The 144,179-nt window shown below is 37.7% G+C and overlaps 1 protein-coding gene across 1 annotated transcript; it reads left to right on the plus strand.

Annotated features, from left to right (window-relative positions):
• Nucleotides 1-1,412: 1,412 nt before the first annotated feature.
• On the plus strand, nucleotides 1,413-73,812 carry DTWD2 (DTW domain containing 2). Its single transcript, XM_030467791.1, has 6 exons — nucleotides 1,413-1,583; nucleotides 22,947-23,037; nucleotides 25,156-25,250; nucleotides 42,192-42,381; nucleotides 68,068-68,196; nucleotides 70,178-73,812. Exons 1-6 carry the CDS (start codon nucleotides 1,495-1,497, stop codon nucleotides 70,346-70,348), a joined length of 765 nt encoding a protein of 254 aa, XP_030323651.1. The 5' UTR covers nucleotides 1,413-1,494; the 3' UTR covers nucleotides 70,349-73,812.
• The last annotated feature ends 70,367 nt before the right edge of the window (nucleotides 73,813-144,179 follow it).

Genomic DNA, 144,179 nt, shown 5'->3' on the forward strand with positions numbered 1-144,179 from the left:
CCAGCAGTGTGCCCAGGTGGCCAAAAAGGCCAATGGCATCCTGGCCTGGATCAGGAACAGTGTGGCCAACAGGTCCAGGGAAGGGATTCTTCCTCTGTACTCAGCCCTGGGGAGGCCACAGCTTGAGTCCTGTGTCCAGTTCTGGGCCCCTCGGTTCAGGAAGGAGATTGAGGTGCTGGAGCAGGTCCAGAGAAGAGCAAGGAGCCTGTGAAGGGATCCAGCACAAGTCCTGTGAGGAAGGGCTGAGGGAGCTGGGGGTGTTGAGGCTGGAGAAGAGGAGGCTCAGGGGAGACCTCATCACTCTCTACAACTCCCTGAAAGGAGGTTGGAGCCAGAGGGTGGTTGGGCTCTTCTCCCAGGCAGCTGCCAATAAGACAAGAGGGCATGGACTTAAGCTCTGCCAGGGGAGGTTTAGGTTGGATATTAGGAAGAAGTTCTTTACAGATGATCATCAGGCATGGGAATGGGCTGCCCAGGGAGGTGGTGGATTCTCTGTCCCTGGAGAATCCTTTTTTAAAAAAACAAAACAAAACAAAAAATCCACCTTTATAAAGAGACCGATTGTGGCACTCAGTGCCAAGGTCTGGTAAACACAGTGCTAAATGGATTAAGGGTTGGATTTGATAATCTCAGAGGTCCTTTCCAGCCCGGATGATTCTGTGAGGTTGTTTTATTCAGCTGTGCACCCTGCTGCACAGGGCACAGCCAGCTCCCAGCCCTTGGCCGGGCTTTCTCTCTCACACTCCTCCTCTGGCCACGCAGACGGCAACCGCAGAGGCCCCGACCCAAGACAGGCCCGCCGTCCCACAGCCTTCCCGCCGCCGGTGCAGCTGGGACGGGAGGAGAGGTACGAGGTGTGCCGCAACCCGCGCCGTAGGAGGCAGCGCCTGTCGCCGGGCCTGTGCACCGCGGCATAAAGCCCCGAGGCCTGCGGGGAGGAGCTAGTCCGACTCCGCCGTTGTGACAGGCGGGCCGCTAGCGCCGCTCTCCGCCGCCCGCAGCGGTCGACATCCTATCGGGTACGGGCAGGGCGGGACCGCAACGCCCGGAGCCTGGAGCCTGCCCGGCACCGCCGCCTCAGTCCGCGACCGCCGGGGGAGCTGCGGCCCTCAGGAGCGACGCGCGCCAGTGGCGCCCCCTGCCGGCCATACGGCGCTGCTGCTTGGTGACCTGATTGGAGGAGCCCGCTTCCTGACCGCCGGCGTCCCCTGCCGGTGAGCAGGGGCTCCCGCCGCGCCGGCATGGAGCGGGGCAGCGCGGCGGCCGGGAGCGGGGTGGAACCGGCCCCAGCCCCGGCCCCGGGAGAGGAGGCCGACGGCTGCGCGGGCTTGTGGGAGCTGCCGGTGGAGCGCTGCGAGAGGCGGCCGGAGTGCGGACATTGCAGGTGACGCGCAGTGCCGAACCGTGGAAGAGCCGCGGGGCTGGAGGGCCCGTCCGGCCTTCGCCCCGCCCCGGCCTTCGGAAGGCTGCGCTGAGGCCCCGGGGCGGCGCGACATGGTGGTGGCGGAGGGTGACGCTGAGTGGCTGGAGCTGAAGCGAAATGTTGGCTGTCTGTGTGAGACCGGGTGCGTCTGTGTGGCAGTGTGCGTACATACATACATACGTACAGACGTACATATCTACATACACACACGGCTCATCGAGGGTGTGTCCGTAGGCGGGCAGTGCAGATGGCAGGAGGTTTCGGGCCACCCAGAGGTCTGTCCGCCTCTGGAAGCCGCTTCCCTGCTTGGGAGGACTTCGGGCTTCTCACAAGGACTGCCAGCGAGCTGCTACGAAGTTTGTTTTCTCTCTCTCCCTATATCTTTTCCCGTCTTTTCCTCTTTTCTTTCTCTTTCTCTGTCTTGCTCTCTCTCTCTCTTTTCTCGTTCCTGAGGAACTGCTCAATGAGTGTCTACCTGTTGTCCTTCCTCTTTTAAACCTCTTATTTAACCTCTTTTAAAACACCTACAGGGTACTGCTGCTTCTTGTTGTTTATTTTGTCAGTGTTTTTCATAACCTTCAATCTATTTCCTTCAATACTGGGCAGACTTTTGAATGAATAATCTACAAAAAATATTTCCAGGATAGGCAACTCATTGTTTTGTTTCAAGTAGAACTTGATAAAAGTATTTACTCAGCCTCTCATTACTGTGCAGTATTAAGCCGCCAGTGTCCTAAAGAGCTCTAATGGCCCATGCCAACCTAATGAAATTCAGCATGACCAAGTGAAAGGTCATGCACCTTGGTCAGCACAACCCCGGGCACAAATGCAGGCTTAGGGGGAATAGCCGCCCTAAGGAAAACGCCTTGGGGATAGTAGTAGATGGGAAGCTCAACTTGAGCTGCCAATGTGTGATTGCAGCCCAGAAAGCCAACTACATCCTAGTTGCATCACAAGAAGTATGGCCGGCAGGACAAGGGAGGGGATTCTGCTCCACTATTTCACTCTTGTGAAACTGCACCTGGAATACCACATACATCTTTGGAGACCTCAGGACAGGGAAAATTAAAACCTGTTGGACAGGCTCCAGAGAAGGGCCACAAAGATGAGCAAAGGTCTGGAGCACCCCTGCTTTGAAGACAGGCTTACAGGGTTGGGGCTATTCAGCCTGGAGAAGAGAAGGCTCTGGGGAGACCTAATAGTGGCCTTCTAGTATGTGAGGGGGGGCCTACAGGAAAACTGGGGGAGGGGTGCTTTTTACCCTAGAGGATATCAACAGGACAAGAGGTACTAAAACTGAACTATAAACTGAAAGAGGGTAGGTTTAATGTAGATATTAAGTAAAAATTTCTTCACTATGAGGGTAGTAAGACACTGCAATAGGTTACCTGGGGAAATTGTTGATGCCCTGTCCTGGGAGTGTTTAAGGCCAGGATGGATTAAGCCTTGTGCAACCTGATCTAGTAGGAGTTGCCCCTGCTCACACAGAGGGCTTGGATATTGATGATCCTTTCCAACCTTCACCATTCTATGATTCCATAATGAACTACACTTGCTGTGAAGAGCATGTACACAATGAGGAATGTTGGGTAGAGAAACCAAGGAGGGTAAGAACACAGGTGATTGCAATTTTTACAGAAGTAGCAATCTTTTAAAGCTACATCTTTTATGGAGATTGCAGCGCAAGACTGAATTGTGCTTTTAGTCTACTTTTGCAGTGTATACTGTCCATCTTCTTGCTGAAGAGTATAACTAATGCTTGAGGATGACAGTGTTCTGCAGCGTGACTTGGAGTAAATGAGTCAGTAACTTAGTGTACATTGTAGGAAGGAGTACTATGAAACTTGATTGTTACGAACATTATCATGATGGTGATGCTTAGGCATAGGTATCTTTCACTGAATCCCTCCATTCTGTAAACTATAGAGTAGATTTTTATTGAAAAGCATTGTAAAGGATGTGTTTTAAGAGTACTTTGAATCAATATTTAGAGTAGTGATGGTCAATACAAAAGCCCAAAAGAATGTGTTCTCTTTAGCATCATCTGGTGATCCCTCATGGGGACTGAATTAATGTTTTGGCTTATTTTTAATATGGCAAGATGGCTGATTGACAGCTGGTTTGGGCCAGGATAAAGGTGATTTAACACTGGCCCGGCAATTAAACCGAGTAACAACAGCTTTCTCACAAGTATTCAATCAGGCAAGTTGTGAAACAGAAATGTGGGAGTAAGTTAAGTTTTCATTTTGGATAATGTGAATGACTTGAGTCTCCTGCAGGAACATAATGTTTTTAAGTATTATGTGGTTGAGACTTCCTGTTGACTATGGTGATTGTGGAGAAAATGCTATCATTTGCATTAGCTTGTGGTGGAGAATTTGAATAATATAATGAATGTTTGCATTTTGAATTTTTTGTGTGTAAGTGTTAAAGATAGTGGAAGGTTATCTTTCTCATAGTTGATGTTTGAGATGGCAAACAACTGATGCAAATCAAGTATGTGCAGCTTATTTCATGCTCTTTTAATCTTTGAGGTTCCCATTTAATGTGTATTCTATTTGTCTGCCAAAACCAAAAGGTCAGTGGTGATAAACTTTGAATCACTGATGGTTATTTTATCACTTTGTAAGGCTTTCTCAGCTAACTTAAATGTTCAATTTGCTTTCAGAAGTTAAAATCCCACACTCAAACATTTAAATTGGAGAATAAGCTCCTTATAATTTCCAAGTTGCTGTTAGCATGAAAAACAAAATGAGCTGGCCTCACAGCTGAACCCATAAATACAACAATTTGATAATAGTGGTGTGGCACTCTGAGAGCAATATAACACTTTGTTATTATGTCCTTGTATGAGTCAGAGTTCACTCTTTCTAGAGACTTAATGTGCTCTTGGGTAAAAAGCCTTTTGTTAGCACAAAAGCAGTAAATCCCCAATGACTTGTTACCACAGATTTTGACTGTGCAAGTGCAGTTACTTATGGGGCTATCACAAATCCCCACTGGAAGGAGTCCTCTGGGTTTGCAGGAAAAATTTATATTGTAACACTGGTGTTTTCTCAGGTTTTGCTATGACATATACTGTTATATGGTGTTTGTAATTCATGACAGGAAGAAAAAAAGAAGGAATAACTTTAATCCTTTAATACAAATGCTTCCTTTGTATAAATTTTAAATGCTTCCCTATATAAATTATATCTAAATTATTACAAATACTATACTCAGGCTGGGTACTGTGTGTGAGTGCACTTGATAGTGTTGATAATAATATGTGATGGCTTAGTGTTGCTTCATATTTTGAGAAAAAAATATAATCTTAAATACTTAAGTTTATAATTTAAGTTTATATATTTTTACTTAAATAATATAAACTTATTAACAATCCTGTTAAATTATATGAAGGCTGAATATGTAGAAGCAATGTGGTCTCTCTTTAACACAGTAAATATATGCAGTTGCTTTATAGCACATTGGTACGCTATTTAAGTGTAAATGCAAATTTTAAAGTTTAATTAACTCTCAGAGAAAGTGAAACAATAATACATTAATTCTTCTAGCAATGTCTGTTGCAATAAATGGCACCTTTGATTTCTTTGGTGTTCTTAAAAATGAGTTTTAGGCATTTGTTTTCACTGCTTTAAGCTAATTGCAATTTTTCACTCCCAGGAATTATTGATTCCTTATTACTGCTTACCTGAACTTCTTATGTAACAGAAACTGTATCTTTTCCCATAGCTCATGACTTGTGAGTTACTGTTCTGTAGGATATTTTTGTAAAAGTATCATGCATTTCCGATATGTTTGTATTGAAAAAAGGAAAAAAAAATACAGATGGTTTTGTGGCAGGTGTGAGTGAAATTTATTATTCAATGTTCTTAATTAGCAAAGATGATTGAAAAAAAAACCACCAACAAAATGTTATTATCACTTCTGAAGACTCCTAAATCAAAGCTATATCTCTGCTGAATTTACTGATTTTCACTATGGTTAAATGCATAAAGTAATTTTACAAGTGTATCTGAGAATATATGTTGAAATTACATGCATAAATAAGGTGATTCTGCAGTTTAGGAGGAGCTGGATGTGTGCATCATCAGAAGACAGAAAGCAAAAGGCCAAGCATATAAAATGAAAATGAGGGCCACGTGTTAAATTTGTCAGCAACTAAAAGTCAGATTGTGCCAGTAATTATTTTCCAATAGGTTCACTGTTTGACTGGGAGGACTTTTGCAGGATTTCAGAAGGGAGTTGCTGAGTCTAGCAGAGTTAGGGTTCTAAGCTGCAGCTTTCGTATGATTGCTATTGTCATGTCACTTGCTTTTTTTCATTATTTTAATTTTTTATTTATTACTTTTAAAAAAATATGGTGCACTTACAATTCGGCTGTACCCTTAGGTTTGCCTAATAATGACATGTATAGGTTTTTCAAAGTGTTGTCCTAACCTGGCAACAGAATTCTCTGGAACTGATGAATTGATGCGGCTTTTGTATGCCAGCTTCAGCCCAGTTGAACTTGATAAAAGAGTTAAAGGCCTTGACACCTGCAAGTTGTATTTCATAAAAAAAAAATAGTAAAGTATTGGCAAAGATTTCTGATCCCCTTATGTGAATGTAAAATAAGTATTTATTCCTGACATTGTGTTTTCTAATATAAATAGTTTTAATTATGTACATAATTTAACAAAAAAGGTTAGAAAGGTAAATATACTTGAGTTTCCAAAAGCAGGTATATAGGTAGGTGAGAAGGCATGAGACTTTGATGTAAATCAGGTATATGATACTGCTTTGGGGACTTGTCAGCCCTGTACCAAACATGAGCTTTGGTACCATGACTGTGTTCTTTTTGGTACTTGATTTGTGTGTTCATAGCAAGCTTGGATGTCTGTGTATTCACACAGATAGCTCTGAAGTAGTGCCCGTAGAAAGCTAGAGGATGAGTTACATTCCTAAGCATGGGGTTGCTATTGGCCTTTCTGTTCCCAGACTTGGAGAAGTAGTGAGAGTACTTTACTGGCCAGCAGAGAGTCCATCTGCAGGACAACAGGACAAAGTTTTAAATTTATTCACATGTGCATCAAGGGGAGAACATTCCCTAGAGGTTTTACAGCCGAATGCAGGATTATTTAACAATATAAGTTTATTTTGCAGCTTCAAAAACTTACTTTACAGACTGTGAAGGTTTAATTCAGCATTAACTGGATTATGTAGATATTCCTGCCACTGAAGCATCAGATGTTTGTGCAGTAATATGTTAGCTTTTCTGAAGAGGCAAAGTGCATGGAAAGAAAGAGTGAACAAATAGAAAGTGTCTACCATGGAAGAATTACCTTGTATTTTGTAGCCATGTTCAACTTGTTCTTCATTTACTTGCAGTGGAAGATTCTCACAGAGTTTTAAAGAGTATTAGGAGAGATTCTTGAAATTATTAATTAAATATTAAAATATTAAAATAGATGTGGGATTTGTGAACTACAGATGAAACTGTAACTTGTTTGAAATTGATGAATTAAGATATGTGTAATCTATACCACATTTTAGGAGGAGAAGGTAGAAGTAAGTGGAAAGCTATTACCAAACATTAATTTTGAAGTTCAGTAACCCTTATAATTTTAACACACTGTTACTAATGTTGCTTTGAATGTTTACACACTAAATTCTCTGGCTTTGTTGATTAGAATTATAAATATCAAGCAAAAAATTGGTCAGTGCTTTTCAGCTTATTTTTATTCAGCATTTAGCAGTTACTGTATCCAGAATAGTTTCTCATGCTGTTGTTTTTTTTGGTCTGTAATAACAGTAATGAGTGGTGCCAAAACTGTTGATGAATTAAAAATTTTAGTGCCTTGAATGTTATTTCTTTCCGCTTGGCTAAATTTCACAGGCACTTATTTGTTTCCAGTTATACTGTGATCAGATTAATGAGTAGTGACCTTTTTAGGCCACTTTTTCTGTACTTGGCTGACTTGGTTAGCATCTATTTTGATCTAGTAGCGTTACAATTAAAAAAATAAAAGGATATGTCAGGCTGGTCACATTCTTTTGACTATGGACCACTATAGGCTAGTAGAAGTAGAGCCAGGCAAGAGCTGAAGCACAGAATAATCATTTTAATTAAAGTAACTCTGGTACCACTGATCTGCTTTGCTGTAATTTCACCAAGTGCAACTTTGCCTTGGGGACTGTAGTGGCTTATAAAAGAAGGCAGAGATTTTCAACATTCCCAATTAAATCATAAGGAATACTAAAAATATCGATAATTTCTTTGCAATAATTGCTACTGATTTTTATAAACAAAAAAACCTCCACAAAACCCCCCCAAAAATATACTTTTCATGCTGTAATAGTTGCTAAAGTGAGAACAGAGGACTGTGATCCATAAACCCAAATAAAGTTGCATTCGGTGCAGCTAATTCTGTGATTTTTCTTATAATTTCTGAGACCTACATCTGAGATTTTTCATTGGTGAATTTCATCTGTATTGTGGTGCTATGAAACAGAACAGTATTTCCCTTGGAGGAAAGCCAGCCGTGACAAATTTCCAGAGTGAAAAATGGTGTAAAGGTATTGGAGAGCTTGTCTGAACAACCTTTGGCTGCTGTTATCTTACTTCTCTCAGATTCTTCATCAGTTACTCTTTTTTTGTCTTTTGTTTTTCCCTCAGCCTGAGTTTCATTTTTACAAAGACAAGATTTTCTGTCTCTTCACATGGCACCACTCAGACCTGTGTTCTGGAATCTATATGCCCACATTTCTAGGTGGGTTTTTTTTTTTGTTTTTTGTGTTTTTCCTGACTTCCCCAAGGATGAATTGTCAGGGTTATCTGATTTCTTCTACCTCTAGTTTTTAGGCTGCCTTTCATTTATGACTTTTTTTTTTTGGTCTTCCATTTCGGTTGTGGAAGGTGGTTATTGCAGTTGTTTTTCATCCTTTAAAGACTGTACTTCATTTGATCATCTGATCTCCGATCTAGATTTATTCTTGCAAAGCACCTGTGTATCACTTTCTCATATTTTACATCAAATGCTGTCTTCTGAGCTCTGGATTCACTTTTCTCTTGGCTCTTTTATAGCTCTACCAGGACCACACTTTTGCTTCACAAGCTCTGCTGTTATGTTTTTTTGTCAAAGTCTGTAATGCTTTCTGCTTGGAACGAATAATCCAGCTTCTGAGACCCAGATATGTCAGCCTCGTAATTGGCTACATGGTTACTAGAAGCATAGCTCTACTTTGTCTTCAAAGAAAATTCTTCGTTGCTTTTTTCTCCATCACTCTAAATACCATTTCTGGGATACACCAATGATCCCTATAATTTCTTGTTTCTTTTTAAATTATTGTTCTCAGTTCCTAGAGCTATTAAACATCTGTGTTAACATTGGAGACCTGCAAGCTGCCATTTACAAGTGTTTTTTATTTAATATTAAGTTAGTCTTCTCAGAAATGTCCAGCTTTATCAGCTTAGTCATGTAAAGGAGAATGTGTCCTTGCTGTCCTTAATTTTTATCTTTCTGGGAACTGCATAAAATAAATAGACAAAATGAGTTCTGGGGCCTCATCCTATTGCTTTTCTGGAACAATAATACTGGAACAATAATAGTAGATAGTAGATCTGTGCTGTAAAGTTCACTGGAATTTTGCTTACCTAATGAATAATTGAATGGTTCCTGTGCCTGATCTTTTATTCTGTATTTTTTCTCAGTTGTTTCTTTATTAATACAATTGTATAGATTTTGTGTGTGTGTGTGTGTATTTGGGCTTTTTTGTTTTTTGATTGCGTGTTTCTTCTTTAAGAAGTCTCTCAACTGTTACGCAAAATCCTAGAGATTTTAAGTAAAATTGAGTGCACATGCTTCTTTGGTATTGGAAGGAGCACGTTAAAAGGCACACTTCTTGTATGAATTTGCAATATCTGCTTATACAACCTTAAAAGTTGTTGCAAAGTATTTTTTTATGATGTCATGGAATAGGCATTCTACTGTTCTTCTGTTTAGTACCAGCACTTCAACATTTGTGTTTATTTCAGAAGTCCAGTTTAATGAAATTGAAAATAGATGAATTGTGCACTAAAGAAAGAATAAATGGACCAAACTGAAATGAATGTGAAATTGTTCTTTACTTTAAATGAAGGACCTGAAGTTTGGGTTTATTAAGGCAGCCAAACAGTCTGGAGAAACCCACTGCCAGAAAAGTTAAGAGACAAGGTCAGACTACTGTTAAGGGGCAGGGACTAAACGTGTCTAGTTTCGTTAGCACTGGAATATATTCTTAACTGGTAGCAAAAGTAAATCAAGAGAGTGATACTTTACAAAGAATGTTCAAAAAGGGTGATTTGGGTGTTCTTATGAGTTGTTCCTTGTGTGGGTCAACACTAGCAGTCCACTTCAGCTTTATAGTGTATGGAGCTTGGTTTTCCTGATAGTTGTGGATTCAGTGTTACACTTGAGCATTTTTGGAATAATGCCTTTAATTGTTCCTCAGTGTCTATGAGGATTTGATTTAGAATCTTGATGATCCCTCTCTCCTTATTGTAGTTTTCATCAATAAAGTTTTTAGCATGTAAAATTAGGGTTTAAATGTGTTCTGCTATTTTTAACAGACAGGCTTGTAAATTACACCCTCTTATAGGGAATGTCTTAATTCAAATAGCAAACAGACGAGCAATTAAATCCATACGTGCCATTTCCCTTGGAGAACTACACCTAATTCTCCACAGACACTTAAATTATTTTAAAAACACTAATGTATGAAAAAGCAGGCAGCCAATGCAGTGTGTTAAGTTCATTTTAAGTCCGTTTTAAAATATATTCTCTCAAAGTTGATACAAAATAATCAAAAAAACCCATCAAGTACAACTAAACTTTCTTGTATACGTAGCCCCTTCATGCCTTACGAATCTGAAGCAGGTACCAATGGTTATGTATGAGTTTTAAACTCAAGTAGTTTCAAAGGACTCTAGACACCTAAATATGTCAGAGCTCTAGTCTCTAAAACTACTTTGGGAATGACTTTAACATTTGTAACGGTACAAGTGGTTATAATCTGACAACCCTATTAAGTTAGTTTTCCTGTAAAATGTTAAAATGTTATGACCCACTGCTTTGGTTTCATATTCTGTTAATGTTTACAAATATAGATTATGTTGCAGCTTAGGCAGGGGTTGGGAGGAATATTATGAGAGCACTGTCAGAGGACTAATGAAGTCATGTACCACAAAAACAAGTGAAGGTAGGAGACAAAAGGAAGAGCACTGGGCCCACTTTTTTTGCCGGGCTAGTAATGGATTTAATGGTATTTAACCATTTTGACAGGTTTTGAAATGGTCGTTGCATTTGTCTAAGTGGGTAAGAATATTAAGGAGGCATTTGACACTTTTCTGCGATACCCTGTTAGTGAACCTGAAAAGATACACCGTAGATGGGGCTACAAAATGAGCAAAGAGCTGGATAGGATGTTGAGTTCTAATGATCATCAATTCAAAGCCTGTGACATATAGATGCTTAGGAGAGGTTTCCATGGGAGTTGATGCAGTGTGCAATGCTGGTGAGCATGTTCCTAGTGACCAGGTTGGTGGGTTGGCAGGAATGCTTGCAGGTGGCACCAGTGTGGAGGGATCATTTGCTGTACTGCAGATAGAGCTGCTCTTCAGAGAGACATTGACAAATTGTCCTGTCATTGGTAACTTCACAGAATTTGTCAAGTTCAAAGCCTTGTTGCCCAGGGCTGAACAAGGCTTGGCACCACTGTAAGCCTGCAAAGAACCAGGGCACAGAGGTGGGCAGCAGGCTCAGCCCAGGCCAGCAGCATGCACACGTGGCAGAAGAGGCCCAGTGTATAGTGGCAGTTTCAACAACAGTGTAGCTGTGTTTCAACCTAAGAAAAAACAAATAGTAAGAGTGGTTAAATGCTAGAGCTGTTTGCCTGGTGAGAGTGTGGAGTCTGTCCTTGGAAGTACTCAGATCAGGTTGCTCAAGGCCTTTGAAATTTTTCCTGATCTGAGTGAGAAAATGGCCTAGACGACCTCTGGAAGTCTTTTCCAGCCTGAATTATTTTATGAGTTTGTTTATAGCTTTGTACACTTGTGATCTGCCTGAGTTAATACCAGTGGCCTCTTGGACCAGGCAATGCTAATTTTCTCAGACAAAAGTTGTACTGTTGTGGTCTGTCTCATTCCTGTCAGCTGGGTCATGAGCTACTCAGGTGCAGTCTAACCTTGTTTTTATAGACTTTTATAAGTGTGCTTGCCAGAACACATTACTTACCAAACTAGTGTTTCCAAGATACACAAGAGAGGATTATATGTGCAAGAGATGTCTTGTCTTATTCAAAATAAAGTAGTATTGTAAGATATCTCTCCTAAGAAACGCTGTCTGCAAAGCACCTTCAGTGATCACTAGATACAAATCAATATAGTTTCAGAGTTTGACATGATCATTGCTATATTCATCATTTAAAAGCATTTGTATTTAGTGGATTTTGTACTGTAAAAGCAGCACCATACAACATCTCCAAAAAGCTTTTGAATAACATAATGAATATTAAATAAAAAAAGTATTACGTGTTCAGTAAAAATCAGCAGATTTTAATGAAATGTAGCAACCGTTTGTTGTTTAGCAATGACACTAGTTTGAAATACGTTATTTCATTGCATTGTAACAGAAAACCAGTTCACTGCTTTATAATAAAATTGATTCTAGGTAAAAGCAGACTGTTCCACAGAAGTGCCTGCTATTCAGAAAAGGGACGCTAGAGTGTAGTGTAGCATTTATAGTACTCTTTCAGCTGAGAGGTATAAGAAAGTTTTCTGAACAGAACAATTTTTGCACACTAGCTTTTTTTTCAAATGATATAACATTCCATTTTACTGAAGTTCTCTGAATACGTAAACAGTTCCATTTCTCTACCATCTATGGCAGAAATGAGTAGTATGCTAGGATACTTTAATTGAAGACTATTTAATATTTAACTGTTTTCCTAACATTGGTAATACATCATATGAGGCTCTGTTAACTGTTTTTTGCTTATGTTCAGATGAAGACAAACTGCAGAGAATGGTAAATTTTTCTTAAAATGAGTTAAAATGAAATGCTTTAAAGAATTTTGTCTGATAGAAGGCATCCATTGTTATGTCAATGCTCAGTGTGGATTAGAATGGGTTTTCTATAGTGTGTACATCTGGGTTTTTTTTCATCAAAATGAAGAATAGCAATACCTTTTTTTTTCTGTGAAAGAAAGGTTAAATTCATAGCTCTAAGTGACAGCTGCATGGATTGAGAGGTACAAAAATGTAGTTCTTTTAACTTCTGAAATGTATGGGTACTGAGCCTGCTTTCATTAAAAATCAATGTCAGAATTCACTTCTGGCTTCATTTGCTGCATAACCGAGCTTTTAACTCATCTTTCTGTTTGCTTGTTTCAAACAAGGATGCAGACTTATTTTGCTATCATCAAGTAAAATATATGTGAGCCAGCAGGCTCTGTCCTTAGAGTTAGGTAAATAAGGTAAAGTTGCTTGGGCAGAACTGAATTTCAGATATTAAAAGACTATTGCTTGTGTGAAGACAGAAAAGTCAGTTTTGTAAGTATTTGTAATTTTGAAACAAGAGAAAGTTGTGGATGTAACTCTAACTTCAAATCGAAACTGAAAAAATTCTTAAACTGTGACATGGAAGTTTGTGTTAGAAGATTTTATTCTTACATAAATTCTTGTTATCCTGTATTAATGAAGATACCAACAATAAAAGAACAATGCGTTAAACTTTTGGGTAATTTAACTTGAGATATGTAGACTGCATCTGAACACCTTCAGTTGCTGTTTGAACCACGAAATGCACCTGGAATGTACTTTTACTAGCTCCAGCTAGTGGTGTTTTAATCCCTCAGCTTCTCAAGCTACCTTCCCCTTTATTCTCTGCAGTATTAAGAGCCTGTGTTCTCCCATACCAGTGTGCCAGACTGAGGAGGAGACAGGGAGAAGGGCTAGTTAGCCTTCATTTTTTATTTGTCTTGCAAATCTATATAAAAATGTAATAAAATGTGTGACTAATTGTGTACATATACAACTGAATCATAGTTATTTGCCACTTACCTAAGCAGAAGCTGAAATAATGCTAAAAACCCTAACTGCTGGTCAGTGTATTGATGTTTGCTAAAATTCCATCCCACAGTATTAAATAGAACTTAATACTGAATGGAATTTTTTATTTTGAAGCTTGCTGAAATTGGAGTGGCTGAGGAGCAGGTGCAGCATTGGGGGGGCTGTGGGCACAGCAGTGGTGGACAGCTGGGTGCTGCCTGGGGAGGGCACCCTCTGCACGGCAAGAGCATCCATGTTTCAGGATAGTGGTCCTTGCTGTGGAAACCACACAGTAATTAATTTCCATTTATGACCATTTCTGCTTCTCTCTTTTATAGCTTAATGCTCTGTGCCCTGTTCTTGTCCATGTCTTCAGTTTTCAGCTTTTCATTTTTAGTCAAAATATTTTGAGACAGATTACTACAGGCCTTCTTAATACACAATGTTGTTGCAGGTAAAAGGATAAAAGTCTAATTCTAGTCAAGTAACTGCTTACACCTTTTCTTCTTACTTATGTATAGCAAGAGTTTAGAAAGGGTAGTAAGTCAGATTGTATAAACTGGTTTATAAACTGCCTTCACCAAGTTCATATTTAGTGTCTCTTCTGTTAAAATAGATGGAGAAAAATAAATTAAGGAAGGGTTAGAAATGAAAACTTTAAGAGAGCCCCTTGGAATCTTTATAAGCATTTCATGTTCTTGTGTTGGAAATGCTTTGGTCCAACATTTTTAGCTGAAGACACGTCTGAACCATCTTTTAGACAAGCTACATATCAACATAAATAAACAGCAGTGAACTTTTTCACATAAAGCCAATGGCACAGTTTCTCTTTATTTATTATTTTGAAGGCTAAAATATTAAGCAGCACTTGTGGAGATGTAACTCTTCAGCTGAGGCAAACATTCAAATAAATTTATTTCTGTAGTTTGCAAAAAAAAAACCCAAAACAACATTCATCCCATGATATACAAAGAACTCATTTAACTTAAGAAACATTCATTTAGGTACTTCATATGCTCTTTAAAAATATACTTCTGGTTTTACTTTATGCTGTTACCTGGAGTGTTCTCTGCATATGTGCAGATGGATGGAAGAATCAAGATGCTAATTTTGTATTATTGAATTTTTTTTTCTTTATTGTTCCTCTTTCCCCAGGAAATAATGACATTTTTTGTTACAGATTTTTTTCTGATTGGTTTTTTCCTGTGACAGCCTCTAAAACTTGTAAAACTTGAGTTTAACTTCTTAATCTTAATGTCTCATGGGCTCATAATAAATGCTATTATCACTTCACCCTCTTCAACAAATTTAAAGCTCTGCTAACTGTCTGGCATCAAGCTTGTCAGAGTGCCAGCTATTTTGCCAGACTTTAGAGCCAAGATGCATGAAAATGTCAACAATCTCCGGCTCATTAGATTTTGGCTTTCCTGGCCTTTCTGTAATTACTGCAGTGCTGCATAAGCTAGATGCTTTTTTTTTTCCTTTTATTTACTCCTGCTAGTTATAGTCAAAATCACAGCCAACTTTAATGTAAACAGTTGAAATAGTTGACAAAGTATTATCCTATTGATTTGTTAATTTCACTTATTTGCAAGGAAAGCTGCCTGCCAAGGTCTGCTTCTATATAATAAGTTAGGAAAATACACAGGATGGATATTTTGTTCTTTTCTTCTTTGTATCATAGATTCATAGAATGATTTGAGTTGGTAGGAACCTTAAAGATCATCTAGTTCCAATCCCACTGCCACTAGGCTGGGTTGCTCAAAGACCCATCCAGCCTGGCCTTGAGCACTTCCAGGGAGGGGGCAGCCACAACCCTGAGCAATCTCTGGCAGTGCCTCACCACCCTAATGGTAAAGAATTTCTTCCTAATATTTAACCTAAATCCACGCTCTTCCAGCTTAATACCATTACTGCTTGTCCTGTCACTTTGTGCCCTAGCAAAAAGTCTCTCTGCAGCATCCCTGTAGGCCCCCTTCAGGTACTGGAAGGCTGCTAGAAGCATTCTCTTCTCCAGGCTGAACAACCCCAACTCTCTCAGCAGGTCTTCATAGGAGAGGTTGTCCAGCTCTCTGATCATCTTTGTATCCTTCCTCTGGACTTGCTTTGTCAGCTTCCTGTGCTTCTGATGTTGAAAGCCCCAGACCTGGACACAGTACTCCATGTATGGTCAGAAGAGTGGAGCGGAAGAATCACCTCCCTCAGCCTGCTGTCCAGGCTGCTTCTGATGCAGCCTGGGATGTGGTTGGCTTCAGATCTGCAAGTGCACATTGCTGATTAATGCTGAACTTGTTATCAACAAACATCCCCAACTCTTCTCCTCAGGGCTGCTCTCAATCCATTCTCTGCCCAGCCTGTATTTGTGCTTAGGATTGCCCCAATCCATGCGCATGACCTTGAGTTGGCCTTGTTGAACTTCTTGTGGTCTGCACTGGCACTCCTGTCAAGGTCCCACTGTGCAACCTCCCTTTCCACCAGTGTGTTGACCACACCACACAGTTTGGTGTTGCTGGTAAACATCCTGAGTGTGCACTTAGTCCCACTGTCCATGTTGTCAGTAGAGGTGTTAAAACAGCACTGGTCCCAGTCCTGACCCCTGAGGAATTCCACTCATTACTGGTCTCCACTTGGACATCAAAGCATTGAGCACAACTCTTTGAGTGTTACCTTCCATCCAGTTCCAACCCTGTAGTTCCCCAGGTCTTCCATGTTCCCTTTTTAAGCATGGGAGTCATGTTTCCTGTATTATAGTCTGTGGGAATTTTGTCCGACTGCCATGTGTTCTCAAGTATCATCAGTGGTGGCTTTGCAACTTCAGCTCTTTTCCCTCAGGACCTGCAGATGTATCTCATGAGGTTCCATGGACTTGTACACCTTCAGGTTTCTGAAATGGTCTTGAACCTGCTCTTTTCCTACTGTGAGTGGTTCTCCCCTCTCCCCATCCCTTCCTTTTCCATCTGTGACTTGTACGGTGTGGCTTGAGTACTTGCCAGTGAAGACTGAGGCAAAAAAGTCCTTGAGTACCTCAACTTTTTCCATATCTTGGATAAACAGCTCTCCTATTTGATTCCAGAGTGGGCCCACATTTTCCCTATCTATTCTGGTTTATAGCTTTAGAAGATATTTGTTGTTTTTTTAATGTTCAGATTAGCCTTGCAAAGCTGCCATGAACATTCCAGGCTAAAAAAATGCCCAGATTTAGTTGTTCAATCTTTATTTATGATGTAATGGTCAGGGAAAGGGGTTATTTGCCTTGGGAAATAATTGCATGAGAACAGCGCACAACTTAAACCCTTTAAAATAGGTGACATGGACCTTGTCCTCATTTCTGAAATATGTTGATATTTTTCTGTATACCTTCAGAAAACATGTAAAGACACTCCTTGAGGACAATTTGTAACTAACATTAATACATATAGATGTGTCAAAAAAAGCCCTACTAATTTTGTTTTGTAACATGTTCTCTTGTAATGTTAAGGTCTCAAGGAAATGCACAAATTGATTTAAAGTACTTCTAATGTAATTGCCCATCACTGTCATAAACTTCTCCATAAAAGCAGCTGCACCTGTAAATGGTTGTTCTCTAGTTAGAACTATCTCTTCAATAAATAGGAACAGCAACAAATCACCTGTTGTACTGTGTACTTAGTGTTCAAAAACACTGTGAAAAATATGATGATACAAAATAGAAAAGAAGTTTGGAATGATACATAAACTACCAAATACTTCACAAGGAAGGTTGTTTTCTTTACTAATTTTTGATCATTTTACAAATACACATTTTCGGGAAACAAATACGTATACATTTGCACACACATTTATTCATTTACTTACTTGCCTAAATTAGTCCTTAGTGAGAACCCTGAGTTCATTATGAAATAAATGTCTGCTTCTATCTACCTTGAGAGCTGCCTTTTTTTCCCCATTTTTAGTCTTAAATCTAGGACAACTGACATAATATTTGCAAGAGAAACTTTTCAAATGTTTTGCTGCAGTTCAAATCCAAACCAGTTGAGCTTTGAAAAGCATTATAAACTAATAGCTGTCTGGTGCTGAAAAAGAAATGAGTTGGTGTTGTAAATCCCATTTCCACTGTCTGGGTGTAAATGACAGAAAACTGTTAAGCTCAAAATTATCACTAACATAACAGCCTCTCTAAGGCTTGCACTGAGGATAGTTTTGATGATTTTGCTTTTTGAGATACATTTTGTCCAATTTTTTCCAGGAAGAGCTCAGGACATAGTTCCTTAAAAGTATTGTGTTGCTGTGAAAGTAAAAGTTAAAATGGGACCACATATAGGCTGTGCTCTTGTTATGAACAGTTATCTTGCTGAACTTTATTCTGTTGCATGTAGGAGCTGTTCCATTTTTTCACTACCCTTAAGGTAGAGAATTTTTTCCTAGCATCTGATGCAAATCTATTTTTCTCTAATATAAAACCATTACCCTGCATCCTATCACTACAACTGCTTGCCTACAGTCCATCTCCAATCTTCCTGTAGGCCCCCTACAGACACTGGAAAGTCACTTTTAGGTCTCCCTGAAGCCTTCTTTTCTCCAGGCTGAACAATCCCAGCTCCCTCAACCTGTCTTTGTAGGAGAGGTGTTCCAGCCCCTGATCAGTTTGGTGGCCCTCCTCTGGACCCATTCCATCAGGTCCATGTCCTTCCTCTGTTGAGGGCTCCAGATCTGGATGCAGTACTTCAGGTGAGGTCTTAGCAGAGCAAAGTGGCAGAATCTCTTTTAATCTGCCGACCACCTCAGAGGCAAGATACAAAAAGAGGTTCAGAAAGTAGGACAGGAAGACATATCCCTACCTTTCAACTATGCTGAGTTGGAAGGAATCCATCAGGATCATCAAGTCCAACTCCTGTCCCTGTGTAGGGCACACCCAGGATCACACCATGTGCCTGAGAGCATCATCCAAGCACTTCTTGAACTCAGGGGGACTTGGTGCTGTGACTATTGCGCTGTTCCACTGCTCAACTGCTCTCTAGGTGAAAAACTTTGAGAAATATTTACATGGTAAAGTTACACAGGCGTCTTATACTGCCTTAAATCACTTGGCCACGTTATCTACAGACCACTTGCTACTGAGAAAATAAGGGCAGCTCATAATAATTGGAGTGGTAGTAATGATTAAATTGGCTCATCTGTTCAATTTTAAAACAAAAGAAGAAGGAGAACTTCAGGTAGTTCCTTCATTTATTATCTCAGTATTTTAGTTCACAGTTTCCCTCTTAATCAGTAGTTTAAAAGTATCTGTGAGCCTCAGTTAACAAAGCAGATCAACAGAACTTGCATATTTGGAACATCAGCCATGAAGTGTCTAGTTTAAATCTGTTTCTCAACTATTAGGATGAGAGGATGGGCAAGTTTCCATAAATACCAAACCTTGGTTTTTTTTTCTGTGTGTTGGATTGGATTTGTTTCTTCTCAAATGCGTAATTTTATGTTTATCTGTGTTTAACTTAATCCACCAGTTCTTTTATGGTCATTCTATTGATGTAGTGTTGTCACTATTTAATGCTGGAATGGCAATTAACAGCTACTTGTGAGAGACTTAACTGAAAGTAAAATTAAAATTAAAAAAACTGAAAGTAAAATTAAAAGATAGAAAATTAGCTCTATCCTGGCCCAAAACAGGAAGTGTTTAAGGTGGAAGGTACAAAATTTAGTCTTTAAACTATGTTAAATTTTATATTTTTCCTCCAATACAAAGCTATCAAAAATTGCATTTCTTCTTAAATTTTATCAATATATAGGCTTATATATTTTACTTTACTTTTACTTTAAAATTACAACACACCTTTATAAAACACCTGCATGTTGTTTTAATATATGTTTGTAATGGGCTTGTGTTAATATACAGTATGTATTAAAACATTAGAATGAGGCAGACATAAGATAACTGTGCTTTTCTCCAGACTTCTGGGTTGTATTTTGACCTGGAAACCTGTGGTGCTTTGATCTAAACCACAGAGAAATCTAACTTACTTGAGTGAGCCGTTTCTGTTTGGGCAGGCATGTTTCTTTGAAAATACAGGGTCTGGAGCCTGACCTTGGCAATATATTTGGAACACTTGTTGCTACAAGTGGTAGTAGTTTAAAATCATCAGATTCCTCTTTGTTTTAATATTGCAAGCATTGTTTCAAGAACGTGTGGTTGCCACGTATAATATCTTTATAGCTTTCCCTAGAAATGTGCAAATGGTGAAAATAAAATTCTAACATTATTTGCTTACTCGGGGTTTGTTTAAATCCTTGAATTACCTAGCTTAATTTTCTGAATATGGCTGTGAAAGTACACTGATTTGCTATCCCAGAATGGTGCCTTTTTTTCAGAAGCTGTTTGGATGTGTAACAAGGTAGAACAGGAAGCAAATGGAGACCAAACAAGTCCCAAGTCAAGTGAGGACATCTGTGTTTGTAAGAAAATCGTACAGACACCTAGAAGGAGTTTTAGAATTAGCTTATGTTTTACAGGCTGCTGCATATTCACTTTTAGAATATCTTTGCCCAGAAACTAGTAATCACTAAACATGATACCAGAGTACAGCATAGTCCCCTCTCCCCTCCCAGCAGATTACGTTCTGCTGGCAAAAATAGGCTAAATTTTATTCTGAATCTGAATATCATTAATTTGGGTGTGAATAATGGAAGGAAAGCTATAAGAAATTTGTGTGTGTGCATGGCTGTCCTTTGGGTATGGAGTGCTTCTCTCATCAGTTTTTAATTTAGAAATGCTGTGTTGAAAAACAGGTAAAAACCCACTGGATATTTTTACGTTGTAGTGAAACTACATACAGGTGAATAATAATGTAAAAAATGCCCTCCTAATCTCCATCCACAAACCTTTTCCCAAATACTCTGAATACTATTGCTCTTGCCTGGAGTGGATTCATACTTTATTTCCAGAAATGAGAGAAAACTGCTTTGCATCATTAAATAAGTTCCCTGGTGTGGCCCCAACTCTTTTGTAACATTAGCTGTGTTTGTAGGGCAAGACTGAAGCAGAATCTTTAAGCAAAAGACAAGCAGCTTTTTCTGCAATTGGTGGCCTTTCGCAGAGCAAAGGAGTCTTTTGTGGTGGTGAAACAGAACTTCCCTTGTTCTACAGTGCTGCCTGTTTGACTGAAGCAAGCTGGTAATGTCAGTTTCATGTAAGAATAGCCTTTTTTTTTCTTTTCTTGGCACAGTGACTGTTAGGTACCAAAATGAAGGTACAGAAATAAGTCTCGTGCTCTCAGGATGGGGTTGTAAAAATACATATTCAACGTAATTCAGTACCTAATTGGGTGCTTAAGCTTAAGTATTGTATATACATATGTAAGTAATTAAATTATATTGAGAAGTGTTTTATTTGTCATGGTTTTTGCTCTGCTCCCCAGAAATCAAATTATAGTTAGATTTTATACTGTAACTATTTGAAATTCTTTCTTTCTGTTTTTTTTTGTTTGGGTTTTTTTTTTTTTTTTTTTGGTGAGGTTTAAAAAGCTTAAAAACCTGCCTTAAAAAATCCAAGCCAGTGTGAAAACCAAAAAAAAGCATATACAAAGGGAAGGCTTGCAAATATGTAAGCTGTATCTAACCAGCTAAACACCCTGAGGTCAGAAATCACTGGAAACTATTTCCGCCTGCTTATGAAAGGCAGTGAACAATGCAGCTCTTTGGACTGAAGTCACCAGCTGAATGTCTTGGAAAAGCTTTATGTAGCAGATTTTCATGCCTTAATTTCTTCTCAGAAGAAAATGCTATAATGGGAAGAAGTTTAGAAACTTCCCTTGTTAGTTCTCTTGTTAATCAGCATTTAATAATGGGGAGAAACTAAGGAATTGCACTTAGTATGAAATCGAGTTTCTACTAAATCTGATGATCAAAAAGAGGATTAACTTCTACTCGCAATTGTGGCACACAGAACAACCAACCTCTGGGGTATTTGCTGCTTCCAGGTTGTTAACAAAACTTTTCAGAAATTTCAGTTTAAATTGGTTACACATGAGAATATTTTGGAAAAAAGGCAGCAATACAGTGCTAGACAGCTTCTGAAATTAGACCCACCAGGCCTGGAGGCCAGGTTGGTTTCAGTTAACTGAATATTCAGTGCTAGAAATGCAAAGGAAATAGAAACAGCAGTCCACTGGAATTGTGTACCAGGTGAATACATGAGAATAGTTTCCATTTTGTGATTAGACTGGGTTCTTGGCTATGAGATCTATTGTTTTTGCCTCTTTATAATGCCACCATTTACCGCTCAGCACTAATGTTTCAGGAGGAAGCAGTTGTACTGTTGTGGATTACTGTAACATTATTTAGTATACTTGGCTGTGTTTCTGCCCTTGTGGACAAGCAAGTGCAGTGGCAATTGGGCTCATTGCAGATCTGACCTGGACCCAACTTCAGAATTGTCTTCTGTAAGTCTTGTCTATGGAAATGGCTACTGTCTTACTGTCTCTCAAATGTGATCAGCATGTAAAATTGTCAGTAAAGATTACAAGGAGGATACAGGTGAAGTTGTGCTCTGAGTCCTCAGCATTCTGCTGAAAATCCCAAGTTTATATTTTTTAAGCTTCAGAGAGCTTTGTTTGCAGAGATGGTATGATTTCAAGTGGTCAGTCCTGGTAATCTCTCACTGTTAAGGAAATCCTTTATTAATCTGAGTTTCTGCATAGTGAATGCAGGTAGCAATAGTGACTTCTGTGCATGTGAATGTGTGTTTTTGATGTAATAAATTCAGTTACTTTGTATGTAACTTCAAGCTTTGTTGTTCGCTTCTGTTTATTCCTGATCATTCAGTATTTTAGTTTCATGCCAAGCAATAATAGCTACATGCATTACACCAAAGGATTTAACATAGTTTAATTTTCTTTTTTCAGTCTTAGCTTAAAATTTCCTAATAAGGATTTTTTTGTTTTCATATTGTATGTTTACTACATATTTCAACACAGATAAAATTATAAAAAAAATAACCCAATCATAAATACAGACTATGTGGGTTCCTCTGTTTGTATACATGTAAAATTTCTATTGTAATAAATTGATTATAACTATTAAATCAGTTATAAAAATTATATATTCTAGTATAATATTTAATAAAATTGTTTAACCATACCCTTAACAAAAGCAGTAACAGCCTTCTCTGACTGATGTATGGATACTATTAAGTTATTCCTTCTGAAGTTGATGAAAGGGTTTTTGTAGTGCTCCAGTCGTAGCCAGACTACAGTAGGAGTATGAACATGGTTGTCAAAACTTTTATTTTAATGAAAGGGTTGCTTTAGTTTTAGGAACAGAAAAAGTTTCAAACAGAAAATTACATCAGGTTTAATACACTGTGTCATATGGGGAAGTTCTTTGTGCGCCTCTTGGGACATGGGATGTCTTTGTGCAACATATTTATGCCATCTTTCATAAACTTCTGATTATTTTTATTTTTCTCTCATTTCTGTCATGTAGCCGTCCTCAGAAAGTGTGTTTATGTCCATTCCTGCCAATACATCCACTACAGATCTCCACCTGCTTGTATATAATTCAGCATCCAGCAGAGGTGAGTAAAGCTGTAGTAATTGTTTTAGTTTGTCTATAATCTTAATTCAGAAAATGGTAGGCAAGAGGAAACAGCTATGCTGTTAACATCATATCATGTTTTTTCCTTTTAACTTGATATTTGAAACGCTGTTGATTGAAATAAAGTTGAGTTATTATATCTTTTATTCAGCTTTTCTGAATTATTGAGCAATGTTAGTAACACACCATTGTTTGGGCTGTTGCTCAGCAGTGCTGGCACACCATCAGGGCTGTCCCTCCAAAGGTCAGTAGCCTGGGGGTGTGCAAGAGATTCAGAGGGGGAGTAACCAGAGGGGGCTGATTGAAGCTGATACCATATGAACCAATAAAACCTGGGGATGGAGGAGTCAGCAGAGCATTTGTTCCTAAGTCAGTTGTCTTCTGGAGCAATTGCTATGTGTGCTCAAGTCCTGTTTCCCAGAAAGGGGCTGGACATTGCCTGCTGATGGGAAGTAGAGAGTAAAATATTTTTTATTTCCTTTGTTTTCACACATGACCTTTGCTTTTCTTCATTAATCTGCCTTTATATCGACTCATGAGTACATTTACATCTTATTTTCTCCTTCCTGCCCTGCTGAGGAAGGGTATAGAGCAGCTTGGTGGACACCTGGAGTCTAACCAAGGTCAAACCAGTAGATAAGTCCCCTTTCTCTATATATGGTCTAATGGTCAAATAATGAATGAGCAAGGAGTTGCAAATCAATGTTATAACACAGAGAAGAACAATGGAGACAGTAATTGCTCACTTTCAAACCAGTAAATGGAAAATAGCCAATATGATAACAATTTGTCTATAGCATAACTACAAAGGGTTTTTAATGAAGAAAAATGATAAACAAATGAAGCCTTTTTTAATGTTAATGTTTGACTTAGCTATTCTTAAGCTTCTGTTTCCAAACAAGTTACTTCGGCTTTGAATGTTATGTTTTATTTTTCTGTAAACATGGATTATTTTGATTGTATTTCTTTGATATAAAAGGTAATTTTGAAATAATGATGTGATACCAGAACAGTTGATTAACTTTCCTTTCACAGAACATTCTTTTGGTTTTGCTTATCAGAGACAAATAATTTATTTCCTTCCAGTTCCTTTATTGCCACTTCTTATATTTCTATGAAGAAGAGATCCTCTGACTACTGAATTGGAGTGATATTTAATTATGATGAAATAAAGACAAATAATACTGTACTGCCATTGATAACTTACTCAGTTTTGTTGAGATAGAAGAAATCAATGGTAGTTTGAAGGATATTTTCCCTTCTCCCTGCCAAGACTTCACTCCCCAGGTACTTTGATCTTCATCAGTCCCTAGGAGACATTGTTCTGCTGCTGCCATGCAAAGTGCTGGTGACTGCAGTAAGATAACTTATTCCTTCGATGCCATGTTTTATTTATAGAGAATCAGTAGATATGGATCAGAAAAAGCAAAAGTAATAAAGATTTTATTCAACAGTGATAAAAGTCTTCACAGAACTTATGTAACAGCAGTTTGGTATCAAGACAGTGAGAGCTGTAGGCAGCTGCACATTGATAGCTGCAGAAGGTAACAGCTGCCCAGAGAGAACTGAGAGACCTAATCAAGGCTTTATTTGTTCAAAATATTGAATTGTTGATATATAGCTCATAATTCAAAAGACAGACCAACCCCCCCTTTCCTGTATTTTCATTAATTATTCCTGTGATTTAGGGACTGATCTGTGGATATTTGTTGTCAGAATCATAGACATTCGGGGTGAGAATATTGTTAGAATTTATTTCTTATGGCTTTATGTTTTTTTAATCTTTCCCAGACCCCTAGTGTCCTACTAGATTCAGCTAATAAACTTCCCTTGTTCCTCTTGCAATAAATAAATAAACTGAAACTTTGATTTGTTTTTTTGTGTTGGCTTTCTATCTTCACTAAATGCAAACAAACCTGTGCTCTCCCTTCCTTGATAGGAAAACAGAGTTCTGCAACCTAAATATTCAAGCTCAATTTTTATAATGCTTCTTGACTACACAAAAAACTAGTGTGTTCCTAATGTTTTCTAATGGAAACATTAACAATTCATAGAAGTCTTCCTTGATTTTATTAAAAAATAACTTTTGTTTTTACAGGAAAGTCGAGTGTTAAGGACTGTACCTTTGCTAGCTGCTTGTCTCCCTCCAGACAAGTGCAAAATATTGATTGGTCGACGTTTTAGTGAAGACAGGTGAGCAGGATTGCCTGTGCATTTTCTGGTCCTGTAAATTATGGACATTTTGTTTTGGTTACTTCATTAATGGCCAGCATTGTTCTTAATCTTTATTTCAAGCATGCACATTCACTTTTGATACAAGCTTCTGACTTCCAACAAAGGTAAATTACATGTCTTCATCTAGGTTTTACCGTGTATTCTTGGAAAGTTCAGGTGTTTTTTCTGCAGTTCTTTGTTTTTTGCAGTCCTGTTCTTACCCGGTATTAGGTTTGTCTTGCTATTCTATTTTTGGATTTTCTTGTCTGAAAGCCATTTGGTATTACTGAAATATAAGTAATAGTTATTACTTGACTGTTGGAGATTGCACTTTATAAGGGAGTTCTGTGGTAAAAACTCATATATATACCCTTGGACTGAAAATATATGAAAATATACATAAAAACATATATTTTCAAACTTGCCCTTTCTCATAAAATTAATTATAGGAAATTAATTAATTAAAGAAAATCATTGAGGTTTGTTTTTTTTTTTTTAACTATTGTTCTGGAACATTAGACAATATTGTCCAAATCTCCCACTTAATGTTTTCATCAGGTTCAGCTAATTCTTTGAAACTAGTTATTGGAGTGATTACCGGTGAAATTTCACCACGTACATTTTTGATAAAAGCAAATAAAAATCAGAAATACTGATGAAGGAAATTAATTCTAAAACTAAGTTTAATTGTTGGAGAAATTTTTTATAGAGTTCAGTGAACAAAAGGTGATTCAGGATGGTGATCCCACACTTTTGTGCTAACTGAATAGTAGCTAGAGCACATAAAAAATGCATCTCTATAGAAATGCATCTCTATAGATTGCTGTAATGGTAACTATAATATTTATCTAAGTTGTACTGGGCTACAGGGAAATTGTATTGACTTCCCATTAAACCTGAAAATGAATCAGCTTTTCATATTGCTGTGCACAGGGTAGAACACTATCGATAGCCTGCTTCTAGTAGACTTCCTCAGAATTTTTTTTTTTGAGTGATGATTACAGTACTGAAGCTTCAATAAGTTTGAAGTCAGACATATTTCTCTAAGCTAAATAATCCTCTTTAGGTCAAAACAAATTATAGACCATCTCGGCTTCAAAATAGTTAAAATAGATCCATAATAACCTAGTTGCTATGAAGTTTTTTCCATTAAAAACACTGGACATGGTGAAAGAAATGAAAGGTTTTTTTAAGTTAACATGAACTTTGGTGACCCGACTTACCAGGATACAGTGCAAAAAGTATTTAGGTTGTACTCACTGCTCCGCTCTGAGAATCTGCAGTGTGCCTGCTTTGTATTGTGGATGTGAGTGAGAGTGCAGAAATTGAGAGTGCTCAGTCATGGAGTTCATTCGCACTTTCCTCAGGTGAGGAAGGATGAGAAGGGGGGAAAAGTTATTTTCCAGCATTGCAATGTGTTAGTTGCACATATTTTTTTTTTAAACTATGTATGAAGTCTGCCTGTGTTTTAATCCATATTCCTTATTTGCAACTAGGACAGAGTACTTGAATAGCTTTTTAGAGGATCATATCAGTATTATTTTGGTCTTCTATCATCCCTTCAGGCCATAAACTGTGTAGATGTATTCGGAGAGCTCACATTTATCACCTGGAATTGTTTTAGTTAACTCTCTCTTCTGATGTTCAAGGAACAGGCATTGCCAGTCAGAGGTAGAAACATGTCATGTGAATGAGCTGGGCTGTACTGATCCCTGTTTTCCTGTTAGAGTGAGAATCTCTGCTAATGGGTTATATAAAGCTTCATCAATTGCAGTGGTCAAGCTCATGTTCTATGGCATATTTAAAATGAAATAGTTAATGAGTTCCTTTTACTTTGTTCCTGCTTTAGATAGCTGGGAACATTTGCATAAGAATGTAGGTAGCATGAATTCATAATGTGAACAAAGACTCTACTAGGTGTAATGCTTACCATCTGGATATGAACAAGGTCTAATCAGATCTGTGGTTGCAACTCAAGAATTTTGTGCTACAGGTAAAAAAATTGCACAGAGAGGAAGACTACTTGCTTCATCCAAAGACCCCTGCTATGACCACCAGGGGCCAGTGTTCATACAGAGATGGGTGGAAACTTATACTGATGGCCTGTTCGAATAACCTTGCTTCTTGTAGGCATATGCATGATTCTGTAAGGCATATGTATAACTTTGTGTAATAAATAGCTGTCTGCATCAAGCTGCAATACACAAGATAGGAGCAGTGATACCCCTCGCGTCCAGCGCTGCAATAAAAGGCATACCTGCTTTATAACCTGTCGTGGGCTGTAAAGTTTGTTTCTGCACATCCTATTAAACTAAACAGGGCTTGGGTTTTTTCCTGGTTTTCTTAAAAGTCACGCTGTCTGCAAGCAATTTGGTAGCTGCTGTACAAGCAACCTAATCAACCCTGTGCCATGCTACAAGAAGATATGTCTTTCTTCAAAGAATTATTTTTAAAGTATCGTTGTGAAGCACAGTAAGAGCATACATTTGCTTTTTTTGAGGTGTCCTGCTTTGGGACAGGATAGAACTAATTTTCTGTCTTGTTGCTCTCATCTAAGTTTGTTCTAAGTAGCTGTACTTGCTGAAATTAACAGCAAATTTCTCAGTCAGTGTCTCTACTTCTAGGACTGGTAACGCTTGATGTTTGTAGTTGCAGCTCAAGAGTGGTGTGCAGAACCAAGGCCTCTGCTTAGTTCTGAGAAGCATCTTAAACTCTGGAAAGAGTAAGGGAGTAAAAGGGTCACACCTGCAACCCTCCTTTAGGAAGGAGTGAACAAGACAGGTGACCAAAAATTGACCAGAGTATTCCATCCTGTACATGTCATACTTGGTATAATCTTAGGGATCATGAGCGTCAAGCACCTTCCTTCCTTGTTTGGCATCCTGGGAGGATTCTGTCCATTTGTCTGCCTGTGGGAGAGGGATTAATAGAGAGCATCTGTTATTTGGTTAATTGCCTGCCCAACATTAAACTGTGACAGATTTATGGTGCCCAATGTGGGGCTTTAAGCGTATTATCTCTAGTGCAGGTTTAAATTTTGACTAATTTGCCTGAAAAGTTTGAATTCCAACTCCAGTGGGAGGACAACCAGATGGCTCCACTGAGCATAAATCAGACTTTTTCCTTTGAAAGTTTCACAGGGTTGGAAATCAATCAGATTGTGCTGTACCTGTGGTGTTTAGGCTATGCAGGATATTTGTGGCTAGGATTAGCGTTGATGTGTGGTGTATCTTTGGTAAGCCCTGCTTAAGAAACATAGTTTTGATATAGTCTTCAACACTGATACAGTGTGGTACATGGTGCAGTGGTATTTCATACAGAAATAGAAAACCTGTTGGTAATGACACTTTCGGTTTTAATTTAGGAAATTTTACCACTCTGTTTTATTTTGGGATGAGTCCACTGGATTGTGGTCAAAATAACATTTTGTTTCTGAATTTCCTTTAGGATAGTATTGGCGTTTCTCATTATTGGGGAGGAATAAGACAACTATTGAAATTCTGAGAGTTCCATCTGCTTGGAAATTGAAAGTTGCTGCTCAGAGTTTGAAAGGTGCCCCTTATGAAGGCAGCACCATTGCTTGTCCCCGCCACATGCAAGGCCATGACTGATAGAGCCAGCGAGCGTTGCCAAGCCAGCTGCTACAGCTGCAGCTGCTGCCTCCCCCAACAGATGCTGCCGCTGTTCCAGTTCAGAAGGGAAGCCCTGCTACTGCTGCAGCCTCTCCCCCTCAATCTACACCACTACTAGTTTGCTCTGTGACTAGGAGAAAAGCAGAGAAAAATAAATCAGATCTTAGCCATTGTACTCCCGGGTTTTTACATGATTATGGGATGGAGGATATAACCTCTCTTTTTCAAACAGCTAAAGCAGTGTTATCAGGGGAGGAGGACTCAGAATCGTAAGTATATGCTCAATCCTATTCTATAAGAGACTTGCGTACTCTGAGAAAGGACTTCAGTTGTCTTTCAGGTCAACAAACTTCTCATTTGGTTACTCTGATATTGGAATGGTGGGGCTGGTACCATGGCATTAGATGAGAGAGAAGCCATGGAGCTGGTATGCCTGGCCAAAGATGCAGGTGATTGGGAAAAAGACTGAAACTGTTAGCCAATGGAGGCAACTTTAGTCAACTGTAAAGGAAAGATATCTCTTTAGAGATGGAATAGACTGCCCACAGATCAGAGCAGCCATGCTGAACAAAGCTGTCAGTTATCTGAAAGAACTGACTGTACAAGATGTGCTTTATACTGATGATCACATTGTAGATCCATATCAAATACCATACCCTAAGGCTACACTGCGAAAGTTTGTGCATGCTGCACCACCACTGTTTACCCACACTGTCTGTAATGTTATGGGTTCCTGGAGACTTCAAACCAACTGTGAATGATGTGCTTATACAAGGATAGGAGTACACAGATGCTGTCACTGTTCCTCATCAGGTCTGGATCTCAGCCATAAATGAAGTAACTGAGGGACTGTGTAAACCCCACTTATCTCCAGCAGGGGTAGAGGGCGCTGCAGCCATTGAGAGGAACAGAATACACTTAGATGCATCCTATGGCCTCTCGTGCATGGATGAAAATGAAAAGAAACCTACTGCTCACCTACAGGCATGCGAATGTGAGCAGGTAGATAAAGCAAATGTAAGAAGAGGTCCTTCCAGGAGGATGGCTGCTCAGGTCTCCAGTGTGGGGTTACCCATTCCAAGTATGTGGGTGACTCAAGATCCCCGTACATCAGGTATTGAGTAATGAGGGTGCAGGCCTCAGTAATGTACTTGCTGACAGTGCTGCACTCAAGCTTAGAAGTGCCCTGCCTTCAGCCAGGAGGCAGACAGGGACAACTGAACATAATGGATTGTGTGGATTCAATGGCCTGGCACATTAGAACCACGGAAGTATAAAGCCTTGGTAGACACTGGTGCACAGTGCACCCTAATGACATTGAATCAAAAGGTACAGAATCTGTCACTATTTCTGGATTGATGGACTTCCCCCCATTTTTCTCTGAAGTGGCAAACAAGGATAATTTTCTCATCTGTTCTTCTAGCTTAAGTATTTAATCTAGTGACATGTTAACCACAAAATCTCTGATTTCTCTTGGCCTCATCTCATCTCCTCTATTACTCATCTTTCAAAACTTTTTTTTAATCTTGGGATATCATAAGTTTTGAGATTCTGTAGTTTAGTACTCTGTAATATTTGCTTCAGAGTGCTGTTCTCTGGTTCAGGTTTGTATATTGGTATCATGAAGGACAACTTCTTTTCTCTGTGTTTGATTTTACTAATTCTGTATGGACATGTGGCTGCCCAAATGCTGAAAACTTGCATATATATGCTCTTTTGAAATAAAAGGAGGGGTTTTATCTCTGATACGTTTGGTTGACAGTTACACTTCAGGTTACTAATTCTTGCCTTCTGTCTGTATCAGGTATTGTACCATACTTTTCTTTGGTCTTCATAAACAGAATGGTCTTTTCCTATGAAGGCTCATCCAACATGTGCTGAACAACTGTTTTCTCAGCTTATTGATCTGCTTTGTCCCGGTTATTTGACAAGTAAGGACACTATGTCTCTTCTTGTCTGACTGAAAATGAAAATAAGTATATGCTTTCCAGAGTTTTTATTTGCTTGCTGTCCCGTCATTTTATGGTGTCACTGTCAGTTTATGGAACTCAGTCTGGCTGGTAACTAGTTACAAGTGGTGTCCCCCAGGCTTCAGCACTGGGGCCTGTTTTCTTTAATATCTTCATTAATGATTTGGATGAGAGGATTGGGTATACCCTCAGTAAATTTGCAGATGACACACAGATGGCTGCATCTATCTGCTGGAGGGTAGGGAAGCCTTACAGTGGGACTTAGATAAGCTGGATCAATGGGCCAAGGTTAATTGTATGACATTTAACAAGGCCAAATGCCAGATCTTGCACCTGGGTCAAAAAACCCAGTAAGCTACAGACTTGAGGAAGTGTGGTTAGAAAACTTTAAGTTGGAAAGGGACCTGGGGTTATTGGTTGACAGTCAACTTAGTATGAGTCAGCAGTGCGTGCAGCATCAGTACAATCAAGGTGGCTTCCTCCACCCTGGCCAGGGTAATTGTGCCTGGAGGAACACCCCAGCATTGCAGGCTGGCCCTCAGAAAACAGGAGTTGTCTCCACCCAGTTAGTTCTTATCTCTTTTTGGGCATCACCCCCTGCTCTGTTCTGGCCAGGCCAGATGCATTAGCATCTTCCTCCACCCTAGGCTGGGCTATTCACTTTAAAAATGTCTTTTTGAGCCAAATTCCAGTCAGTGAGATTGGAGGACTCTCACACAAGTGAAATGTGTACTTATACCTTGTTACTCAAAGATGCCTGTTTCTTTTTCATGACAGGTTGAATTTATTTGTGTGTCTGCTTAATCGTGGTTGATTGTCCTGGAAATAACTGTCCCTGGGAATACTGGTCTCTGGTTTATCTGTCAAAAAAACCTGAATTTGCCAGAAATTTTAACAAGTGCATGCAGAATCATACACAACCCCTTTTGGCAGAGCATATTTCTTGTGTGTTATGTTAACATTGAGACTACTTCAGGAAAGAAATTTTTCTGGACTCCTAGTAGATTATGAATGTAGAAATTATTAAAGTGATAAAGGGGAACTAAGATACTGGCACAATTGAGAGGAAAATAAAATCCAGAAGTCTGCCCAGGTAAATATAATAAACTTTAAGTTTTCTTTACATTATCTAAATTACAAGCCCTTAAAGTAGAATGTTGTTGGTAGTATCCATGTCCAGCTGGATATGGTGTGCAGTATGGTTTTCTAAAATTGTCATTGCAGAAGCATTTCATTTTAAGGGTGTTTATTAAGATACTCTTTATAAAAAGATGATAGTTCAAAAATATGGAGTAGAGAGGGGAGAAGTGTGCTGCCTTTTCCTAGCATGATTTTTAGGACTGTACCTAAAAGTTACAGTACATTTTTTCATTACTTATATTCATTAATGAAATATACCCTACAGCTTTCATGTTCTTTTTAGGCTACTAATAAAATTTTGCAGGCAATTTTTTTCAAATAATAATATTGTTCTTGTTCTGCTCAGCAGGAACTTATGGCATATGTTGAACAAAGGTAGCCACTGTACCTAAAATCTAGCAGAGAAAATAATTTTATTTTTATATTACATAAACAGCCTTCTCACTATTGATTTTAAGTTTCATTTTGTACTTTGTAAAAATTTCAGAGGAGTATTTTGGCCTTTTTTTTTTTTTTTTTTTTCTTCACATTAAGGCCCCTCTTAGTAAATACTCATATTTCTGTATCTTACTAATTCTGTATGGTATAGGAAAATTATATACTCCAGTGAATGATCACTAACAGGAAAACAGATGCAAATATCTCTGCATCCACCGTCCTGCTATTTAGGACACTGAGGAAGCAATTACAGGTTTATTATCGTTGTTTTCTAAAATTGTGTTACACATATCTCCAAAACATTCCGGACAATGTAGCTGCCAGCTCTGCTACACTTCAGTAGTTTAGATCAGAAGTTAATTGGAGCACTTGGGAAAATTTGTAGCTTCAACCAGTTTTGAAGTAATTAAATGAAACTTATTCCTGTTAATTTTATAAAGCTGTTTGTGGTAATCACATAGTGTAGGTATGGCACTTTTCTAGTGCTTGTTCACAAACAAAAATATTCTTATTGTGTCAAATGTCAACTAGGCAAGCCTCACTACTTGCCAAATAATATAAAACTATTTACAAGATATGATTCTTTAGACATGTAACTTTCTCCTAGGTTTTTAAAATTTGCTTCATTGTCATTATATTTATTAAACTAAATTTGTGTCTTTTTGCTTATCTCAACCAACAATGAGTAGAGGTTGCCAGAGATAAGCCTGTCATGGGTTTTCACAGAATTACAGAATGTTAGGGGTTGACAGTGTTCCTCTCCTAGTTGGCTCCTCCACAATTGCATCAAGAAGTTATCATTGATGCACTGGAGGAACCTCCTGGTCTGTGAATGGCTGGCTGAGCAAATATCTGGGTAGTTAAAATCCCCCATGAGAATCAAGGCCAGCAATCGAGAGGCAGTTTTTCAGCTGCCTGTAGAAGGCGTCATCTACTTCCTTGCCTTGATCAAGTGGCCTGTAATAGTCACCCACAGCAGTATCACCCACACTAGCCTGCCTTTTAATTTGCAAATGCTCAACTCACTCCTCATCAATCCCTGGACAGAACTCAATACATTCTGGTTGCTCTCTCACATAAAGAGCAACTCCACCACCTCGTTTTGTTGGTTCTGTATATGAAAGTAGTAAATGCTAACAAAACGTGTGCTCATTTACATATGAAACTGTACCATGTGGTATTTTAGATTCCTCACTATAATTTTTTTCTCTAGCCATCTTTTCTTTGAATGTTGCAGCCTTCATCTTTGCAGTTATTCCATGGTAGCTCCTCTCTCCTTCTCCTTCATGCTCATACCTTTCCCCTGCTTTAGGAAGGATCCTCTTCACTTGCTGCATCTTCCTCCAGGGTAAATACACAGGGAACAAGCCTACAGCTCCCTCACTGCAAAAAAACTTGCCACAGGAACCTAACAGAGTATATTATCCTTCTGTTAATGTTTCTGTGATTAAAGATTATGCCTCATAGAGTAGAAGACAAAGATTTGATGTGGACCTTTTGTTTTCAAATGCAGGGAAAGGACTGTGCAAATGAATGTAGTGACCAGCAACTGCTGTTTACTAGCTGTGGAAGACTAAAGTGGTGGTCTGGAGTTGCCTTAGCAGGTTGATGCCCCTGGCCCTATCTAGTGCCAAAATTTGCACTGAATTTATCTTCACATCAAGTGAGAAGTAGACATTATCTGACATTAGTAATTCTTCCATTTGTTTCACGTGGAAATAATTTGTTGTGAATACTTTGTGTTAGTAGTGAAATCAGTTGCATTAGCACAGCTTACAAATGAGGAACAGGTGCAGTACTTTCTTGAAGGAAACCTTGCAGCTTTTTAGAAAAACAGTATAATTTTTTTTTTTTAATAAGATGTGGCATTTCCAGATATGCTAATTGCTGCTACCATTTCAAATATGTGCATTATTTCCTGACTTCAGTTTCTAATTTGCTTGGGACTTTTTAGCTGTATTTAGAATTTTTATCCTGAAGTCTTTTCTCTGCACAATTTTCTGCTTCGTTTTCTTGTTGAAGAGCTAGAATTAAGGTATGGTGTGACTTTTCACACTATTCTGGGACTGTAACTGTAGAAATTCCTTCCACTCTTCTCCTCCTGCTTGGGCTTGTGATAGGTTCGGGGAATTTTTTTCCTGCTAGAAGGAATGGAAGATTATTTCTCTCTCTGGTAGAGACACTTGGAGGATTCTTCCTCAGTTTTCTGGCTTCTATTTCAGTTTTGTCCCCCTTCTCCCCAAACCAAGCAATCTGAAGAAGGCTTTTAGAATGTATGTAGTAAACATTTTAAACTATAGCAATCAAGTTAATAAATAATGCAATAGAGATATTGCAGAATAAAAATGTTTGACTTAGCAGAGGGGAAGAAGTAAACTTGTTATTGAAATCAAGATTTTAAAATGTTCAGAGGTGTGGGTGGCCATCCTGTGTTGCATAAAAGCCATATGAAGAGTCAGTAAAAGATCTATAAAAGTCTGTTTCTGCATTTTCTCTGACTGCCTTTCTGTATGCTGCTTGAGAGAGTATTAGACTTCTTAATCTATATGTATTTGTTACTAATTTTTTTTGAAAGAAGAAGCCCTGTATATCAGTTTTACTTTTTTTTCCATGATGTTAGATAAGCCATAAATTTTTTTAGTAAGTTGTAAGTTGTGTGAGCATTAGGAGCAAGCCATTAATGAATACAGTGCCACAGAATACAGTGCCACATTCAGTAGAATGTGAAGACCTGTGTTTTAGTGCATAAGAATCTGTTGTTGTTGAGTTGGGTTTTTTTTGTTTTTAAAAATTTTTTTTTAGGCACAGAGGGAAGAGGTTTGAAATCAATTCTTCTAATGGACAAAATCTTTAAATAGTTTAGGGAACCAGTGCTGAAGTCTGCTAACAAAGCCAAAAATTGCCAAGATAATGGCTCTGCTTTTCATTTCTTGACATATCTGTATCTTTGGCTGCTGTTTCATACATTTACAAAATTTATCTTCCCATGTTACAAAATATGACTGTTGTCATGTTAGTTAGAAAAGTCAGGTTTTTAAATACTGAAAATGGTTGAAAACCCTTTTTATAGAAAAACCTATTGGTACTCTAGCAATACAGTCAGGAAGTAGTATTCTAGTAGTTCTTTCTAGCTTATATTTTCTTCTAGTTTTAATTTAAGCACAGTACATGAGAAATAAATACATTGAAATTGTAATAATAGAAGACGCAAAAAACCCCAATCCATTATTACCTGTTGTTCTTTTCTATTCTAGTTGATTAAATGTTGCAGCCCATCTCCACTATGACAACAGTAAGAAGCCTGGTAGGATATGCTAAGGTCCTGATACAGACAAACTCACCTGAGATTTATGTACACGTTTATGTTATAAAAACTAACATTCTTTGGAGGCATTGGTAATGATGGCTTTTCACTGGGAAACTTACCGGAGTTTTTGCTAATATATGTTATGTTATATGTATGTTTTCATAGATTAAAAAGGGTTGTTCATTAAGCTTTATTTTTGGCCTTTTTCTGTAGTAAATGGTAAAATTATAGGTTTCTAAACCTTAAAAATATCTGTCATTATTTGATCTTTCAACTGAAGATAAAATGTTTATTCTATTGATCTGGTTAAAAGCAAAGAAAAAAAATCCAAAATCCATATTGTATTAGAGACTAAATATCATACATCTACAAAAAACTTAAGTATCTACAATGAGCACATTTATTTTTCCCTGGCTGGTTGTCTCTTATGCTTCAATCTTGATCCCAAGGAACTATTTCTGAGTGTAGAGATGGTAGAGTTTCTTGCCTTTGTTTGTATGTTAAGGGAATTATGGGGATCAGAATTCCTACAATCTTCCAAGTATTGGAATAGTGAAACAGGCAATGTTTATAACAAAGGTGAAGTAGTAAAAACAATGAGAAAAAAATGAAAAGTACCCATTAATCTGATGTTTTTTTCACTATTAATAAATTAGCACCTGTTCTGCAATAGTAGGACAGTTTGCTACTAAATGGGAATGTTGGATTTTTGACATTTGAACACCAGCCTTGCACACTGGCAACGTTTTAAGAGATTTAAACGAATTTAACGAATTTAAAAGAATTAAAACTGCTTAGAAACTTTGAGACAAATTGAATATAGATGTGTAAGAAAAATGTTTATGATACAATAATTGGATTATAATGAGATAGCACAGTGTTTAAATTAGAATAAATAAATAATAATTCCATAAATAATGAATTGCTACTTGTCTAAAGTAGGATCATGAGAACATAAAAATCTGCTATGACAAAGTGGTTGGATACAGTTCAGGCATAAATGAAAGATTTGAATAATTCTGCTTATTGGAGACTGTTGTCAGACTAAATGAATTACATAGGCTGCATAGCAAAAGTAAGGCTATACAGTGCTTGTATGAGAAGCAGGTATTGCAGCTAGTTCTCTTACAGTGTTCTCTTACCTTAAAACAAATCAAATACCTCCATATTTTTCAGTTTTACATCAGCTCTTGGTCATGGAAAGATGGGCAACTTTTTATATTGATTTTATATTGATTTATAGATAGAAAGTGATTAACTTCATATTGTTATCCAGATTGAAGTGGAATACTGCATGTGTCAACAATATTAATAAACTTTTAGAGGGAACTCAAGCATTTTCTGAAGTTTATAAGCAGTAATAAAAAATTAAAGCTAGTAATAGGTACAAATGCATCAGGTACAGTGCCAGGAGTGAGTGTTCATAGGAAAACCATGCATTAATTACATGTGTGAGAACAATGCTTAAGGTTTCAGGCAACAGAAGAGAGAGAGATTGTTCCAAACTGTCTGAGGCATCACTACATTAACTCTTTCAGTCCCTCATACCCATCAAGATTAAATGTTTGGGGCAGTCACTTGTTATGTCTCACAATCAGTCATTACATTCTTGATGCTACATTAGCAGAGCACAAACTTCTGTCTGTGCAGTCGCTGTTGTCCCTGCCATGCCCCACTTATTTCCACTGTCGGCTGTCATTTGTAAACAGTTGGTTAGAAATATGCTTATTCATTACAAAAATTAGTTCCTTTCAACTTATTACTAATTTTCATCTGGATTGCAGACCACTGTCATGTTTCATGGTCTTTTTTCTTTTGTCTTTTTTTTTTTTATTTTATTTTAATTAATGTTCTTATTTTTTACTTAGATTTTGTAGTACTCAGACTTTTGCTATACTTGCTTATACTTTTATAACCATCCTTGGTATCTTAGTGAGTCCCTTGTATCTATGTTCATGTTTGCTTATACTACTTATACTTTATACAATTGGTGGAATCAGTGAAGTGTATCAGATTTGATAAAAGTTCTTGTTGCATTTAATTTTCATCTTTTGCATTTTGTCCCCTTAATTTAATGTACTTCTCTTTTCTGTGGAAATAGTAACTTTTTTCCTATCTTTTTATTCTTAGTATTGTCCACCAATTCTTTCGTCTTTGTTTAGAGTCTCTGGTAGGTTTTAGTAACCTAGAAATGGTTATAAAAGAAAATTCCAAGCCAGTTGATCCTTCATATGTCTCACCTTTACTCTTTTAACTTTTAGTTATTAGTTACCAATCCACAGAGAAATAATAGATCATACTCTGCCTTCAGGAGTTTCAGGAGAAGTCTGCCTTCGGGCAGAGAATGAAATGCCTCTTTTTACTTGAGTGTGTTTTTCAAACAAGCTCTTTTTCTATTATAATCCAACATATATTAATTCAGAACCTCGTTAGTTCCCACCAATTGTCACTTTTATGAGTTAAATTACATATTTATAATTATAAGGCTTATTACTCACTTCATGTTAATTCAGAAATTGTGCCTTACAGGTAACCAAGCCATGTTCAGGTTAAATCATGTTTCTAAACTGTGACAGTTCTGGTATTTCCAAAATGAAAAAAGTAAGCTGTATTCTCATCCCCTTCTCCACTGACAATTAAGAACTTAGTTTAACAATTGCCTTGGCTACAGTTGAATTTTAAAGAGCTGCACATCTTTTTTTCCTGTTAGGTAGGTATGAATAAATCGTGTATATTTGTAGCTTCATCAGAGTTTCATTGTAATACATTTCTTTGAGATTTTTATTTCAGGATTGAGATTCAATGCTTTGAAGTCCTGATCATAAAAAATACACAGGAAGCTTTTTGATAACTATTGTTAATAGTGCATGAATATGTGACACAAAATAAATGAAAGATTTGCTTAGTGGATTGTCTTCATGGCTATTAGCTTAACATAAAACAGTTTTGTATTTGCTAGGTCCATTTCTATAGTGAGAACGCTGTTACTCAGAAATGTATATCATTCTTTTCCTGAGTCTTTGAGAAAGACCAAGGATAAACAGATTATTGTGAGAGATTTTTTTCAATATGTTGCAACAGTTTCCTTCATTATTGCCCTAACTGACACATAGTTGTGAACTCTTCAAAAAAATCAGCCTCTGATCTCTAAGAAGAAAAGTACTTGTTTAAAGTGAGACTATGTTTAGAAATTCAGATTCTCAGCTTCCTCTCAAAATCCTCAGACATATTTTCAGCACATCTGTTCTAAAGTGGAAGGCAAAATTAGAGGACCTGTTAATTCTGTGAAGTTAGTCATGCTTCAAGCTACGAAGGGCTTATGCAGAAGTGCTAGGTAAAGATCTAGGGCTATGATATGGCATAGAAGTTACTTAGTTGGCAACACTGACCAGCAGCAACACTGCTCTTCATCCTTCCCTTCCCAGTTTAACCTCTTGAGCTTACTGCTTTACCATGCCCAACCTTGACATTGTCTTTGACATGTCTGCTGGTACTGGGCCACAGCCATTTTCTATTGTTTACAGATGATATTAATGTTTCAAACATGTCAGGAAATGCTGATGTTCTAAATGCTGCTGAGAAGATACATGATAAAAGAAGGAACTTTTTTCGTGGAATTGTTCCAAGTGGAACAATTGGAATCCAAGTTGTCATGAACTAGCAGGCAAAGTCATTTGTGGGGACATTCCATAAAGAAAGCTTTGTTGTGAGGCATGCGATCCAGCTATCTTGTCTACAGCAACTGCTGCCCTGAGCACAAGCATCCTCCTGCATTTTTCATCTCCATTGCCAAAACTACATCTTGATGACAGCCATGTTGTATTTCACCCTGTCAGAAGTCACAAATGCTGTGAAATTGTGCACTACTGTGTGTCAACAGATGACAAGAAAAGCAGTAAGGCCACCTTTTTAACTATAGGCAACAGCTGTATAAAAGTCTTCTGTCACCATAATCAGCTGTCTTTCATAGCTTGACCTAACTTACTCTGGTGAGACTGCATGTGCTTCTTCTGTCAGCTTGTCCTTGTGCTTATCCTAAGTTGGCTTTCTTCTCCTAACTTATGTCTGTGTTTCTGTTTGGTTTAATTTCCCCACTTATATGAGCCTAGCTGGGCTACAAAATTGTGTTCCTGAATTTAAATAAAAGAAGCTTGAACTTGAAACAAATACCACCCCAGAGCTTAATGAGCTTGCAGAAGAGTAGCTACAAACCTGGTGAGACATACCCAGTTCCTCTCAGCTTTTTGCAGTTTGGAGGACTTAGGATCAAAGATACGTCTTGATTATGAGTTACTTATCTGTTTCTCAATACAGTGATCTAGTGTGTATGGCCTGAAGGTCGGGTCTAGAGATTCTAAACAAGGCAGTCTGACCTGGTACTGAGTTCTTGATTCCACTCTTGTTTTGCAGGGGAAATATGGGAAGGAATAAAAAGCAAAAATACATTTTACTGCATATCACAGGAGTGAGCAAATATCTTCTGCTGTGATCTAAGGAGAGTTTCAGTTCAGTCTTTTAATATTTCATGAGTCATCATGAATACAAACATCAGCCTTAATGAAATTGTCTCATGTATTTTTAGTAAGCCATACCATATGTCTCAAATTACTCCTGTACTTAAGCAATGGAAGAATTATTGCTGAGAAAAACCAACTCCCCCAAACACTGTTTGTATGTTTTCAGAGTAGGATTATTTGTACTTAGATTTAAAAGTAAAGCTCTGTGAAATCTAATTACTAGTTCTTGTACTTACATGATGTAGTAAACCGAAGCATACAAATGCAGCTTCCATGGGAAAAAAAAAAAGGAGTAATGTAGGGGATCAGGTTTTCAAAAGAGCTCAGCATGTAAGAGCTGTATTTCATCTTGATAGTATAATGGCTTTTCTACAACTGTTTTCTACAAGGTTACCTTACATTTGAGTCTTGTAGAGAAAATCCTGCTCTGTAGCAGTATTTCAGAAGTAATTTGGGATTAAATAGAGTGTATTGCAGTGTTTACCTAAAGGAAGCATGTCAGAAGCATATTCTAAGTGTCTGTGAAATGTGATATTGTTGATAATGTACTTGCCTCCTGAATGCCATATCAGTTTGTTCAGTTAGCAGGTTAATTTTTATTTACCATGTAGAAATTCAGTCTTCTACTTTGCTTTTTCATTTATTTCACAGATCTGATTAAATGCAGCTGACGGTTGGACATAAAAACTAGTTTACAGGACAAATTGTTAATGGTGGTAGTATGAAAGTAGAAAGTCTAGTTGCACTATGCATCAGTAACAAACTAACTGGAAGAAAAGCCTGAAAACCCAGGAAACAACCTGCAGTGGAATTAGCAAGATGCATTTTTAGATAAATACATAGAAATTATTTTTTTTAACTTATTTTATATAAATGGTACCTGTTTGTAAGCAGATCATTAGATGTTTATTTTATTCCTCATGTGCTGTTGAAAGAATGAAGAACAAATGTATTTTATGAATGAAAGACACATTTTAATAAAGCTACTAATACGGACTATGACTGTATGAGCCGTAGCCTTGGTGTGGGTTGCACAACATGTATTTCTGAAAACTCTTTCCTACAAAAGGAAGGAGTGAGAAACAGCTCTCTGCATGTGATCAGTGTCACTCTAAGATCAAGTTTGTGGATAGGTACCCTTTGAAGGTAGCTCCTTCCTAGGTAACTCCTACTAGTTTTTATAATGTTATGAGTTCTTATGGCATTGTATGCATAATCAAACCCCAAATCCTCAGTTAAATCTGTGGATGCCTTTCACTGATTTTTATGTCTCTTTACAGTGGTGTCCTACAAAGATTTCAGGAATTTCTGTGTACACTAGGTGAACAATTAATAGACATTAGTTATTTCTCTGGAATTATTGCCAAATATAGAAACCAACAGAAAGGAAGAAGAGAATGTACGTGTTTAGGGGCTGTAACTGTCGAAGTATAGATGTAAAAAAATTTTAAAAAATGAAGATGATAAAATATTCAAAACTGCTCTGTAGATATTGCTGATGTTCTTCATACACAGAAGGTTCAAAACAGTGATTGTACTATTGTTGTGCCTAGTGTATGGACACATTGTGCTACAATATATGTTAAATTTCAGTAAGCAATTAAAAATATCTTTGGGTCACTTAGCCATTAGAAATTTAATGATCAAAGCATCAGAAAATATTCCTGGTATATGGCTTTATCAGGCTTTTGCTGTTTACTTTTGTGGGTGATTTTTTTCCTCCCCCCTTGGGAACTGAGGTAGAGCCAGCAGCTTGAGGTGTTGGAAAGTGGTAACTTGAGCAGGGGAGTTTTAAAAAAATTAATTAAAATTTGGAGAGGATGAATGGGAGTTCGTAACTTGAAATATCTGCAAGTATCTATTTTTTGTGAAGACTTTTAATAATTATTGTCAATTTATGTGTCTGTGCATTGAAGGTATCCCGAATTAGCAACTGTGTGCAGAAATCCAAATACTCTAATTTTGTATCCTGGGGCTGAAGCAACCAATTTGGAAGAAGTTGTTGTGGTGTCTTCTAATCCATCTGTTATGATCATCATTGATGGAACATGGAGTCAGGCTAAAGATATATTTTACAAAAATTCTCTCTTCCGGCTTCCCAAGCAGGTGAGTTATAATACATAAAAAAAATTTTAAGTGTGTTTAATAGAAGCTTGCTTTCTGACCAGCCAGAAGGGAGTGTTTTTGTGAGAAAAAAAATCATGGAAATCTTTTTTTCCTTCCCAATTGTAACCAGCTGACATGATAGGAGAGCTTGAACAGTTAAACAACCTATAAGGTTGTGAGAAAGTTGACTGTAAATATTGGGGGTTTTCACTTTGACACTTGAAGTTTGTTTTATTTGTTAATACATCTAATTTCATAGTGAGTCATTGTACAAAACTACTGGTTTGTGTAGAAAATTTTTGCCAGTTGCCCAAGATATTATAGCATACATAATGAAATATACATTTTGTCCCCTTGCAGTAGTATTTTTCATTGCACTAGCAGGAAAACTGAAAGTAGAATTTTGTAGCCTGTTACGAACGTACCACATTCTTTCCCGTGTATTTGGTCTGCAGCATGTTAAAAACTATCAGCAGCAAATAGTGCCCATATGATTTTATGGGGTTTTACTGGGTTTTTTTTTTGCTGTGTGGAATATCAACACCTATCCACTAGTACTGTTAATAAAACTTAATCTGTGGTTATACAATTATTACATCTGTTCCTGCCCTAGTGAAAATGCCCTAGATTGTACTTCAATAACATCAGTGGACAAAAATTTCTGTTGCTGCATTGTGGATAGAATGACACTACTTTTAAGGAAATTTTGGTGAATAATTGAGTGTGGCTTTGGCACAAAAGTGTTGAATGTAAGTTTTGAAGGTAAAACTTATCTCCTGTGACTCATTTGTTGTTACTAACTATTCCTTTGTTATTTGATTTTTATGTCATAGGAATACACCAGACATTGTTTCTTTATGTACTAAAATGTTAAGTGTGAGTTAAGTGATCAAAGTACAGATGTTCTATGAAAGGATTTAATTTCACATACTGCAGTTTTATGTCCGCATTGTGCCTTGTTCATAACCAACTTCTAAATACACAAATTGGAACTGATCAGATTCTCTATAAGTCTTGGAAAGGAAACATTTTTTGTTTGTTTGTTTTATAGTATGTCATATGCTTGTAAATGTAATATGTTAAGTTTGAATTTGTTTGGAATCAAATTGCTGCCTAAAGTTTAGTATTGCCAAACTTTGTCAGGCTCCCTCCCATGTTGGTTCTTACAACAAGGTTTGATTCTTGGTTTTGCTCCCAACAAGTTCACCTATGGTCGTACTGGTAGAGAGCTGAGACAGGGCAGAGCATGGAGATCATGGGGTGTTGAAGGGCCTCTTGCCCTTTTGAAAGAAAAGATGTGCACCTTCTTGAACTGTCAAATGCCATGAACACAAGCTCTTGTACGAGTAACTATTAACTCCAGTGTTTGATCTGTTTTATAACTACTATGCCGTTTATAATTTATTGTAGTTTTTGAAACTTCTGGGAACTTCAGACTTCTGGTATCAATTCACAAATATTTCAGAGTTATAAACTACTTGTTTCCATCAGCTAGCTTGACTTGGCTGTCTGAAAGCATGTATAAAAGCAGTTTTCCCCTGGATTAAAATGGGGAAGAACTTGTCCTGATCACTTGGATTCTTAAATGGCATGAGGCCTGTAAAATATTTCTACCCATATATTGTTGTAACAGTGAATCTTAGAGGCAAGTTTTTTGAGATGTATAAAGATACTGCCCATGGGGTGGTATAAACAAGGATTTTGTTTCTATTTCCAAAGTATTTCTATAAGACTAGGATAATTTGTCCAGGTGTAATTTGTTTACAAAGCTGCCATTTTCACTTGGGGACAGTATTGAAAGTATTTGTAGAAAAGTACTAACAGTTTTGCTAATGGACAAAATTCTCTTCATAGTTTGATCTCCTCTCCATCAGTGAAAAGATTACTACCCCTTCCGGGGGATATAGGAAGCAGCAGTTTTGCAAACATAAAAACCAAAGCCTCATGACTATGAATAATTTAAATGGACTACTCTTAGTCCACATGGTGCTAATTCAATCAAAAGACTTGCAGTAGACTGTAAGTCTTATGAGTAACTTTACGGGATGAAGTCTGTTTCATATCAAACCTGTGAGTTACTTTTAGGCTCTTAATATACTATAGCAATTGGGTTATATTGGTGTAAATTAATCAGAAGAGTAGATTCTAGGTTTTAGTTAAATTAATACAAGGTGTTGGCGAAAAATATGAAATCTGCATCTAGGAACTTTTGAGGGTTGATTCCAGTGTATTTCAGCTTTATTAATAGATCTTGTGGAATTTATTTCACTGCAATCCCCTTAAAATCCTACATAATATTTCTTATACACTGAGATGCTTGACCACAGATACATGACTTGCCCTAAAGTGAGAAAGTGTTTCCATTCCTAATATCTTTGTTTGGACCTTACCAGACTGTCCAGCAGTAGTCGTGCTCCTTAGTTGTGGTAGTTAGAAATCACAAATCTTTTGAACTGGCTGCTGTCAATTGCAGAGAAGTCTGCTGGGCTTGAATCACAGAATTAATGAATGTCTAAGGTTGGAAGGGTTCTTGAAAGGTCATCTGGTCCCTCTTTTGTAGGAAAGGAAGCCTGGATGAGGTTTTCTAGCACCTTGTCCCGTCACATCTTGAAAGCCTCTAATGATCAGTACTCCTCTGTTTCCTTGGAGGTCGTTCCAGTGATTGATTGTTCTTACTGTAAAAGATTCTCTTATATTGAGACGGAACCTGTCCTAAGTGCAACTTGTACCTGTTGCTTCTTTTCTGTTCCACATTGCTCCTTGTGAAGAGAGAGCCTATGTACTCTTTGTTGCTGCCTTTTAAATACTGGATTACTGTGATTAAGTCACCCCCGAGTCTTCTTATTTCCAGGGAGAAATGACAAGAAGCATTGCCATGTCAGATAGTAATAAAGATTATGCACCCTTCAAGTCTGAAGTTACTCCGATGTTTAATTCCATTTTCAAATGTTGGCAATTTGAATCTTAATTACGTTTGCATTACACTTGAGAGGGTTGTGTTCCTGATTGTATGTTTGTACTTGAGATAGTTTTGAAGCAATTGGTTTAAACGAGTCTGCCTTGAATGAGTCCCAGTAGCACCCTTACCACAGCAGTGTGTGGTCACAGCATGTGCTCTGTACGTGTGGTTATGATCCTGGTAGACAGTAGCTTAAGCCAATGCTGTTAAGTACTACTGAATTGAACCAAGCTATATAAATACATGATCTGAGCATTTGCTGAAAGTTAAAGGGGTGTGGACCCCTGTATTTTGGGGGTATTATATCTGTATTTTGGCATTTTACTTGCCTAAATTTTTTTATGTGTTGTAGTGAAGTGCAAAATGTAATTAGTATCCTCGAGCTATTAAAATTTTTGATTTATTAAAATAATAGTAAAAACATGAATTATTTAGCATACAAATGATTCTTCTAAAATTCTGAAATCCTACCACATGAAAAATTGTAAGAGAAAAAGACTTAGAAGTGGAAGGACAATTAAAATTCATATAATGAAACTAAGGTGTGATAAGATGCCAAGAAGCACTTGGAAAAGTGAGCAGTAGTATTGACTCTACTGCACAAGAAGTACTTCAGCTTTTGAGACAGAGACATGTGCTTCAGCATGCAAAACTGAATATTAAACATTTGCAGGGTATTCCTATTGTTCCTCTTGTGGCTTAATTATTGTATTTCTCTCTATACATCTGTCTGGAAATCTATTTTTTTCCAAAAGTGACAGAACATAATAGAAACAGTTCACTAAAGACAAAAATTGATGTTTAAGGCTGCAATGATATTAATGATAAAATGGTAGCAGAAGGAGACAGTGTTTTACATTTACATGCTTAGAAGTAATATTTTGAAAAAGTTTCATTAGAATTAAAATTCTTAATCTTTGCATCTTAATCTTTCTTCGGTTCTGTGAGTTTCAGTGAAATGTGCTTTTCCAAAACATTCATAATATCATAAGAACCATGATACTTACTAAGCACTTTAAAAATCCAGCTGAAAATAATATATTGCTTTACTTTAGATTTAGTTTAATATTGCTTTAGATTTCATGACAAGATTAAAATGTATTTTTGTACTACAGGAAATGAAAAAAAATCTGCTGTTTACAAACAAATGTGCTCTTACTGTAGGATGTTGTTTTATCAGAAAATGAGGTATAAATAACATCTACATGTGATTTTGTAGATACTACATATGCTCATAAAAGTTATTTTTGTACAAAATTTTATAAATGTAGGAGCAAAGGTAAGTGTGATGGTGTTAGTTTGAAGCTCTTTTTTTACATGACCATGGATAAAAACATACATCATAGCCCTGAAAGTTCAAAAATCAGTCTTCCAGATGCTAAATGTTAACAAGGTACTGTGTTCCTTCACTCCCTTGCAAAGTGCACAAGTATAGAATGTTTAAGACTACGCAAAAATGAACTGTCGGATGTGGTTTATCACTGGCGTGAGTCACAGACATTGTTTCTGAGAAAATTCACAGTTAAGAAGCAATGATGAAAATTAGCATACCCTAAGTTCTTGGGGAAAAATAAGAGCAGACAGCAGGAATAAAAAATGTTCCTAGCAGATGCTTCTTTGTATATACTTGAATTCTGCATTGCACTGCACTGCATGGATCACAGCTTTTAGCTGTTGCAGTTACATCCTGTCTGAATAAACACTGTACTTTTGTGTCCTCTTTTTAAATAGGAAAACAATAGTCTACTGCCCTTACCCTTCTTTTTATTGGAATTACATCTCAACTTTTGTTTTAAATGGTTTAAATTTTTTTTGAAAATGAAAGATACAGTGATTTTTTAAGTATTACACTAATAAGTGTATTAAAATATTTCTTGAAACTATGATGGATAGTTTGGTTTTTACTAAATATACCAGTGCTAAAATGAATATTTCCATTGATTTTTATTTTGTATGTCAGTTGATACTTGTTCATACTCAAATTAGAATCATAGGATGGTTTCAGTTGGAAGGGACCTTAAAGGTCATCTAGTTCCAACCACCCCTGCATGGGCAGTGACACCTCTCACTAGACCAGGTTGCTCAAAGCCTCATTCAACCTGGCCTGTAGTACTGTACAAGTTCTAAAATAGAACTTGTGCTGTAACTGCAAGTAGTCATCTTTGAGACTTTGTACAAAGGATGTGTTCAAGTGCTGTATATGCAACTGAGTATTAAACTAAATTTGGTCATTTTGTGATGAAATGAACTAGAAGTACTTGTTTAATCCACCATGGCTTCTAAGTAGTTAAAAAAAACAGACACAAGGTAAAAAATCATAATAAAACTGTCCATAGGCAAACACCAGAACTCTTATGGATTAAACTGTGTTCACTCTGTGACTATTCTCTTTCATCTTTCTCCTTGAGCTAGACATGATGGCTAACACTAAAGTTTTATGGGTTTTTCCTGTTTCTTCATTATTTCCTGTTTTCTTACATTACAATTCATGTTCTTAATCTGAATAAGGAGATTTTGTTTCATGTTTTGAAACTTTGGTTTGCTAAAGCAGTTTTGTGAGATTAGAATGAGTAGGATGTCATTGTATTTGCAATTTAAGAAGGCAGGGGGCTGCCCCAGAAAGAGAATGAGGTAGATGTGAGAATATCTAAAGAAAGGGGCTGCTAAAGGAAAAGAAAGGGTAATGTCTGCCTACTTTTTTATTACCTGTAATTGAAAAAGAAACTGTTATAACTAAAAATCTACAACAAATGGCCATTTCAGTATTTATCAATGTTCTGTAGGTACAGAGGAGCTATTTTAGTAGTGAAGAATTTAGCTGAGCTTAATTGCATGATAAACTACAAAGACAAAATTGAGGCATTAGAATGTGACGTTTAAGTGTGTTCTTTCATAGCTTCACTGGTTTTGGATAATAGAAGTTGCTTTATTGAGATGCATAGCTTAAGGTGACTTGTATAATTTTTGACATTATTATGTTGGTTATGTCTTACACTCCATGACCTGGCACCCTCTAGAGAAGCACATTATCCCAAGGTGTTTTGCATAGCCACAGCTGAGGAAGAGTCCAAAAGCATTATGAGTATGCACTGCAGGCTTTCTTGCAACATCTGTTGTGGTTTGCAGAGGTGATAAAGCAAAAGTAGTGGAGCAGTGGATGTAATTGATTCAGAGGGAAAACAAGCTGGTTTGTACTGCAGGCGTGCTTGGCACAATTAGGCTGGTGGTATATTGTATGAAGTAATCACAAAGCAGTGTGAGTGAAGCTGCTTCTATTTATGAGGACATAAGCACAGTGTAGTGGGAACAGATGGATTAAAAAAAGCATTTCACCTTCTACTCCTTCAGCACCAAAAAAAGGTTGAAAAAATTGCCCTAGTGAGAAGCAGACAAATAAAAATGTAAGCAAACTATCCCAAGCACTTACTGTCTTATCCAAAGTGGGAAATTTATGAATCAGTTTTGTTTGTGTATAAGTGTTTCTGGGCCAGTGTTGTAAATCCACGCATCTGCTATCCAAACCCTGAATGGATCAATTCTATCAGCTGATACCTTATTTTCCTTTTTAAACAGCCAGTTAAAATCTCCTTGGGATCACTATGGTAATTCCATATAGGTGTAAAAAAAAAAAAAAAAAGAGACATCCCTTAAAAATGTGCTGCACACTTGGTTTTGGGAAAAATAATTTAAATAAAATATACAATCATATCTGAAAACTGGGTGTTTTCCCTGTAATTTTAATATGACACCAGTCGAGCCAGCAGTTAAGGTAAATACAAGTTCAATTACTTGCAAAAGGGATGTAAAGCGTATTTAACTTTTACTTATTTTACTTTTTCTTCTTGATTTACTATGTAACATTTATACCTATACAAGCTGTAATTCCTGGATGTTCTGCACTCACAAAATACTTTTTAGGCATCTCAGAACAGGGTAGTATGTTTTCACAAAGTTAGAGTATTCCAGTTTTACTCTCAACCATTTTCACAGGTAGTTTAACTTTGCTTTTAGCTTAAATTGCTGAATGGTGTACCTGCTTGTGCATGAGTGGGCACATTTTAAGGCCAGAACAATTGTTGCATTAATTTTCACTCTATGGTTCTTCGTTGATGCACTCCTCTGCTACTTAATGGGCACAATATCAGCAGCATAATGCTAGCAAATCATCCTGTCTTTTTTTACATTCATCACAGCATTGCTGTGGTACAGATATTCAACATCTCAATTTCTTTTCCCATCACGCCTTCAGCATTTGTGACACATCTACTTTATTTTCCTAATACTTCTTTTGTTCTATGAAAATTGGTATAATCAGCTAAAATCTGTATTGTTACAGCAAATTTTCAACCCTTGAAGTTTACTCTTCAATTCAGCTTGCATTCCATGCTTAAATCTACTTGACTAGTCGAAGCACTAGTCCTCAACACAATTGGTTTTAATATCTGAGTTAAGATTATGCTTGTGATTCTCTCTCCCTTCTCACCCTTCCTTCCCTTTGATAGAATTTATTTCCCTAAGCAGCTTCCTCAGAACCTAGGATGTGACTTAACATATCTCCCTGCAGTCTTGCTTGAGCTTTTAAAAAATGAGATGTAGTTCTGAGATAAGGAAATGATTAGTTAATCTGACTTAATGTGACTAGTGTTTTAATACTATGAAATTGTTTCTGTATTTCTTCACCTGCAAGAGAAGTGAGAATACTAAAACCTAACTTAAGAATATAAGCAGAAGCAGCAAGGAATGACAAGACTGGATGTGTGCAGACTTTGTTGTTCAGAGGTTCTGACAAACACTGTCTACAGTAGTAATTTTAGTGAATATTTAGACTTCTTGGTGATTAGTTTTGAATCAAACTTTCAATCATTTATTTTCAGTGATGTTTGGAGAAGAACAACCTTTAATAGTCAGGTTGTTTCATCTGGTGTAAAACAGGCTTCCTATATGAGCATTTTTATCAAGGGCCATGTAATTTAAAATCATAATTAATTGTTGATCTATACACCTATTGATACTTGGCACACAGATAAAATATAAGGGTAAGTAAAGGTGCTAATCTCTTCTATATGTTTGACATCATGATGGGTATATAAAGACATGCAGCCCCCTTCCAAGGAGCTGTCATTCCTACCAATTCTTCAAACTTCCAGGACACTTCATGCAAGAGGAGTTCCCAAAGGAAGGTTAGAGTATTCCAAAATAATCTTTTGACCACAAAATTTAAATTCTAGAGTCATCAATTTTCCAAAGATTGTCATGCCTCATTTCCATCTCACCCAATATCCAGTGAAGACTTAGTGTGTCTAAGTCTGAACATCTCCATGGTCTAAGATTATTACAGTCCCTGATTGTTGCTCTCGTACTGCATGTTATTGGCTGTATTTCTGTCTGCTCTCCCACATATCCAGGGAAGCTGCAGTAATAACTGCCCCAAATAAATTATTGGACAAGATAAGAACAGTATTAGAAGATCCGTGGATAAATATGCAGTATTGGGCTAGCTCTATTGCAGATGTTGCAAATAGATGATGTCACTCAATAGTGTACAGGAGCTGTGTACCCACCTGCTTCATGGCTCTCCCAAAGCAAATTGAAGAAGAGCGCAGGGATTTAAGACAGCTCTCCAACATCAACTCTGCCCAATGTGCGTACACTACCAACTCCCTTCTGAGACAAGTGTGTGTGGATTGGCAGATTTTGCACAGTGCTGCACTGGTACTCCCTTCCACAGCCTGGTGCTGTGCCTCTCCTCCTTGACATCTGGTGAGGTACCACTGGTCCTCCCTGCAGCATGGCAGCTGCCTTCTCCCCAGCTTCCCAAGCAAAACCCTCCTGTACTTCTCCCCTTCTGCCTTCTGTCCTCCCAACACAAGGGCCATGCTTATACCAGCCAAAACTGTAATTTGTGGCAAAGCTTATATGACAAAAGGGCAGGTTCTCCCTCCCAGGTCAGGTGTCCAGCTTCTCCTCCACCCCTGCACTCACCTTCTCCTCCTTCCTCTATGGTGATGGTGACTGCAGGCAGGGAAGGAGCAAACATGCACATGGTCCCTGCTCCTCCTTCTGTCAGGGACTGCTCTCTGCAGGGTGCTCAGGGCTTCATCTGACACCACACAGAGCCCCTGCTAATGTTCCAGGCCTTTGCAGAGCTCTTGGCGCATGAGAGCTCTGTCACTCCTGTGAGAGGTGGGCACAGTGCTAAGTGCTGGGGAGGAGCCATGCAGCAGGGAGGACCAGCATGGAGCCACATCATGATGTGCACTGGTACACTGCTGGGCAGCAGGGAGGAGTGTTCCAATTGCCAGTTGCTGATCCAAGTCAAGTTTGCTGGTGTAGAAGCACCTAGAGAAGAGCTGGTTGTGGCATATAGTTGGCGATGAACAGTTGTCCCTTTCTGGGGTGCAGAGGTCACTTTTGACATGTGCCCTTACCAAATAACCTCAATGAGACTGTGCATTGTAAGAAGAGAAACTGCCTTATATTAATCAGGGTAGCAGTAGCTGGTCTGTTTTCATAGTTATTGTAATTTTATTTTATGTTTGTATGGATGTCATCAAGGGAGCCCACAGTGAATTCATGCTGTTCAGCATATTCTGAAGTAATATAAAGGAGGTTTTACTAGTTAAGTGATAAAATTGCCTCATGAGATTAAGTTAGTGTTATAATGAGAAGGGCCAGCTGTGAAAAGTCGTAGAAAGACTATGAAGCTCAGTAACTGGACACCAGTATAGCACAGGAAATTCACTGTTGTTAAACGGTAATGAAAGCATACTGCAAAAATTATCCCGATTTTACTTAAAAAAACCCAAAACACAAAACCCATTCTTAATTGTGCAGTTTACCAGTCAGCAATGAGATTACTATAACCAGGTCCATTACAACCTCAGTTCAGTGCCCAAGACCATTGAAAAAATAAGTGTAATGGTAAACACACATCTGCTTGCTTGCATACTGTCTCTTTCAGGCTCACAGCCCTCCTAGTGAAAAAAAAAGTTGTCAAAAATTGATGAACAACTAGAAGAGGTTCAAAGAAAGTCAGCAAATGACACAAGTATGAGGTAGGTTGCAAATAGAAACAGCAAAGACAACTGGAAAGACAGCTGGTCCAGTGTAATAAAAATTTATAAATGCATAGATGACACACAAAAGGTAAATATGGATCAGTTGTTTACTATCCTTGCCAATACATGAAACAAAAGGCATAAAAAGAAATAAGTAGTGAGAAATTCAGACAAAAAACATTAGTTCTTCATGCTTGTATTCAAGCAGTGTAGGTCTTTACAGCTGGAATGTTTTTGAAGTTCAGAAAGTAACTGACAAAATCACAGAAGAAGCATCCATCAGGGATTAAATTGTTATTAAATACTAAAGGGTCACTTCCAGCCTGTGAGATCACTACGTTGTTGGAGGCTAGAAAAACATTCAGTGGAAGTATTGCTGCGTGGACTTTATAATAGGCTTCTGCTATTTATGCTATTTTTTTCCCATTAGGGACAGATGTGAAACCATACTTGGCAAATTAAATACTCTGTTACCCTATCCCTTTCCTATAAGGAAGTGGAAAAAATAAATTGGATAGAAAGATGAAATAATGCAGAGGACAGTGAGCCAGGAGGAGGTTGGTATCAAGGACTTAAGAGGGGCCTTAATTGGGTGGCAGCAGCGTAAATAAGTAGCAACTGATTGTGAGAGAGAGATGGTAACTCATTTTTCCAAGTGCCTCAGATCACAGAATTTTGCAATGCTAATGCAACTACTGTTGTCTCCTTTGGTATTAAAGCTTGTTAAAATTGACTGTTGTCTTCCTTTATGTGTTCTTGAGATATTAGTGCACAGTAATGCTCACCTTTCTCTTGCAGATTCACTAATTCACTTGCAGATTCTGTCTTTTTTATTTTTATATGTATTTAATAAAATACAAATATGTATTTTTATATGTATTTTTATTTATTTTTATTTTATTTTATTTTTTTATATGTATTTGATAAAAACTACTTTTAGGAAGACAAAAGACAGCCAATATTTTACTCTTTTTTTGTTTTCTATCTGTTCAGCTACTTCTGACATCCCTTAATCAGACATTTCTTTTATTTGATCTTCTCAATCATCTTTTGTGTTATTTGACTTCCTTTTTTTTTTTTTTCTTTCTGGTTTTGAATACTGGACTGTTTGACTTTGAAAATATCACATCTGTGATATTCCCAAATTCTATACTTGATCACATGCCTCTTTTTATTTTAGATTTTCAGTCCAGTGCAAGTTGTGTTTCACTATCTCTCCCTGTACCTCTTTAATCTTAGAACAACTATTATTAAAGTAATTTATCTTCAGTTTATGAGAAAGCTGAAGCAAACTTTATTTGATCTCCCCACAAGAAAGTTCATAAGGACAAAATGCTTTATAGAAACTGCCTTTTTTTTGCAGATTTTTTTCATAAAAGTTTAAAAATTATTATTATTTTTAATTATGCCACCTAAATAAATGAGGAAATGCAATTAATTTGGATTTTCTTACAAAGCATGAAGAGGAATAAAATCCCTCATCTCAAGTTCTAATAACAAAGAGCTTCAGCTTTTGCAAAACTGCTGAACTGAGTGTTAAACAGGAGGGAGTGATTTTTACAAGTATCATGGGGAATGCTGTATAGCCCTAATTTCTAATGCAAGACTGGACTTCTTGTGCAGTGCTTGATGATCTACAGATGGCAAAACTGCTCTCATTCTTTTTGTGTGGTACTCTGTGGCTAAATTAAGGAGGGGAGACAAATTGCCTTTAAAACAGCCATTAAGAGTGAGCCAGAGCCACTCTGTTAACTCATGCCATTAACCAAGTTTTGAGAATAATGTAGCTGTAGGAAGCAGAACCCTGCTGCGTGGTTTTGTTACTAGTGGGAATATATGGATAATCTTACCTTACATGTACCATGATTTCATTAGTTTTTCAGGTTTAAGTTGTATCTGACTACACTCTTCCACAAGTCTGATTTCCCTCTTTTCTCTGTAGTCCCAGCATTTCAACTCATTTGTATTCATAGAGTCATAGAGTGGTTTGTGTTGGAAGGGCCCCTAAAGATCATCTGGTTCCAACCCCCTTGCATGGACAGGGACACCTCCTACTAGATCAGATTGCTCAAAGCTCCATCCAGCCTGACCTTGAACACCGCCAGGGGCAGGACATCCATGACTTCACAGGGCAACTTGTTCTAGTGTCTCACTAGCTTTACTGTTGAGAATTTGTTTCTGACAGCTGATCTATATCTACCCTCTTCCAGTGTAAAGCTATTACCTTTCCATTACCCTTACCCCCATCTAAAAAATCCCACTCTAGCTTTCATGTAGGCCCCATCAGGTACTGGAAGGCTGCTGTAAGGTCTCCCTGAAGCCTTCTCTAGGCTGAAAAAGTACAAATTTCTCAACCTGTAGGTTGAGGAGAGGTGCTCCAGCCCTCTAATCATCTTCATGGTCCTCCTTCAGACTCACTCCAACAGCTCCACGTGCTTCTAATGTTGGGGGGGCCAGAACTGGACAGAGTACTCCATGTGGGGTCTCACGAGTGGAGTACATGGGGACTGTCATGGTCCTCAACCTGTTGATCATGCTTCAGATCCTGCCCAGCATATGGTTGGCTTTCTGGGCTGCAAATGCACATTGCTGGCTCATGTTGAGCTTCTTATCACCACCCTCAAGTCCTCATCCTCAGGTCTGTTCTCAACTGACCATCCTGTATTTGTGCTTGAAACTGCCCTGACCCATGTGCAGAACCTTGTACTTGGCTGTGTTGAGCTTCATGAGGTTAACACTCTGAAGCCTGTCCTGTTACCTCTGGATGGTCTCCCCTCCCTCCAGTGTGTTGAGCACACCACACAGCTTGGTGATGTTAGCAAACTTGCTGAGGGGGCACTTGATCCAACTATCCATGTTGCCAGTAGAGGTGTTAAACAGCATTGGTCCCAGTGCTGACCCCTGAGAAATGCCAGCCATCACTTGGACATGGAACAACTGACCATAACTCTTTGACTGTGACCATCCACCCAGTTCCTTGTCTGCTGAGTGGTCTGTCTGTCAAGTCCATATCTCTCTTATTTAGAGACAAGGATATTGTGTAGGACAGTGTCAAATGCTTTGCACAAGCTCAGATAGATGACATCAGATTTGTCTTGGAGCTGGATGAAACTGGCCCTGTCCAACAGGGGCAACTCCTTCTTACAGCTTGCAGCCCTCCCATACCTTTAGTTCCCAAACCTTGCCATGTAAACCCTCTACAGTATTGCAGAGGCATCTCCCTGGTGGATTCCTGTCCCAGATGTTGGTGTGCCTACCTGGAGTAGTCAGTCCCCACTCTCTAGCAGCACCTCGCTCCCTCTGTAGCTAGAGCAGGAGATTCCCACATGGACACCTCAGCACTGCTGGCTGCTGGTTCCCTTTTCTGCTGACCACTCACTAGTGCCCTGCTACTTAAACAGAGGATGTTGGTTGGATTCACCATCTCTGCTTAGCAGTCCTGGGCTTCCTGTGGTGATGGTCCAGGCCTAAGTCCAACACAAGGACATGGGCTTGAAGCAGGACTTGTCCAGTAGGGATCTGTCTGGAATTGGCTGTGTCTGGCATAGAGCATCTTTCCCCACCAAAATCTGCCCTGCTGCCCCCTGCTTCCCGAACCCCAGCAGTTAATGGGCAGCACACAAGTTCCAGATCTTTATCTCTATGCTAGGACCTCACCTTGCAAGGATTCCTAGACAAACTCACAAAGGCTCAGGGAGCAGTGTGCCTTTGTCCTATGGGTGAAGTTGGAGGATGTCTTCTGGACTTCATCGGCCTGCTCTAGGCAGCCAGGGTGAGAACTACAAGAGGAGGCACATGTCATAGGTAGTAATCTGTGAGGCATAAGACTTTCTCTTTGAGATAGGTTTTTCTAATTGGCTGGTGATGAGTGCACAAAACAGTCAGCAGCTTGCTTTTAATACCAGGTTTTTAGTTTCATATACATATTCTCCCTTCTTTGCCAGGGAAGATGAGTTTAGGGGGTCTCTGTTGCTGGAAATACTGTTTTTGCTAAAGTGCTTTCAACTCATTTGAACAAAAGAACCAAAGAGAATGCTCACAGGTTTTTGTGATGTCTTACCATGACTGATGGGCTGTTAGCTCAGGCATCCTAGCCAAATTCTTCCCAGAGTAATTAAACATTCTCTTAAATTAAATTTCTCCATTTTTCTAATCAAATTAAGATATCTTTGTTACACAGCCTAGTTGGCTTGAAATAAGCTGTTAAATAGACTAGGAAAATTGTGACCTACTAGTATGTGAGGTAAATGTTACCATGCACTTTCTTTTTTAAAACTTTAAAAACATTTTTTTACAGCCAGTCACTCATATTTATGCACGATCTTAGGAATCTGGTGGTAAAATGCATTGTCATAAAGCTACTAAAATAGGTTGCACATTTGCCAGTAAACATAATGGTTTTGAGCCAAGAGCTTCTCAATGATTTGTTTATTAACTTGTTTGTGACAATAAGCTGCAAATTTTCAAGACGTCACACAAATATTCTTATTCAGCATTTATAAGAAGATCTTTCCTGATGAGTTTATTTACTCCCTTCTGTCTGACCTTCATGTAACATTCTCAGTCTATGCATAAGACAGGTACTATCTGCTAAATGTGCTTCGATTTGCGAACATTAAAATCATGTGGGTAAAATTAATAGGTAATTTAAAATACCATAGTTCTCAATAAAACCCCTGCAAAATATTTCATTGTCTTCAAAAGAAGGGAAAGTTTAACAGAATGTGTCACTGATAATGGGAAGCTATGATCTTTGTCCTCATAAACTGGGTCATTAAAAGTGTTACTAACAGTTCATAGTTGTCTTCTAAAAGGCACTTCTAGAAGTGTCAAGGTTTTATGCTATCTTGAACTTCAGTCAACAAATGAGAAATTTTGCAATGCATTGGGCAGAGGGAACTTTGTCTCATTTTTAGCATCTGAGAAAAATGGGACAAATCCATGTTATGATTTGAAAGACAGTGTGATTAAATATTTATGAAGTACAGGTGCATTTCTGTGTCTTTCTCATTGTTCACTGACCATTTTATAATATGCCTGGGCAGTTGTCAACAGAAGCTGCTGCCTGAGTTTCCAGAGTTTTGAGCTTTGACCAAGTCAGTCACATCACCATCAAGTCACTTCAAAACTTCATGCTGTGCAGTGTGTGGCACTTAATGGATGGACTTCATTCAGAGGTTTCTGTGCTGCCTCTGATGGGTGAGCATGGGTTTACAGATGCTTAGGGCAGCCTGGAAGTCTTAAAAAGCAACTAGCTTGAAATGCTCTCATCTTAGGGACTCTTCAGAAGAACATTTTCATCCCTCTTCTGTAGGATTCAGTGAAGGAATTGTAACACTATTGGCAGGACCTCACTGATCACTAAGAAATTGAGGCACTTCACTTGGATAATGGAAAACAAGGTAAGGCATACTTACTCAAACATGCTGGCTTAATATATTCTTACAACTCTTTCTGTTTAAAAGACCTAAACCCCAGAATTTTTAAAACCGTTCCTTTAGGGATCCACCTGCTGTTGTTCAATTCTGTTGTTCAACAGAACATTTCAATTCTGTTGTTGCTGCTGGATTTATTAGCCAGGAGAAGAAGCCCAAGGGGAAAAATGAGGCATTAAATGCTAGGCAGGAAATTATAAAACCTCTTTTGGTTTAAGGTGCAGGGTATGCCAGAGAAGATAGCATGCAGAAGTGCCAACAGGTCTAGGACATGGAATTATTGGCTGTATGGTGGTCTGCTTGTAGTTCAGTATGCAGCAGTGCTGGAATTGCCAGTACAAAATCAGTAGCATGAACACTTGAAATTAAATCTGTTATTTTTTCAGTAATGGTGGGTAATGAATAAATTAATAGATAAACTATAATGGTCAAAAGTGTGTGAATAGTTATATTGATGTGCTCTTTAGCAGAAAGTGGGTTTTGTGGTCTAGTGTTCTGATAGGTTTAGATAACAAAACTTTGGGGATTTGCCATTTTTAAGTGTAGAGGATTAAAGAATGAGTAGCAGTCTGCTTCTGAAAGTAGGTTCAAAAATCAGAATTTCTTTGCTAGGGCAGGAATCTATTCTAAAATGTAATCTGTCATTCAGATAAATTCCTTCCAGAGAAGGTTAAAAACTTTCTTCTACACAGATATGAGTGTAATAGAGTTTAAGAAGTATAGGCAGTTGTCTGAACGCCTTGAGAGAGGATTGTGTTTACCATAAAAATAGAAATATAAAAACATTAATTAGTCTGCATACAGAAAACAACCATAACAAAAGAGCAGTCAAGATAGCAAGAATCACTGGTGTCATCTGGCTGTATCTTGGCGTATCCTTTTCTGATGTTTGGTCTCTGAATTATTTTTATAAAATTTCCAGAGCTGTGGAGACTCAGAGAAAAATATGGTCCTACAGCTTCCGTCATTGTGGAAATTTGGCAAATGAATATAAGAAAACCAAGTAAAAATAGTGCCAAGCAATAAATACATTTTTGCACAGTCTAATTTTATCATACATTTTACTTTTCTGTTTTCTATCTCTGTTTTCATTTGTCATAATTTCCAGTCTGCATTAGAGACAGATATTAAACACGAATTTTTGCCATAGCACCAAAGTAAAAAGGAAAATGTCCAGTTTGATTCACCAAGGGAAGGAGGTATGGTGATGAATTAGTGATGCAAGTGGGCAGGAGGCAAATCAGAACCCAATGCAAAAAAGGGCAGCCAACAACACTTGCAGTGGGGAAAATTGTAGTAATATAGGTCCCAGGAACTGGCATGCATTCGACCATGCATCCTCACGCTAATGGAAGAAAAATGCTTTGTTTTGAGTGACTTGTTCTAGATCTGATTTTTTATCTATATGTCTGTTACAGCCATTGTTTTATTTGTAATTTTACTAATAGCTGTAGGATGTAGCAAGAACATTTTCATTAACTAAGGAGCTCATATCTTCTGCTGTATAATGATTTGAAATGTGAAGGTAATTGTTAAAATCTATTGTGTATTCTAAAGTGTTTGTTCAGGTTTTAGCTGCTGTCAAACTAAATTGAAACACTCAAGGAAATATTTTGGACCTTAAAGAACAAAGTGTTGTATAATAGGACTGGCAGAAATCGCTGTTTAAGAAGACTGGAATCAGAGAAAGTGAGCTAGAAGTTGCCTCGGATCACGAGTGTTATGGTCTGGAGTAACATGAAATTATTTTTTTTTCTTTTGATCCACGTGAACATCCATCACGGGTTGGATGCAAGCATAAATTTTATTTGGAAATCAGCACGAGCAAAATAACAGAACCCTGTGAAAGTATGGGGAATATGTTGCCAGGCAAAAGAAGAGAGAGAGAGAGAGAGAGAGGCAAGTTTTCTTCAAGATGGTGTTCTGACCCTGGACCAGGCTGATGAAGCTGGTGATGGGTCAGGAGGGCAACACCACAGCAACAGCATGGACAGCCATATATACCCCTGAGTTCCTTTGTTCCAAAGGAGAGCTGTAAGTCATCTGCCACAGAAGCCAGGGTCATTAGCATCAGCACAATCAAGGTGTTTTCCCCACCCTAGTCAGGGGACTTCCATCCTGCTCGGCCCAGCATTGCAGGCTGTCCCTCAGAAAAGGCGAGGAGTTTCCACACAGCCATTAGTTCTTATTTCTTTCCTGGTTCTTCCTTGGCCAGGCCAGGTACATTAACATAAGTGCAATTCTTCCTCCACTCTAGCCAGGGCTATTCACTAAAATTGTCTTTTGAGGCAAATTCCAACAGTGAAATCAGGAGCAAAGAGGAATCTCAAAACGATGGCATGCACAGCTGAGATATGATGCTGATCAATGAACCAGCATTTCTCTTTCTGACATTTAGGTTACTTTGAATGACATTGGTCCACTTTGACATTTTTCTGATCATACGTATGTATTTACTACCTCTCAATACAGTGACATTTTCTTTGTGGCTGAAAAGTCTTGGGTAATTTGCCAGATGTCACAAGAGTATGCTGTTTTCACTCTTGGGCACAGCTTTGCCTTTAATTTAATTCTTTGCCATTTCTTTCACAATTACTGTTTAACTCTTAGCTGAATATCTGAGTATCTGCTCAAACAATCCAGGAACAATTATGTTTTGTACCATTGCGCCTGTTCTGAAGTCCTCATGGCATGTTATACTTTCTAAAAAGGAAAGTAGAAATATTTTTCATTTTGACTGAGCTTGCTTTCAGAAAACTAGATTGATTGAAGGCTTTTCCTTTTATGAGTCTTTCTTTACATGTTCTGCCTTTATCAGTGTTCTTCTCAGGAGCTTTTTCTGCTTCCATTTCTTTTTCCAAGGAAGTGCATACTACTCTTCACATATAAAAGGGAAAAAAACAAACCGAAGAAGACATAAGTAATAAGTAGATTCCAATGCAATGTTATGGCATTGATGCTACTTTCTGACATTGTGTTATTTAATTTTCCTTTTCCATTTTATGATGTTTGTGGGTAATTAAAGTTAAATGGCTGTGACAACACGTGCAATTAAATTTTGTTCCATCATTTCATGACCCCATTCTCTAAATCTGTACGCTGCTCACTGACTGAATTTACTTGCAGCACTTTCCTGTTGCATTAATTATTAAAAGAATAGTGCTGCATAAAATATTGATCTGTTGCCTGACATTCATTTTTTAAAAGTAAGCAGAGGAAGAGAGATATTACAAGAAATAATTTCTAGATCTTTCTTTCTCTACATGCAAAAAATTGAAATGCATGGAAATTAATTAAAAATGTATAATAACTCTATGAAGTGCCAGAGATGTGCTTTTTGACTCACAATCAAAAGTCACTCTTTTTACATAATATTAATTGGCAGTATTATGTCATTCCTTAATGATAGGTCCTGCAGTTTCAGGACCTGAGGCCATAACCACATATTTCAATTATTTCTGTAAAATATATAGTCTATATATTAGTAGGTCAGTCTTATGTTTTGTCTTAGCTATTAGGACTTTCATTTCCTTATAATTTCACTGTTTGTTGGCTCTTAATTTTATGTAAATTATTTGGGTCATTGTTGGACTATCTTCTTTTGCAGGAATTTGAACAATTAATTTTAGATTAGAACTATAGTATGTCTGCTCTCAACTTTATTTCGGTTATCTGTATTAACTGTCAACCATACTATTTTACTTTCTTCAAGGATAGTAAGGCCTTTGGGGTTTCATTGTGGTTTGCTTTGTATTGCTTCTTGAGCTTGTAAATATTCATACAAGATATACAGGGGAATAGTGAAAGGAACCTTGAGTTTATTTTATCCATGTACATAAGAAAGATGTGTATAATTTTTTTTCTCCTTGCCGTTCCTCATTTTTTTTAGAAATATAGTGCACAAAAATCTTAGAAGGAAAATGCTCTTCTTCTTATCTCCAGCATCAGCACTTATTTTTCCTGATCTGTCTGCAGCTTCTCCATCAGCTATTCTCTCAGCCTTCAAAGTGTTTTACAGCACTGAGTAAATATCATCTTATAGACAGAGACCTGCTAGCTTAGAGAAGGAAGGTGGCTTGCCTAAAGTGGCTCTGTGATTTAGTGAGCTCAGGTTATTTCCTGACATCAAGTTCCATGTGCTGTCTCTCAGGGAAGCAGGATGCATACAAACTTCCTTCCATCAGCTTTCAGCACTAGAAGCTGATACTTATCTCCCACTGTCAGCAACCTGGTCTTGGAACCTCAGAAAGTGCCATTTTAGATAGCTTCTACTGATGATGACTTCCATTAATGTAAAAGTTCATGTTACTTATTGTATAAATCATAAAGTTCCTTTCTGCAGAGCAGCAATACTGAATAAATTAGCTATTTTTAAACTGAATACTTTCTGTTTACATTCTGTTTATTACATTTATGCCTGAATATCCTGTTTTGTTGTTTTGTTTTGGTTTTGGTTTGTTGTTTTTTTTTTCTATGAGAAACCAGTTCTCAGATAGGCATCGGTTTATTTTCCAAACTTCTTTTGGAGTGGACACTGACTTCGTACTGTACGTTTTCCATGCATGTTGGAACTGATGGCAAACATAATGGGAAATGGTTTGAAATAAGGTGATTCCTTAATTTAATGTTATCTAGGATGTGATTGTACCCTCAGGAAGTCCACGGATGACATGGAGCTGGGAGGGATGGCTGGCACCCCAGAAGGCTGTGCTACTGTCTGGTGTGATCTAGACAGGCTGGAAAGCTGGGCAAAGGTGAACCTCAGGGATGTCAATAAAGACAAGTGCACAGTGAAAGAGCTAATCTGAATTGCAACTTCAAATTGAGGTTCTTCTGTACAGGCTGAGAAGACCATAAATAGAACCCACACACAACCACTGTTCAGCAGAAGCTATTATGGTTCTGTTGCCAAAACAGAATATTACATATTTACCACAATTCCCATCACAGCACCTGTGAGATATCCTGAAGCTTTCTGAAGTGTTAAGATTCTGAAGTCGAACCTGATGCCATAAAATGCCTGAGAGGAAGAGGTTGTGGGATACCCAAAGAGAAATCTTTTGAGGTTCGATGAAAATTGACAATGTGCAAAATATCTTTAGAAGTTTCTAGAAATTGAATAAATTCCCTTAAGTACATTTCACAATATAATCTATGGCTTGTTTCATCATTTTACATGGAAGTTGCACAGGAATGTCATGTATATGCCTAAATGTTCAATCAAAAGGCATGCAAAGTGAGCAGAGGTTTTGTGACATCTATATACCCTTTCAGGCTATCCATTTGTGGCAGTTGCGTGGCACTTATTCCCTCCAGTATTTAGAAACAGAGTGCTCTTAAGATGTCACTTTAAATTAAATCCAAGATTTTGAACAAAATAACTTATTTATATTCCTGATTTAAATTTCAGCACCACACTGAGACTAAATCTACTCAGGGTGTTTTCTCTGTCACAAACGTAATTTTATTTAACTGCATGAAATTTCTATAAGATACAGAAAATTTTGGCTTACAGGTGAATGGTGCTTTTGCTAACTGGATACTGAGTGAAAGGTCTTTCCCATGCCTCACTTCTTTTTCTGTCTGAGGTTGTTTGCGCAGTAGCACACAGAGAATGCTCTTCCTCTTCAGTATCTTAAAAGCAGGGTTTCTTAAAATGTTGGGTGAGATGGCAGAAGGTCATGTTACTCCTTCTGGGGATTTTTTGTGCCTTTTGAGATCTTTTAAAAAAATAACTTCTGGTATTTTTTCAGGAAGAAATTTATTAAAGAAGTATGAACAATGCTGCCTATGTTAAGCAGTATGACTGATGGTACTTGCTTACCTCATGCTCTGAGAGCTGAACAAATTTATTGCCAACAGAAATTTTGATTTTATAAGGACACTATCAACATAAATAGAAGAAGAGAGGTTCTGAAAATACATGCTAGGTTTTTTGTAGAAGACATGAATGGTTATGCTGTTCCTCTGCTTGTTTTGAGGTGCCTGTATCCTAGCTGCAAGAAACAGGACAAAATTGATGAGTGTGCCTTGTGTGCCGTGTGTTCTTTGGGAATGTACTGTTTTCCAAATATAGTTTTGCATAATGCCAGGTTTTGTTTGAACAATAATTATGAAGTAAGATTAAGAGTAATCATGAAGACTTCAACACAGAAAATGTAAAAAGGACAGATTTGAAGGAGGGAACTGAAGATAACACTTAGAGTGTTCTCTAAGAGCTCTGGGCCTAATCTTTAAAATGAAATCAGAAATCAGTTGCCTGTCTTTACTGACCTAAATTTTTAAAATTTCAAACATCAAATGTTTGACCCCGTCAGGACACCACTTTTGCTTCCATCAGTTCTAACAGCTGAACAGGATCAGCTGGATTGTCACCTGGGACATCTCCCATGAGGGCCAAGAAAGAACTCAGGACAAGAAAGAACTCAGAAATACTGAAGTGTCACTATTTGTTCTGAGGTAGAAATCCAGTGTAAATGTTCAAAGGCTTTAACATTCACTCAGAGGATGATGTGTTGTTAGAGAAGCCAGTGTTTCCTAAGTTAATTCAACTGTTTGTGAGAATTGCTGACATTCACGCCTTTGGCTACATCTTGAGTTAAACATGGAAATGAAACTTTATTCAATGTGTTGTTTCATGTTTCCAATGACTTTGGAACTAAGCCCCCAGATTCCCTTGCACTTAAGAAGACAGCAGGTAACACTAATTTTTGTGTCTTGGCTAAGTTCCAGTGAGTGATTGCATTCAGTTTATCTAACTGAAATGAAACTTTTTTGAATTGGCTGCGATACTTTTTATCATCTATCTTATACTATTGTTTATTTTTTGTGAGTGTTTTTAAGTAGTCTGCTGTTTTTTCAACTTGACATTGCTGTATTTTGTCATTAGCTGAAATTCCGAAATGTGATTTGCAAATTACTTTAACAGCTAAAAAAAAAAAAGTAAATTGTTACATCATAGCTTTATCATTTGGTGGAGAAATGGTTATGAAATATCGTCTTTGTTGTTTTGAAATGCACTTAAGTAGGGTATTTCTGTATACTGATTCTGAGTTCTCCAAGTGTGATGTAAGGAGGTAAGGATCTGATTTTGTTTCCATTGACTGTGGAGGAACATTTCCATAACCTTGAATTCAACTTTTCAGCAGAATTTAAGATTTATATGTGAGAGTAAAAGACTTCATCTATATACGGAGGGCAGAAGCTTTGATGAGACTGTTGCAATATCTTACCTGAAACAATTCCACAAAAGGCAAGTTTTAGACCTGTGGCTGAAAATGAGAGAAATTGTCCTCCTACCTAGTCACATCTGAGTCACATTTCTTAAACCTAGGCAATTTTTTTTTCAGGAAGATATTCTTCCCATTCTTGCCATGTCTTAAATATGTATTAATTATATTAATTTGTTTGTGTTTCTGTATTGCTTTGACTTTGACTTACAATTCAATTTATGCTCTAAGTTGATATAGTTCCTCTTTTTGTGTTTTATCATTCAGTGAGTGTGCCTAGTTTCTAACAGACCATCAGTCATTCAATGAATCTGTCCTTTTTGAGGTAGAAAAAAGCTATCCTGACTGTATTTCAGGTGACTTAGGATCTCTTACTTAATGACTGTGTCTCTCTGTAGTAAAGAGTAGAGTAAAACATATTTGTTGAAGGAAGCTTAAGAGACAAAATGTTTCAGGGGGGTGTTGCGATCCAGTATTCTTCCTCTGATTTCTACCACTGTACTGTGTTTGTGGTATTTCCATCTCATCCCAGTGGATGTGTAATTTGTCAGAAAACTGGTTGGAGATCACTTGTTTCCATCTTCTCAAAGCCTTCCCAGAAAATAAGAAAATTGCTTGCTGATGTTGCTGTTAGAAATAGAAAATTGCCCTTTCATATGATGTTGGGTGTTCAAGGGATGCATTTACAGACTTTTTGGTAGCACAGTGTCAGGTGGAGTGCAGGCAGCTTTTCTTCCAGAGAAATTTTTTTGGCAATCATGAATAATTTTTCTTTTTCTGGAATGCGGATTATAAAATTCTCACCATGGTCCCCATTAAATGAAATACAGGAACATCAGACAGGAGTATTTCCAGCTCCTGCAAAAAAAAAAAGCCTTAAGGCACTGTTGTCTGTGTTGGAGGAGGAGGAAGCCAGTGTGTCTGCTGCTCCTCTATGAAGTTGTTTCTCTCAATGTCTGTAGAGACTTTATGTAGAATGTGGCTGTCAGCTACTGAGAAAAAGTGTGGATATGTTTCCACTCTTCTGCTCATACTGGAGAAAAGATGGACTGAATGTACCCTATTTTTTAGTTCCTATCCAAGCATGTCCAAGTAGAGACAAAAAGCTCCGTCAGGCATAGTTCTCTCTATAGTTGAAATAACTACCTTTCCTACTGTCTTGACAGAGATCCATACATGGTCCCAGTAATGGGAGCATAAAAAAAAGCAAGCCTTTAGGAACAACAAATGAAAATAGTAATTTCATTTTAATTTTCTTATGCATTGCATTACATACCCTGATGTCCAAATTCTGTGTTTTCTCCCATAAATCACTTTACTCTCTTTATGAGTTTTCAATACCAAATTCAAGAAGTAGTTGGTAAAGACTAGTATGAATCTGCTAGCTTCATTTTTTAATCTGCCTTGGATCTGTTCCTCAGGTGGCCTGATTTTGTTGACTGTCCAAGTAACTCTTCATATCTTTCATACAGTAAATAAAAATCCTGTAATATCACTATAAATTGAAGATTGTATGATACGGCTTCCAGCATAATGTAATGGAAAGCATCAACTGCTAATGAGGTGTTCAGTGTAAATTATTTTTTTTCAACAGTCAGATTACAGAGCTAGAGTCTGAAGACTCAGTCTGCAGACATGTAGACATCAACTACTTCAACTATTTTGTCTTTAAATATAAAATACCAGGTTAAACTTTATAGTAAGTAATAGGCGATCACTAAGTAATTTGTCATACATCATGCCAATTAATATGCAGATGTGTCTAAGTGTCTGCAGAAAATGAAATTAAGTTTTATGTTTGGGTGACCATTGCATTTCTTTACAATAACATTTTATCACCACCTGTTGTAACCATTACTTTCAAATATCTAAGAACAGTTTGAATGTTCAGGAAACATACATTTCTATGCTTTGAGCCCACCGGTGCATTTTCAGTTGAATCCACAGTTGTTAATTGTATAACCTCCTTAAACCTACAATGCATTGTTATGGACCTTCTTTCACAGAGATGTATTTTTTCTGTCATTTCCTCTATTTGAGTGTAATGAACCTTTATAGCTAACTTATTTGTCCTATCTAGTATGACTTTCCTCTTTTTTTGCCTTTTATATATTTATTAATTAATTTTTTTCCCATTACATTAGGATCAATTAAAGTATTGGAATTTTATCTTATTCATCCTTTATTCAAGTTGAAGTTTCCTTTTTGCAAATGACGTATCTCGAGCATTTAAGAATGTGTGCATGTAAAAGAGATCAAGAAAAATGAACTATTACAAATAGAAGCAAAAATGGGAAAAGTGAAGAGGGACAATACTAAATGAAGTGAGGAATGATGAAAAATCTCTGGCAAACAGAATTTAAGCAATATATTGTGGCCATGTGGAACAGGCATTGTTTTTTTTCAAGAAGAAGAGAAAACAGAAGACTGTTGCTGGGAAGACATTAAAAAAAAGAAAATGGACTGCCTCTTTTACAATGATTCCATAGGGTTTTTGTACTATACTACAATTAGAAAAGGAACTGATAGTATTTGTTTAAGAATAGTGAAGTGTTGTTAAAACATCAACTTCTTTGGCAAATTATATTTGAAACATACATAGAGATGAGAATGTTAGGAATAAAGGAGTAATGTCTGAATTTTCATACAAAGGCCAATAATGTAAATTGTATTATGTTTCAGCTGCTCTTTATTAACTCAGTAAAAGCTTTTGGAGCTGATAAAACAGGCAGTGTAATTGTTGATTTAAATGCCTCTTTCTTAAAGAACTTTAATTAGTGATTTAGATTGGTTGTCACTTGAGGCAGAAAGTCATTTTTAGGTAAACAAGTAGTTCTATCCTTAACAGTTGTGTAATGTCACTGGCTACTGGGAGACAAGATAGCAAAAAGGAAAGTAGGCAACTGACTGCAGAATGAAGAGCCTGTGTTTTACTTGGTATAAGGAAGGTGTATCTTGTTTACTATACTGATCTGCTTACTTTAATACTGCCTTCTATTTTTCAGGTGCAGTTAAAACCCAGCATTTCAAGTCAATATGTAATTCGAACACAGCCAACAAACACTTGTCTGTCTACACTTGAATGTGCAGCTGTTGCTCTTACTATCATGGAAAAAAATAAGAGTATACAAGAGGTACGGAATTTTAAGCAGCTGAGATTTTATTTTATGAATAGCAGAGAGACAGTGAAGGTACATACCTATTGATGTCACATTTGACAGTGAAAATTGAGGAACTGAGTATGTTACTCTATGAAAAGCAGTAAGTTGCCTTCTCCAAAAACTAGATGGCAGAGATGGTCTGAGTACCTGTCACAGTTAGTTCAAAGATAAAATGGTTTTCTAAGCCTGTCCCACTGACCTCCTGCACTCCTATAACCATGAAATGCAACTCACTGGGTTATGTCTTCCTACCAGCCAGTTCACAACTCTTACATGTCATTGGAGGAATTTGGGAATTAATAGTTCTTGAGTTTAAGTCTATTCCAGGTCAAAGAATACTAATTGGACATTAGCCTTTCCCTTACCAGTTGTGATCCCACTAGTCTGTAATGGAAGAGGTTATTAAGATAATGCTCTTAATCTTTTGTTGCTGACATTAGTAATATCAATTTAATAAGCCTTTTGAAAAGGACCTATGAGTAGTTTCTCAATTTAGTCCTGGGTCTGCAGTCTGATTGTGTGCTCAGAATGTAGTACAGAAGAGTCTGTGAAAGGGATTTAAAGCCAATTCACTCAGGGATGCTCATATCCCTCTCCATCAGACAAGGAATATTTTGGTAATTGACCTCCATCTAAGGTTCCCAGATTGAAAATTGCTTCTGTAACTATATAGTACAGAGTATGCCACACCTGTATCTTACCTCTATAACACTGAAAAGTTGCCTCAACATTAAATCAATTGATTGAATCAATTGCATTTAAAACCAGGCCAGGGTGAAGTGTGTGGACATAGAAGAAAATATGGCTCAGAAGTTGGAACTGTGCATTGATACACTTTTCTAGAAACCTCTTTATCTGTTATGACAGTGCAGCTATCAAGTTCTTTTATCTTAGAAGAGGGTAATTATCTACTGTAGAAGTTAAACCTATGAAGAAGTACTGCAATTAAAATGGGTTTTTCATATTACCTTTGGTGTGCTAGGACAATGTTGGCATATTTTTCCTTTAGGCCCACGGTGAATATTTTGTCAGTGTTGATTATTGCCAGTACTGTGTTATGGTTTTTTCCCTTCTGCTCAGAATTGGCCCAGCCCAATTTTCAGGTTCGGAAGTGTGCTTCTGTAAATCTTGCAATAGCCAAGAGTTTCGTAAATATGCTTGCACCTTTTAATACCCTCTGTGTGTGTGTGTTTAATATGATGAACTGAAGTCAAGAGCTGTGGAAGTTAAGAATGGGTGCTTGGTTCAATGTCCAGTAAAAGTAACTTGGTAGAAACTCAGCTCCTGCTGACTGCAGTTACATTTGTGATTGCTCTGCACCTGTACAAGGCTCTGCGATGCTAAGTCAGGCAACCAGAAAATTAAGAACCTTCAATTAGGAGCCACTTGAGATATATTTGGGTCTGTGTGGCTTCATCAGTCCTACATAATATTGCTGGGCAGAAGCAGGGATACAGTCCAGTCTCTAGGATAGCAGATGAGCAGCCTTGATCATGAGTCTTTCCTATCTTCCTAAGCCCCCCCCCCCCCCCAAAGTCTCTTCATGCAAGCACAAACAGCTCAGTTATTGTTACTTATTTATTACAGCTTACTGGCTGAACCAAAGTAATTAATTGTAGTCCATTGCTAAGGTCAAGTTAAAGCCATAACTTACAGTAACATAGCTGGGGATGAAGTCAGGATTGAGTGGGTCCAAGGAAAGGAGTAAGGGTTGACAGCAGGTAAACGTATGTGTGTCTTCTTTGTGGCTTCTTCTTAGTACATCTCTTACTCAATTGTGCCCTCTTTGTCTCCAAAGGTTATATTTTTATTAACGTCTATCATCCAAATTCTATTTTATCGGCATTTAAAGCTGGTCCTTAAATACCAAATCTGGAATGATTGATGTGTCTAAAATATGTTACTAAAATTCTGGGGGTTTTTGTCTCCCCCTCAACCCTTTGTCTTTCTGCAGATTATACTTCGTCCACTTCAGGCATTATGCTCTTTCCAGCTTCAGCATGGTGCCCAGATCCATCATAGCAAGGAGCATCTCCTCAAAAATGGGTTGTATGACAAGCCAATGCCAAAGAATAAGCGCAAACTCAGAAGAATGGAGCTTTTGGTGAATAATGTTAAAATTTAAGAAAACTGTACTGGCAGTACAGTAGGATTTATCTGCGGCTAGCAAATGAATATGAATCTGGATTTCATCCAAACATTTGACTGTACTGTAATGGAACAAATTTTAAGCCCTTCCTAGGCAAGAGTTTATCTACAGATATGACAAACAATATCGGACAAGCTTTTTCATTTTTTCAGTAAGCCATGTGCCTTTGTTCATATTACAGAAGATCATTCTCATTTCCTATAGAAAAGAAGATGACTTAGAGCATAATTTGGGCTTGTGTTATCTCTTAACAAGTATGATCCTCAGTATGAATGGATATATTTGCTTTGGAGAAGCCTTTATCAGTATGAAAAGACAAGGAATACGAATGTAATAGAATAGTAAGGCTTCAGCTTTTAGAAGTACATTGGATTTTTGCTGACCATTTTAACATGTAATTACAGTAGGCCTTCAAACTGTAATTCCTTGTATTACTTAGTTCAGATGAACATAAGGTATGCTATTTGTTTAGTCCTCTTTAACCTTGAGGTTCTTATTTCTTACATTAATAGAATTCCTTTTTTATGGGTTTATATACATTTTCAAATGCAGTCGAGTTTAATTTCTCTCCCAGATTTAATTTTTAAATTAAGGCTGGGTGGATTTTTACTGGAACCTGAACACTTCCAACGTTGTTTAAAAGAGTGAATGTTGGTAAATGCATTATTTTAGAATTTTAATTCAGGTGTTTCACTTTTACTTGAGTAAAGACTACTCTTCCACAGAAGGCAACACTTTATGGGTGTGGATACATCGTATCCTGACATCCAGACATTATGCTACTAAAGGAATTAAACAAGCTCATGTAAAGAGCCCTTTAAGAGTTATGATGCAATGACAATTTATTAGGTCAAGATACAACCAACTAATGACTGCAGGTCCATTAGATTTACATGTATTCTTTAACTAGTTCTTCTAACACTGATATAACTATACCTCTTTTTAATGGGAATTTCCAAAAGCAGAAGAACTGGGTATTTTTACTGACTTTGTAAAGTAGTGTTTTATGATCTGGAAGGAAAAAAAAACAAAGTAAATAAAGGTTTTGATGTTACTTTACATTAATGAATACCTCCTTCATGAAACAGATTAAAATGCTTAATGTTTGTCTTTACTATTCACTGTAGGTAACAACACAGAGCTAATTGGATACAAATTAAACTTAGAAAAAGGTACTTTGTCTTTAATTTATGAGCTGCGAGGCAAGAAACTACAGAAGGGTGTAAGCACAGCTCTACAATATATTAACTGAAAGCATTTCTGCAATTAACAGGAGAGGTCAAAATTAGGCCAGAGATTAGCTAAGAAGTTTTAGTTAACCCTGAGCTAATGGTGACCTTTTTTTGAGGCGTGGATTAACAATTTTATTTTTCTAGCTAGTTAGCAAAGTTTATGTAACCTTTTTCCATTTTTCTGGTCTAGATAAATCCTTTATCTTTTGCTAAATTCAGAAAACCTGAATTTGTTTTGACAAAGCTGAAGCAAAACAGTCTCATGTGATTAATGGTAGTGCAGATGCACTTTTGTTCACATTGGAACAGAGAAAGGGCATGTTTATTCCTGTAGCACAGCACAGCACAGTGGTCTCCAGGCTGGCTTGGAGTCTGAAGTTACAGTCTTGTGTCTCTTGTGTATGCAGCTTTGTGTGTCACTGCGTCTAGTTTTGGGGTTGGCATGGCTTGTGCTGGGCTGAGGATGTGTTTCCTCTGTGCTCTGGGACATGGTCCAAGCATTCCTTAAGGAAACAAGGGTATCAGTGAGGCTTTACTTCTAATTACATATTTACATATATGGATGATGTTCACAGTTAATGTTGTAAATGTTAATTTAGTTTATCTTATTTTAAATTCATCAAGAATACTCGGGTCTTTAAACATAGATTGTGAAAATTATTTTTCTATGCAGAAGACTAAATATGTCTTTTCATAAAATTTGAGTTTATATTGTGGAGAAGAGAAAGAAATTTGTATACAGCGCAGAAGTAACAGACATCTGCAAAATGCCTTAGAATTATAGGATCAGAGAAATAGTTGTCTTAATTGAGTTATAATCCTACATTAAATACTCTTGTGTGTGCAATCTGTCCAGAATTTTCATGTTTTTTTCAGCAAAGGACAAATTCCATACAGCTTACAATAAGCACTTTTTAGTTTAGCTGATTCCTCTTGTTCTAATTTTGCTCCTGTGGTTAACAGGATTTGTAGGATCTAATACTGGATGCATGGAAGCCTTTAATTGCTAATTTCATGTGTGGTAGAGTAGTAGATGAATCAATATGAAGCAGTTGCTGAAGATACAAAAAGTAGTTCATTGCAAAGCTTCAGGCATTTTACTTTTTGAGGTTTTTGTATGTCCCATCCCCCCATGTTTAGATGGAACGTGGAAGTCACATGAAGTTTGGTTCAAAGCTACTAAACACAAAATGTGATACTTTTTTTTCTCTTTCCTTTTTTTTTTTCTTTTTTTCTTTCCAGTTCCTTTTTTTCTGGTGGAACTTGAATGGGTTTAAGAAGTTTGTTTCCAGGTCTTTTGGATTCAGTTTGCCTCTAGATACATTACCTCAAAGAAATGGGTCCTTTTTAATCCAGCTCTTCTGATGAAACTCTACATAATGAAATAGCACTCTTAAAAAACAATTTCATTAGAATGAATTTCATTTGCAATTTTTTTTTTCTTCTGTAATGGTCAATCTGTTTGATTTTTCACTTACTGAAAGATTAATGAATCAAATCCACCAGTCTAACAACATATTGATTAAAGAGAAAGGAATGTTTTTGTTTCTGACTTTAGCTCCTTTGTCCTTGTCCACTGTGTACTCCCAAATATTGCTGCTGAAATGAAATCTGGCCTTGGTGTGCCACTATGGCATGTTTGAGGAACTGTCGGCATGAATATTAGGCTTTTTAACAACACATGAATACATGTAGGGTTTTTACAAGAGTGCAAGACAAAGCTAGAAGTTTTTCCAGATAAGAACACAACCTTCCACACACCCTTTCATTTATAAAACCTTCAAATTAAAAGTTACGAGGCACTCAGGACAAACAAATTATTGTTCTCAAGATTTTACTTTTGTTGTCTCCATTGGAATTCTACCTGGAAGATGTTGCCATACTATTGAAAAAATGTTCCTGTATTAGTTTTTCTTTAAATAAAAATAAAACCTTTCAACTGACTTCAAAAGGGACTAAAATTGTTTTAAGACCAAGTTTTTCTTCTAAACAGTTACATCAGGAAAAAAAAAAAGCAGCTTATCCTGCATTATTTCCTACAAGTTCACTACTTGTTTTGAAATTTAATAGAAAACTGAACTTTTTAAAAGGGACAGTAGTTCATGCTTTTCTCCTGAGGTTTGTGTTTCTTATGCCTACACACATGAATGCATATAAATTATATATTTGTTTCTGCTTCGAAGCAATAAAAGATCTAATTTACTGTGATCATGTGCCACTGCGTCTCCAGAGAACTGGATTTGTTTGTGTTTGCTGGTATCACAAAGAGGTAATCCTAGTCCTTTTTTATGCCTTTTTAACACCATTCAATCAGTTAATGGAAAGATGTGGCTTTTCCTATGCCATTTGAGGTTCCTTTGTTACCCATTGAAACATGCATTGAGACTGAATTGCTTTGGCAGTTTCTGAAGCATTTCTGTTTCAGAGCTCCCTTCGTGCTTTCTGAAGTAGTGGCTGACTCCTGTTTGCTGCCTCAAAAACATGCACATCTTCCCATACTGTAACATCCCAAGAACAGCATCTCCAGCCTGGGGGAACATCTTCTGAACATCCTCTATCTCATCCACGTTTTTTCCCTCCTTAAATTGTTGTACTCGGGTTTAAAAAAAACCCAAACGTGTTCCATCCTCATGGAGCCATTTCTCATTTCCCTGCTACAAGACCTGCCCTTTAGGGACGTCTATACACCCTTAGTTACCAGGCTTTTTCCTGTGCCCCTTGTCACAATCTCTTAAAAGCCCCAGAACTTCAAGCACTGTAAGCTGATTCTTTTTAGTGGGGCATAAATGAAATACAGAGGGGAGAAGGAGAGAACTCTTTTAAGAAACTGAGTGAGTGACTCCGAAGTTGCTTCTATTGGTAGAGTATGGCTACTATGCATAAGCTTGATGCTCATCACTATGGCTTGGTGTTAACTTAATACCAGGAGTGCCCTAACACTTTGACTTGTTTGTGGAGTATGTCCTAGAGCAGCTGCTTTATTTTACTGGTTAAGATCCACTGAATACTTCTGTATTTCCTAAGAAATGGTAAGTAGTTTTCTGTGTGAGAAGGTTCTATTATGTGTAATCAACAGAAGAATTGCTGTTACTTATATGGCAGCAATACTTGGAGCAAATTTATGGCTCAAGTTGATGTGTATACACCACTTGGTTGGACTACGCATACTGCACATCTTCTGTCATGGATGTAAAAGGCAGCAGATGCTCTGTTATAAGTACCTTAGTTCTCTCTGCCCATGCAAGTAATAATTAAAAACCTCAGTAGCTGTAACAGACCATATGCTATGCTGTGGCCCACTCCATCTGTAAGTAACTGTAACATATTTTAGTTTTTATAGCTGAACTGAAACCAGGATTCTATATGGCATATGAAAGATTCTTTTGGGCTAGAATACTGGGATTTACACTCACCAAAAAGGCTTATCAAAGAAGATACACAGATAATTTAAAGCATATGAGGACATATCTACTCTTCTATTTGCTAGTGAAACAGAGCAAATTAGAATTTTAGGCAAATTACTAATATATAACTATTTGCATATATACAAGTGTGTAAATATAGATGATGTGTTTAGAAAACACAGAAGTAGTTATAATTTATCACTGTACTTTAAATAGGCTCTAAAAACAGAATTTAAATTATTTGAAAAAATGAATTTAGTGAATTTAGTTCCCTCTTTTCCTTTTTCTGCCAGCAGGGTCAAATATATAGATGCAGAAGATCTGTAGATAAAATTAATAGTAAATCTCTAGTGGCTTTTTAAAACAAACTTCTTAAAATACAGTTTTAAATGGATGTGTTGAGAAATGGGTCATGTACTAGTTCTGATAAAGCATTTGCAGAATTGAGGTCATTTACATTACATTTGAGTGTTCTCTGTAATTACCAGCAGAAGCTAATGAGGAAAAATAGATAGTGTAGTATATTAATTTATGAATTTATGGTACTTTATTATACTTGAAGTAGTCCTCTAAGGGATTTTAACTTTACACGAAATGAACTTCCCTATTTTTTTCAGGGATTAGATAGAATATCTTGAATCAGGGCTAGATGTGCTGGTGTATGCCAAATGTGGAATCATTATTGATAGGAAAATCAAACTTAGATTAAAAGATTGATTGTATAATTTTCACTAGAAATGTTATGTGGGTTTTCTGTTTCACTGAGAATGCCTATGGAGTAGTGTCTGTATTTCATTTCCATTTGAGTGTTCTAAAATTGAGCAGAGATAGAAATCTCTTACTGGTTATTCTGTTTCATTCTGAATTCTGTCAATAATGGATTTGTTAATGGAAAGAAATAGTATACAAGTATTAGCAAAAAACACTTGAGCACTTACAGTTTGTGGCTCTTGCCTTATTCAGTAACATTTTCTTCCTCTTTTTTAGCAGGCATTTGTAATAGACAAAATATGTACTTCAGTTGATCCTGAAACAGTTGCAAGATTGGCAGCTTGGCTTTTTTTCTGTGCCTGCAGTTCTCTCTGGTTTTCATGCTGCTGGTCTCCCTGTGATCAACGAGTGCTGCAAGATTTTCACATTCCTTAAGCATTCAGGTCAAATTTACACCACTGCCTACAAAACTAAATCATCCTTCCCTCTCTTTTCAGGCAGCAGTCATGTTAACTTTTTGAACCCGCTGTCACTGTGGATTCACGGGTGATATTTTGGAGACCTCTTCTGGCACTGTTGGGGCATTATGTGCTTTTGATATAGGGAAGGAGAGCATGGTGTAAACCTAAATTTGTGTTGCAGTTACTATTCACCAGGAGTTTATTTGAAATGAAAAAAAAAAAAAAAGTCAATATTTGTCCAGTGACAAAGAAGCAAGTATGGAAGTGAACATTTAAGGACTGGATTTTACACCTTGCCTAGGAACAGGTAGCAAGGAGGTCCTCGCTTATGTACCCTTCACTAAATGCAAAGGAAATCACAGCCCTTCTGTTTAAAGGAATAGAACAGTTTCTTTTATCTCTAGAGGCATATATCACTTTAAAGATGGAGGGAAAGGGGCATGACTATTGCATAGCTCAAAACTGCTGCAACTGTACATTATCACAATAGTAATTTATAGTGGTGCCGTGGACACTGCTCTGTGGTCTGTGGATTGATGCAGCCTTTTCTTTAAACTGTGTCCTTTAAGGGTTTTACAGCAAGAAGAAGTTAAGTGTATTTTAAAATTAAACGAGAAGCATTCCCATACCTAGCAGCATTGTTTGACCTATACATAAACTGTTCTGAATAACTCTTATTTTCACAGTGCATATGTGCATGGTACCTACTTCAAAGTGATAACAAAATTTACAGACACAGAATTGGATATTTCTGGTTTTGTTTGAGATTTTTTAAGGCAGCACTAACATTCAGGAGCATGGGAGAAGTCACCACAGAATTGGACTGGGCATGGTGAGAGGTATGAGTTACAGATTCAGAGAGTTTAGACTCTGTAACTTGAATCTCTTCTGACTTCCTAGCACTTTCAAGTCAGAAAGATTGTAATGTGAATGCTATAACCTTTCAGAAAACTAACTTTATATTAGTTGAATGTCTAAAAAATATGTCTTGCTCTGGCCTTTGAAGAGGTATGAACTTTGTGAGTGACTCCTTCATGAAGCTTTGGATGAAATTTCGGTGATCTGTATTAAATTCACTGCAATTTTTGTAGTTTTGATGTCTTGCCTGTAAAATACTGAGTATATTCGGCCTCCAGAAAAACTATAGAAGATGGAAACACAGTTGTATTATAGCACTTTGTCTATCTCCAACTTTCATAATGATAGATCAGCCTCCTGAAATAATTGTATGAATTTTCTCTATTCAGTAGCAATAGCTGGTTCTCATCCCCTTTATAAGTTTATTTGAAGTTACGGTGATACTAGTTCCACTTTTTTTTGAGAAAATTGCTAGTTCCCAGAAACACATATTTGTCAGGTAGTTATTCATATCACATTGTATTTATATCAAAATATGAATATGTACCTGTTCATTTTAGTCACTGATTTTTAGTAGGTTTGTCATCTTCACAATAGATTTCCTCCATTTTAGTCCAAGTGGCTGTTTCTAATGTGTGGCATGTGATGGGTATTTCTGAGTAAATGCTTCATACACTATTTCTTTCTTTTTTAGAGAAAATGATGCGGTACTTTTGATTAATGTTGGACTTAATAAAGGGGAAAAAATAAAATATGACAGGAGTGTTCTGTTGAATGGTTCTTCCAGCTAAGTTGTTGATTTCTACAGGGGAAAGCCACATGAATAATTCAGATGAGACAGAAGTGAGTGCCTTGCTGGCCAGTAACTCAATGAAGAAATCATGTTGGAACCAAAGCAGCCTATGTAAAATGCATGATATTCTTAATGCCTATGTTTAAGTATTAATAAGTTTTGTCCTGTAGGATAGCCAAAGGTGCAGTAGGGTTGAGCCCTAAACAGTGTTTTTGTATATCACTTCTGATGCTGTCACAAATACTCTGTTTTAAAATGGAACCAAGGAGATTGTCACTGTTGCCTCAGATAGCACGAGCCTGCAGTTCTTAGGCAAGCTGAATTAGCTTTCAGAGCAGACTGTGATGACAAACATTACAGGTGGGTATGGAAAATCTATAGGGAAGAAGCAGGTACTCTGTCACTCTGCTTCCTGCAGAGTTGGAACTCCTCTGGGTAAGTAATCTAAACAGGAACAGAAGCAAGCTTTAATGCAGTATCTTTTAAAAAACAGTGGTGGTTAATGTAAGAAATGCATAGAAAGTACTAATTGTTGTATTTTAATTTCCATATTTATTAAACAAATAGGCTTGTGTTAATATGCCCCAATTGTGAATGCAGCTTGTAGAGGCTTGTTTTATACAGAGGTCAATGAATGCTATCTATGAATGTTTGAGGAGTTAAAAAAAGGTTGTTTAATTTCTGCATTTTCATTATGGTGTCAAACAAAGAAAAAATATATTAACTTGCTTACTTTATGCTTGGAATTAATTTTTTAAAAAGTGAATGGGTCCATTGTACAATTCCTGTTCATCTGTTTCATTACTGCTGTTTGGTGAGACTAGAAATCATCCTTTGCAGTGACTGTGGCTTTCTTAGGTGCTGCTGGAGGCTGCTCCTTTTGTCTTCCCCTTACTATCATCATGGTTTCATTTGTATACATAAGGATGTCACTGCATTATGTAGAATTTATTTCAACATCCCAGAGCTGAAAATGTGCTCTAATGTGCAGTGGCATTCAGAAGGTCAGTGCAATGCCTGGACAGCTACTGCAGCAGTTTTTATCTCTTCTTAAATACCCCAGAGTCACTACCAGTGTTACTGGCTGGCTCAGGTTTGGCCAGTGACAGGACCATCTTGGAGCCAGCTGGCATTGCTCTATAAGTCATAGGGGACTCTTCTAGCAGCTGGTCACAGAAGTCACATCGTCATCCCCCAGCCTCGCCAAACTTGCCATGGGAACCAAATGTAGTGCACATGTACAGCTGTGGGATAAGGCTGCTGGGCTGAGACCAGCACATATATAGATTCATAGAGTTGTTTTTGCTGGAAAAGAACCTTGAGATCATCAAGTCCAGCTATTAACCTAGCACTGCCAAGGATGCCACTAAATCATGTCCTTCAGCACCACATCTAAACATCTTCAGGGATGCTGACTTGACCACTGCCTTGGGCAGCATGCCCCAGTACCTGACAACCCTTTGAGTTATATCCCCTGGCATAACTTCTTCTATCACTTGTAACTTGGGAGAAGAGGCCAACATCCCCCTTTGCTACAACCTCCTGTTGGACAGCTGTTGAGAGGGATAACGTCTTGCCAGAGTGCAGATCAAAGAGGAAATTGGAGTTTTATTGAATGCAGGGATAGTTGCAAAGTGCAGCTCTGGGCAACCCAGGTCACCCATGGCATCTTTGTGCTTCAGAAACAGCAAGCAGACACTTAGCCTAAAGGGCACAGAGGAGCCCTGAGAAGAGGCTGTGCAGCTGAATAAAACAAAATCCTTCCAGGTTCGCTTTGGGACATTCTGGCCCCAAGGTAGTCCTTGTCCACAGGGTCTTGTGGCTATCCCTGTTCTTGATGACCATGATCTGGGAACAGCTGGGACAACCTGCTGATCTCCCTCTATGTGATGTGTGTGATGCTGTCCAGCAGGCTCCCGCTGTCACCACATCAGGGCCAAGAGTCAGGTAACAGCCTGGCCTTGGCCAGGGACTTCTGCTGCATGACAAGCAGATAGGTAGCTCATTAGCTGAGGACAACTCAGCTCTCAGCCTAGAGAAGTCCAGTGGAGAAGTCCAGCTTTCCCTGCCAGGACCTAAGGACACCTTCAGCACAGGGCTCAGGCACTCTGCAAGCCATGCTCCCTCTCCAGGGCTCAGGTCAGCAGAGAACCTACCCCAAGTCTTGCTGTCACATGAAGTTCTTGCAGTCATGTCCTTCTCTTCTCATTGCATTGAAAAGGTACAGTAGCCACACCAAGGAATGTGGGAAACACCCTGTCCTGCCTCACACCTCCACAGAGTCACCATCCCAAGCAATGATCATGGCTGCAGCTGTTGCAGTACAGGGCAGCTTGCTGCTCCAGCACATGGAGGGAAGCTACACTTCAGTGCAATGCTTCAAGCATCAGACCACAGGACCTGCTGCTGGATGGAAGCTTCATGCTGTGGACCCAACTGAGACCTTGGTCCTTGCAAAAAAGAATCTGTTCTACAAAGGGAGGCAAGCTGCTTGGCAACTATCACCTTGAAACAAGTGGCAAAGATAGGGTCAGACTCATTTTTGTTGGGGCTCCACCTTAACCCCATTGCAGAAACACCATCTTGAGTTCTTCAGGATGGAGGAGCCATGGGCGTGCTTCTTTCTTTCCCTCAACATCCCTGCAAGCTGCAAGTGGCATAGGAGGGCAGAGTGTCACAGGGCAGAACTGGGACTGTGGAGGAGAAAGGGTGGCGAGTACATGATGTGGAGCAGGGCTTTTCCGATCACCCCAGTGCACCGTGGGAGTGCCAAAGCAGACCTGGATGTGAAGAAATTCCAGGTATGTGAATAGAGTGCCAGATGCTGGAGGCAGCCCTTAGTACATCCCTGTCCCCAGAACCAGAGTGCTAGGGGCATCTTGCTGCTGTAAGAAATACAGGTAATAACTTGGAAAGGCCAGCCTAAGGAGGCCAGCCAGCCTCTGTACTGACTTCTGCCTTTCACTGGACTTCAAACAGTATGAAGCTAGAAAAACATGGCAGCAGCAGTTTTCTCCAAGTTTCTTGAGTTCATAGCTCTCCATCTCTGGGGTTCCCCTTTGGGAAGTCTGTTTGGAACTGGAGTATCTTTCCTATGCAGAAAGGCAGAGAGAGCTTGGAATGCTTCACCCAGAGGTGGAGGTTATTGCCCTACTTTACACTGCACTGGTGCAGCACAGCACTGAGTACTTCATGCAGTTTTGGGTCCTCAATATAAGAAGGACATGAAATGTTTATGTATAGAGGAGGGTGACCAACCTTTCTAGGAGTGTAAGGTGGCTGAGGTCACTTGGTTTGTCCAGCTTGGAGAAGATTGAGGCCAGATCTCATCACAGCCTAGAATTTCCTCACAGGGGACAGGAGAGAGGTGCTGATCTCTTTCTGGTGACCAGTGATAGGACATGAGTAAATGAAATGAAGCTGCATCAGGGTTCAAGTTCAACTCCCTGCTCCTCACAGGACTACCTAAAACTAAACCATATGACTAAGAGCATCATTCAGATGCTTCTTAAACTTTGACAAGCTTGGTGCTGTGACCACTTTCCTGGGGAGCTTGTTCCAGTGAACGACCATCAGTGAAGAACCTTTTCCTAATGTCCAATCTGAACGTTTCCTGGTTCATAAGGATGTATCTTAAACTAAAAATGCAACATACAATTATGTGCTGTATGACTCCTGATTTCTATAAGCTATTCTGCTTTAAATTTTATCTTCAGGAAGATCTCACTAATTTTCTCATTTGGGGCCTCTGACCTTCATGAATGTTAACTGACATTTTATCAGATTATAACTTTCTGTAGTGCACTTGCTGTGCTATAAAATATGAGAGTCAGTTCAAAATTTTTGAAATGTGTTATAGAAGATGTGTGTGTGTGAGCTTGTAAGGTCATGTTGGTGCTCTTTTTCTTCTCTCTCACACCCTGTCCCTCAGTCATCTGTGTATTAGTGCACATAAGCCCTTGGCTTTGATGTGTTTCCTTACCTTTGTGAGAAAGCTCTAGCCCTAGACCCAAGCTCTAGACAAACTGGACAAAAGCTTTCCATTTTCCAGTATGGACAAAACTGTTGTGCTCTACAGGGATCTAAGTTGACTGTTGTGGAAATTCATCTGGTATGCACAGTGCTCAGTGAATTTAAACAGGGGTGTAGATATTTAACAAAGTCTTTGTGAGGCAGCTTCTTTGTTCAGTGAGGTCAGTGAAAACCTTAGCCCTCCTGCTATGGCTCCTGGACTTTGCCATCTCCACTTGCACTGGGTACCCAGTAAGCTAAGAAACACTTGATCCTGCTCATAAACTGGCTGATCTAGCTACCTCCAGGCACAGGTGATGTTTAAGAACACTTGTTTCTCCTCTTCCTTTTCCCCCTGTGTATTTGTCATACCTCTTTGGACAATGAGGCAAGGACTCTGATTGCCAAAGATATGTTCAGACATTCTCTTCCATAAACACTTTTTGCACTGGGAATGAATGTAGTATCACAAAACCTTTAACCCATTTAAGCTCCTTGGGAGGATCTTAAACACAGCTAATGTATAATAATGAATGAAGCTCTATTTTTTTAACCTTTCTGAATTTTGTCTTAGTGCTCATTAACTTCCCATCTAGTACAGAAGTACCATCTTTCATTAAAAGGAAGCTTGGGGCTCCAGTTTCTCAAAGATCCCAAGAGAATTCTATACCTTTGAACACTAATCCTGCTTCAGCTCATTTATACTAGTAATTTGTCTTAATTTGTAGATGTACTTAATGGGTGCATGAACTTCTGATGTTTACTCCGGTTTTGTTGTTATCCTATAAGCAATTTCTCAGTGGAATAGAAATATTAATCTAAAAGTTGACTAGGCATGACAATTCTAGTGTTGTCAAACCAGTTGTGAATGCCCTTAAACTACATGGGAATTAGTTCAAGTGAATCTTTAAAGTTTTGTCAAAGATGAGTCAGTGGCATTGGCTGGAACTGACTGGATCTGTGCAGTGTACTAGATCTGATCAACAGGAGATCTAATTATTCTCTTTTTTTCTGTATCTGCTGCTGAAATGTTCCTCTCTCTTACAACTCTTGAATGTAACTGAATCATGTGGTGTCTAAAGAGATTCCGTTTTCCCTGCTCTTTTAATTATAGATTGAGATAACCTTATGTGTCAACATTAAGTATTGTTTTAACTCTTTCTGGAAACACTGAATACTCCTGAATGCATTTGAGCACTGAAGTTGTTCTTTAAAAAACTTGAGTTTCATGGTTTGCATTACAAATGTGCTGTTTTTAGTGATGTTGAAAACAAATTTTATTTTTTCAACAAAGTAGCCCCTTGGTAAAATAAGTGAGTAATAGTAAATAGATTGATTTGCCTCTTAGGGAATGATTCTTACATGGTAATAGAATACACTGTTTAGTTCAGAAATAGCAGTACCACACTGGGGAACATGGAAATGGCTGAAAAGCAATATCAGTTCAAGGGAAATGTATTGAGGCATTGCTAATTGTGTAGGTGGAAGAAAAGGAAAACAAATAGTAAATTTCCCAGCAGAAAGAGAGGGACCATTGAAAGATCTGGTTTGAGGTTTAGTGGAACAGGGGAACTATTAATGTAACAGTGGGAAACTGAATGGATTTGGAAGGTGAATTTCCAGGTCATATATTTTATATATATAAATATATAAATGTGTAAACATACATATAAAATATTTAAAATATTTAAAATTATACCTGTGATTACAGACAGAGAGAGTATGTATGCTTTGTCACCAAACTGTGCTTGAATGTAGGTTATAATTTTGCTTTGAGTTTTTGAGAATGTGCTTTTCAATGTTTTGTTTAACAATTTCTGATGTCAGAAGAATCCTTTGCAGGGCTGCGCTCTTTAGTGCACTGTTAGAAGCATTTTATTTTTTCTGGTGTATTTTCAAGCAGAATTAATCAGTGGTAAACCTAGACAATTGATTTGTCCAAGGCAAACTACATTATATTGTTGTGAATCCATGGGGAACTGTACACAATGTAAATTTTGGAATTAGTGTCAGTTTACATTATCTTTTATTTTAATTATTATTTTTTATGATCTCTGTATTCTCATATTGCAAATGTTGTTATAGTGGAATGTTAAAGCTACTTTACAACTTCTAATGGTGGTGAGCATAGTTGTAGGGGAAGAGGATTGTAGAATCTTGATTAAAAGTAAACTTAGCAGGCCTTCCATGTCCAATTACTTTTAACTCAGACATGGCCAAGAAAGAGTAAGGTATCTCCTGGTTTGGGCTGGGATTTTGTTGTCCCCAAGTCTTACAGTGACATTCCTGTGTTCTTGGATTCCTTTGAAAATCCAAGTACTTGAGACCAGCATCCAACTTTATTTCATTTAAATCTCAAGGACATGCACAAATATCTTGGCTAAAGGAGGAGCTGTGAACCAAAACAGCAATTGTGGCTACTTATCACTAGGGAGCAAGCTTTGACATATTTCTTCTGTACGACTTTTTAAGTTAAGCTCAATATATATAGAAAATGAGTGGAGGTAAAACAACAAAACCTACCCAGCCAACCAAACAAACAAAAAAATCCCAAAACCCAAAAAACCCCCACCAAACTTGAAAATCATGAAGCTTTATACAGCTTTTTAAAGATCTTGAGTAGTTAAGTAGATGACCCAGAGAGCTGAGGGGAAAAAACCAGATCTTTAAGGCTATCTAGGCATTTTAAGATTTTATTGTGGGGAATGAATCAGGAAGATCATTATACCTTGCTGTTTCAAGAAAACTGGCTTCATTACTTTCTCCATCTTTCTGCAAGAAAAAAACATATCTCAGTTGACGAAAGTGGTTGGTTGGGTGATTTTTGTTTAGAAGTCAAACCTTGTTCGTCACACAAGAACTATTTTGCTATAGCGACTTTACTCTGCTGTATAAACCCAGCAGAGTTTATACATAGCTTGTAAACAAATTTTTTTGTCTTTGTAAACACCTTCTAAGCAATGATTTTGTTACGGTTGGATGGAACTGCATATTGCAGAAGCAGCCATTAGACCTGAATACAGACTAATTAGATGTCTGCCTTTTGCTACATGATATTAAGACTTAAATTCTATCACACCTAAAGTTCATGCAGTTCCAGGCATCAGTCAATTAAACAAAGGAAAAACAGGTCCATTTTATTAGACTCAATGACTCAGGCAGTTGATTATACTGAGTATAAACACAGCACTTGATGCTTCAGCAGAGAGTTTGCTTTTGTAATTGACTAACTGCTGCCTCCTGCTCTATTGACCTTGACTAATTTGTAGTATTGTCTGTCATTCCTTATCTGCAGTAGAGCTAGGAGGTTCATATGTAAACATCAACATCATTAAGGTCAGGGGGGGCTGCATCTGTCTCTGTAGCCTGTTCATTTTAATTGAGTATACAGCCAGGCTGCAGGCTTTCTGCCATTTCATGCAGATCTATCTGAAAATCCACAGTCTATGTCACACTGTCACTGTTTTAATTGTCAAGAAATGGATAGTAAAAATAGCTATGTATCATTTAAACACCTTGAGGGGTAGCCCTGTGTGACATGCTGGTTTATCACACAAGATATATCCTGTTGTTCTGGTGGCTGTGGGACTCACTCCCCTTGGCTTCTCAGCTGAGGGAAAACTGCCTGAAATTTCTGTTCAGAAAGGTTGCATAAATACCCTCACATTCTATTTCTTAGTGTTTTGGATGTGCTGTAGATGAAGTGGAGAAATGTGTCAGTGCCTACTAGGGCCTATCAAGATTCCTAGTTTTTAAAGAAAATTATTTAGCGTTATCACCAATGCATCATTTAAATGTTTGCAGTTCCTAACACATTAGCATTTGTATTAGTTAGAAACATCAGGATGAAAGTGCTGTAGGGATGCTGTTGTTTGGTAGTTTCTATATAATCTCATTTCTGCTGCAGAATGACTGTATATAAAAATATTGCTTTTTTTTCTTCTTCTAAATACTTATGGTTGTGTTCTCTTTGTGATATTTTCCACAGCTTGATGTATTTAGCATAAACTGTTTTTTGTAATAATCATGAAATGTCCTCATTTTAATTTCATCTCTGTTTGACATAGGAAGATTTCTAGTTCAACAAATAGTTTTTCTTCCTTTGATGTTTCTTCCCATTAGATATTTGTATCCACTTACTGTATTTACCTCTATCTTTACCTGGGCTAAGCTGACATACTTGATAGTCTTTTAAAAGCCTCTCCAAAATTCTTTTTCTGGCTCTTAGGTTGATACTGCCTTGTCCAAAGCTTTTCAGTAAGATGCCTAGATAAATGTCCAGAAAACTTGGTGCCATCATTTTTCTAACAAGTAATCGTTCCTTCTCCATCCTGAAATGAGATGGAGAACCCAAATATAAATTTTTAGTTTCCTGCTCTATATCCTAGTGAGCTGTCCTAATTAATAATCATCTTCATTTACATGGCAGTATTTTGAATTACTTTGCATGCAGAGGTTTCAGTTTGACCTTTTTTTTTACAATGATTTTCAGTGTATTCAGCTTGCATTCCAAAGCTGCTTTGGTTTTGAAACAATAAATTTATACCTTTATAAACCCTATTGACAAGATATGGAACAGGAATAAAATTGACATGTTTTCTTCCTACTAAAGACTGTGGCATATTTTCTTCCTACTATATGACTGTGTTTTCATTGACTCTATTTTGATCAATGATAACATAACTAAAGAGAATACATGCTTCAAGGTCTGGTTTTGAAGCAATCTTGAATCTATAGAAAGATGGTGAGAGCATTCATGGACAATCAGCAGTTATACTTTGGCAGAAGTTGAATAAAGTGTTTTGAAAGGCAATGATCGACCTGATCCTCCCTCCACCCTTGTTACTTCAAAATGATCTTCAGAAAACAGTGCTAACCTGTACAGAATGCAGAGAAGCCCTGAAACTCATTATGCATAGTGGTGGCTAATTGAAAGAAACAGTTTGATAGATTTTCTAGTCCAGTAGTCTGGCTTTTGCAGAGGAACTGCATTTCACTGAAACACATCAAGCTGAGACCAGAAAGTTACTGCCTGTAGCAGTGGATCTTTGATCTGGTTCTGACTGATGTTTTGTAGCTGTGAAATCTTCAATGTGATGCAACATCAGTTTTGAGCTGTATTACTTGCAGATCTGGGTGAGGAAGCTGAAAAACAGTCTGTGTGCATATTTAACCTTGCATCTATGTTACACTGTTTCCTTGAACTCAAGTTTAGTGCTTTTTGTGTATTTGAGAGCCCTAATGGTGCTATCTCCAGTATGACCAAGCACCACTTCTGCTTAACAGGAAAGTATAGGTGAAAGAAAATTAACTGATTCCCTTGGGAAACCACGGTATAATAATGTTCTCCTGTGCTAAATTTGCATACTGGCAGAGTGCTAAACAAAAGCAAGTGTCCCACAGTTCTGTGTGTGCTGAGGAGATGGGGATAAGAGAAGTTATGAGGGTGTTGTAAAGTGGGAAGAAGAATAATCCTCAAAATGTTTGCATCCTAAAAGTTGCTATACATGTTCTTGGATATTACTTCCCTACAACAGCCAGATGACATCTACCTCCCTGCCTTGGAAACATTGCTCTAGTGACAGCAGTTGGAGAGTGAAAGGAAATGAAAGCAAGATCAGCCTCCAAAAGAAAAAAAATTCTGTTCCAACAATCTCTTTATTCTCTGACAGAAGAATTTTTTTTTCTTTATGCTAGCAACACAGAGTGAAACAGAGACAGCGAGGTAACTGGGTTAATTTCATTGGGCCTGTATTTTCAAGATTTGATTGAAGGGTGACTAAACAATTTGAGGGGAGTTGATTTGTTGTTTTGCTTTCAAAAAGTATTAATTACAACTTTCATAAATATGCCACAGACCCTGAAACTTATGTATTACTGTGTGATAAATTTTGACACGGATTATAGATAAATAATAAATTCTTTATGTGGTTCATTCCATCAAGAATCATTTCAAAGTACTTTGAAGATGACTGTGGCTTATATAAAAAACCCATGCAGTGGATGGCAAAGGTCACAAGAGTGTAGTGCCCATATTAGAAAATTACTTTGAAATTACTGATAAGCAAATTTATCTTTATTAGATCATGGGTCAAAGGTGGTAGTGGTTGAGGGAAGAGCTCAGCTGAAAGTGGGGAGTCAGGAAGTCCTTGTGAGACTGGCATCAGACTGGGAAGAAATACTCTCTTAATGTGGACTGATGTAGAAGAAATACCAGATAGGAATAAATGGCTGATACTTGGTGTTAAGAGAAGAAGTGATGTTAGTGTGCATAATTGACTGCACTCATCTCATGTAAACAGAGCTGTTTAATATCAAGAGAGAATTTGTTCTCCAGCATTATGGCACAAAAAAGAAATGGAAAATGTTGTTAGCATGTTTATAGAGAACTACTCTGAGATTTAGGGTTAAGAGGGCAAAAATTGGCTTATTTTAAGAACCAGATAATTTGGCAGTTAAATCCCATTAGAAAGGGATCACAAAACAGATAACTCTCCTAAGCTTGCTTTTCTGATTTTCATCATCTCATTGTCTAGGTTATTTAAGAATTTCTGGAGACAATGTTAGTATTTTCATAATCTTTATGCATCTAAGCCAGAGATCCCAAACCTCTTCTGAAGGAAGGCAATCACTGATGCAGTGCATTGGCTACCATACTTCAGTAAAGAAGAAACCCAACAACTGAAAATGTGTAGGGAGATTATCACAGCAAAAGGCAAACTTCAAATGTATAAGCAATTTTTCTTTTAGTGTGCTTTTTATATGTAAGTGTTGTCTTGCTTGGCTTGAAGTGATATGGTACAATGAAATAGTGCTGCTGCTTTATAAAACTAGGGATTAAGTCTACTGCTCTGCTTCTCCAGTCTCTTCAACCATGGAGAGAGGTTTTGAATACAGCATCCAACTAAGGCCTTGCCTGGACAACTCACATTCCCTAAGAGCATGATACTTGTTTTACAGTGTCAAAATACCCCAGGTGCTGAAGACTCATACTAGTGAGATAAAACCATCAGGGACTGTGGAACATGTCTCTGTTAAGAGAAATTGGATGCTACTGGTGGCTGTGGTTACAAGGAATGGTGTTACCTGTGAGTTTCCACTCTCTTTTGGCTTGTCTCTAAGTGTGATGCTTTGTTTAGGTCAAATGTTCATCTGTGACCTTGTGCATTGTCTAGCAGGGTCAAATGGGATAGAAGCATATGGAAATATGTTGCCACGTTCTCAGTTTCTGTTGGCATGTAGTGCAAGGGTGCCCTGAGACAGAAATATAACACCTGAGAGGTTCAGGATGTTCAGTTTTCTGAGTAGAATTCTGCAGCTCTTAGTTTTAGCCTGAGTCACCAGTTTGAAGTACCTGTATTTGTCAAAAGCATTTTCACTGTTGTTCCATTTGGGCACTGCAGCAGTCAGACAGGTAGATGCAGTGACCTTAAAAGTTCCTGCTCAGTGAAGCCCAAAATCCTCTTATTTTCTAATCTATTTTAGGGTGTTAGCCCCATTTTAAACAAGATACAGAATTTCAAGGGCTGCAGCTCCTGCATAGTAATGTACAGGTCATCCAGAGACATTCACATTGTTCTTGCTAAGCAAAGTGATAGATACCACCCATGACCAAGCTAAATCTTCTTACATAGTAGCTGGTGTCATGATAGTAATCAAATGAAGAAATGTGTAAACATCTTTCTTTTCTTCACCACAAACCTGCATTCAACCTGTGTTGTTCAAAGAACAGTTTTACCATATCACATTGGTTAAATCTCTGATGAACTGCTACTGATCTTCAACGATGTATCATTTTAGCTTCTTGTTCTTCCCTGTGAAGGCTAGACTTGACATGACTTGGCATATCTGGGCAGAACAGAGATCTTGCTAGTTCAGGACTGCCATCTTCTTGGCTAATTGGGTCTATAGCACCTATTCAGTCCTCCCCTGGATATTTCCTATGAATACATAGAGAATCAAATATAGGGTATCAGAATTCATAGAATCAGAATCACAGCGTGGTTTGGGATGGAAGGGACAGCTCATGTTAAACTTCTGGTACACCACCATTTCCACATCCTTCTCCTCAAGGCTGTCCTCCATCCTTTCTCCTCCCAGCCTGTATTTGTGCATGGGACTGCTTTGACACAGGTGGAGAACCTTGCACTTGGCCCTGTTGAACTTCATGCAGTTTGCACGAGCCCACTTCTCAACCATCTCAAGGTCCCTCTGGATGGCATCTCTTCCCTCTAAATGTTTTCACCACACAGTTTGGTGTCATCAGCAAACCTGATGAGGGTACACCCGTTTCCACTGGTCCCACATGCATGTATGGTTAAGACACAGTCTTGCTTCTTACTTGTTGCAGTCTTTACTACTGGTGAAAAACAGCTAGTAAAATATCTTTTGGGGTTAGGATAAGAATACATTTTCAGGAAAACTTCTTTTGTGCATATTTACAGGATTTAGGAAGGCAGATGAGGGACAAGGCCCGTCAAGTGCAGTAGGGTTGATTATCCAGGAGGTGGCAGATGAGGTATTCAGTCGCAATGAGAGCAAACAACAGCCTGAAACAAACGGAGCTCCTGCTTCTCTGCTAGGGAACAGCCTGCACTTCCTTGTGCTAAAAAAGAGAAGGCGTAATGCATATGTGCCTTAATCCTACCACCTTAAGCATCCACCTCAGCCTTTGATTTAATTTTGAGTATTACTGTGTAGTAGTACTCTGAATTATTTCAAAGGTTGGGAAAAGGGGCTATTTTTCCATTTCATGCCTGTGGTTTTGTTTTTTGACTACATAGAAAATTGCTAGAGAAATTCTTTCTTGCTTTGTTGTTGTTCTTGTTTTGTTTTTTTTTTGTTTTTTGGAGGATGGAGTGTGTTTTTTATTTGCTACGTTTTGTTTTGTGTTGCTTTCAGAGTGTGATGATTGAACTTGTGTCTGGAATACTATAGCCCGTCAGAATCTTTGTCTTCAGGGTGACAATTTTAATGTTAACAGTTGGGTTTAAGTGGTGTCAACACAGCTTCCACCTGACTAACTGTTTAGTCTATACATAAATAAGTAGATCCAGCGTGCCTATTTAGTTTATTTAGTAGTTTTAGTAGTTTATTTAGTTTATTTAGTGCCTATTTAGTAGCTAGATTACATGAGTAAAGAGAAATCAAAACACACCTCCATGGGTAGTCCCTCACTATCTTATCCCTTACTGAACAGAAACTTTATAGTAAAGGACATTGTCAATTGGACTGTTAATGTAATGGTGAAGTTGCCTCTGTTATGCACTTGTATTAAGTTGTTAGAAAACAATAAGCTACAGCTGTACTGGCTTCTTTTTATGAAAAGAAATTGTACACAGACAGGCTGAATCTAAATGTCTATAACATTTTCACCCATAATAAACCGGAATAAGCTAGGTGAGGATTCCTTGTATATCATTAAGTGTTTGGAGAAGCTAGCCTTTTAGCTATACAACTTCCAAAATGTCAGACGTTGATGTTTCCAGCTACTACTGTCTGAAGTAGTCTGTAGCTCTTCAGTGGTCTGAAAAATATCTCATAGCTTAGTGAGTGAAGAGGTCTTTGTTTTGTAAGATACTGAGCAATTGAAGCTTCGAGACCTGCCCCTGATCACAGGACATGTGTAGATATTTTCTGGAGTGGAGCAAGGTCTTATACTGGTATACTTTCACAACAGGGATATAGCTGTGCTGTGTCTTTATACTGGATTATGACCCCACTGCAATGGATGCAGCAAAAGCAGTGGATACTTGAAAAGCTGTCAGTCAGGCATCTCTTGGTAGCAAAGCTGTGGTGGTGACAACAGTAGTGTTTCAGTTTTTGAAAGGAAGAAGTCAATGAATAACAAATATGTTATTCATTCCACACACAGTTTTCAAGTCAGTTATGAGCAGTCTTGACCTCAGTAATTTGCAAATGTTCTTGGAGAAACCTGTGTGAATGAACTGAGAATGATTTATGGTACAGAATGAATGGTTTGACAGACAAAGTTTTATTGAAGTTTCAGAGTTCTCTGGAGCTAAATTTTAAAGAACAGTATTTATCTTTGGGACAATAGTAGTCATTAAATCCCATTTGTTCTACACTGAAAGATACATGGTGGTTACATCTAAACATTTAAGTGCTACTATGAAGTGTAAAATGGCTTTAAGTGAGAGTACTGTGGCCAGTTCAAGGGGGACAGCACAGAAACAAGACATGCAGGCTGATTCCCCTAGGGTATAGGTATGTAGTTAGGCCAGATGTAGGAGACTACTCCCAACTCAAAGTCTATACTTCAAGTGTGGATTTACAAGGAAGCCAAGGGGTTATAGCCTCTGACCAAGATCCTTATTAACTCTGATGAAGATTGGTCATGTTTGGCTGTCAGTGATGGAGCCAGAAAAATCACTGCCAGAAATACTTCCAGCCCACAATTTATCTTTTGTTTGGGCCAAAAGAGAGTTCTAATTCTTGTCCAGGAAGTGCAAGAGCTCAAAATAAAGGCTAGGAATTACCTGTTCCATCACAACATTTCTTCAGCCTAATGGCATTGTTTGTTTTGCATACTTATAAATTCCCATTTTCTTCCCAGCATAGTTTTAAAAAGATTTTTTTCTGCTTAACAAGTGTTTAATAATTTAATCATAGAACCATAGACTAGTAGAAAAAATTTGGTTGGAAAAGACCAACCATCAAGTCCAACAGTTAACCTAGCACTACCAAGATCTATTCCTCTCACAAAAAAGCACCCAATACTTCGCTACTTATTGGAATTAAGTATATACAATAAATGTGTGTGAAATGTCCATTGAAGATGTAGAGGACAGCACTCTTGTAGTAAAGTAGCAAAATTATGACACTTTCAGCAAATCTTTCAGTTGCTGAGACTGTCCTGATGTCTCAGTAGGATGAGGCTTGAGTTCAGTATCCATCAACTGTGCTTTGTGTAGAAGCTCTTTTCTTTCTCATCAAGGATCTGGGACTGATCTTCATATGCTCTGTAGTGTGCTCTTTTCTGATGATGGAGTGGAATTTGTGTATGTATCACAGATGTTCCAGGGAATGAACTGTAGTTTCAAAGCACTGGAAACACAGGCACTAAACAGCTTGATATGAGTCACTTCCAGTGGTGTTTCAGCATTATCATGCAGGAATAACTGATAGAAACAGGGAAGTCACCCGGGGGCACTATGGTAGCCAGATACTCAGATTTCATGTCATTTGCATTTTAAAATTTATAGTGGCAAAATATATAGCTGCTGAAGTTTCTTGCCCCAAAAAACAGGAGCTATATCAGAAACTTTCTTTTGGTTCAACTGCTGGTTATAATTTTCAATTATCTGTGCCACTGAGTGGAAAAACAATAGGAAAAAAAAGTCTAATAAAGAAACCTAGTTTCCTGGGTTCTTTGCTTTTTAAGTTTAGTTTACTTTATTGATGAGCCAAGCCTTATTTTATCTTTAAAAATTTCCTACAAAACAGTAACCATTTCACCATGAGTTCTGCCAAAACAAATATTCCCATAATTTTATCTTGTGAGGTAAGCTGATGTTCCATGTACTTTGTTTCTAAATACACTACTGCAGAAAGACAGGCTGTATTCAAGATGAGTTTTTAATATCCATGCATTGCTCCAAGAGACAACAAATGCTTTGAGAGTGTTGGGGTTTTTTGTTGCCTGTGTTTTGTTTGTTTTTGTTTGTTTGTAGGTTCTTGGGGTTTTTTTAGTCATTTATGGAATTAACCCTTAAACTGAACAGGTATATCTCTGGATTACTTTATTGCGTAGATAATGGGAAATACACAGAAGAGAATACACAGTTTTAGTTGTGTTTCTGACATTACATGTACTGTGGTATAGTTGCAGTAAATTAGTAAATGGATGAGCTGAAACGTAGCAAACTAAAAGCCATGTTATTTGTGTCATTCCATATGCTGAGAAGATTGTCAGTCACTGGAAATTGTGTCAGTGATACTTTATTTTTGGAAAAAACAGGTTATTATCATGCTGGATTGGATCTATTGGACCTGTATAACACATAGTGTAAATTCTATTTTTTTTTCAAAAAAGTTGAAAAAGCCCAACTAAGCAATGAAAATCTACCAAATGGTTTGTCTCAGTAGAAGACTGTAAAAAGGAAGGTGCTGAAAGTATTAGCTGGACAGTGGCATCCTCTGTTGCAGCACACAATTTTGACTTTCTGCAAAGAAAAACTGTAAGAGTGTTAAGATTAGCAAGTAAATTTTTCTTGCTTGATTTATTACTTGTGGCCTTTTGTAGGATCCCTTTAGCAACTGCTACATGACATGACCTTTTCAGCATATTTATCAGCCTCAGTCTTATGGATGATGCAGAGTTATAAATGTGGTTGCTGGCAGGAATGACCAATTCCAAGAGACTGTTCCGAAATCAGGTTTTGATGGGGTAATTTGAAACTCCCATGTGCTGCTGCATGTGCCTGGCTTCACCTCTGAAACTATGACATCTGGGTATATTCCACAATAGGCATAATTCCAATTCCACATCGAAAAAATAGGAAAAACAACTTAAAATTAGAATAAATAGCAAGTAGGCTGGATCCGATGAAGCATGAGTGTTATATAAAGCATATATATATACACACACACACACACACACACACACACATATATATATATATATATATATCCCTTTATGAGTCTTTATCAAAGCAGTGCAAAATTAGTAAAGGAAATGACCTGGTTTCTGAGTAACAACATGAATTTGTATTTTTAGAGACTGAAATAGATATTTATGATGCAGAACGGTGTCCTCCAATGAAGCAACTTTTGATTTTGTTGAAAGTTCTTTCTTTTTGCCATTTTCTCCTGAGATGTGATAATATTGTCATTTCTGTTGTTGGGACTCCTACCTTTGAAAGGGAGAGGATTAAATATTTCATCAGTATATTACACTGGATGGATATGTTGACTTACTAAACTGATTTCCTGATACTCTTCCTTGTAGGAAACTTAAGATAGTACCTGAGTATGCCTTCATACTAAGTCAGCAACAAAACTTCTGTTATTTGCAAAGGAGCAGAGAGAACTCCTGTACTGATTCAACAGTTTTTTTCTTTACTCTTGAAAGACAATAACTTGGAATTCCTTTCTCCATGCACCCATTTTTTTTTTTCTGATTTCCTGCAGGAACCCCTTAACAGAAAAAATTCATAATGTATCTATGTGATTTCATGACTTAAATTTCTGTCACTCTTGGAAAATTTTACCCTCACTTCTAAAAGTTTCAGAACTTACAGTGGCAGTTATGAATGAACAATGTAAAACTGGAACCTGAAGACAGATGGGGATGAGACAGGAGAATACCACAATCCAGTGTTTCTGATACTGAAGAAAGAAGAATGTGATGGTTAATCAATCATCTCAGTAGAACATATAATTTCTAGTGAAACAAAAATAGCATACAGTGTCAGTGGCCTAAGTGTTGCTATTTGAACATATTTTATGAATTTATTTGTAATAGGTTACATAGTTTCTTAGTTATCTAGCATATGGTGGAGTCACCATCCCTGGAGGTATTAAAATAAGTTTAGACATGGCATTTGAGGATATGCGCTAGTGGGAATGGTCTTTTTTTCTGGGTTGATTTTGGCTCAGTGATCTGAGAGGTCTTTTCCAACCCTGATGAGTCTGTGATATTTTTCTCTTCTGTTTTATCACTACCTTACAGGACCTGGGTTTCCCTCTGTGTCTAAGTTACTGACATTACTATTTGTTTCATAGCCTAAATGCTTTCTAGGCAGGAATTTAAATTCTACCAGGTGCTGCATCACACAGTTAAAAAATCTGAGATGTGAACAGTGAAGAAATTCAAATTGTGTGCCTTCCTAAAGCATAAGTTTTGCCTTTTGTGTAGAAAAATATCTTCCCACCATCTTCATATTGCTGAACTTGTCTAGTTCATCAGTTAAGGTTCCTAATGAACATAAAGATGGTACCTCTGCTGAGTCCTGTCCCCAATTTCTGCTTAGACTTGCATTTTTGGGAAATAAGGCATTCCAAGACACAAAGTTTGGTGCATGTGAGACACACTTATTAGTGTGTGAACCCACTGACTGTTAATTCTATCCTATCTTTTGAATCTGTTCATGGGGGTCATTGCTGACTATGATGCAATCTGTGAGTGAGTCCTTACTTATAGAAAGGAATTCCTAATTATTGTTAGTCCAGTCTACCTTGTGCTATGGAAATTAATTTTGAACATACTTTTTTCTTTCTCTCTTTCTTTTTTTTTTTTCTTTTTTTTTTTTTTTTTCCTAATGTACTCTGCCACTGATGTGAAAAGGAGCAGACCTCCAATGAGTTTGTGTTCTGCTGTCAGAAATACTGGAGACTACCCAGTCCTGTTTTACAAGATGAGGTCAAGTGGAAAAAAAGCATGTAGGCCTGACAAATTTCTGGCTTCATGAGGTGAGGCCCATATAGGGGGAGTCATGCATTAGTGAAAATGTACAAAAGATCAAGTACAGCATAGGATATGTTTGAAGAATGACCTCTTGTAAACTTTTACAGACAATTCTTCTGCTTTTCCAGAAGTGCTCCCAGAGGTATCATTCAAAAGTCTCGCCATAAGTAACAGATCTGAACAGCAGACATCTGATTCAAAACATTTTGCAGTTCATAAACAGAACTACTTCCATACGAAGCAAATAATTTCCATAGACACCCACTGTAGCTTGTGTCATTATTTGAATTGTGGCAATGCAGAGATGCTTGATAGCCCATGGTTGCCTCATGTTTAAGCCAGGCATAAAAAGCTTTTTATGGCATCATCAGCACTTTTAACATCACATGAAGAGGCAATGATAGACACATATGAAAAGCCCAGGAGGCTACATTCAGTTGGAATCTCTGTATATGAACTTTCTGAGAACCTGCACCCTAGTTTATCTTTCAGTGTGGTTGTTTCCTTCCCCTTTTCCTCACCTTTCATTATGCTGAAATGAGTTCTTGTGGTTTTGATAGATGCTGATCTGGGCTGGAGTTTAGCAGTCCAGATGGAATCCAGCAAAGAGAGGTGACGATGCTAGGGAAGGACTGGAGTAAAAGTGGGTGGAGGTTATATGATACTCTACTACCTGCCTTAGAGAGATTCATTTAAGGAGAAAGACTACATACTGAAGTTCAAGACAGAAGAACACATAAAGCAAGTTGATCTTTGAAAGTCCAACATTGTGCCAAGACTAGATTCAAACTGGCCTGTTTTTTAAAAAATGGCAAGCAACTCTGCTGTTTTAGCTTTATTTTTTTCTTTTTGACATATGTCCCTTTTTTTTCTTGTTCAGAACTATGTGAATGTGTTCTCAAGATATGGGTTTTATAATTTTAAAAATCTTTATGAATCCAGAAAGGTCTAAGTACACATTTTGGGCCCAACAACTTCTCTTTAAGGAAGTCCACAAAAGTATGCAGGACTGTGAAAAAAATCCTCAGAAAAAAAAGATTATTTTAGGACAAAATGCTCTACTCTTTAGACCATGTTATATATGAAAAAAAACCAAACAACACTTGGAAAACTTCAGAATTTATATTGAATTTATGTATATTGCGTTGTGTATTTACACAATGCCAGTAGTTTTTTATGAGTTTACATTTACATTCTTTTCTTACACATCATACATTTTAAATTCCTTTAAAATAAAGAATGACTTTGCTTTAAAGAAAATTTAAAGTATATAGAAGTATATACTTAGTATATCATAGTATAAAGTATATAGCCTGATATGTCCAGTATGTATATGGCCACTGGAAGTAATACTTTTTATTAAAATGCTGTCTTTTCTTAGTCCTAGTCCATCAAATGTTAACAGGTATATTTTATGTTCTATGCTTTAAAAGACATTAGGAAGGGTAAAAAAGAGGAAGATATCAGCTTGAGATAGTTGTTGGTGTTGTTGCTGGATGGTTCTGATGGGCAGAGATTATACACCCATGTTTTCATCAGAAAACATGCTCAGCATAAAGACTTCAGTGATTTGATGCAGGTATTTTAAGGAGTGTAAGAAAATTAATAGATTTCTGTGCTGATTTAGCAGTCTGTTCCAATGGAGCTCCAGTCTAACATTAGGAATTAGGCATTAGGCAATACAATACAGCTCAGTTTAATTGAGCAGTTGAGTGGCTAGTTTCTACATAAAAATGTTTTTTTTTCCAGCATCAGTCCCTATGATCTAAAATGACATCCAATCCCAACAGTTTCCAAGTACCTGAGAATTCCATTTCATGTAATAGTATTGCTGGAAACTGCACTGCTAGGTACTACTGAATGCTTGCTAGGGATATTTTTACTGAAAATACAGGAGCTTTGGGCAGCTCAGTGCACTTCACAACACTAAGTGAGCAAGGTATGTGTTTTTCCAGTCACAGATTCTGTGGAAATGAGTTCCCTGTACACAGGTAGAAAGCAGCCATCCTTCTCCCACAGGGAAAATGTAATCAGAGAGATATGAAGGATCTTGGTCAAAATCTGTGGTGGCAAATAGGTGTCACAAATTTCATATCTCCACATGCTTATTCAGTAATTGCGATGTAGTAGTTCTGGGGATGTCACACTGTGAGCTCTGAAAGACTGAGGCTCAGTGCTACTTATGCCTGCAGACAGTGTGTGCTGCAGAATGCCTGCACACTTCAACATGGATCTTGTGCCTGAGCACAGGCAGGAAAGCTTGGCACGGGGCAGTGAACGTTGCTTTCCCATGGAGAGACTTGGGAGAGCCTGAGCAATGTAGAAATGATGATTCGCTGATCTTGAAACAGGCTCAGTCTTATGGGTATGTTTGGTTTTTATTAGTAGTACCTGAAAATTTAGAGTGATAATATTTAAAATGCTGTCACAGAGGACTGGATCGGACAAAGTAGTGTTGTGTTTCCTGAAATCTATCTGGGGGAATTACTGTGAAAGCAGCTCATTATGCTAAACTATTTACTTCTGCCAGTTTGCTGAAGTTCTTCCATAGGCTGTGTTGAATTTACATTGTGAATACTGCTTCTACCTGCATCTCAAGTTTCCCCTTTACAGCACATTTTTCCTTTATTACCTTGTTAGGCTTGCTAACCTTTTTCATTCTTACAGCAACCTGGATAGAAAGAATGATTTCTGCCTCTGAGTTACCTAGCAAACAATTTCTGATCTTTTGAGCTTGAATGTGAGAAAGTGGAACAGCAGTATATGAAATCCTTTATGGGATAGATCTTGACAGATAGTATTATCTTTCAGAAAGAAATGAGTATGCTTGCTTTGAGAATGTGTTGCTGTCTCTGTCCCAAATTCTGTTTTTATTTCTTTTCTCCTTAGCAGAACAGAACAATAGTAAAACATTCATTTTACCATTATTATTGTTTTGGAATTATTTTCTAGCTTAACTCCAAAGAGCAGCCTGCAAGCAGAGATGAGGTCTTTGTTGAGTCAAAGATGGTGAGTCAGAGCTGAATTCTGCTGGACAAAGCTTCGAGGGGGTTGTGCCTGGCCAGGCTATGTCTGCAGAGGGGTGAAGCAGAGATGGGAGGAAAGTGCCTGGGGACATTCTTGTTTGGTGCAGCCTGGGAAGCAGACAGGAACAGCAGCAGATGCCACATACCAAGTACTCATTGTTTTGGTACACTGAAGCCAGTCCACCAGAGATGTCCACTGCTGTCTGCAAGTTATCTCACTCTTATATGACAAATAGGAATTACAATTAACTCTTTTCACAGGAATAAATATGTTTAGATTGATTAAAGGTGTCTTTCTATAGGCATGAGCATGCTCACAGCTACAAGCACACCTATAAAATACTTGATAAGGTTCTGAGTATTGATGTGCTGAATTTCACAAAGCTTTTACTCAGTTAAGCAAAATCTTATATAGGACTGCAGAGTGGTTCTGAGTTTCAAGACAGATGTTGTTCTCTGGTGTTTTCCTTATCTTTTCCCAGCTTTTTTAAAATGTCTATTTGAAAAACTGTTCCTTTACAATCTCTCTCTTTTTTTTTTTTTTTTTTTTTTTTTTTTTTTTTTTTTTTTAAATATGGCTTTTTTTGAAAACTTCAAAGTGTGGCCTCTCTGAGGGGGGAAGAGGAATGAGGAGTATTTATTCTCTTTGATCACCAGCTATCACCTTCTTTTGAAATAATATTGTTGTGTATAAATACAAGAGAAGGACTTCAAGAACTGCTGCTTACAGAGGCGGGTGAGGACCGAGGACTCATCTTTCCTGAGACAAAGATTGCTGAGGAGTAATTATTGGCAGCATGCCCATAAAGCTGAAAGTGATGCAAGGCTTTCATGGCTAGTATAAAATTTCTACTTCTTTTTTGTTACTATAGACCAAGTACGTCTAATAAAATGCTAGTGTTGTTTAAATACCATCATATAAAAACCTCCAGCTAAACATGTTCTCTATGAGCCGAGGACAAGTTATAATCTCCCAGGCAGATAAAAGCTTTCATTTCTCATAAAAGAAAATATTTGCAGCTATAGGAAGACCAGAAGATGCCTTTTTTTTACATTTGTCACTGTTGACAGGTGCCTGACTGTTGTGCCTGTAGACGAAGCAGAAACAATTCTATCAGAAATATGCTTGCACATAGAAGAAAAGTAGGCCATGGGGACTTTAAAATAAACAAACATCAACATGCTTTGGGGAAAGAAAGAAAATATTATCCAGTGCAAAAGTTCGTTACTAGCCACAACTGATTTTCACATAACCTTGTTTAAAATAAGTTATAAAAAGATTTAATCACTTTCCCACCTCACTATTTTGTCATACAAGGTTATTCTTCAGGAATGACTGTCTGTTTGCACAGCTATACTCACAATATTGTCTGCTGTTTGGATTCTGTCTGGGGCAATACAGTACTTCGACCTGGACAATTTTAGAAACATGTGACATTATCTCATCATAATGATGAGATAATAATATTGGAACACCCCAGAAGTAAATGAATTAAAGAGCAAATATGAGAAGGATATGACAGCTTCATCATCACCCCATTGTTGGAGTTACTTTAACTAAAATAACAGAAATGTTAATGTTTTTCACATGTCAGGTCAAATCGTCGTTTTGAATACCACTAGAATAACCCCAACGAAACAAGGAAAGTGTCTTTGGTTTTCTATCAGTGTCACTGGAAGTAGACTTTGGCTTTGATTGAGGCTTCTTGTTTGTCAAGATTTGTTACTTCCTGGTAGATGAATGAAGTTGGATATTTCATTCTGATGACAGCTGGAAAACTACTTTCACTCAGGTCATGAAGTTTCCCTCATACTTCACAATATTTTAGGAGTGAGAATGGAACTTCTAATTCCTGTTAGTCAGCAGTTGTGTATTTGGGAGCCAGGGCCTCAGGAGTCACAGATCTGGCAGCTCTAACAGCTGTGTACACATAGGAAGTAAGATATCTAAGAAATTAAGAAAAAAAATAATAAGAAAAAGAAGTGGGATCTGGCACAGATCTAAAAAATCATAAATGAAAAAGAAATAATTTTTTTTCAATTTTCTTGGTGCAGTCTTGGATCTAACAATGAAATCAAGGCAGTAATTAAAATAAATCTGTTTCACAATGGTTTAAAGAAATAAGCTAGGCTCTTTAATTTGGGATTTTTTCCCCCAGATCCAAAAAATTCAACTCACAATGACCACAACATTTGATTTAATAAGTCGGTGTAGCTTTTTGGTTGAGAGAATATAAAATTCTTCTTTAGATATTTTAAACTGGTGATTTCCTTAGTTGTTCTCTAAACTCACCTTCATATCCATGAAGCTTATTATGCACTGGAAGGCTGAGGTTTCTACTTTTTTCTATCACTGCACCCATGAGAAAAAATTTCATAGCAACAAAGGGAATGGCAATAAGGTTGTACACTCATGCCATGCTACACTGATGTTTGGCTGTGGGCCACTAGAGTATAGCAGTGTTGGTGACTAAAGTTTACTCTCATTTATCTCTGGCTTCTGTAGTTCCCTGATGCCTTGAAACTGAAATAACTGCTTTTGGCAAGTGGCAGCCTTGTCACTTCAGACCAAAGATGTGGTGTTCATAAAAATGTAACAATTCTTTTTAAAACTTTATGCAAACCAGTCAAATTAGATTTATTTAAAATTATGAAGGAGAGCAGGGAAGTTTTAATGAGCAGCTATGCTGTGCATTATCTGTGCACAAAGCAGATGTAATGATGCATTATAAATGCTGAGAAAATTTAATCAGAGTAGAAAAAATATAATGAAATGGTTGTTTAAACACTGCAAAGCTAATGTTATAGTAATTACTTCCTATTGAGCAAGGCATGGTGTACATTATCTAGGCTGTGTTTGATTAGTAATCCCGCCTATAACATCTTGCCTTTTCTTAATTTCATTTCAATATCATTTATGAAAGCTTCAGTTCAAACACCAAGTAAAAAACCCAAAGTAAGCATGGCATCAAGTTTGGATCTCCTTCCTTTTTATTTCCACCCCAGTTTGCATGAAAGTCTGCTTTGATTTACTATGTCTATATGCGAGGAGCATATAGAGGACTTGCACATATTAAAAAAACTTAGGTTTTTTTTGAGTTTGAGGCATTTTTTCTCCTGCTAAGCAATACCAGTAGTATCATTTGTATTGATACTCATATTTTTCAAAATGTCCTTGTTGAAGGTGGCTTGGAATATATATTGAATTTTTTTTACGATTTCTTTTAAATTGATTTCAGCACTGATCTTTCTCAGTCCTTTAGAGCCTATAGGGATATTCTTTTAGTAATAGCTGCAACCGTGGCACTGAAATGAGGCATATGGAAAATTCAGCTCAGAGATTATCTTACAGATATATGGCTTTGATATGAAAAAACAAGAAATTCTTGTTTATGTTGTCTACTGATAATTATTTGTAGGCACTGCTTAGGTCTTATGATTTAGAAATCATCTTAAAGTCATAGAGCTTCTTAATTGTTGATTATGGTCTTATGGTCATGTTGGATTATAAGAGATACATGGAAACTGACTTCTTTTTGGTAACCTTCAGTAAAGGAGAGTCAGTTCAGGCTTTAGGATTTGTTCAGCTCTCACAGTAAGTGGCAGATTTCCACAGCTTTTATGAGAGCTGAATGACAAACATTCAATGGAAGGTTTAGAAAACACCATCTTGCATTGCTGAAGAGAAGATCAAAATTGCTTTGCAAATGTGGAATAATGACCTTTCATAGAGAAACCAGGTCTAGAGAGTAAAGAGAAAAAAAATCATGCTCTCTCAGCAAATATAAGTGAAAATAATAATAAAAAAATGCTGGACTAAATTACAAATTCTGCATGCTTTTGTCTTCACAAATATTAGAGGAGTTAATGTAGAAAAGATCGATTTTTCCACTTTCAGTTTGAAGCATGAAACCCCTGTATGTTTTTTCATTCATTCTCTTATTGAACAAAAGCGTTTAATTTATAAACATGAACTTTAACTGTAATTTTAAATACCAATTTCTGTATAAGCCCTGAGTTGACATTAACTAGGTAAATTTTATGTGTGGTTTTAGAGTCAGTAAGAGGTTACCATGATAAAAGTATTAGAAAGAAAGAAAGGTCTTCAGTGAACTATTCCAATTTTTATTTGGACTTGAAAACTTAAACAACTTTGTACCCGTCTGAGGATTTTTGAGGCAGACCACTTCTAATTAATGCAATTATAGGCTACTTAACAAAAATAGGTTTCTGTGGTTTTGGTGGAGTCCTTAGTTTCTCGGATGTGACATCATATGCATTTTTTTTCCTGAGATACAAAATAGTATCTCTTCATGTATATTGCTCAGGAATAATTTCAGTTTTGTGAATCGTTTCTAAAATAATTGATTCCATTCAAAGAAATTTAGAACATAGCATTTAAGAAGTGAATGGCTCACTGATCTCAGGCCTAGGTACAAGTTGATGCATTTGCTACTATTGGCATAAGCCTGGAACTGAAAAACAATTTTGGACTAATTTGGGAAAAGAACAGGTGAAGCTCAAATAATTTAGGAGCAAGGAGAAAAAGAATAAGTTGCAGCTGTGCCAAGAAACATTGGCTTCTATCAGTGCAGCATATGGAAAGGCAAATCATAAGCACATGATTTCATCATTCCTATGATGGAGGCTTTGCTTTCAGGTCAGCAGTATACAAATTTTTTGTTTTTGAGTTAATAAAGAAGATTGGGTTATGACTCATCCATGAGAATCCTGCAGATTCACAAAAGAAGCCAAGACATGGCTTTCCTCCAGAAATACTCTTAGTATCATGAAACCAGTGTGAAATCAATAGCCTCAAATCTAAACTGTGCTGACAGTGCACCTAACTGGCGTTCCCTTGAACAGAAAAAAAAGAAAGAAGACAAGAAAAAAAAAAGCTGTATACACTTACCTAGTCCGTGTGTTGGATTTTCTTTAACTAGTCCTCATGCTCTGTTTAAAACTTTTTTAAAATTTTCAAGTTGCATGATGCCTGTAATCTTTACAAAAGTAAATAGTGCATCCTACTTTCTCAGGGACTGCACTTTGGGCTCATATCTGTAATTGCAGTCATGACATAAAGATACAGGGCAAACCTTACAGACTGATTTATCTTTGTCAGAGGTAGCAATGCTAAGCACTGAAATCCAGTGCTTATATACGTGCTTATATCACAGGATATACGTGACTGTAAATAGAGCAATTTGTCAAGTATTTCATTGACACAAATTGAAACGAAACTAGTTCTCAGACTTCAGAGGTCACTTTATAAGAGGAAGAATTAATTATCTCAGTATACACAGAGGAAAACTATTTCACAATTGAAGTTGATTTGTGAGAGATGGATGTACACACATAAAGCTAAAAACTCATAGGTCACACTTGCAAGTAAACTGTAAGAACCTAAATAGTCAAGTATTCTCTTGGTAATAGTCCATTAATTCCTCTGAAAAATACAGAACAGCTGCTGTTGTATTGGAGTCTATCAAGTATTTCAGACTTTTTTTTTTTTTCCCCACCAGGAAACACAGAGGTTGTGGGCTTCAAACCTTGTATGGCAAATGTCTTTCTCATCATGTATGTATATTAGAACACCAGAGACATACATACATGGCATGCCATCCTGAGGGGAAAGATATTCTTCAGAATCCATGTGTTTTATTTAATCTATGGCCTATTCCAAATTTTATAGAAGAAATTAGAGAAATTTAGAGAAATGAGTAGAGGAAGTCTGTCTCTTATTTGCTCAGAGGTTGCTGGAATGTGAAAAGAAGTTAGAAAAGTGATTGGGTGACACCCCAGAAGGCTGTGCTGCCATGCAGAGGAACCCGGACAGACTGGAGAGTTGGGCAGAAAGAAATATAATGAATTACAGCAAGGGCAAGTGTAAAGACTTATGTCTGGGAAAGAACAACCCCAGGCACCATTATAGGTCGGGAACAGAACTGTTAGAGAGCATCATAGGGAAAGGTACCTGATGGTGCTGGTGGATGGAAGGATGATCATGAATCAGAAATGTGCCCTTGTGACCAAGAAGGCCAATGGCATCCTGGGGTGCATAAGAAAGGATGTGGTTAGTAGGTGGAGAGAGGTTCTCCTCCCCCTCTGCTCTGCCCTGGTGAGGCCACATCTGGAATATTGTGTCCAGTTTTGGGCCTCTCAGGTCCAGAAGGATCAGGAACTGCTTGAAAGAGTCCAGCACAGAGTGACCAAGATGATGAAGGGAGTGGAACATCTCCCTTATGAGGAAAGGCTGAGGGAGTTCAGTCTCTTCAGTTTGGAGGAGACTGAGGGGTAACCTCATTAATGTTTATAAATATGTAAGGGGCAAGTGCCAGGAGGATGGAGTCAAGATTTTGTAAGGGATGACTAATAACAGGACAAGGGGCAACAGTTATAAACTGGAGCATAAGTGGTTCCTATGCTTCAGGAATATAAGGAAGAATTTTTTTTACTGTGAGGGTGACAGAGCACTGGAACAGGCTGCTCATGGAGGTTGTGGGGTCTCCTTCCCTGGAGACATTCAAAGCCCACCTGGCTGTGTTCCTGTGTGACCTGCTGTAGGTGACCCTGCTCTGGCTGGGGGGTCTGGACTAGATGATCTTTTGAAGTCCCTTCCAACCCCTAACTTTCTGTGAAAGACAAAGAAGCAGCACTGTTAAAGAAAAGGGTGCAACACAAGATTACAGCTGCAGTGAGCTTTATTTTATATGAGCCAAAGTTTTATGACAGGTGTCCATAGCTGCTGCTTGCTAAAGTCATCAGAAGAAGTGTCACTGACCAACAGTGACACCAGCACAGTCTCAGTGGTGCAGATATTCCAGAGGGACAACAATTGTTTCCCATTGAAGAGCTCCAGTGGTGCTTGGGTTTTCTTTTTAAAGGATACAGGATTTTCTCTGCTTTCACTTGTGTGGCCAGTGTGTTTGGCCAAGAATGACTGCACTTCACATCCGCTTTGAACATATGTGAAAGATCTCAGGCTGTGGCAAAATGCACAAGATTTTATTTCATGTAATGGCATCTCTTGTGGGCATGTTTTTTCACTGAAATGAATGTCAAGTTATGAATCATTCTTATGGACTGAAAAAAGAAACAGATTAAGAAAGGAATAATTTGAAAGCAATGATAATAAAAGAAAGCCCAGAAGTCACCCTGAAACATGGAAATATGTTTATTTCTCTATTTAGAAAATGTCTGGTTCATGTATCTAGCAAGGAAATATGTATAGATGTGTGGTCACCAGATATTTTAGACCAGCTGAAAAGCCTTAAAATATTTGGACTATCCTTTTTCCCGTACTTTTATTTATATGCATCAGAGATGCTAATATTTGTTTGGTTTCATTTTCAGATCATACTTAGAAAAATATTAGTGGAATGTTTTGGGGAAACTGAGAAGTTTTTCTTTCTTGTAAGTAATCACAGTGGTTTTAGTGAATTCCTACATAATGGCTATTGATTGGGACTTTCTTTAAATTTGGTATCTGTATGGTATATAGCATGTTATCTCATAACTTATCTCAAAATTATTTTCCTATGAATTCTTGGTTTGCAGAGAACCTGTTTAATTTTTGATTGACATTTATCACTGGGAAGAAAACCTTCTTTTGATCTTGTCTTGTTCTGTTTCTCCAGATGTCTGTTAATATGTTCCTTCTGTCTCTTCTAAGCTTATGTGGTGTTGTTCTGAAACACACACACACCAGAGTTCTGGTTTGTAGAGAGTAAGTTATGGCATAAATGGAAGGGGAAAATATATCTTTTTGAGATGTAAATTATTGTGCAATACACTATCAAAGAAAAAAAATTAAAAAACATCGCTATGAATAGCTTGGAAAAAAATATTTGTACTAAGGGGGCTGTAAATAGTTAAGAGTAAATAAATAGGCTAGACATTTCTGACTAGTGAAAAATGACAACCAGGGGTTCCTCAGCTTGGCTAGAAATATTTATTTTTGTAAATGCTCCATATCTCAACCTCCGAGGAAAATAAATACCTGATGGAACAACGAAGAAGGCAAAGAAAACTTACCAATATTGAGATACCTGATGTTTTGTCATTGAAGAAACTAAAAATTCAGAGCAGGACCTAATGCAGTAGGATTATGTGTTTCTCTTCAGGACAAAGGTTAAAATTTTGCCAGGTTGTGGAGTCCTCAGAAAAGTTTGTCAAATTGCTTCTGTAAGTGGAAGCAAATCAAATGGCAGCAAGTTGCACAATGCAGTCTTTAGAAAGAGGTGAAATTATGAAGGGCAGCAGAGAAGCAAGTGGCCAGCTTTCTTCTCTGAGAAAAAGAGAATGTAGGAAACACTAAGAGTCCAGATATTCAGTCTATCAAGTATTTCTGAAGTTTTTGTGGTTTTGTTTGCATCTTAGAGAAATACTTGTTGGAAGGGTTTTGTAGCTGGAGACTTCCTGGAGCAGTCTTGACCATCTAGCTAGAGGGAAGAAGACTAGGAAACTGAGGAAAGTTTTACATAAACTACAAGACAAACCAATGTGTTAAATAAAAAATATAATAATAAAAAAAGTACTTGAAAAATACCATCAAACTATCCTTTATTGTTAGTCAAATTTCCCTAATTTTAATTAATGGAAAATATTGATAGAAAAAAAATAAAAATACAAAAATATAAACAAGGAAGAAGAAGCTGTAAATCCAACTGGTGTGAAAGTATTTTGAAACAGTTATTTCCAATACCTGATATAAACTGTTTACCAGTACTGAAAAATTGCAGGCAGTCAAATTAATTGGCTATATTTTCCTAGGGACCTTTTTAGTAGTTTAAAGGTAGAGTTAGGATAATGTGGCATTAAGCTAAAATATCATTATTTGATTTCATGTAAAAAATAACTATTAAAAACCCAATCTGGAGCTCTAAAAACTGGTTGAATATTATAGTATGAGTTCTGGAATGCTGGAGATATTTAACAATTGTTTGGTGAGAACAAAGAACAGGAAAATTTATTCTGAACACTGTTTTGAATATATAAAAATGAGACCTTTAGCTACTGTGAAATTTCAGTTTAGTAGAGACATAAAGGTGGTCATAGTATGAAGTCATTGTGACTGGTGGTTTCTTTCTCTAAGGATATTACATGAATATGTTTGTCACATTTAGAAACTTCGATTGATGGATTAACAAAAGGTTGTGACTGGATTAGAAATTGGTTGGCATCTCATAACTCTGTAGTTATGATCTGTTTACTTTTAATGTAAGGAAAAAAGAAGACAGTTCCAAGCAGTCAAATATTTGTTTGAGTTACAAAAAGCCTTATTTAGTAGAGATAAGGACAACCATAAATAAAACTCTTATGGGAGAACATGAATAAGAATTTTGTTCTTACATCTTACGGGAAAGCAATTATAGAACTGGGAAAGAGGATAATTTTAATTAAGCCCTTCTGTTTCAATGGATAAATAAAGATTTCAGATAAAATAATAAAAGCATAAATAAAGGAGAAATATCAATTACTATAAAACTTAAAAGCTAAGGATATATTTAAAATGCTTAAGGGAACCTAGAATTATTCTGCTAGGAGAAACAAGAGAGGAAAAGGATTAAAAATTTCATGTATATAAGAGAAAAAGAATGGCAAAGTCCATTTGTGGATGGGGATAATAAAATGATGATGCAGGAAAGACACGAGTATTCATAACCATTTCCCTTTTGTATATGAAAATAAATTGGGAGATGTGCCAGTATCATCTGAGGATGACATACTGCCTTCTCATCCACTAAGGAGAGTAATAGTTAACAATGTTTAAGATAAACACTTTAGACAGAAGGCTTGGACCATTTGTACACAATCTCATACCACTGTGTGAGATGTCTTTCTTGCTAGCATTAATAATTAATAAATGTGGAAGATTATAACACTCCAGAGAGCTATTTGAAGTATACAAGTGCTTCATGGGTAACTTGTTAAACTGAGTTCAGCCTTAGGCACTGTTGCAGAAAGGTCTGATACTGGATTTGATTTAAAAAAAAGAGTAATGCAGAAACTTTCATGTTTTTTCTATGGAAAATGGGTCTTGTTCAGTCAGACTGCAACTTTTGTTGCTCGAGGTAAGCACATAATGAATATCGAGTGACATTGATCCAATCATACTCCAGTTTTAAAAAGACACTAAAACAATATAAGTAGATCATATATGTATTTAATAAATTCAAAGCTGCATAAATTATGTCTCAGAGAAAAACACCTTGAATAATAGTGTTTCTAGTGGATTTGTTGGAGTATGTACCAGATTGATGGGCTCACTGAATAGGGCTTTATTACTTGGAAAATAAAGTTATTGTTGTTGAAAAACTATACTGTTAAGACTAAAAGGATTACAAGAAGAATAGATAAGAGTCAGAACCATATTTAATGTCCATGCTTTTTATTATTTCAGCATGTTCTACTTTAATACAGATAAATCCTGTACTCCAAAGGAAAAAAAAAATGCCAAACTTTCTTTGGAAAAAGATCTGGGTGTTATAGCTGAGCTAAAAAACTGAGAAGAAACTATTAGTGAGTGATATTATGTCTGAAAGAGCTGTAGATGCTTTTTTTGAATCAGTTAACACAAGCAGTGATTATAAGAACATGGGAAATCTGTCTGGTTGTAGAATACAGTGTTTCACAGACTTGTATTTATAAAAGGCATTAAGGAATAAAGAAAACCAGAACAAATATCCCACAGAATGTGATGGAGTGTACAGTGTTATAAAATGTTTTGATTTGAGAGGCCTTTGCCTCAGCACACCTAGATCATCAAGGAAAGCAATTCAGTTATGTAAAACAACAGCTTCCTCAGGGGTAAAAGGCAGAGTATTTAATCCAGCTCAGATGGACCAAAAGGAGGACCAGTTTCTGCAATCTCAAATAGACAAGTTTTCATAGGAAGCAAGGTGAATTTTTTTCTCCTTTAAGGGGAAGTGATGAGTCATGGAGGGCAGCTATCAAAGGAAGTGATGTATTTTTGTCAGTACTCCCTGTCCTGCTGTTTAAAAGCTGTTTAGAAGTTAATAGGAGCTGATTAAACTGTGTTTTAAGCAGATACAGCTTAGATATAATACAGCTAGTTGTTAGACTTCATACAAAGCCAGAAAGGTTAAATTTAGTTGTCTGTTATATAAAGGGAGTGAACTGTATGCTGAAATATTTTTATCTGCATCAATACATGAAAAGAAGGAACACATAATGCTATTGACTCTTCCTGTCTGCTCCAACGGCGATGACATAGGACACTATGTCAATATTTGGAAAATTAGAAGAACTGATTGTAATAGTCTTTTTGGGTCCTTGCAAAATATAGTCTTCTCTCACAATTGTCTTATGTTCTTTGAAGTTTTCTTGTATAGCGTATGAAGCACACAGGTTACAAGCCAGCCTGAGGGACATGCTATGAAGTGTGTATATTCACCTCTGAGCACTGTTATCAGTTCATTCCTCTTGATTATAGTTTAAGGTCTTGCACAAAATAAGTGCTAAGGGTTATTTGGGCAATTTCTTCCTTCTATTCTGCTTTAAGCAAAACATTACGAGCACAAAAAAAGTCTACAGTAGTGAGTGACTCATCCTTTAGCCACAGTTAACTTAATCAACAATTTCTAAATAATGAAGATGCTGTACACAGATTTCAGTAAAAGCAGAGCTTTCAAAATTACCTTTCCATGCCCTATTTTAATGGAGTAAAGGAAATTGCTTTCCTACTTTGACTAAAGCAGTCAAATGCTTTGAGTGCAGATTTGCATTTATTGCATTTGTTATCTTGAAATGTAAGGAAAAGCAGTTGTAAATTTCCTGAATGGTCTAATTTATTCTTTTGCTAGCTGCAGTTTATTCAGTACTTCTAATAATAGGCAAGAAATGCTTCTGTGAATTCTAAGTCATCAGAAATTGAAGGTTCAGAGGTTTGATGATATAATCCTGTCCTGGTTTGGGCCAGGATAAAGGTGATTTTCTGTCTTGTAATTTTGCTTTCAGCTAAGTCTCTTTTAAGTGGTTGCACTTGCTGAAATTAACAGCAAGTTTCTCAGACAGTGTGTGCTTCTAGGACTGATAACACTTGATGTTTATAGTTACTGCCAGAGACTGGTGTGCAGAACCAAGGACACTGCTCAGCTCTGAGGAACCCTCCTCAGAGCCCTCCAGAAGTAGTAAACAAGTCCCACCTGAACTCCTTCTTTGGGGAGGAACGGACAAGATAGATGCCAGAATTGACCAAACACAGTAGTCCATCCCATACACATCATACTCAGTATAAATTTGAGGGATCACAAGGTTCAAACCCCTTCCTGCCCTTCCTGCTTTCCCTTCTTCGCGTGTCCCTGTTTGCATCAGCATCCTGGGAGGATTCCGTCCATTCCTCTGCCTGTGGTCCTGATCCATGCCAGCCTGAATCTGTGTGTTCCTGCCTCCAGCTCCCGACTGCTGTTGACTCCAGGAGTCCAGCCTGGACTTTTCCAGGGCTGCCCTGCAGCCTTGGTGGTGACGTGAGAGTTATTGGGGCAAGGGGGGGGAAACGTGGTATGAATTTCCCTGTATATTTGTATATATTTAGTAATTTTTCCTATTTATCATTACTCTTTCATGAAAGTTGTGTAGTTTAGTTTCCAACCCATAAGTCTCTCTCCCTTATTCTCTCTCCTTCCTTTATCAGGGAGGAGAGAGAGATTAATAGAGAGCATCTGTCACTCGGTTTAATTGCCGGGCCACTGTTAAACTGTGACAAATTCTCATTTTTTTAGAGCCATAAATGCAGCTAATCAGCTAATGCAAATTCTTTCAAATTAACTAACAATGAACACAATCTTTTTTTTTTTGCATTCTCATTAATTCACATGTACCTTTCCAAAATGGTTTGAAGGGTAAAGGTATTTGGTTTTGTAATCTACAGGAGGTGTATGTTGAGAAATGCACAAGAAGTAGTAGGCGTCCCATGTTATCAGTTTAACTGCAGATTTTGCATAGTCTCTTTTGCTCATGTCTTTGGCACACTAAAGGTGATTTAGCAAGTATATTGAATGATATCAGTCTCAAGTGGCAATATATCCTTATTCATGGTTGTCAGCATGTCAGCACTTAGTGAGACAGTCTTCAGAGTGTCCAAAATGTGGACTTGCGTAATTAAAATTATAGAAACCAGAACATGACAATGAGGTTTGTTCAACAGAAAACTAAATGACCTAGGTAATGTGAGCAGGGCTTCTTACTTGATAGTGTCTTAGTAATTCTACTTTCACTGGTTTATTAAACTTCTCTAGGTTTTGAGGAAAGATTGGAATTACGTAGATGAGTGGTAGAAGATTTAGATTTATCATGACTGAGGTACTAGAGGGAAAGAAGGTATACATCATTCTGTATCTAAATTGAATCTGTTGTATAGTCACAGGCTCATTAGAAGTGAAAAAAGCAGAAGTAGTTTTCAAAGAGCTCTATATACTGTAGCACTCAGAGAACAGATTTCTTACTGTTTGGCAACTGGTCTGTATCATAGGCTTTGAAAATTTAGCTTTTTCCAGCTGTTCCTTTTGCATCACAGTTGTAGGCTGACCCCATATGAGAACTTAGATTTTTGTCTTGGACACAGTTACTCCACAGGTTCTAGGTGGGCACAACTGATTTTATGTCTAATGTCTGTATCACTATGGAATGTGCTACTTTCCACAAAAGTCACGAGGAAATATTTTCATTAATAAATGCCTAATTGTTCTGGAATGCAGTTAGAAACTTGTTTGCAATCTGACTGAAAAAGTGGGTTTTCACAGAGGAAAGGACACGGAGAAGAAATCACTTTGTGGCCTCTTAGATGCAAATGAATATATTGCTCTATTTGGGCCCATATTGGAACCCAAAATTCTGGTGCAGACTCTCAGATATGCAAAGACTTGCTAAATAAATTGAAGGCCAGTTTTATCTGTTTTATCTTGGAAGCAATACTTTCACACAGCTCTGTTTCCAGCATCCATTTCCAATCTGTAGAATGATTGATTTGTCACCATTCCAGTCCCAACAAGGTTCTTCATGTTGGCAGCATATCTCTCAGTACTAAATACAGCCTTAGGCAAGTATGAAGCAAAGCACCAATCCCTAGGAAAGTCAGAGAACTCCCTTCAGTACTATAGCCTAAAAGGGTAAGTGATTGCCCAAATAAAAGGCCTGTGTTACAAATCCCCATAAAACCAGTGAGCATTCCTGTTTTAGTACCTCTGAAATGCCCCACCATACCACACCAATGAGTGCAAATGAAGTAAAAAGTCAGTATGTGCAGTAGCTGTTACTTGCAGAAGAAAACCCTGTAGGAATATTGAGAACTTCCTTAAAATCAAGGCTATCAACCAACAGCTGATTGCAGCTGTGGTTGTAAGTGGGTATTGCAGAGAAGTGGGCAACCAAAATGCATGCTGCTTCCTTCAGATATCCTGTTTTCTTGAAGTAATATAAAAGACACCAACACATTGTCTTCCATTTTGGGATGCTCAGATGGAAAACCCTCTGAACGTGGGACCAATAAGACATATTTTCTCCTTTTTCTAGTCCTTCCTTGAATGTTTAGTGTGACTATTTTTCCTTTCCTCTGTGTGGGTGAAGGGAATTTGGACTAAGGAGGTGTGGAGTGATCCCTCCATACCATTGTTTCTGGTTCAACCCAAACACCTTTTAAGAATTTGTAAAAAAAATAGCTTGAGATCTATGTCCTTTCACTACTAAAACATGGTAATGGTATGAAGAGGTCAGGAAAATGGGAGAAATTGAAACTCCAGGATAGGGAGATGACCTGTGTACACTGTGGAGCTGAGTGATACCATGACAGGAGGAAGAAAGATGAAGCCTGTAACAGAATGTGAGGAGAGTCATGAAGAACAGTTGCTACTGCTGCAGTCACAAATGTATGCCCATTACCATGGTGTTTTCCTCAGGTGTGTGGTTTTGGTGCTTCAGTAAATACGTGGGTTAGAACCAGAATGCCAAAACACATAGCAGTGGGCACTGGTATGTAACATTAAGAATAGAGTTTAGGTTGGAGCCCTGTTCAGGTCACATCAGGAGTTGAAAAGCTGAAAAATTATGAGCTGTGGGTGGGACTTTAAATGACATGACAGAAGGTAAATAGATAAAAATCAGTTTCATAGAGGAGAGACAGGTCTTTTGCTGCAATCAGCAGTGAAATAGCTTAGGAGGTTAAAGGAATGTCTCCTAGGAAGCACTGCAGTAGCGGTTTGGCAATTTCAGCCTTTGCCACGGGAATTGAGTTAGATTTTTCACAGATGATTGGCACCTATTCCCTGTGCTTAATAGAGACCTCTAATTTGCAGGAGGACTCCTGAGCTGTGCTTTCAACATGAAGCTTTATGGAACACTAAGTACTTTCTGAAATAAGGTTTTACTTGTCTTATATTGAGCAACAGTGTAAAATGGAACATTTTGACTTCGCTATTGCAGCACAAGGAGAAATGCAGTACCAGTCACCTCAATATATTGGAGTGTTTCAAAGATGTGTTTGTTACTGTTTGCGAAGTGTTCGGCAACTTAAAAATCTAGACAATAAATTCAAATTTATTGAACTGTGTTTTGTTGTATATCTGTAACTGTTATTAGGGAGTCTGTGGCTATGTCAGAGTGTTAAGAATGCTTACACAGAATCCTGTAAAAATAATCCTCTATTTCAAAATATTTATTTTATAAATAGATATATCGGGACTTTGCTGTAAAAATTTTTGCTCCTACTAGTCTATAAAAGCAACTATTCCCAGAGACGGCTGACTCTTCTAATTACATTTTTAAAATCAAGAATTCTTTTTCAACTATGATCTTTATTTTTTTTTTAAAGGGAGATTCACAGAGGCAGTGGTAACAAGGACTAGTTATACCAAGAATATACAACACAGCTTAATTACTGTGTAAAAGTCACAGAGATAATCACTCCTTCCAACCACTGTATTATTAAGATTAGAGGCTGAAAAATCTTAGTTCCTGAAGGCTGTCAAGACAAAAATGCATCTGTGAGCTTTACATCTTTCATTTTTTCATTTTTATTTCTATTCAGTTTTACTGATTGAGCACAACTGTAGGAACTTTGAGTCTGTGCATGCAAATGAAAAAATGAAGTACCTTTTTTATAAGCTTCAGAAGCCTCAAAGGCACTGTATTACATTACATTCACTTGGCAAAAACTACTTAAAAAAAAAAAAAAGAAAAAGAAAAAGATAAAACCATATTTGATTGCTGTTGAAAGAGAGAATAATCCAGATACAGACATTATGGCACAACACGCCATTCAGTTTCCATCTGCTACACTTTAGTGGCACATCAGTCACAATGAGCCCATTGTGAAAGGTTTTCTTTTTGTATATTTTTAGGAGACCCCTGGAGGCAGAAGGGAATATGTATATTTTTCTGTAAGGGAGAGCAAGCAAACTGTCTTTGGGATAATTTGAACAGTTGTTGATTGATAATTCTTATATGGATCCCAAAACAGAGATTTCCCAGCTGTGCTTGGTGAGACTTTTCATCTCATCTGATGATGATAGCTTCTGAAAGACTGTTCCAGATATCATCAGTCCTGAAACCCGAGAAGGGTGGAGCAGACCATAGCAAGTGCCCATTCACAGAATCCTCATTGAGGCATTGGGTATCAGCATTTGCCAGAAGACAGCAGTTGGAATCAAGTCAGAGACAGACAATGACAGATTTAGCATCTTGCTCCAGTTGTAAAGGCAGCCCAGTGCACATGCACAGACTTGTAGTATGAAGGGCATGCCAAGGAGCTGCCAGTACCTCTGTGCTGTAAACACCACCTGTGCTGCCAAATGGTGGTGGCTGCTCCATGTCCAGCCACTTTCACTGTGCCTCCTGTTTCTGACACCAATTCCCAGGGCCTGGCCGTGCTTTCTCTGAGGGCATGGGGGTGGTAAACTTAAAAATCAAGATCACTATTCCCCCTCTCATGTGAGAAATTTGCCTGACCATGTGATGCTGTACACTTTATGAAGCTGAGCACACTAAATTCCACTTGGTAAATAAAAGCCATTTTCTTCAAATAGTGTGACTGAGAACACACTCTGTTGTCTGGATCAGCCTTCAGAGGCTGGCTGACCTGAAGTTTAGGTTAAAGGTCTATCTTGCCTTGTTTGTCTGCTACTCTGAATTGCCTTCAATCAAATCTTGCAAGTCATGCATGACTGAAATGTTGCTCATACACCTTAAGTGCAAAGGCCTGCTTTTTTTTTCTCATGAGGCTTTTTATTTCTGAGATCAAGTCAAACTCATTTGCAAACAACGGATTGGGTTTTTTTTTCCTCATCTTGACAAAGCTCACTTTTTCTCTATTTTCTTGTACTGGTCTGGAACAAGTATACACACTCTATAGTGACTGCTCTGGATGCTCCATGCATCCTTGGCATAGATTACCTCAAAGGAGGTGACTTAAAAGACCTGAAAGGGTAATGGTGGTATTACAGCTGTAAAGACTGGGAATACAGAATGGCTGCATACTTTGCTTGGCCTTTCAGATAATCCTTCTGTAGTGGGCTTGAAGAAAGCTGAAAACCAGCAGATGCCAATTGCTACTTCAGTAGTGCATTGACAACAACCTCACACCAGCAGAGATGCTGTGACCCCCATTCACAAGCTGATCCAGCAACTGGAGGGCCAAGGAGTGATCAGCAGGACTCACTCACCCTTCAACAGTCCTATATGGCCAGTGCAAAAGCCTGATGGAGAGTGGAGACTGACAGTGGACTATCGTGCCCTAAATGATGTTACACCACCTCTAAGTGCTGCTGTGCCTGACATGCTAGAACTTCAGTATGAGCTGGAGTCAAAGTCAGCCAGGTGGTATGCTACTATTGACATTGCTGATGTATTTTCTGCCATTCCTATAGCACCAGAATGCAGGCCAAAGTTCGCTTTCACCTGGAGAGGTGTCCAATACACTTGGAATTGACTGCCCCAAAGGTAGAAACACAACCCTACCATCTGCCATGGACTGATACCCTGGAAAAGGGTGGAGCTCCAGAACATCTACAATACATTGACAACCTCATTGTGTGGGGTGACACAGCAAAAGAAGTCTTTGAGAAAGGTAAAAAGATAATCCAACTTCTTCTAAAGGCTGGTTTTGCTATGAAAAGAAGTTATGTCGAGGGACCTGTGCAAGAGCTACAGTTTCTGGGGATTAAATGGCATTAACAAAATTATTAACAAAAAATAACAGCTATGGCCCCACCGACTACCAAAAAGGAAACTAAGTCCTTCTTAGGAACTGTTGGTTTCTGAAGATGTGTATTACTGCTTAGAATCAGATTATGAAACCTCTCTATGAGGTGACACCAAAGAAGAAAGACTTTAAATGGGGCTCAGAACAAGAAAACTGCTTTTGAAATATTAAACAGGAGATTGTGCAGGCAATGGCCCTTGGACCAATCTGACGAGGGCCAGACATTAAAAATGTGCTTTACACTGCAGCCAGGAATGACAGTCCTACATGGAGCCTCTGGCACAAAGCTCCAGGGGAGGCTCAAGGGGAGGCTGACCTCTAGGATTCTGGGGTTGAAACAACAAAGGCTTCAAGGTGAACAACACTACCACTGAAAAATAGGTATTGGCTGCATACAAAGGAGCTGGAGCTTCTTCAGAAGTGATTGGTTCTGAAGCACAGCTCCTCCTGGTACCCTGATTACCTGTACTGGGTTTTATATGCACAGGTAGAGCATCTTCTCTTCATCATGCCACTGGTGCTACACGGAGTAAATGGATTCCCTTAATCTCACAGAGGTCTTGAAGACGGAACCTCAATTGTTCAGTAGTTGTAGAAGTGATCACAAGCTATCCAGAAGGCACACACTTTGGAATGCCACCAGAAAAAGTGATAAAATGGGCTGAAGAAGCCCCACCATATGACCAACAACAGAGAATGAGAAACAATATGCTCTTTTCACTGATGGATCCTGCTGTCTGGTGGGAAGCCATTGCAGGTGGAAAGCTGCTGTATGGAATCCTACAAGCTTAGTTGCAAAAGCAGTTGAAGGAGATGGTGAGTCAAGTCACTTTGCAGAGGTAAAAGCAATCCAGTTGGCTTTGGACATTGCTGAACAAGAAAAGTGCCCGAGACTTTATCTCTACACTGACTCATGGATGGCAGCAAATACCTTATGGGGGTAGTTAAAGCACCTGGCAACATAGAGGTAAACCCATCTGCGTTGCTGAACTGTGGTAAGACATTGCTGCTCTGTTAGAGAAACTTGATGTAAAAGTCTGTCATGTAGATGCTCAGTAGCTCTGGCTCCTAAGGAAAGTTGAAACAGCGAATGAGCAGATGAGGCTGCTCAAGTGTTCCCAAATAGATCTGTACTGGAACCATAAAGGTGAACTACTTCTAGCCATGTGGACCCATGACACTTCGGGTCATCAAGGAAGAGATGGAACATAAATAAGAGTGGACTCATGACTAAGGGGTGGATTTAATTTTGGACAGTATTGTGATTTGGACCATGATTGTGATGTATGTGCCACAATTAAGCAAGATAAAAGGCTAACCCTCTGTGGTATGAAGTGGGATAGTTGAAATACAGGTATGGGGAGGCCTGGCTAATCAACTGTATCACACTCCATCAAACCCACCAGTGTAAGTGCTATGTGCTTACAGTGCTGGAAGCAAGTACAGGATGACTTAAAACATATCCTGTGCCTCATGCCACAGCCCAGAACACCGTCCTGGGCCTGGAGAAACAAGTCTTGTGGAGACATGGTACACAAGAAAGAACTGAGGCAGATAATGGAACTTGTTTAAAAAACAGTTTTAAAAAAGTGGACCACAGAACATGGAATTTAATGGGTGTACTATATCCCCTATCATGCACCATCATCAGGGAATATTGAAAGATACAATGGACTACTTTAAAGGCAATGGGTGGTGAAACCTTTAAAAATTGGGACAAACTTCTGGTTAGTTAACACTTAGGGGTTCCATCAATCAAGCTGGTCCTGCTTAGTCAGACCTTCTACATAAAGCAAATGGGGACAAAGTGCCTGTGGTGCATGAAAAGAACCTGCCAGGGAAAACAGTATTAGTTTTTCCTGTCTTGAGCAAAGGCAAACCCATTTGTGGGGTTGCTTTTGCTCCAGGGCCTGGATATACTTGGTAGGTGATGATGGAAGATGGAGAAGTACAATTGTGTACCTCAAGGGAATCTGACACTGGGTGAGAATACTTAATTCTTGCTTGGCTAGCTTAGTTGGTAGAGTATGGAATTCTGGGGGTCGTAGATTCGAGCTGTTATGTGAATTACTCTATAAATTAACAGTGTTCTGTGAGTGTTTTTCAGGATGATGTTTGGTGATGAAACCAGAACTGGGTTCATCAACTGGCATCCAGTAACTTCCTTGAAGTTAACATCTGTGACCACAGCTTGTGGACGATGAACATGAACTGTGACAATTGTTTCTTGCTTTGTGAGTCTGCTACAATAGATGAACATCTGCAATCAGAGACTAAATTTACTTACCTGGTTTTAGTGCAGAGATATAGTAATAATTTTTGTACAGGTGTATTTAGAAATAAGAGATACTAATGACTGGAGCATGATGCAAATGGTAGGGAATAAGGGGTGGAATGCCCTGGTTTGGGCCAGGATAGAGCTAATTTTCTTTCTTATACTTTTGCTTTCAGATAAGTCTCTTGCAAATATCTTCACTTGCTGAAATTTACAGCAAGTTTCTCAGTCAGTGTCTGCTTTTGGGACTGATATCGCTAGATGTTTATAGTCACAGCTCAAAAATGGTGTCACGCCCCACAAGGTGGGTGCAGCACTGTCACATCTGACAGAGTGAGCACAGCTCCCCAAGTGTGGGGGCCAAACAAAATATCACGTCCCACAGAGTGGGAATATCTCTATGTCCCACAGAGTGGGCACAGGTAGGGTCCCCCAAAGTGGGGGCCAACCCAGGGAGATTTGGACTGGGCACCTTTGCTTGTAAACTCCCTCAGAGAGGAGCCTGGGTGTGGCTGGGCCCAATCCTTTTCCTCCTCTAACTAATCTCTTTTAACAACCCATTCGGTGAGATGGAGTTTGGGAATTCTCTGTGCGGTACTCAGGAGTAAGGTTACTACCCAGGAGGTTTGTATAAAAACTTTATTTAAAAGTGAGTAAGATTATAAAGCATGTGAGATTGCAACTGGCAGAATTATAAAGGATGGTACTTTCAAAGCAATGGATTACAATTTAGCAGAATTTAGGGAAGTTATCAAAAGAACAGGTTACAACTAACAAAACTTAACAAAGCAATGGGGAGTAAAACTTTTAAAAGTCGGAAACTATGTTACCCTCATGTGCAGTGTCCTGCCTGTCAGGGTGGCCATCAAACAGAGCTCCCCTTGCCAGGACAGTGTTCAGATTATTGGGATGGCCACTAAAGGAGGGGCTGCCCTTGTTAGAATAGTGCCCTGCTTATCAGGGTGGTGACCTAAATGGGGGTCTCTGCTTGAGAGAAGAGAGTCCAGATGGCTATTGAATGAGGCCTCCACCCAAGCACAGTGGCCACTTTGTCAGAGTGGCAGTTTTGAGACAAATATTCTTTTTGGGATTCTACAAATGGTCTGCAGAACCAAGGCCACTTGTTGGTTCTGAGGAACATCTCCAGAAAGAGAAAGGGAGTAAAGTGGTCACACCTGCAACCCTCCTTTAGAGACAAGCAGACAAGGCATATGACCAAAATAGACCAAATTGGAGAGTATTCCATCCCATATGTGTAAAATTTTAGGGATCTCAAGGGTCAGGACTCTTCCTCTTTGCCTTCCTCTTCTCCCTTCACCTTTGCCCATCTTCACCTGTCCCTGTTTTCTTCAGCATCCTGGGAGGATCCCCTCCATCAGGCCTGTGGTCCTGATCCATGCCAGCCTGAATCTGTGTGTTCCTGCCCCCAGCTCCTGACTGCTGCTGACTCCAGGAGTCCAGCCTGCACTTTCCCAGGGCTGCCCTGCAGCCACCAAGGCCAGTTTACACCCAGTAATGTGAGTGTTATTGGGGTGAAAGGGGGGAGGAACATGGTATTGTTTTTCTGTATGTTTATATATATATATACACATAATAATTTTTCCTTTTTTATCATTACTCTTTCATTAAAGCTGTGTAGTTTAGTTTCCAACCCGTAAGTCTCTCTCCCTTATTCTGTCTCCTTTCTTTATCAGAGAGAGGAATTATTAGAGTGTCTGTCATTCAGTTAATTGCTGGCCCAGCATTGAACTGTGACAGTTCTATAGGAATATTAGGTTAACATCCACAGCCTGTGGCTGCATTAGATTTTTTGTGCCATTTCCTGTATCCTTAGAGGCAGCAAACAAGAAACAGCAATGGAAATGTCTTCCATTCCCTTCCCACTCTGCTTTGGGAACAAATGCAGATCAGAAGAAAGCCTGGCAAAGTGCTGTTATGTTCACAGAAGCTGTCAGTGATGCAGCTGGCCCAAGACACTGTATGCATTGGCTTCCCAAACCAAAGTGTAACTATGAATTTTGAACTGGCCTTCGCATATGGATTTACTGTTCACTAGAAGTCTATTAAGACTTCAAATCTGGATACACACCTCCAGCAGTAAGTTAACCAAGCCCCTAACCACCAATCACTTACAAATAAATTATTGCTTGAAGAAAACCATAGGAAGAAATAACCTATGCTGAATGCTGTGTATGTGTTTTTTACTTTACAGTCTTATAGTGGCAGTAAGGGAAAAGCAAATGGGAAACTCAGCTTGAAACTGCTGAAGTGAAGTGGCCTGGGGAACTTTAATTCAACCCTTTTTGTAGTACATTTGTAAGTCAGTCTTTGAGCACACTATTAGATATTATTGTGGGGTTTTTTGCCTTTTGGCATGGACACAACAATTGATCTTCTGTTATTTTCTACTCAAAAAATTACTATGGTTATTCTGGAACTGAAAGGAACTTTTTTTTTTCCTTTAGTGACACATATGTTGATTTTGTTCTTTGTCATAACATAGAAAAACGTTGTTAATATTGAAAAACAAAGAATCCATATTTCATGGGTGAGAAGAGACAGCATCTGAAACAGTTATCACAATATTCTCCCCAGAGGAGGAAAAGGATCATGGGGCAGGAGGTAGCCAGGCTCATAGGTAGAGCTTTAAACTAAACTGAAGGAGGAAGGGGATAAAACTAGGTCTTCTAGGAATAAGTCCAGGGCTAACATGCCAGGGTTTGTAGGATGGTGTGCTAGCAAAGACCCTTGCTTTGCCATCTCAGCTGTCATGGTTGACTGAGGAGCAATGGGAAACAAAGAAGCAAGGGTTAGTAATGGTTTAGAAAGCATAGGAACACCTAAAAAGGAACAGGTAGGAACTAAAGCCTCTGCCTAGGAAAAGGGGTTGGGACAATGCAACTATACTTCAGGCACTTCATCAGGGGCACAACTCAAATACCTTTATGGGAATGCCAACAGCATGGACTACAAACAGGAGGAGATGGAGATGCTTGCGTGCCTGCAGTGATATGACCTGACTGGCATCATGAAGACATGGTGGAATGACTCCTGTGGGTGGTGTGTTGGACTGGAAGGGTTTAAGCTCTTCAGAAAGAACAGGAAGAGGAGATGTGGAGGGACTGTTGCCCTCCATGTCAATGAACAACTAGAATGCATGGAGCTCCACTTGATGAGTGATGAAGAAAAGACTGATTGCCTGTAGGAGTGGGTGAAAGGAAGGGAAGGGGACATTACAGTGGGGGTCTGCTACAGTGGTTTTAAACAGTGGTTTTAAACAGAAGGAAAGTAGGTTTAGACTGCATATTAGGAAGAAGTTCTTCAGTACAAGGGTGGTGAGACTATGGAACAGATTTGCCAGAGAAGTTGTGGATGGCTGCTCCCTGAAGGTGTTCCAGGACAAGTTAGGTGGGGCCTTGAGAAATCTTGTCTAAATGAGAGGCATTCCTGCCTATCGCAGGGAGGTTGGAGTTGATGAGCTATAAGGTCCCTTCCAACCTAAGCCATTCCATGATTCTGTGTTATCTGAAATATAGTATTGTCCTGAAGTCTCAGGGAAGATAGGTCTGGAGTACCGTATGAACACATTAATAACTTTCTTTGCAGGAAGGCTATTGCTTATAACATAAACCCAACCCTCTTCTCTAGCCCAGGGACTTCCTGTGCAGGCATAGAGCATACACCTGTATAGGTAAACCTTACTATTGATCTTATAATAGTGACTGTTGTGAGCCCGCAACAAAGTTTTTGCAGGAACTGCAGTCTCATGGTTTGGCTTTTACTTTCAGTCACATTTCCTACCTTTACACTCTGAGTGCCAGGGCTGTTTGCCTAGCAGATCTTTTGGGCAGACTGGTCAGTACACCACGGAACTCACTTGTTTCTTCAGTTTCTAGAACAGTGCCACAGTCAAAGTGGAGGGTGACAGAGCAAGGCTGTCCCTATCCTCCCAACTTGCATGAGAAAACCCTTAGTCCCTTGCTTTGCTTGAGCTGTTAAGCTGCTTTGAATTAGAATTTATTAATTGTACTGAGTGATTTGTATGGTAGAAGCAGCTGGGTACCAGTTTTGTTTGAGCCCCCTTTAACCCTGTTGCAGACACAGGCTCAGGACAAGCTGGTGGGTGTGGCTGTTTCTCTTCCAGTGTTGCTGAGATGGAAACGTTTTGGCTTTATGTAAGAAAAAATAGCACATTACTCAAATATCTGTACTCTGACTTTCCTGAGGGAGAGTGAATAGCTTAGTAAGTTTTTCAGAGCTAAATCTTGCCTTTGTTATGAAAAATCTGCATGTAAAGTATCTGTCAAAATCTGGATTTCTGTTCTCTGTGTTGTGCAAACAGACTAGGACACATCTTGACAACTTTAAACTAATTTTTTTTTTTTAAAAAAGAGACTCAAGATCAATACATTTCTCAAGCAAGTAAGAGATCAGCAAGATTAACATATCTTATTATATATTAAATTTGACCTATAAGTCATGTCCTTGCATTAATGAACTACATCAGACTGGTGAAATAAATGTCTGAATTTTGGGAAAGTTAAAGCACAAAGAATTGTTTTGAAATCAGCTGCTCCTGCCTGTCTGCCCTTTTACAGAGCAATTGTACATGTTGTAATACTTTCAAAACCACCTAGCTTACTTTGGTTTTTTTGTTATGTATTTTTTGAGATACTGCTACTAGGCTGAAAATGAATTTCAATTATAGGTGCTGTTGATGAACCAGTGGCCGTCTTCCAAGGCTTTTTGTCCTTTCATCCTCTAGCTTTCTTTCCACAGAGGCTGTTGATACCCACTATGCTATTTTCATCAGAAAGCAGAAATAGCTATATAGCAATGTGTAAAACTTTTCCCAGATTAAACTCCCAGAAAGCCTGTGTGGGTAGGTGAAATGTTTTTTGAGATATTTCTAAGTTACTGGTGGTTGCATTACTGCCAACTGGCTCCCTTCTAAAAATATTTTGAGCATATTTTTGGATTCAAGATTCATTATTTTTAAATGTCTGAAAAGGTCATATGTGTTGCAAGGCAGAATCATGTTAACTGGCATGAAAGAACAAAAAAATGTCTTATTATTAAGAATTGCAGTAGAGCAATTGTTAGACACATTTTTTTCAAAAGGGAAAAAAAGCACCAACAAACCAACAGAACACTTTATGAAGTGTGATAACTCTGTTTGCTATACAGAACAAATCTGTGATGAGCTGCCTACAGATTGCCTCTCCAAGTAGACAGGGTCCTTGTTTATGGCATCTCCTATTAAAATATCGGGTGTTTCTGAGATATTTCTGGAGGCAAGTATCTCTCTTTTCCTGTGCCCAGAAACCATGAGGACTTGAAGAATTTTCTAGCTATAATCTCTCCCAGTGAAAGCTGTCACACAGGTTGTCCAGGGTAAATGGAAGATAAAGTGAAACAACTTCTGCTTGAGTGTCATGAAGCCACGTGTAGCAAAATATGGTGCTATGACCTGTGGAGAAACCACAGAATTGCCCCTGCCCTAGCTCTGAAGCCCTATTGTAGTCCTTGGAAAAAATTTCTGATTCCTGCACCTTCACCATTAATAGTACTCTTCCTGCAGCAGTGTTTTTCATGTTTAAAAAAAATATGTGAGTTGTGCTTTATTGGAGGGAATTTCTCAATTGCAGGTGTTCAATGTCCCTTGTGTGGCAGCTGAATGCCCTTTATTAACTAGAATCATGTCTTAATGCATTATCTAACAGGCAGCAAATAGCATTTGCTCCCACGGGACTGTTACATTCAGACAGCTCGAATGTAATAAGGAAGGTGGCCAGTAGTTCAGGATTTTGCTCATCACCCTGTGTTGATGAATACAAACTGCTTGCGTTCATCAGGAGCACAGCAATTATTTGAGAACTGAATATTGTTTATATAAGAAAATGTTGTAAAACTTGGAGATGACAGCCTATGAAGTCAGTTTTTCACCAGTCAGGTCAGCTAACTTAGGAAATGAGTCAGAAAAAAAATGAGGAAAACAGGAAAGCAAATCGGCGCAATAACAATACTTTCTCTTGGTGCGAATAGTTTTATGAGGACTGCTGTCCACATTCAGTCTGCCTGACTTCATCTGTATATTGCTTTTATAGTCGTGAAAGACAAAAGCTGGATTTTGAATCAAGAAAGCATCCTAATTCACAGTATTTCAGAAGACCAGATCTGAATATAATGTATTCAAAAGGGCTGAATCATATTCTTACGTGTGAACAAATAGCTAAATTGTGCTCTCAGTTGGAATGATCTTAAGAATATACTGAATTGTTCTCACTAATTGCACAATCACTGACCCAAGCTATGCAGCAAAATCATTAAAGTTATCTATAGTATATGATTGATCATGCTCATTCTTTTCAGTAAGCAAACCAGTATTATATGCAATTTGAGACAGACATAAAGTTGACAGGAAGAAAAAAATTCCTCTTTCTGCTTGTGAAATATAATGAAAAAAACTCCTTAAGTCTCATAATTCAAAAGCCAGAGGACCATTCTTTACCTTGATAATTCTGATATCAGGATTATGCTCAGCATGCAAAGTGAGTACAGAGGAACACCACATCATTACTGTATATTGAATGTGTTGTTTACTTATCCAGGCTGAGGCCTTACTTTTGGATGCTGCCTGTACAAGGTAGAAGTCATTGTCAATATTTTCAAGGCTTAGTAATAAGATTCATTGTGGTTACATCAAGAAGTAGATTATTAGGTCTTTGGTTTGCTTTCTTTTAACCTGAGGCGAAATGTCAGATCTCTGAGAACAGACATGTATGTGTAGGCTTATGCAGAGATAAACTCAAATTACTCATTTGTAAGTGTTCTACCCATGTTGATTCTGTCTATGTTTTTTTATGAAGAAACAATATGAAAAAAGTGGAAAGAGTTTCAGTCTGGACTCAAGATGACTTTAAAATTATGCTTTGTTTTAATTTGTATATTAATGCAAAGTAACCTCATCTAATAGACTTTGAGCTTGATTTTGTCATGAGTCCTAAAGTGGTTGCCTTCTTGCCTCCTATGTAATATGAGGTTCCCAGTATGCAGCCATCATAGACCTAAACCGCTACTGAATGAGTGCCTAATGCAGTGCTGTGTGGTAGGTGTGGATTGCCATGGGTATGATATGGGGAAAATATATGGAGTAACAGGGGCTGTTACCACCCTGCCACACCCGATGGGAGCTCCAACTTTGCCACTGTTGATATTTGCAGTTCTCAATTCCTATTTCAGAAAGGTCATTGTAAAAAATGTAGTGCATAACCAAAAATTGAAGTGAGTTTGGGATTTCATCCAGCCATCTTGCACAAAAGGACACATTTTAGTAAAAAGTTTAAAGAGAACCCCAAAGAAAACAGTCTTTTTACTAAAAGACTAACAGATTATGTAACAAAATATTCCCTTTAAGAAGGGTGTTTCTCATGACTTGAGTGGCACCTTCCATCCCAATCCTTCCATCCCACCCTCCATCCTAATCCACATTTATTTCTGTGTAAAAATGCTTTAAATGCTAAGTAAAGGGAAACATTCAAGGAAAAGAAAGAGAAAGAAGCAGCCTGGCTAAGTGCTTTCCAAACATGTCTTACCTACCCAGAGAATTTATAGGTGTAATGCTTTGATATTTATGTACCACTTTACAGCATATTAACACCCTTTCTTATATTGGCATTACTGACTGAAGACTCCTTTGATGCAGCACCTGTCCAGTACAATCTGTGGAGATCATGCTTTTAATCTTAGTGTTTCCCACAGCATTTTAATTTCTCAAACTACTGTGAAGATGTGTAGAAGACTTTATTCTGCCACTGTTTGGCATTTTCAATATTGACAGTGCTTGTGGACTCAGCATGAAGTAATTTGGGGAATTTATCTTAAAATGATATTAATCAACAGATGACTAGGAAAATAAATAGCTTTTTAAAGAGGGGATGTTATGACATATCTAGAGGGCAACTTCAGCTGGAATAGTGATCACTACCTCTGAGGCGAGACCACAGAAGGTGGTAAATCAGCATCTCGTCTATTAAATATTTTACCTCATTGTTTGATGATAATGAAAACCTGTTCACATGCAGTTTCTGAAATGGAAAGCTAGTTCCCAGAGGCAAGTAAAAAGCACACTTGCAGAGTGATATCTAGATGACTGTTACTTGTTCAGAATGTAAATCAGAGGAAGACCCACAGCTTCTCCTAGTTCTGTTCTGGACTGAAGGAACTCTTCAGTGCTGTTGCCTTTGCTTAGTTAGCCTGTTTGTGACAGGCTATGTAGACCATCAGTAGGGACCTTAACAGTAATGTAAAATTGTCCTGAAAACAGGAAAAGTGAGCTTAAACTGGCAAAATTGCATTACTACTGTTTGCTAGCTTTAACATACAAATGGATATGTGCAGGTTTGAATCTTTGTGAGGCTGGCTGAGACCTGAGTTTTTTCTCTCATGGTAATTATGAAAATTTGCAAAATTCCCTTATGGAATAATTTAAAAAACATTTGTAGCAGTAACAAAAATATGAATGATTTCAAGCAACTACTCTCCCACAAGGTATCCATATGAATTACAGCTCAAAAAGTATCAATGTCTTCTGATTTTGAAGTTATTTTTATTCACCATTAGTGTAATTAGTTCAGTGAATCTGACTGAAAGCATAACTATATAAAGTGTAGGTGAAGATATTTTCAAGCAGCCTTTTCAAGATATTCTTAATCTTGCAGTGACCAAGATAATACACACAGGGCTGAAGTGGGTGAGGAGGAACAGTTTTAGATAACTTTCAGATTGATGAAATGCTTAAATTTTTAGTCCCTACTGTGCCCCAGGATTAAGCCAGCAGGCCAAACAGTCAACATTCACAGAAGTAGAAAGGTGAAAAAGAATGGAAAGATCAAACTGCAGTGAGAGCTAGAAGGTAATGTCAAAAGGCTTGTTAATTTAGATTTCTCTGAGGTGGCTCACCATCTTCTCAGAAACTATTTTTGAGCTGGAAACAAAGGATAATACCATGTCTTTTGAAGTCAGAATGCCTTTTTTCTTATAATGAAGTCTGACTGGCTGCCTTTGATCTCTGAAACAATCTACAATCTTGTATAACTTTGATCGCTAACATAATGGATGTGGTGTTATTTTCTGTGTATGTTGAAAGTGGGTCTTAAGCAGTCTATTCAGTATGTGTGCTAAGTTACAAAGAAACTTTACCTGGCATGGGAGTAAGGGTTTACACACAGAAGACAAACCTTCACTTATGTCTTGTTTCTTCAGCAGTGAAATACTACAGTGGAGGTTTAGAAACTGCAGCACTGCATAGAGCTGCCTCCTCTTACAGACGTGTGCTTTTGCAGGACTAATACAAGTGGGATACGTTTATGCTTCTCAGTTTGTAAGAGCTTATCTTGCTGTATTGTTTTTCTGGAGAGCTCACTGGAGCTTGCCAGCAGATACTTCATCAGTGAAGAAGCAGGATGACAGAATCTCCCTTCTCTTGGTGGAGCAATGCAGCAAGGGCTGGCAGACAGATGGGGAAAATGGGCTTGGAGACAGCTGCTTCTCTGTGCTGGGCTGCCTTAGAAAAAACATTGCTTCATTCAAGAAAAAAAAAAAACAACACTTTAAAATTTGGGCCTGAAATTGCAATTCTATAAACATTGTCTTGGAAACAGGGGGGTATATAGCTTCATGGCATGCACTGGAAGAAATATGCTCAAATCCCTTGCATGATGTTCATAATGACAGAGCTGTTTTAATTAAAAAGTTAGCTATTGATGTCATCCGTTGCTTTAGTTCAGGAGGCAAAATTTTTGCTGTTCTAATTATAAGAGCATTTTGAATGCCTAGCTTTTCTCTGGAAGCCCAGAGTAGAAGAAGGCTGGCTGGGGAAACAGGTCAAATACAGATCAACTGCCTTCATGTGTAAATATACCACTTGTTTCTTGGAGATGTGGTGCTGCTATTATAAAATGATAAAATATGATGAGCAAATGAGATGGCAAAATGTACATAGTCTTAAGGCTGTATAAAGAAGCTTACGAATTATTTTATTTTTTTTTTAATCCACCACTTTCTAGGAGTGATAAATTGAATCTCCACTTCACTTGCAAGTATGTCAGGCTCAGGTGTAGAAAAAACATGCACTGAAATTCAGGATTTATTGTAGGCCTTATTTTTCAAAAGCATAGATTTACAGTGGCAGTGAAGAAGTTGTTGGTGATACTGGCAGCTTTTGTTGATTAATGGTGTTTTGAACACTGCTGAGACTACACAGATAGCACCTTTGAGAGACAGCCTGCAGCATGTCACCCACCCTAAGGTCAGCTGTGTACCACCATCAAGTCCAGTCTTGGCAATCATAAAAAGTCCTGCAACTCTTAGTCCTGTGGTTTAGCCATTAATACTGAGGGAAGAGAGGATGTTTTTATGAGCTACTTAATTTTGTGTGCTACTAAGGCTGTCTAGCCAAAATATTTCAGAAGAGTGTCCTCTGGAGACTGGATGCTTTTGTGTGTATATTAGGTTGAGATATCACTAACAGAATATCCCTAACAGAAGCTTCTGTTCATCTTTGCAGTTGTGATCACCTTCACCACCAAAACAAACCTATGTCTAGCCGTAGGCCAGCCAAAACCAGTGTGTCACACATGTCGGGGAGCAGCAAGAAAAATTTTATCTTGAGAATTGGCTTTAGCAAAGCCTCATTCATCCTTCTGCACAGCATTAGAGATTGGCTTGCCTTGGGCTGGCTTTGGTTCATTTTATTTGTGAACACTACTTTTTATGTGCTGTTAATTACTGCTGTTTTCTCCTAAGTGGAGACTTTGTAGTTTTATGTTTTTCACATTCTCCAATTAGTTTGTAAGGCCATTGTAAGACCTGAGGTATTTAGAAGTGAGAAATGAAAATGATAAATATAGTGGTTGTAATGTGGATACATTGAAAATAGAAAAAATTGCCTCTTGAATCAGCAAACCCCTCGCCCCACCGGCATAGTTTACTCCATTAAAATGTATCAACCTTATTTCCATCAGCAAAATCTCATCAACAGACCCCCCCCCTCCTTTGTCAGGATTAAAAAGATAAAATGCTAATGATGCTAATGGCCGCCAGGCAGCTGATGCAAATTGCTAGAAAAGACAAGAATTCCAGGAAACCTGAATACAAAGGGAAGACCTGGGTTTTAACAGTTTGCATCCTCTGGCGATAATTGATGAAAAGAAGGAACTTTTTATTATATAAAATTCAGAGGAAAAAAGGGAAAATCAGAAGTGAAAAGAAGCGAGAGGAAGTGAGGAGAGGCGAGTGGAAGTGTCGGGAGCGGCAGGTCCCCTGGGAGTGAGGAGGGACAGTGACGCCGGCGGCCAGCAGCGACTTTTCGTTGGAGGGTAAAAAAGAACTCTAATTGTTCCCTTTCTTTTCTTAATAGCCCTTTCCCTGGGGGATTAATTTGTTTAAAAACCTGTTTTCCCTGTTTCTCTTCCACTGTGGACTCCTTCCTAAGACCTCCTTTCAACGTGATGTCATTTTCCCTGAAATAAATCGTTGTAATTAGTTCAAACATAAACCTGGTTACTTTGCAATTTGCAGAAGGTTCTTCGCAGGGGCTAGTATTTACTCACAAAATATAAAATATTAATAATTACGGACCATGACAATGGTGTTAGCTACATTTGTTATGCACCAAAATGTCAGTATTCTATGATTTTCAGGAAGCTGAATTTCAGCTGAGATAAATACCTTCACTTCTTCAGCCCTCAGGTTATGCCCTGAACCATTGGGCATGCCTTCACCTACTGTACAAGAAGGAGCAATAACAGAGTATTGAAGGACAATTCAAAGAGGTGCTACAGATGTCAAAATCAATGGTCTCTTGCAAAAAATAATGGAAACCATAAATGAAATCATAAGGGAGGGCATTAATGTCAGATAATGGACAGGACACATGGCTAGCTGAAATCATGTCAAACTGAGGTGACTTGTACAGTGAGAGAACAGTGATACTTCATTTATATTGCACGAGCAATCTTGGTATATTCTGGTATGTTGTATAAAGAATACATCCAAAATAATTTTGTTTGTTTGTTTGTTTTGTTTCATGTCAAACTGAGGTGACTGGTACAGTGAGAGAACAGTGATACTTCATTTATATTGCACGAGCAATCTTGGTATATTCTGGATGTTGTATAAAGAATACATCCAAAATAATTTTGTTTGTTTGTTTGTTTTGTTTCTTTTCGTTTTGGTTTGGTTTTGTTTTTTTTTTTTTTTTTTTGGTGTGTACATACAAAACGGATGAATTTATGAAACAGTGCTCTGAATAGGGTTCTCTCTTTTACAACAGACTGTATGAAACACCTGTATATGGCCAATGACAAAATCGGAACAGTTATATGTAATAGGTTCTTGCTGTTGAGAAAAAGTTTCAGTATTTCTGGACAGCCCCTGCTGCCTTCCCCTGGCTTCCCCAAGAAGCTGTAGGTTCAGGAATTGTAGCCTGTACATAGTCTCTGCTGGGGCAGTGTCTGGATGGGGTGCTGTCCCTGTGTCACTGTAGCTGTGACCCCAGGATGGCAGTGGTCCAGTGCATTCATGTGGCGCTGGGGCTGGCAGCTTGGGATCTGCCTTTTTATGAAGAAGCCCCAGAGAGTAAGGCAATGGGATGTTCTGCATATATTAGGAAGCAAATCATAGGAGGAATTTGTTTGCAAAGACAGAATGCTTAACTGAAGCAGTAATATTCTGCCTGATTTTTTTGCTGGGATTTTTAATTGTAACAGATACCATCTGATAATCTTTGGGAGGGTCTGTTTACTGGGGTTCATCTTGAAATTTTAATTCCAGCCTATCTCACTAAATACTGTATCTTGAACATCAGCTGGGTTCTTGTCTCGTTCTTTGCGATTTTGGGATATGTCTGAATTCTGTAAAGTCCTGTGCTGCTGGATCACATCTTCATATCAGAACATCTGTTTTCCTTGCTACAGAAGAATAGTAGGTAAAACTGCAGTAAAAAAAAAAAAAAAAAAAAAAAGGAAGAAAAAACAAAAAAAGAAACCCCAAAGCTCAAAACAAGCTACATACGCACACAGAAGAACAACTCAGGAAATAAGTGAAATAAGTGAAATCAGGATTAATTTTTTCTGTTACAGGAACTCTATAACTAGTCTTTTATCCAAAGGTATATAGACTTTTCTTAAAGATTTACTAGGAAATTCTCCTTGCTCTTCTGTTGGGTGGCATGCTATGAAGCAGCTTTAGTTTAATATTTAAAAGAAAAACATCAGAGGAAAGATTTTATGTTATACTGTAAGCTTCGAATCAGCAGCATCAGAGACAAAACTGGATTAACATAAATCCTTCAAGGGATAAAAACACAATTGCCGATTAAACCCTGAACCTTGCTTAAAAAGTCCCAAACTCTCTTTTTAATATTGATTTGTCTTACCAGATCTGCCTGGATGCAAACAATGATGAAATGCTTCCTCTGCAGGTCAATTAGCAGGCACCTGGAAAGGGTTCAGACTTTTGTTAGGCACAGAAAATCCCACCAGTTGTTACTACAGGTGGTGGTTGCATGTTTGGTACCAATATGAATATTGCATTTAGAAACTTGGAGTAGATTATAAGAAAAACCTGGCAGCTATAAACCTTGTATTTGAAGTGGACAGCTTTATTGACTGCTGCTATCTTTGAGATGGAGAAAAGAGAGAATTTCTTCTAGCCTTTTGATTTAATATGAGAGAGCACTATTTAGGGATGATTGATGGTTGAAAAGTGACTTATCAAGTGCTCTGCATGACTGTATTACCCTAGATAATAGGCTAAAAAGAAATGAGTGGCTTCTGAATTTAAAGACACCAAACATCATTTTATTGCAAATGAGAAAAATCAGTGCAAGTATGACATGGATGTCTTAATTTATATTCTGGACCAAAATAAAAGAGCATCCTATAAATTATTAATTTCCAGGCTAGTTGTGTGCTACCCTGAACTATTATCTGGGTCACGCTAAATTTCATGCCTTTTCAGGTCCTAAAAATAGAAATTCTGAGTCTATGATTCTATGATTCTATGATTGTTGTGAAGCTGTTCCAGGTCCACCCAACCCAGAAATTTAATGTGGCTGTGGAAAAAAAAAGATTAGATGGAATCAGCCTATTCACAATTACTTTGTTGGGTTGCATCTGTCTTGCACCCAGTGGTACTGTAATTAGGAAGGTCAAAAGGTTTCTTTTTTTTTAATGTCAGTGAGTTTATTACCAATTGAGGATAAAATTCTGCCTCCATTGAGGCAAAAAGAAAAATTTTCTTCCTTTCTTTGGATATAGCATTTTCTTGAACTTTCCTACATGTCTACATTCAGGTTATGCTCCAAAGCACATAGACAACAGATGGGAAAATCATTCAGCCTGCCTCTATCTCAAGTTTCCAATCTATGGAGCTGAGTAGAAAGTATACATAACAGGTATATTAAGATGGTAAGTTAAATCATTGAAAGCTTTCAGCTGGTATATCATCAGTATTGGGCATTGTATTATTAATATAGCTTTTAAAGAATAATGTGGTATTGTATTATTTGCCATAAACTTGTCTTTTAACTCTGAGTTTATGAAGTAAATGTTGTTAAGGGATGATCCCTGGTGCTCAGGTAGTCAAAAATCCCATTACTGAAATATACTGAGGATTCAAGTGACTGCAGTAGTTGACTACAGTAGCTGCAAGGCCTAGTTACTTTTTAAATGCTTGTAGGTGAGTATGAATTATGATTAGAAGAAAAGAGCATGTCATGTAGTTTGCAATGAACATTAGAGTATTTTACACTGTTTTATTACTATTAAGCTTTCAGTATAACTTATTTAGAAATTTAGAGAAGATAATATTTCTGTTTATCTGTCAAACTCACAGTATTTTTATATTTTGAACTTTCTGTTGTCATTGAACTGCCAAAATACTGTGGTACTTACTATAGTGTTATTACTTTTATAAAAAGAAGACCTGTAACATTTCCAAATCTTTGGGCAGCCTAAATTACCTTGAAAAAATTAATCAGTTAAAAAGATTGCAGTTAAATGTGAGAAAGGCATATTGTATCAATTCCTCAGCTTGGAAGAAATGCATTCTTGAAAGACACTAAACCTAAGTGACATTTGCTGTTAGACTGGAGACAGTTTTTCTGGGAGAAATGGAACTACTATTAAGTCTTGATATGTTTATGTACAGTATTAAGATAAATCTATTAAAAATCACAGTTTTACAGATGTTCAAATGTATGCCAGGTGTTTATATTAAAAAAAGCATAATACACGTTTTACCATAAATTACACACTAAATATAGATTTTTATTTTTTTTTTTAAATCTTTTTAAATTTCTCTGTTAGCTCTGTTAACTCTCCTCTGGAGTTAGAGGACCCTAATAAAGTATATCTTTGTATAATGAATGCATTGTTCATGGATTGTTTAGATTAGTACTGGGATAAACTCTTTCTGGCTTGTACGGTGAAGGAGGGTGTAACACTGTACATATGCAAGGTAAGTATGTACAAAATGTGGATGGAGGTTTAAATATGAGAAGGAAGAATCCACTTTCTGGCAGTGAAACATGTCCATCAGTTTAAAGAATTACTGGATGTCTTGGGTGTTTGCTAGAGCACAGGGCAAGCAAAGACAGTAATCCCTTCAGAACAAAACCTATTATACATTAAAAGCAAGAAACTATTGCTATCACAGCATAGGTATTATGTCAGTGAGCTCAACTAACAAAAGCCTTGAGGCTGGCATCCTCAGAGGTAGGGTGAAGTTTAAGCTTGCCACACCTGTCTTCTACTCTAGATCTTTATAAAAATGGTAGAAGTAAAAATAGTCCTAAATAGTAAGTCACTTAGACTTTCAAAGTCCTTTCTTTGTCCAAGATATTAACTTTCTCCTCTGGTTTCTGCATTTAAAAACTATGAAGGATACATTTATTAATTTTGAATGGACAGAGATAAAGGCATAAGATGTCACAGGAAAATTGCGGCATCAGATAAGGTTTCTGGAAGTGGGCGCAAGAGTATTATGGGCACTTCCAAGACTATTTCCCTGGAAGTTAGAGGTTGTGTCTCCTTTTTGAAACTACATATTTTTCTCCTCCATAAAAAATTGATCAGTACAAAGCATTTATATGAAAATTGCTATGAGAAAACCCTGGAAATTTATGACATACTTCAAAATAAATTAAAACCATATTATCTTAGCTGAAAATCAGAAAAGAATGAAAATCAAATTCCTAGAATGAAGAAAGAAAAACCTTAGTTTTTCTTTTCACTAAACCTATCTTTTTACCAGACTTGAACCATCTATTATATGTTCTGAGGCAACATGTTTAACTTGAATCATCTTGGTAAACTACAAAAGCAGTAGGGTGCTATAAGAGTACTGTCAAATAAAAGTTATTTCTTCTACATTTAATGGATTTAATGTATAAATCATACATTTTATCACACTGTAATGTGTGTTTCAACATAGTTAGCACTCATATATGTAATTGCAACAGAGTATAGTAGGAGGCCATAATGAAAAATAATGATGACCATTCAGTTTATCTTAAAATTCTTTTTGTTTTTTTTGTTTAACATTGTCTTAGCTAGCATCTCCCTCTAAAAAGTATGCACTGCAGCAGTTTAATTTCTAACATAAAAATTATTCATTCATAAAAATGTTCAAAATTTGTTGTTATACTAAACTAAATGGACTTTTTTCCTCTATAAATAAAAAGAAATATTCCATGTTTGTTTTGGTTTGGGTTTTTTTTTGTGTGTGTGAACATTGTAAAAATGTTAATTTAATTATAAAATATACAAAAAATCTATTAGACACAATTCTATCGTCTTCTTTGAAATCTTCTTTAGCCTCCAGTGTTGAATAGCTGGGATACACAGACAACACAAGATAGTCCATAACATAAAATTCTTCTTGCATCTGAGTTCTGCTAGCCTAACTGGGGTGATGTAAACCACCATAAGTTCTATTAGTAGTGCTCTGTCACTGTGTACCATTTCAGGATTCTGAACAGGGTCGTAAAAAAAAAAAAGTGAATTAAACATTAATTTAAATTTTGGAATGTTTTACTGGCTGTGTTTTCTCAAAACAAGATTCATCATAAGCTTAGTAATGAATGTTGTGTTCCTGTTGCATTTGCTTTCTGTAAGTATTCTTATGAGATTGTGAGCAGAAGCTTATTTCAAGTGGAGTTTACATTCACTGAAGACTATCACTAAATTGCAAATGTGTTAAGAAGTAAGCAAGTTTACAACAGAAATCTGAAGTTGTAAGAGTTTTGTTAATTCAGTCAAGGATCAAAACTAGTACAATTTGGTGCTTTAATCAGAGAAGAATATCAGAGTCTAAAGTTCAAATTTTAAACAGGCAGAACAAGAAAACTGAAATATACTAAAGTTTTCAGTAAATGTTTTGGAAAAACAGATACTCGGAGAAAAAGATGGCTGAAGACTTTCTAAGAAAAAAGCAGCACTCATCAGGCATATTGTAAAAAGTTTCTAAAAAGTTTTTGTAAAAAGTATTTGTAAGAAGTTTGCAGGAGCTCGCTCCATATCCCATTTTTTTTCTTACTATTCCTCTAGTTTCTCAGCAACTCTCTGTTGGCCACCATTAAGATTCTGCTGTCTGCTAGTTATTAGTATTTGGCTCTAAAAATGTGGTGTATATATATGCAAGTATCTAGGTGACCTCACTATTTCTCAGGTTAACTGTTGGGTTTTTTAACCTTGAAATTAGCTAGTAGAAGGCAATTCTTGATATATGACTTATAAAGCAGTTAAATGTTGTTAATTCCTGATTTCAGCAAAAGTGAATTATAGTAAGACCCAAATGAACATGAATATTATATAGAACACTTCACACAAAAAAATTTGAAAATGCAATTTAAGCCCTGAAATCTTTAAAGAAATTTTGTAAGTTTTACTCATTTAAAGTTATTCCTCAGCTTACAAAGGCAATGTTCCTAGCTGTTTAACTTCAAAGGTATTTGACTAAATTATGGTGTTGAAAAATATACTGTATGCCTGAATCTAATCAAAGGCACATTTAACCTTCTGTCCTGTCTGCAACACTGATCTGTGAAGAGGGCAGAAAATCATGCAATTTTGAGCTTAAAAGCTGGATAAGGATCAGTGGGAGATGTTTTCTGTACCAAAGGAATGTCATTCTTCATTTAATCTTTATTAAAATCCATGCATAACTTCCTTTTTAGTCTTGTGTACATTAATTCTTTCAAAACCAAGAGTAGTCTCTCAGTGGCACAATTTTGCTTTGATCATCATGAGCAGCTTTGTACAGGTGATGCTTATATGTTTAAGAGTGTAACTGGTATTAAAAAAGAAAATTACATAAAACCAATTGTGGTTTATTATTGTCAAAAGTCCTTCCCTTAATGTGAAGGCCCAACATACTTGTTCTCAATTTGTTTCACATTTAACTTTGTCAATCTTTGCACTGCCATGCTCAGTCATATTTCATAGCATGTCCTGCATAGCATGTTCACACACTAATCCTCAGGAGCCTGCATGTATCTCCCATCTCAGGTCATGTGAGTTTGAGCTGTAAAACACTTCAAGAGGTTCTTCTCTTTTGGTAGGGTTAAGAGCACATTAAGACCAATAGAAAATTGGACTGGACAGCTTCTTTCAGTTTCTGGGTGTTTTGGTTTTCCTTTATACCCTTTTTTTCTACTGGTCATTTACAGTTATTCTGACTAATAGTGATCAGTTCTGTTGGGACCCAGGAGATATTTATCTGTGATTTTTTTTTTTTCATCTATATTTTTTATAACTGTATCTCTTCTTAATGGATAAATTATCTGGTTGTTTTTTCATCTTTTTGTTGTTGGTCTTGCTGTGAAGGTGCTGTCTAAGTGGACAGCTCACTTAGTATTATAATTTATGCATGTTTATGTTTATGTTAATGATATTTATGTTTATGTCAAGAATCTAATCCCCAAAAGTGGATGTAGATGCTGAAATGGAAATGCTAAGTACTCCAGGACGTATTTTCCAACTGAAAATGATGAATCAGTAGCATCTTTTTCCCATCAAAAGATTTTGACCATTGAGTATCAAAAACACAGTATAAACTTGGAAATTTGAGTACTAAATTTTCAATTTCTGAAGCTGGTGTAACCAAATGGGCAACAGAAGTATTCACTTGCTGCTAGAAAAGTGAATGTACTTTCTTTGTACATAGTACTTTGCACTGTACGCTTTTTTATTTCCAGTGAAGATAAAGAGTATGATTCCTCACAGATGCATATTTCTTTTTGTCCTTGGTGGGAAGTGATAGCCACAGTTGTGTCCTTGAACTTCTTAGATACACTTTGGCTGGCTGGTGGATAGATGCTGAAAGTGTATGCTGTGCCCAGAAGGATTCTTTGTAGCATACATAATATGGAAAGACATTTTTTGGAAGAATGTGTTGGGCTGTGACATTGAGGGGGAAGCAGGCATTTCAGTTTGCATTTCAGTTATTCCTCTCTGTATATTTCCATTGAGCTCTGTTTTCAGATAGAAAAATGACTGATCCCATGACTGAATTTTGAGCAACTTACTTCAGGAAGCCGAATTTCGTAAGAAGGTGTGCCCACCCCACTTGTCTTCTCAGGTAATTTTCAGCTGTCCTTTGCTGTTATGAGAGAAGGATCAAGCTCCTCCAAAGAGCATTTTGCTCATTTTTTACCTTCTTTTCACTTTAAATGCAGACCTTTGGGTTATGAGGGAAGCTGCTCATCCACAGGTGATATAAGCTTACTGTGCTTTTAATTAAAAGCCAACAGTGGTGAGAAGACACATTTGTCAATGATAGCAGGGGACACTGTAGCCACAAGCTTCTGTGCAGAAGAAAGGTGTAGAAGTGGGGATGTAGTTGTATGACTGGACAGAAAACAGAAATGGCCATAGGGGTCCAGGAAACACAAGTGTGACAGCTGAAAGCTCTGCTGACCAGAAAGGACATCTTTGTTCAGAGGCCAGAAAGGAATATGGATAAAAATGCTGAATTAACCAGTATTAATGTCTTTCCTTGGATTTCCAAAACTGTGTAAGGAATATAGGTACTAGGCAACAAACAGGAAGGATCAGATGGGAATAAAAGAAGAGCTTTAAAGAGAATGGAGCAATTTTAGTAACGTTGCACTGGTGCTAAGGCTATGTTAGTGCACTATCAAAATCAAACAAGTTTTACAGGTTGATTTTTTAAAAAAAGACAACAAATAGGTATGCAAATTACATTTTTTTTGAAGAAGAAATTATTCTAGCTGTGTCCAACAAAGAAAGAAATGTTGATGTGTTAGTTGAATGACAGCAGTTAGAAGTACCTGGAAGCTGTCTACCCAGCCCTCATGCCACCCCTGCAACGTCGCTGAAAAATACATTAATTGTAAATTATGGGCTAGGCTAGGATTACAGTTGCCTATAAAACTTCATTTAGTTCTGCATACAAGAAAGCGCCTTCATCTTTCCCTGAAATTATTTTTTACAAAGCTGGTTGAGCTCATAAAATATACCTGGATAATTCCCCAACCAAGGGTACAACTCATTCTCTTGGACATCAGGTATGTTGTAGAAACATCCTGTGGTTTAGCTATTATATTTCTTACTATCATTCCCTGAAGCATCATCTCTCAAGGATGGTGCTCTTTGGTATTGCAGTGAACACTGGGAGTGCTGATTTATACTCTCATGTCACTTATTCTCCAGAGTGTATGCCCGAGGATTTAATACCAGAGTACTAATGCTAAGGAAATCACATTCAACATGTGACTACCTGACTTGGTAGAGACCCATACATGTACTTTGCGACTTAACTGGGTCCAAGGAGAGAAACTATGGAAAAACTCTTTGACTTTCCAAATCTGTCTGCTGTTAACAGGGTATAACCCTAGAACCTTGTCAATATATTTTTTTTGCTGGTGCTTTCTAGATCTCCAATACTTTTTAGAAAGACAATAATGAAATATTTTGCTTATTGGGAAATATAATTTTTAAATACATCAACTCTTGTTAATGTCAATGTATATTTAATATACAAAACAAAAATAAATATGAATATTTTGCTGACATCTGTGCATTTTTATATTGCCTTTTATACTTCCTTTGTGAGTGTGTAAGTGTGTAAACAGCTGAACCCTGGGAGGATGGGAACACAGACTATAAGTAACCAGTACCCTTTTGCAGGAATTGATCTTATGAAACTAAACACTAATGAACTATGCATTTGTGATAGCCAGGAGTGGAGTATTCAGTCACTATTCACACTTGACTCCCATCCGCAACAATACTTAGGCCTTTAAATCTCATTTAAAAATTAAAATGTAGCCTATTATTTATACAGCATAAGACATGCCAGAATTCAGACCCCACAAATTCTCTTATCATAAATTTTCAGATAGTGGAATTTAAGAGAAAAGGGCAATGTAACTGAGCTATCACTTTGCTTTTGAATTGAAGGATTTTTATTGCATTACATGGTCAGGGGACATTCTCTTCTCCACAGAATAATGAATCTTTTAGACCCATTTTGCCCTTCCAGTTCAGTGGCATTTTCTTTAATTTAATGCCTATTACCATTTAACTGCTTTTAGAGTTGTCCACCAAATTAACACACTGCCCTGAACTGCTGCCTTGGGGTTTATGTTGGTTAAATCCCTCAAATGTCATGTAATTTTTGTTTTCTAGTTCAAATTCAGGTTTTACAAAACCTCTGGAGTACAACTTGTCTCATCTGTCTTGTACTCTTGTGGTTTTATTTTGCTGAGACTGAAAGACACGGACAGAGCGTATTGCTGTAAATGAGTGTGGAATTTGCAGTGTGTGAGGAAGCAAGGGAACTAGGAGATAAATTTTTACTTCAGCTTCTGAGAAACTGAACAGCTATGGTAGGTTTCATGCTTTCATTTTCTTCATATAATTTAATCAACAATTATAATTTTATTAATGAGCAAGAACATTTGTCAGGTAGTCAATTCATTTAGGTGAGGATCTTGTGAACCACTTTTTCTTGGATAATTATTGAATCATAGCAGGAGAGGCAAAGAAGAGATGCACGTTTTGGAATTATCTTCTGATCCCACTATCACATTTTCTATGATTCAAAACAAAAACGGAAAAAAAACCCATCTGTCTCAATCCCTCTGAAAGTCCTTTAAAAATCTGGGGTCTGAAAAGAGTGTTGTGTTGAAACTTCTTACACTTGGTTAAAGTCTCAATGGAACTGTGTCCTTACACTTACTCTGACCCAAACCTTTGCATTGCAATTTCTTCTAACTTGTACATAGTATTGAAAGTAACCTGTAGCAAATTTACAGCTGACCAGTTCAAATTACCTTAAAGGTCTGATGAATGAAAATTATGGACACTATCTAAAACTGTAAAATGCGAGTCATAACTCAACTGAAAGACATGGGATGTTTGTTCTTAAAAAGCATGACAGGGTCATTTTATATCTGCAGACTTCCAAGAGGAGAAGTGCCACAATGAACTACACACTGCTAATTTAGTTATCATCTGCAGTGGCAACAGCAACAAAACATTCAGAAATTATATCCTAGGCACTTTAAGAATTGGCTGAGAGGTGATGGCCAAAAGAGATATTAAGTGAATTAAATTTTTACAGCTATCCTTGAGCAAAGAAAGTCCCCAAAAATTTCACCAACAGTTTTTTTAGGAAACTTGTAGCACTTTAGAGCCTCGGGAGTGCTTGTTCTAGCACAGAATAGATGTTAATAATCCATTCTGTTTCATATTAATAATTCCTGTGATTTGTTCTGAGAATGGCAGTTATATACATAAACCTTATAGCTGTCACCTTAGAAACATTTCAACATTTTTTCTTTTAAACAAGACAGAAAATAGCAAAACTCAAGCAAAACTCAAAAATGTCAACTCCTTCAACCTTTTAATATCATCTTATATTCAGTATTTAAAACTTCCAGACCCAACTGGTCTGTCACAATAGCTATAAGTATGTGCAAGCAACACAGATTTAGATAAAGGTAAGAGTAAATGTAGAGTTAGTTGAAAAAATTGTAAAGATACTGTGTGCTTTAACCAAAGAGTGGTAAAACAACAGTGTGGAATAATATATTTATGTGATCATGCTCTGGAAGAGATGAGGTTAGTGCAGGCTGGAAAGATAGATATGAAAATATCTTCAATATGCTTCTGCCTCTTGCAAATGCTGCAGCATCATTAGACAACTGAAGCAATTACTTCTTTTGTGTTCTGTGTTGTGTCCTGGTGATGTGGAGAAAATATAGCAGAATTATTAAGGTAATTTGCCAGCACCAGGAAAACTCTTCCTGGGGGACCTTTTCAGAGAAATATGGAAGTGGCCAAACTTACATTTTTAATTTCCCTCCCTAACCTCTTTCTTTGCACTAAACTCAGTGCAGTCATCACACTCTGCAACAGATGAGTTTTGTTTGAAGTTCTGTCTTCACTGAATCTGTGTCTTTGTTCTGAGATGTGTTCTGAAATTTTATGACTCAGTAAGTGGCTCAGGCAATATTCCCAGTGGCTGCCTGAAACATGAAGTCTGTCCATGCGTAAATTTTTTTTGGTGCACAATTGTGCTTGAATTATCAACAAAGAGCTGATAACCCTCTATTTAATTATTTTTTTTTTCAAATAGTTTCAAGAGAAAATGCATATAGGCTTACAAATTCCTTAGCTTTTTTTGTATTCTTTGTCCAAAAATATGTCAGGTGGTTTTTGGATTTCATATTTAATGGGTTCAGCTCAACTTACTTCAGAAGAGAAAAGGATTAGTACAAAGCTTAGTGCAGGATCTTTCAGATGAGACCTTTAAAAGCATCCTGGTTGCGCTGCTGGCTAAACGAAGTTCTTGTCACACTGTATTTCTGGCCCTAGCAAAATTTACAGTCTCTTGAATGAAAAAAAATTAGTCACAGTCGGGTCCTGCTCTGCAAGATATTGGCTGTTTTATGCCATATGCATATACTGATTTTTAAGCTGTTGTGGCATGTAGAGTCATGCCATCTACACCGTAGTCAGAATGATGTGTAAGTTTTTAAGGGAAAAACACAGTTTTCTGCTTTAATAAAGATTTGATTCATATCATCATGTATATTCTTGCATGAAGCATTGCCTACATGCCACAGATAATTGCAAAAAACCCCAAAACCTGAACGGAAAAAGTAACTCTCTTTTCCCTTGTTATCTTGTCAGGTGTGATATACTATTTTAATATAGAAAGGGTTATGGTGTATTGCATCTGGACACCCCAGCAATTTCCTCAGGGCTACTGCCAAGCTTTTATCTCCTTTTATTTATTCTTTGTATTCTTGTTAATGCGTACTTAAACAAATGTTGATGTCGATACTTCTGCTCCATTT

The sequence above is a fragment of the Calypte anna genome, chromosome Z (genome assembly GCF_003957555.1).
Source record: "Calypte anna isolate BGI_N300 chromosome Z, bCalAnn1_v1.p, whole genome shotgun sequence".
Classification (NCBI taxonomy): domain Eukaryota; kingdom Metazoa; phylum Chordata; class Aves; order Apodiformes; family Trochilidae; genus Calypte; species Calypte anna.

Coding starts and splice junctions, on each gene's coding strand:
- DTWD2 (XM_030467791.1), top strand. CDS start 1,495: ATGGTGGTGGCGGAGGGTGACGCTGAGTGGCTGGAGCTGAAGCGAAAT. Junction 23,038..25,155: donor TAATTCAGCATCCAGCAGAG/GTGAGTAAAGCT, acceptor TTGTTTTTACAG/GAAAGTCGAGTGTTAAGGAC. Junction 68,197..70,177: donor AAAATAAGAGTATACAAGAG/GTACGGAATTTT, acceptor GTCTTTCTGCAG/ATTATACTTCGTCCACTTCA.